This window comes from Thamnophis sirtalis, unplaced genomic scaffold (genome assembly GCF_051295495.1).
Source record: "Thamnophis sirtalis isolate CommonGarterSnake01/CBP01778 unplaced genomic scaffold, rThaSir2_p1.2 scaffold_14, whole genome shotgun sequence".
Classification (NCBI taxonomy): Eukaryota; Metazoa; Chordata; class Lepidosauria; order Squamata; family Natricidae; genus Thamnophis; species Thamnophis sirtalis.
Window position 1 is genome coordinate 22,939,283 of NW_028261394.1, and position 121,896 is coordinate 23,061,178.

General features: G+C 41.0%; 1 protein-coding gene across 1 annotated transcript; it reads left to right on the top strand.

The window, feature by feature from the left end:
• The first annotated feature begins 10,747 nt into the window (after positions 1 to 10,747).
• Positions 10,748 to 121,463, top strand: LOC106551790 (uncharacterized). The gene is made up of 26 exons (XM_087728907.1): positions 10,748 to 10,941; positions 12,176 to 12,267; positions 15,512 to 15,618; positions 16,558 to 16,922; positions 18,082 to 18,185; positions 19,097 to 19,215; positions 22,594 to 22,779; positions 26,273 to 26,481; positions 33,127 to 33,218; positions 84,543 to 84,661; positions 84,971 to 85,138; positions 85,855 to 86,066; positions 86,390 to 86,493; positions 86,897 to 87,015; positions 91,610 to 91,777; positions 92,695 to 92,903; positions 95,323 to 95,426; positions 97,844 to 97,962; positions 98,075 to 98,233; positions 99,298 to 99,506; positions 100,845 to 100,948; positions 104,519 to 104,637; positions 108,225 to 108,398; positions 109,124 to 109,326; positions 112,502 to 112,605; positions 119,545 to 121,463. The coding sequence occupies exons 1-26, from the start codon at positions 10,748 to 10,750 to the stop codon at positions 119,688 to 119,690; spliced, it is 4,008 nt and encodes a 1,335-aa protein (XP_087585033.1). The 3' UTR covers positions 119,691 to 121,463.
• The last annotated feature ends 433 nt before the right edge of the window (positions 121,464 to 121,896 follow it).

Genomic DNA, 121,896 nt, shown 5'->3' on the forward strand with positions numbered 1-121,896 from the left:
TATCCTTCTGCGACGACTGCGGGAGGTGGGAGTGGGCGGCACTGTTTTGCAGTGGTTCTCCTCCTACCTCTCGGACAGGTCGCAGTCGGTGTTGGTGGGTGGGCAGAGATCGTCCCCGAGGCCCCTAACATGTGGGGTGCCACAGGGGTCAGTCTTGTCCCCCCTCCTATTCAACATATACATGAAACCGCTGGGCGAGATCATTCGGAGGCACGGGATAAAGTATCACCAATATGCGGACGATACTCAATTGTATCTGTCCGCCCCGTGCCAACTCAATGAAGCGGTGGACGTGATGGAACAGGGTCTGGAAGCTGTTAAAGACTGGATGAGAGCAAACAAATTGGTGCTCAACCCAGACAAGACCGAGTGGCTGTTGTGTTTTCCTCCCAATAATTTGACCACCGTACCATCAATCAGGCTGGGGGGACAAAATTTATACCCCTCAGATAGGGTCCGCAACTTGGGAGTCCTCCTGGATCCACAGCTGAGTTTTGATCACCATCTATCGGCTGTGACCAGGGGGGCATTTGCCCAGGTTCGCCTGGTGCGCCAGTTGCGGCCCTACCTGAATCGGGAGGCTCTCACGACAGTCACTCGAGCCCTTGTGATCTCTAAGCTGGAATACTGCAACGTGCTCTACATGGGGCTGCCCTTGAAGAGCACCCGGAGACTTCAGCTAGTACAGAACGCGGCCGCGCGAGTGATTGTGGGCGCACCTCGGTTCGCCCACATAACACCTATCCTCCGCCAGCTGCGCTGGCTGCCTGTGGATCTCCGGGTGCAATTCAAGGTCTTACTTACCACCTATAAAGCGCTCCATGGTAGTGGATCTGACTATTTGAGAGACCGCCTTCTGCCAATAACCTCCCTGCGTCCCATCAGATCGCATAGAGCGGGCCTCCTCCGTATTCCATCCGCCAGTCAGTGCCGACTGGCGACTACCCGGAGGAGAGCCTTCTCAGTTGCTGCTCCGACGCTATGGAACAATCTCCCCGTGGAGATTCGTACCCTGACCACAGTCCAGGCCTTCCGTACAGCCCTCAAGATCTGGCTAGCCCGTCAGGCCTGGGGATAAACTCTTCCGCCCCTCCCGAATGCTGAGAGAATGTTGTGTTTTTAGTATTTTTTAGTCATTGCACATTTCTTTTTATGTTTTGTCTTCACTCCCCTTCCTTTATTATTGTAAGCCGCCCTGAGTCCCCTCAGGGAAAAGGGCGGCCTATAAATGCTATTAAAATCGAGTGGGCTCCTCTGTGGAAAGCAGAAAGCTCATTAAATGCATGTGAAATGGATCACTAGGTGCGAAAGGCCCTGGGAGTCCTAGAGCAGGCTCAGGCTTGCCTGCCCTGGGTCTCCCAGGGTCTTCCATGTCCCCTACCCCCCACCCCCAAGGCGTACTTGAGAGACCGCCTGCTGCCAATTACCTCCAATAGACCGATTAGATCCCACAGATTAGGCCTCCTCCCAATCCCATCTGCCGGCCAATGCCGACTGGCGACCACCCGGAGGAGAGCCTTCTCTGTGGCTGCTCCGACCCTCTGGAACGAGCTCCCCATGGAGATTCGAACCCTCACCACCCTCCAGGCCTTCCGCAAAGCCCTTAAAACCTGGCTATTCCGACAGGCCTGGGGCTAAAGACCTTTTGCCCCCCCCCTCAAATGGTATGGTTGTTGTGTGCTTTTTAAATTGTGTATTGTTTTGTTCGTCTTTTTTATTCTTCATTTGTACCCCTTCCCTTGACTTGGATTGTGAGCCGCCCTGAGTCCCCTTCGGGGAAAAGGGCGGCATATAAATGAAATAAATTCAATTCAATTCAATTCAATCCAGTGCACCACTCATTGCCTCTTGAGATTCCCCTAGGCCACAGCCTGCTCCCAACCTAGTTATTCCGCCATGCAGAGAAGTCTAAAGCTCTTCAGCAGAATGAACTGGCATATAGAGGGTAATTACAGTCTGTTGGCCAAGGCCTGCTTTCCATCCAGCCATTGAAGCAAGCCTAAGATGGGCTGCAGAAGCTATGGATGCATGGAGGGTAGTTACAGTTTGTAGGTATTAGCCTGCTTCCCATCCACCCACCCACGGACTTGCAGGGCTTGAATGCTCCTCAGCCAGCTGTAGCATTCAACGGCCTACTTCCAACCCAGGAACAGCAGGAGCTGAGGTCATTAAATGAGGCCATTTTGATTAGCAGCCATCACCACCTGCAATCTTAATGGGCAGTCTCCAGTACAGTCATAAATCAAGGACTCTATGTACATGTATCTTGCCCTGAAAGAAAGAACCCCATCCTCAACTCCCAGAATTGTCCAGGATTGGGTTGATGGTACCAAAAGCTGTTAAGAAGTTGCATAAAAATGGATGTACCACATCTACCCTAGGTCTGCCTATATTACTAAGACTATTTCTGTACTAAATACTGGCCTGAAAACCAATTGAAATGGATCTAGTAAATGTTTTTCCTGCAGGGTTTTCTGTAAGCAGCCATTTGCCCACTTTCTTAACAATATTTTCCCCCAAAGGAAAGTTAGATCCAACTACAGGTCACTTCCTGACCATTCTCATGATTTAGAAGGGGCCAAGATAACAGCAAAAAGAAGTCAGGAGTCACTGATTCAAAATCATCACAGATCGGAGGAGAGGAGGGGCTGACGTTGCTATAACACGACATGAATGATTTTATACAGCTGCTCTTTTGGAGTATTGTCAGTAGCTGGACTGGAGTAAAGAGAAAGCCTGGACTTGAAAGATTGTAGTAATTTGTTTGAAACCTAGCAATAAGCCTTGGATGGTTCAGTGGCAGTGCTTACGACTTGGAAAAATGGCGCAACATGAAGAAGAAAAGGAATTAACATTGCAAAATATTATGCTAGAAATTCAAAAAGTACTAATAAGTACAGAGAACATTGAAAAGAGTCTTGAGATTATAGAACAAAGAAGAGAAAGAATGGAGGAAAGAGCTGAGAATATTTACAAAACGATGATGAAAATTGAGGATAGAGTTCCAAAAATTCCAGAAAAATATGAACAAAGTGATAAGAAAATTGTTGTCATTGACAGCAAACCGAGAGTGGAGGGAGATGATACATGTGGAATATTGAAAGGAGAGGTTGACGAACTGGATCTCTATCTCAGACCTCAAAACATGGAAGAAGAAAACGTGATGTCCTGATGCTTGGAGGCTGGGCAGATCTCAATGGGGAGGAACAGGCTCAAGCTCAATCCCTCCAAGACTGAGTGGCTGTGGTTTCTGTCATCCCGATTTGTGCATCTTGTTCCATCTTTGATGATAGGGGTAGATTTTTTACCCCCCTCAGAGAGGGCTCGCAATCTGGGAGTCCTCCTGGATATGCGGCTTAGTTTAGAAGAACACCTGATGGCCGTCACCAGGGGAGCCTTTTACCAGATTCACCTGGTATGTCAGTTGCGCTCCTTCCTGGATCGGGATGCTCTGTGCACAGTCACTCATGCCCTCGTCCTTTCTCGCCTGGACTACTGTAATGCTCTCTACATGGGGCTGCCCTTGAAGAGCACTCAGAGGCTTCAGCTGGTCCAGAATGCAGCCCCACGGGTTATCATGGGGTACCTAAGTGCTCCCATGTTATACCCCTTTTAGGTGGCCTGCACTGGTTGCTGGTTGTTTTCCGGGTGCAATTCAACATACTAATTATGACCTTTAAAGCACTCCGTGGCTTAGGTCCAGGGTACCTGCAAGACCACCTACTGCCACCAGTAGCCTCCCACCATCCAGTGCGATCCCACAGAGTTGGCTTCCTCAGGGGGAGAGCCTTCTCTGTGGGAGCGCCTTCCCTCTGGAATGAGCTGCCCCCGGAGCTTTGCATAATCCCTGACCTCCAGTCCTTCCGACGCACCCTAAAAAGTTGGCTTTTCCAGCAAGCCGGCCTCACCTGAACAGAATAAAATAATTGAATTGAATTGAATTGAATTTATTTGATTTCTATGCCACCCAATCCCAAAGGACTCCGGGCGCCTTACAGAAATAAAAAGAAATTAAAGGAACTTAAAAACAATAGGATACACGAAGTTAAAAAGGAACGCAACAAACACCCAATCAGAAGACCTGCTGGAAAAGCCAGGTTTTAATGGCTTTGCGAAAGGCCATGAGAGTGGGGAGGGCCGGATCTCTGGGGGCAGCTCATTCCATATGGCCGGAGCGGCAACAGAGAAGGCCCTACTCCTAGGCGCCACCAGCCGGCATTGTCCTGCTGAAGGCACCCGGAGAAGGCCCATCCTGTGCGATCTTATTGGTCTAAGGGAGGTATGTGGCAGAAGATGGTCTCATAGGTTCCCAGGTCCTAGGCCATGTAGGGCTTTAAAGGTGATAACCTTGAATCATGTTCGGAGACCAATGGGCAGCCAGTGCAGCTCGCGGAGGATAGGTGTGATGTGGGTATACCTTGGCGCACCCAGTATTGCTCGCGTGGCTGCATTCTGGACTAGTTGCAGTCTCCGAACACTTTTCAGGGGCAGCCCCAGGTAGAGCGCATTACAGTAATCCAGTCTTGAGATGATGAGGGCATGAGTGACTGTCTGAAGTGCCTCCCGGTCCAAATAGGGCCGCAATTGGCGAACCTGGGCAAAGTCCCCCCTGGTCACAGCCGACAGATGGTGTTCCAAGGTCAGCTGCGGGTCCAGGAGGACCCCAAATTGCGAACCCTCTCTGAGGGGGGCAAGTTTCCTCCCCCCAGGATTAAGGACGGACTAGATGGACTATGCTTAGGGGGCAACATCCACAGCCATTCAGTCTTGTCAGGATTGAGTGTGAGTTTGTTCACTCCCATCCAGACCCTAACAGCTTCCAGGCACTGGCACATCACTTCCACCGCTTCACTGAGTTGGCACGGGGCAGACAGATACAGCTGAGTATCGTCCACATACTGGTGGTATTTAATCCCGTGCCGGTGGATGATCTCGCCCAGTGGCTTCATGTAGATGTTAAATAGGAGGGGGGACAGGACCGACCCCTGCGGCACCCCATAATTGAGGGGCCTAGGAGTCGACCTCTGTCCTCCGACCAATACCGACTGCGACCTGTCGGAGAGGTAAGAGGAGAACCACCGTAAAATGGTGCCTCCCACTCCCACCTCTTCCAGCTGTCGCAGAAGGATACCATGGTCGATGGTATCAAAGGGCGCTGAGAGGTCAAGGAGCACAAGGACAGAGGAATGGCCTCTGTCCCTGGCCCGCCAGAGATCATCGGTCAGTGCAACCAAAGCGGTTTCGGTGGAGTAACCAGGCCTGAAACCAGACTGAAAAGGGTCTAGGTAACCTGCTTCATACAAGGTCTGTCGGAGTTGGAGGGCCACCACCTTCTCAACAACCTTCCCTAAAAAAGGGAAAATTAAATGATTAATTTAATTGTTAATTTTAATCTAATTTTTAAAATTTTATTGTTAATATTAATTGGGTTTGTTTTTGGATACTTTATTTAATTTCCTTTTTAACTTTTGTAATATGTGTTGTTGTTTTTTAACGTTGTACGCCACCCTGAGTCCTTTGGGAGAAGGGCGGCATATAAATCCAATAAACAAAACGAACAACAAACAAAAGGGAGAAAATCTGGCAGAAACAATGAGAGTAATTTTGGCAGAAGCACCAGTGATAGCCAAAGGCAAACTGATAGAAGGAACAAATGGAGGGTTTCAAATTCTTAAAAGATATGCAGTGAACAACAAGTTGCTAAGAGAAGTCCACATGAGATTTATCAAGAAAATAAATAGAATACAGAAGTTACAAATGGCAAGAGATATTGGGCGGCACTACTATTGGAAGGATACAGGATGATGAAATGAAATGTTACAATAAAAATTAAGTTAAAGTTAGTTAAATTTTGAGTATTATGTATAAGTCAAAGTAATGATAGTTATAGTCCAATAAATGATTAACAATGATAATAATGCACTTATATACACTAGATTGATAATATGAAATTTTATATAAACTGTAAGTGAGAATATAAAGATGTAATACCATTGGATGATTTAAGGATGATGTATTGATACAATGAAATGCCATACTATAAATCTATTCTAAATTTAGCATGCTTCACATAAAAAGGATGTAATAATAGTTCAATATTCAATATTTGTTTTTAATAATTATAATAATTGTATACATATATATTAGATTGATGATATGAATAATGGGATGTGCTGAAATGAGTAAGTTGACATATGAAATTAGAGAACAAGAAATATAATAATAATGCATAGAAATATAGCTGATTGATAATATGTGACTTTATATAAAGTTTAAGTGATGATTATGGAAAGGATGCACAAAAATTTTGTAACCAATCGACACACTGTACATAATGGAAGATGTTTTTATGTTATATGTCTTGTCTGTCTATGTTTCTTTAAAAATAAAAACTTTTAAAAAATCATCACAGATCATGCCACAAAAGTATCTCAGTTGGACTTGCCCAGTCAGAGTCCAGGCTGGAGCAGATCTGATTGACTTTATCTACCAGATGACCACAATTACCTTCAAGAGGCCATGCAGCTGGTCCTGTGGCTTGTCTCTATCCAATAGGAACCAGGTCACCCACAACAGGCCATTGGGAAGTACATAGGGTAGTCACAATATGGGTAGAAGAATATTGACATTTCACTGTACGATACTGTAAATCCTAATATGGAGTTTTACCCAGTCCAGTCAGACTTATTCTGAGTCTTCTTCCAAAAGTGCTCCGGGTACCTCTTGTATTTTATCATTTTCTTTTCCTTTTTTTCAGGAGCGATCTCAACTCTACTGTTGAAGACGTGTGCCAATTTTCTATGCGACAATATGCTTGTGGCTTTGTAGAAAAGGTATCCTTCTTGGCTTTTAAATATCTTCAAGAAAATGGTTTCTTAAATAACCATTTTGAAAGCTCAGTTGGACAGCATTATCAAACACTTAATTCCAAGGTGTATCTTAATTGACCTGTCCTGAGAATAGATATCTCAGGAATTGATTTGCTACAAATTTGAAAGATCTATTTTTGGAAAACTCCCATTGATTCAACATATCATAATTATTTAGAAAATTGTAAGAAAGGATATGGCCAGAATAGAAATAAAAAGCACAAAGAAAAGAAGAGAGTTTGGGCTTCACAATGCAAAAAACAATTGGAAGGATATAGAATAGAATAGAATAGAATAGAATAGAATAGAATAGAATAGAATTCTTTATTGGCCAAGTGTGATTGGACACACAAGGAATTTGTCTGGTGCCTTTGCTCTCAGTGTACATAAAAGAAAGAATACATTCGTCATGAATCATAAGGTACAGCACTTAGTGATAAGCATAGGATACAAATAAGCAATCAAATCATACTAGGAAACAATCAATATAAATTGTAAGGATACAAGCAACAAAGTTACAGTCATACAGTCATTAGTGGGTGGAGATGGGTGATAGGAACAATGAGAAGATTAATAGTAATAGATATCCTGTTCAGAATCATATCTGGAGAGAAAGAAATTACCCTACATACAAATACATGCTTTAAACAAAAAAGACTTCATAATTTTCAGTTTGCATTAGAGAAATAAAATTCTTGCTACAGGAGCTTTTCCAATGAAATCCCAGCCTCTGTAGGAAAAAAAGTGAATGAAAGTGAAGTATAATTATAATCTTTAATGTCATTGTACTTAAATACAATGAAATTGGTTTTAACCTCACTGGTGCAAAATTATAACAAATGAAAAAAGGAAGAAAAAGAAAAAAACTAGCATGTGCATGGAGTGATTGTGGTAACGGTTGTATTTAAAAGTCTCACAGACCAAGGCTGGCTACACTTTGATGAAGACTGAGGAATGAGGAATATCTCTGCGTATAGCCAAAGCAAATGGATGAAAAGGGGTGACTCAGAGTCACCATTTATCTCCAATTCCACTGGCTATTGGCCACAGCCTCAGAGTTGTGAAACTGGACATTTGAGCTCCTCTTGATATTTGTACATTTCTTCTTTTAGTGAAAATAATACAACCAATTAACAGGGATTTTGTGCTTCAGGTTTCCAATCTGACCTCAAGAAAATTGGTCTCTATACTCATGTGCTCTCTGAGGGACCCTGCCACCCAGCCTGATCAAGAGGCTTTCTTGTTGCTTTTTGAAGAAGTCAAGCTCCGCACTTTGCAGGATGCTCTGAATCAGATGAGCATGGAGGTGAGGCGACTGCCACCAGGGCCATCAATGCTGATGGGGGAGCATTTCTGCAAGTTCCTGGAGACTATACTGAGCTTTAAGTTTGGTTCCCTGTTTCTCAGTTTATCATTTGTGAGGAAATGAATACCTCCCTCAAATGATGCTTGTGGCATCATTTTCTACTATAATATGAACAGTGCAGTGTATAGGCAAGAAAATAACAAGGGTTCACCTATCTATTCTAGAAGAGTTCAAATCACCAGGACCAGATGGATTACATTCCAGAGTTCTGAAGAACCTGGCAAATGTGAGCTCTGAACTACTGAATCATGTATTTCCAAGATTCTGGAGCACCAGGGAGCTACTAGACGACTGGAAAAGAGTTGAAATGGTTCCCATCTTCAAAAAGGGGGAGGTGGGAAATGGATCCAGGAAACTACAGATCAATCAATACTAGGGAAGATCTTGAAAAAAAAGAGGAATAAATAAGGAATAATCTGCAAATATCTAGAGCTGTGATGGTGAACCTATGGCACGCCATATCAGCGGGCATATCAGCTATATCAGTGGGCATGCAAGCTGTTGCCCTAGCTTGGCTCCAGCGTGCATGCCCTTGCTGGTCAGCTAATTTTTGGGTGGCCCGCCCATACTGCACTTCCCTCCCCAGGAGTCCCCATGTGATGCCAGGTAAGTTCATGGCTAGTGTGGGGGCTCTGGGAGGGGGGGTTTCAGCCTCTGGAGGACCTCTGGGGGGGGCAAGGGAGACAGTTTTTGCCCTCCCCAGACTCCAAGAAAGCTTCAGGAGCCTGGGGAGGGTGAAAAACAGGCAGACTGGAAGTCGGGAAATGAGACCTCTGGGGAGAAGGTGGGTGTTTTCACCCTCCCCAGACTCCCAAAAAGCTGTGGGGGGCAGCGGGGATGCATGTGTCACATTCCCATGTGCAGGAGACACGGTGCATGGGGCATTAAATTATGGGTGTGGGCACGCATGTGTGCATGATAGCAAGGGGATAGAAGGGAAATCATTAAATTTGTAGACACCAAGCTTTGGGAAATAGTCAATACTTTAGAACAGAGGCTCAAGACCCAGAAGGATCTTGACAAACTTGAGCACTTGGCCCCATCTAAGAAAATGAAATTCAAGTTTTGAAAAATAAAGTTTTTCAATAAAAGCCAAATGCATAGGTATAGAATAGGTGGTACCTGACTCAATAGCAGTAACTGTGAGAGTGATCTAGGAGTCCTAGTGGACAACCATTTAAATATGAACCAGCAATGCATTGCAGCCACAAAAAAGCCAATGCAGTCCTAGGCTGCATTAAGAGAGAGATAGAATCTAGATCAGTGTTTCTCAACCTCAACACCTTGAAGATCAGTGGACTTCAACTTCCAGAATTCTCCCACCAGCTAGCCTGGCAGGGGGATTCTGGGAGTTGAAGTTCACCCATCTTCAAGCTGCCAAGGTTGAGAAACACCGATCTAGATCATGTGAACTCTTAGTACCATTTTATAATGCTTTGGTAAGACCACAATTGGAATATTGCATCCAGTTTTGGTTGCCATGATACAAAAAGATGTTGAGACTCTAGAAAGAGCTCAGAGAAAAGCAACAGAGATGATTAGGGGACTGGAGGCTAAATCATGATGAATGGTTGCAGGAACTGGATATGTCTAGTCTAAGGAAGAAAAGGACTTGGGGTGACATGATAGCATTCTTCAAATAGCTAAGGGCTGTCATAAAGAAGAGGGGATCAACCTATTCAGACATGCGAGGGCAGGACAAGGAACAACAGATGTAAACTTATCAAAGAGAAATCCAACCTAGAACTAAGGAGAAATTTCTTGATAGTGAGAACAATTAATCAGTGGAATGGCTTGCCTTCAGAAGTAGTGAGTGCTCCATCATTGTAGGGTTTTAAGAAGTGATTGAATAGCCACTTGTCTGAAAAGTTATAGGGTTTCTTGCCTAAGTAGGGGTTGGATTAGAAGACCTCCAAGGGGTTCCACCACAAAACCGCGGTAGACTAAAGCGCGCTCGACGAAAGCGCGTACGTGACGTCATCACAGCGCGACGAAAACAGCACGCTGTGATCGGTAAACTTAAAATTAACGCGAAAACCTTACCCTAACCCCCCCAAACCTAACCCTAAACCTAACCCTAACCCTAAGCCTCCCTTAACCTAACCCTAAACCTAACCCTATACCTAACCCTTAACCTAACGCTAAACCTAACGCTAACCCTAAACCTAACCCTAACCCTTAACCTAACCCTAACCCTAACCCTAAACCTAACCCTTACCTTTATGTGAATCGGCTTGATTTAAAAGCGCTTTTTAAAGCGCCCTTTTTTCTCCGCGGTCGTATTTGTCGCGCTGATGATGACGTCACGTACGCGCTTTAATCGGGCGCGCTTTAGTGGACCGCGGTTTTGACGGGTCACGCCTCCAAGGTCCCTTCCAATTCTGTTTCATGGGAAATTAATAAGAGGGGGCTTTGTTTTACTTCTGCTTTCCTCTGACATACATAAAAGCAATCAGTTTGCCCAAAGATACTCAAATTAATGGGCCTGCTGTTTTAGATCTCCAGAGACCAGATGTTACCAGCTTTCAAAAGATTCTTGCTGAATGCAGCATGGGAAAAAATAAAGACAGATCCTCTGGTATTGAATGCTGGCTTCCTCTCCTCTTGGTTCCAAGAGACGATGCACTCTTACTTGACGGATGTGAACACCAACATCTTAGACTGCATGACTCAAATTCCAATAACCTGTGATGGCTTCAGAACAATGTATGTAGCAACTATTTGAATGGGTTTTAAAAATTATTTCTTATTCAAAGTTTTTACCCAGCTAAAAGACAAATACAGAAGTGTAAAAGGAAAAAAGGAAAAGGAAGAAGTGATGAAAAGAATACTTTAAAAAAGGGAAGGATAGTTAAGAATCTACTTTCACCCTCCTTTACCAACAAAACCTTTCTCCCTCCTTCCTCCTAAATGTTACAACAATCTCCTCAATCCCTATAACCATCTGAAAGTTAGCCACTTTATATAAGTGGCTAACTTATATAAAGGGAGAGGGAGAGATGACAGGTGCAGCTGTTCAAATATGATTTTTTTGTTGACTCATTTATTGAATATTTATGGGATCTATATTTCAATTTTTTATCCACAGATGGCTTTTTAGATAGGTATCTAAAAGTTTGCCCAGTACGTTATAATGTATTTTCAGGCACATCACTCTGAATGTAACAATTTCTGTGAAGAATTTGCCTTTTGCCATGTTGCGCTTGTCCCCTAAGCCAGGGGTCCCTAACCCCCAGTCTGTGGACCAAAACAGTCTGCACTGTGGCCAGCAAGCAGTCCACGTAGACAAGATAAGCCCCATCGGCAGGATACAGGCAGCATGCAAGACCGTGCCCCCTTTCATATGCGGAAAAATCTCTCTCCACTGGTCCCTGGTGCCCAAAAGGTTGGGGCAAGTCCCAAACTGCAGTGCAAAGTTCAGAAAAGTAAAAATTTCTTTTTTTAATAAAGTTTTTTCTTTTTTTCTTTTTATAAACCTCATTGCGTGAACGGTTTGATTCCTGGGTGTTATACAGTTCAATACAAATAAACATAACAGTATTATTCCTAATAATTACATTTCCTTTTCCTTTTTAGTTTTACCAACATATAACGTCTATTATCATCCCTCAATTTTAAACCTTCTCATAGTTCTGCCATATGTTGTATCATCTTAATATCTATTTTTACTATTTTCCCCTCTTATTTCTACCTCTATTTTAGTCATTTGCTAATTATGCATAATCCTCCCAGAAATTCTAAATGGCTGTCTAGATATTTCAAACAAAATATAGAATCTATAGTAGAGACTTAATGGAGGCTAGAATTCAGATAGCCTACCAGATTTAAAGCAGGTGAGATGGGAACTAAAATTTGAATCCTAAGGATCCCTATCCACAAAAGGAATGTTTGTAGCATATCTATTCACAGGATTTTTGATGATTTGTCTTCCTTTCATTAGTGTCCAGGCCTTAGACAGTGTGTACCCGGATATGGATAACAGCACAAGGCAGTTGGTGACCAGCTGGATTGGAAGATTCCTTACTGTATTCCGTAAGTGAGGAAGTGGGAGATACAGAGCAACCCCCCCACTCCTGATTCACATTTGAAATAAATTATAATTCCAGTTAAAAAACACAAGTTGGTCATTAGCGCAATTTAGCTTGCCTTAGAAATAACTTCCTATGTTCCATTGTATAAGAGTTCTTCCCCTACTGATTCAGAAATGGGACATATTGGCTTCTTGTGGAGAATTTGCTTAGACCTCTTGCTAAAGAGAACTTCTCTTTAAAAAACCATTTACTTAACTTTAAGTGCCCACCAAAGAGATTTAACTTAATAATTAAAATGTGCTCCATTGAACGCTCCATTTAATTTGGAGATTGCAGCCCTGCCAAAAGATCTACCAGAGGTGCTTGGAATGGGGGGGGGGGGAGTTAGAAAAGTGAGGATGGGGGCTACATCTGTGTAATCCAAGATTCTCCATTCAAATGCATTGTGATGCACATTAAAAAAAGCAGGTCTCATGGTCTGTGTGGTTAAAGTTATTTTGTTAATTTACCAGCTTTCCAATGATGGTATTCCATTTTTTTTACCCACTGGTTCTGTGGGTGTGGCTTGGTTAAGGTGACCAGACGTCCTGATTTCAGCAGGACAGTCACGATTTCTAACAATTTGTCCCGTGTCCCGGGGCGTTTTAAAAAAGTCCTGGCTTTTCTGGCTTCATGTTGAAAGCCCAGTGGATTTGCTTAAGAAATCCTAACCGGGGCAAGACAAAAGACACTCTGTCTAACCCTCTCTCTCTGTCTCAGTACTTTCATTGAAGATATTAAAACTTTAAAGAAAGAAAACGCCCTCTCGCCCTTTTACCCGTGGCACAACAAAACCGCGGTCCACTAAAGCGCGCCTGATTAAAGCGCGTTGCTGACATCATCAGCAGCGCGACAACAGCGACTGCGGAGAAAAAAGGGCGCTTTAAAAAGCGCTTTGAAAGCAAGCCGATTCACATTAAGGTAAGGGTTAGGTTTAGGGTTAGGTTTAGGGTTAGGTTAAGGGTTAGGGTTAGGTTTAGGGTTAGGTTAAGCGTTAGGGTTAGGTTTAGAGTTAGGTTAAGGGTTAGCATTAGGTTTAGCGTTAGGTTAAGGGTTAGGTTTAGGGTTAGGTTAAGGGTTAGGTTTAGGGTTAGGTTTAGGATTAGGTTTCGGGGGGTTAGGTTTAGGTTTAGGGGTTAATTTTAGCTTTAGCGCTCACAGCGTGCTTTTTTCGTCGTGCTGTCATGACGTCAGGTACGCGGTTTCATCGAGAGCGCTTTAGTCGAACGCGGTTTTGTGGTGGAACCCTTTTACCTCATTTTATAAGAAAATTGACCAAGTACCATAGAGCTCCAGGAAATACTTGGCTAGAGAAGCCGTGAGTCTTCCTTCCTGGATTTTCCTGAGGGGAGGGGCACGGAGGCTGGAGGTCGGTTCGTGTGGGAAAAATGGTGGCAAAGTTTCTTTGAAAAATATTTCCCTGACTAATTTTGCCATTTTAATTTGCTCAGTTCTTTGTATTAACATCTATATCATTCTGGATTGACTTGGAGTGCTCACTTGTGCCTGCTGGTAAGTGAGCTGGGTTTTTTTCTTTTATTTTTTTAATCTATTTTAAAATAATATTTTATTTATTGTGCATAGGACTTTTAAAAATATTTTTATTCTGTATTTTAAAAAATCCTATGCACAATAAATAAAATATTATTTTAAAATACATTAAAAAAATAAAAGAAAAAAACCCAGCTCACTTACCAGCAGGCAGGAACTCCACGTCAATCCAGAATGATGTAGATGTTAATACAAAGAACTAAGCAAATTAAAATGGTGAAATTAGTCAGGGAAATATTTTTCAAAGAAACTTTGCCACCATTTTTTCCACACGAGCTGACCTCCAACTTCCGTGCCCCTCCCCTCCAGAAAATCCAGGAAGGAACACTCACGACTTCTCTAGCCAACTATTTCCTGGAGCTCTATGGTACTGGGTCATCTTTTCTTATAAAATAAAGTAAAAGGGGCGTGGGGGGTGTCCGTTTTCTTGCTTTAATGTTTTAATATCTTCAATGAAAGTACTGAGACAAAGAGAGGGTTTAGACAGAGTGTCTTTTGCCTTGCCCCGGTTAGGATTTCTTAAGCAAATCCACTGGGCTTTCAACATGAAGCCAGAAAATCGGGACTTTTTTTAAACGCCCCGGGACATGGGACAAATTGTTATAAATTATGACTGTCCCGCCAAAATAGGGACGCCTGGTCACCTTAGTCAACATGGCCACACCCATGCAGTCACATGACCACCTAGTCACAGTCACTAAGCCACACCCACAGAACCGGTAGTAAAACAAATTGAATCCCAACACTGCCCCAATCCCTGAAGCTGCTCATTCGAGCTAGCCATTCTGCATGCAGCAAGCTAACTGGGCCCAAACTAAGGCTGCAGGCCCTCCTGGCAGAGAAGCTGAAGACTTTTATTCGGATGGGGAAAGCTGTTTTTCTTACGTCCCACGTTCTTACAGCTTCCCTGGCTTCTGAATAAAAGACTTTGGCTTCTCTGCCATGTGACTCAGCCTCTTCTGCAGCTCTTCAAAAGCCATGGGAAATGGGGTGGGAGGGCTGATTGGGCCCAGGAACCCTCCCTTTCAGCCTGTAAGAGGCCAGGGAGTCCTAGGGAGTCCTGGACCACGTGGGAGGCTGGGCCAATGCTGGTAAGCTGGCTGGGCTGCAGAGACCGTGTGGTCGAGGCAAGCAACCAGACACAGCAGCAGCACCTACGCCAGGCAAGTGGACGAGATGAGGAGTGACGGGGGGGGGGGGCAGCCAGAATTTTTACAACTGGTTTGCTCAAACCGCCCCAAAGCGACAGAATCCCACCACTGCGGAGCTTTCCCTTTTTTTTTTTTTTTTTTGACTTTGGGTCCGATGATTCCAGCATGCTAGTTAAGGATACTCCATTTCTTAATGGATATACTTAAAATCTAGTATGAGCTTTGATGGCATCATATGCATCTTAACTTCATTTTACAAATGTCACATGTTATATGTGCTACATTATCTGAATAGATGCAATGTCAGTTTCTCATCCTCCCCACCAGGACTTTGGCTCTGCTCTTGAGTCTCTCTCACATTGGTGTCCCCTGGATCTAAACTGTGAGAATTCCCAATGATCAGGTGAACGGTTGGGAATTTGGGGAATTATGGCCCAGTCACACAAAAAGTTGTTCTACCAAATTCAAAAATTACTCTTCCAATTTCTTTTTATATTCCTTTAGGGTGCCAGAAAAGATCACCTAAAGAATGGATACAAAGCAACTGGAAGAGATTTCAAAATCATGCCTCCTATAATGACTTTACAAAGATCTGGAGTGGTTTTGATGGGGTAAAGTTTTTTTTCCTTCACTTCATTGGCCTTTGATAAAGAGTTTCAACTAGCAAAACCGTTTGAACATTCAACAGATACTATAGCACCATGATGGTGAACCTATGGCACACCTGCCCAAAGTGGCACGTGAAGCCATATCACCTGGCAAGCACAGCCTAGCCTGTTTGTCTTCTGGGTTTCTGGTGAGCATGCATGTGCGACGATCAGTTGTCCTTTGTGTGCATGGCAGGGCTGAAAACCAGTGTGTGCATATGCGCAGCCCAGATGATTGTTGGGTGCGCATGTGTGCCAGAACCCAGAAGTTTGGTTTTTCCGGAGCACAATCTCTTCACACGCACAGCAATGTCAAAAACCAGCCTGCACATGTGCACCTGCTAACTGATTATTGGGTGCACATGCCTTCTAGAACCTAGAAGTTAAGTTTTTCTGGAGTATGATCCCTTCGGGTATGCGGCAGTGCCAGCTGATCATTGGATGCTCATGCACATCCTTGACAAGCATGCATGCGCACAATGTTTGCCATCACTGCTATAGCAGCACTAAATGAATACTGTAAGCTTTTTGTTCTAAGGTCAAGTACTGTTGTCGGTTTTTAAACAGGTGAAAGATAACCTTAGGCACACATGCTCTTTAAAAAAAACAGTGAGAATTCTGTACATGCTTGGAAAATTTTGGAAATAAATAAAAATTATCACAAAAAGAATGGTTATTTGTATTTTGCTTATCAGCCCACTGGGCAAATCCATGTCCCTTAAAAGTTATTTCAAGGCATATATTGGAGGTATTTTATCATTAAAATAATTATTTCCATTTTTTACCCCATAGGTCACACAAGGCAGCAACTAGCTGTGTTGCTCTTTAGCTATTTCAGCTTAATCGGTGAAAGTTTCCCTGGGGGTGCACCATTCTCACTCTCTTCTCTTCGCATCTTTCTAGTTTGCCGCTCTCAATGTCTTTACCGCTTCCCAGCTGGCCCAGCTGATTGTCACTCATAAGGTCCTCTCCAATCTCACCCTAATGGAACCTGTTGCCAAAGCCCTCAGCAGCCAGGATGTTGTCTATATAGAGGGCTTCCTGGATGAGTTGTCTCGATCACCTCTTGACCTCCTGCTTGACCACAAAGCTGCATATCTTGCCCTGGAGACCATTCTGACCAAGATCAACCACAGCTTACCTGATCTTTGCTCGCCCTCCCTGAAAGACCTGTTCCAAATCAAACTTGTGCGCTTGCTGCCCTTTGTTGATACCAAGATAATGATGCTGTTTCCAACTCAGATAGGCTGTGTGGACTTCCATGATATGTAAGTTTCTTCAGGTTTGGAATAAGGTGTGTGTGGGGGGTGGGGGGAGTCAAGATAGTGATTATGATGAAGCTTCATCTTTTTTTAGCGGTCATTGCATATGTAACATATAAATGAGGTGACACATTTTGTATGGTTGTCATATCTGCCCCAATCTGATCCCCTAGGGAAGTAAAACTCTCAATTCCATTTGATTAAAGCGAAAGGTATTTTTACTAAGAGATGCTGATTGCAGTAGAGTCATATGGAATTTAAAGTTCTCGCACATCAATACAAAACTAACACCTTGGTTTCTCCAGCCCTCTCCCCATATTCCATCCATCTGTAGCTAATCCAGCACCACTGAGATGTTTTGGGAAGCACTGAGGTGTTTCCACTCTCAGGGTAAATGGCCTTGAATTTGCCGGTGCAAGCCAGATTCCAAAACACTCTGTTCTTCCTCAGCTGTCAATCATGTATCATTTGTAAAGTGCAGAATATATAAATTGAATTACAATAGTAAAATAAAATATTGTTTAATATGATAGAATAGCTATATTAGCTTTGAGGTACTCTTTACCTCAGAGAGATATATAGAAATGTAGCACTTCAGTTTTCTTCAGCAAAGAAGCTTGCAGTCACTGTTCATGATTCTATAACGCTCCCGCATCTATTCCCTAGATCATACAACTGCCTTCTGCAGCTATCATAAGCCTCATGGAAAAGACACAGCTGTTTTCAAGAGTTGCTGACGGGATTAACATTTGTGCCCCACACATTCCAAAGCATCTTTTCAGAGTTGAATAAAAAACACTACACACTTTCTAGTTAGCACATTCATGATTTTTAATGGCAATATAACTCTCATATAATTTTTATTTTCTATGTTCCATTTCAAGCAATGTCAAATGTGTTTTATTTAATGGAAATATACTTTGCCAACTAGTTTCTGGAAGTAAAGTGATGTAATAATAATGGTGTATAGGGTGGTATAACTAGAAGGTCTGATGGGAGATCGGAGAAAAGTAGTTCTGTTGTGTTTGTGCTGATCTGGAATGATGATTAGAGAAAAGAGAAAGCACAGCAATGTAAAATCTAGCTTTGTTCAAAAGTGGGACTGCAGTCCTGTGTTGCTTGACATGCAGCATGCAAGCATTCATTTTCTTTTCTTCTTTTGCAGCTACAAAGGCCTAAATTCTGTTTATTTCAAATTAAATCCAATGACTCAGCTTGCTGTCTTTCAAAATCGTTTGAATTTCCTTGAAGGACAGCTTGCGAAAGAAGGTGACTGTTTCTGATATGCTGTGTTTTTCTTGCTATTTGTTTCCTTCTGAATAATTCCAAAAATAAATTGAAATCATTTTGGGCTAGTGCCCATGAACACAAAGTTGCTCAGCTCTAACCAACCTCAAATCTTAATGCTGTCATGAAATGTTTATTTATTTATCATATGTAAACTTCACCTTTTGTGACAGAAGCTCAAAATAATATACATAGTGCTTCCTGCTGTTTTCTCCCAATAGGTTGTGAAGCAGGTTGGACAGAGGGAAAGTCATTGGACTAAAGTCACCAGTGAGCTTCCTTGGCTGTGTGGGAATATAACTCAAGTCTCCTAACTCTTAGTCCAATACCTGTCCCCCCACCCTACCCCATCTTGTCTGCCTCAAGATGTAGGCCAGGACCCAATCCACTAGAGAGATTTTTCATGTGGGCTCCCTTAAAATAACATAAAGCTGTATGCATATAACTATGCGATTGATTCTATTTTGGCATCACTCAGTTCCAAAATATGTATAAAATCTTCCTAGTGATTTTGCAGGGCAGTTTTACAAAGAATGTCCTCTTTTTCTGGACAAAAATGCCTCATCATTTCAAATATGTGAATTGACTTTGTAAGAGCTAACATCTCCCATATTGAACAAAGTAATGTTTTGCAGAAATTTGGAATAAATAAAGCAGCTTCAACCAAATGTTCCACACATATGAAAGTAAAACTTTTGTGTGCTTGCTTTGGATGTACAGATATTGTTCAGGGGATGGAAAATGAATGTAAAGATGGATAATGTCCTGGATAAGGTGACAGAGGAAACGTGAGACAAAGAAGCAGAAATGGGGCAGGACTGGCACATAAGGAAAGATTGGTCAAACTATGATTTCTGTTTAATTAAACTTTCTTGTTTGTGCATGTATTGTAGGAGTTGCATGTACATTCACAATTTCAAACAGTAGAGATTGGCTGCAGGAAAACTTTGGACATTCCAGTTACTTGGCTAATTACAGCAACTTTGTACACTTGAATCCATCTTTCAATGGAGTAAGTACTATTTCTTTCTCCATATACCTAAATCACTTAAGGTAGCTCATCCAAGCTGTCTCCACTTATCACTGAGACCCAGAGGATGAACAAAGGTGGGAAATGTAATATGTGAGTCATGCAAATTGCACAGTTCATATACAGTTACTAACAGCAGTTACTAACAGCAGTGAGGTGACACGAGGCTGGATCCAGGTGGTTGTTGCCGCCTCCCTTCGGGAGGGGCACTTCCCCACCACACTTAAAGCGGCGGTGGTGAGACCCCTCCTGAAGAAACCATCCTTGGATCCAGCTGTACTCAACAACTATCGTCCAGTCTCCAACCTCCCCTTCGTAGGGAAGGTTGTTGAGAAGGTGGTGGCCTTCCAGCTTCAACGGTCCTTGGAGGAAGCCAGTTACCTTGACCCCTTCCAGTCGGGCTTCAGACCTGGTTACAGCACAGAAACCGCTTTGGTCGCATTGACCGATCATCTCTGGAGAGCCAGGGATGGAGGCTATGCCTCCATCCTGGTTCTCCTTGATCTCTCGGCGGCTTTCGATACCATCGACCATGGTATCCTTCTGCGACGACTGCGGGAGGTGGGGGTGGGAGCTGCGCTGGCTACCTGTTGATCTCCGGGTGCGCTTCAAGGTGCTACTCACCATCCATAAAGCCCTTCATGGTAGTGGGTCTGATTACTTGAGAGACTGCCTTCTGCCGATTACCTCCCTTCGACCCATCAGATCGCACAGATTGGGCCTCCTCCGAGTTCCATCCGCCAGTCAGTGCCGACTGGCGACTACGCGGAGGAGAGCCTTCTCAGTAGCAGCTCCGACCCTTTAGAACGATCTCCCCGTAGAGATTCGTACCCTCACCACCGTCCAGACCTTCCGCGCAGCCCTTAAGATCTGGCTATCCTGTCAGGCCTGGGGATAAGATTTTCATCCGCCCCACCCGAATGCTGAATGAATGTTGTGTTTTATTCTTTTATTTTATTCACATATTATTTCATGTTTTGTCTTGCACTCCTTCCCCACGAATTGTAAGCCGCCCTGAGTCCCCTCAGGGAAAAGGGCAGCCTATAAATGACAATAAAATCTACAAAATCTACAAATCTACAAATCTTACAGTGGTTCTCCTCCTACCTCTCGGACAGGTCGCAGTCGGTGTTAGTTGGGGGGCAGAGATCGACCCCTAGGCCCCTAACATATGGGGTGCCACAGGGTTCGGTCTTATCCCCCCTACTATTCAACATCTACATGAAACCGCTGGGCGAGATCATTCGGAGGCACGGGATAAGATACCACCAATACGCGGACGATACGCAGCTGTATCTGTCCGCCCCGTGCCAACTCAATGAAGCGGTGGACGTGATGAACCGGGGTCTTGAAGCCGTTAGGGACTGGATGAGGGCTAACAAACTTGTACTCAACCCGGAGAAGACCGAGTGGTTGTTGTGTTTCCCTCCCAATAATTTGGTTAGTGTTCCATCACTCAGGCTGGGGGGTCAAATTTTATACCCCTCAGACAGGGTTCGCAACTTGGGAGTCCTCCTGGACCCACAGCTGACCTTCGACCACCATCTGACGGGTGTGACCAGGGGGGCATTTGCCCAGGTTCGCCTGGTGCGCCAGTTGCGACCCTACCTGAACCGGGAGGCTCTCACAACAGTCACTCGGGCCCTTGTGACCTCTAGGCTGGAATACTGCAATGTGCTCTACATGGGGCTGCCCTTGAAGAGCATCCGGCGACTTCAGCTAGTCCAGAATGCGGCCGCGTGAGTGATTGTGGGCGCACCTCGGTTCGCCCACATAACACCCATCCTCCGCGAGCTGCGCTGGCTACCTGTTGATCTCCGGGTGCGCTTCAAGGTCCTACTTACCACCCATAAAGCCCTTCATGGCAGTGGATCTGCGTACTTGAGAGACCGCCTCCTGCCAATTACCTCCTTGCAACCTATTAGATCGCACAGATTAGGCCTCCTCCGAGTTCCATCTGCCAGTCAGTGTTGACTGGCAACTACGCGGAGGAGAGCCTTTTCAGTAGTAGCTCCGACCCTTTGGAACGATCTCCCCGTGGAGATTCGTACCCTCACCACCCTCCAGACCTTCCGCACAGCCCTCAAGACCTGGCTATCCCGTCAGGCCTGGGGATAAAGATCGTAATCTGTCCCCACCCGAATGATGAATGTTGTGTTTTATTTTTACTTGCACTGTTTTCATGTTTATTGTTTTATTGTCTTGTATCCCCCTCCCTATAAATTGTAAGCCGCCCTGAGTCCCCTCAGGGAAAAGGGCGGCCTATAAATAATAAACAAACTCAAACTCAAACTCAAATTTTGTGATGGAGGTGACATCATCATGACCTGAATTGGATGGCTATGCCTCTTATCCTCACAATTATCTTGGGATACTTGCATGGTGGATCAAAAGAGTTAAGATTGTAGCTTTGCCCTGTTTTTTACATGCTTTGTGAGAGTTTGCGGCAGCTCCCTTTGTGGCTTTTAAAAAAATCTTTGTCTGTAAATGTCTCTAGATCTGCTCTTTCTAAATTTGTAAATCAGTGTGGTTACTGATAAATGGTTGGGATATGCCAATCAGTCAAGATTTTAATTGTTAGTTTGGACTTACAGATTTAAATCAAAAAATAAATTGTCTTTAGATCAAAGCTGTGCACATACTGCTAAACTATAATGGTATGACTATAATCCATGTTGGCTGAAATTGCTGGAAATTACAATTTGGAAACATGGGTGTTGTGACTCAGCAGATGTCTGCTGAGAGCTTTTTCAGGATACAAAATTCAGTGTTGTGATTCAGCAGTTTCTGCTGAGAGTTTTTTCGGGATACAAAATTCAGTATGCAGCTGGGAGTGGTTAGAAGCAAGTTTGGAGATAAAGGGAGGGATGCTGCCACACCCCAGTGGCTGGAGTCAACGTTCCTTCGTGTGTTCCGTGTTTGGTAAAAGATTGTTTGATTACTAATCGTGATTTATGCCTGTTACACTTGGACAAGTGCTTTGGTGTTTCATGTAAACTGATCCATGAAGACTCCGGAAGAAGTGCATATTGCTTGTAAGAGTTTTGTTTTGAATTCTTATTGGAGATTTATGTTTATGTTATTTTCTGGGCTCAAAGCCAGTTTGAACTGAAAACTGATAAAGTAAAGCCTTCCTTTTAAGTTTGTCTGCGTTTGTTAACGAGCCGTCAAGGGGGGGTCAGAACACATGGGGATGGGCCATGAATTTCCTGGTTATTAAAATTTATGAAGAATTTTAATATTATAAAATTATATTATAGATCTCATCAGTTGACACAAGGAAAATAATTCTCATTTTTATTTTATTATTCTGTTCATCCAACAAATGCTACAGTGAGTTGTCATTATTACTATTTTTAGTTTGAAGTGCTGGATTTGCTAACATCAACCCAGATTGGAACTCTGGTAGTCTTGTCTGGCATTCTGACTGACAGCTCGAGGATGAATGCAGAGATGGAGGCAGCCAATGTGATGAACATTTTCCAAAGTCGAAAAGTATCTGAGCTCCAGACATTTCTGCTCAAAATCAGTGCACTTGCAGAACAGGTGAGACAAGGTTATCTGGTAGACTATTTTAGCAAACCAAAAATCATTATTGTGGCTATGGTTTTTATTTTTTATTTTTTAATTATTTGACAAAGTTGACCACAATCTATTTCTTGGTAAAAAATTTAAAAAGTGTGATAGACAGCATCACCATCGGATGAGTTGGTCTCTGGCTGACCAACTACACTCAGTGGAACAACATATGCGTGGAGGGAAGCATGCAGTGGGGTACAACAAGGCTCTGCCTTAGGCCCAATTCTCTTCAACATCTTCAGAAATGATCTAGATAAAGAGATAGAAGGAGGACTCATTAAATTTGCATATGACACCAAGCTAGTGGGAAATGTAACACTTTGGAAGATAAACTCAAAATTGAGAAGGACCTTGACAGATTTGAACACTGGGCCCTATCCAACAAAATGCAATTCAGTGGTGAGAAAAGTAAGATTTTACACTTAGAACTGCATAGGTACTGTAACTGTGAGAGGGATCTAGATATCTTAGTGGACAATCACTTAAATATGAGCCAACAGTGTGCTGTAGTTGCCAAAAAAGCCAATACAATACTAGGCTGCATCAACAGAGGAATAGTATCTTGACCACATTAAGTATTAGAAACATTTTATGCTGCTTTGGTAGGACTCCACTTGGATTACCGCATCTATGTTTGGTCACCATCATGCAAAAAAGAAACTGAGATTCCAGAAAGAGTGCAGAAAAGAGAAAAAAAGATGATTAGGGATCTGGGAGCTAAAACATACGATGAACTTTTGCAGGAATTAGGTATGTCTAGTCCTGTGAAGGTGAACCGAATGGCACGTGTGCCACGGGTGGCACACAGAACCATATTTGGTAGCACGCCAGCCATCAGCTGATTTTTTTCACCCTTCTGGATGGCCAGGGGAGGCTGTTTTTGCCCTCTCCAGGCTTCAGGAAAGCCTCCAGAGGCTGAGGAGGGTGAAAAATGGCCCCAACGGCCCAACCCAAAGTTTGGGAATGATCCATTTCTGGCTTCTGGAGGACCTCTGGAAGAGGCTGTTTTCGCCCTCCCCAGACTTCAGGAAAGCCTCCGGAGCCTGGGGAGGGTCATGTGCACATGCTTGGGGTGGTGGTGGTCATGCACATGTGCGCAGGTGAGCGTGGAGATTGAGTGGGTGCCTATGCGTGATGTGCAGTTTTGGCACACAGTAAAAAAAAGGTTCATCATCACTGGTCTAGTCTAACAAAGAGAAGGACTATGGATGACATAGTAACAATCGTCCGATATTTGGGGGGGGGGCAGTAACAGAGAAGAGAGTGGTCAACTTCTTAAGGCACCTGAGAGTAGGACAAGAAGTAACAAATGGAAACTTATCAAGGAAAGAGCCAGTCTACAACTAAGGAGAAATTTCCTGACAATGAGAACAATTAATCAGTAGAATGGCTTGTTTCCAGAAGTTGTGGATCTCCATCACTGGAGGTTAAGAAAAGATTGGACAGCTATTTCTCCAGAATGGTATAAGGCAGCGATGGCGAACCTTTTTTGGCTTGCGTGCCATAATCAGGGGGAGCCCAGGGGGGGGCGGTCGCGCATGGGCGTGCTGCACCCATAATGCAATGCTCAACACCCCCCAGCGTGCATGTGTACATGACAGCCGTAACCCCCCATTTTTGCATGCTTTTTTCGCCCTCCCCAGGCTCCAGAGGCTTTATAGGAGCCTGGGGAGCGTGAAAACAGCCTCCCCACCCCCCTGGAGGCCCTCCGGAGGCTTCAGGAGCATCCCTGAAGTCTCCAGAGTGCAAAAGAATGGCTCTACGGGCAAATTAGAAGTTTGGGAACTGACTTCTGGTTTGCTCATAAGGCCGGTTTAAGCCCTGAAGGCTCCAGAGGGCCTAATCCGGCCCTACGAGCAAACCAGAAGTCCTATAGAGCCTCTGGAGCCTGGGGAGAGCGAAAAATGGCCTGAAAAAAAGAGGCTAAAATCAGCTGGCATGCGCTGGCCAGCTCACGTGCCCTGACAAATGGCTCAGTGTGCCACCTGTGCCACGTGTGCCATAGGTTCGCCATCCCGGGTATAGGGTCTTCTATAGCAGGGGATTGACTAGAAGACCTCCAAGGTCCCTTCCAACTCTGCTATTCTGTATTGGTTTAATGACATACTATACATCTGCCTTTTTAAGAATTAACAGATTTTGAAATGATAAAAGCCAATGGTTGTTCATTAGTTACACTGATATTCCTTTTCATAAGAAATGGCAAAAAAATAAACCAACGAATCAACAGAATTGAGGAGTATAGTTTGACCTAGAGTTACTAAACCTGGAGATTGAATTGGATTTTTGCTGAGGCTTTTAAAGTGAAGAACTAGCATTCAGTCTATTATCCTACAATCTTGAAGGATTTAAGTCAGAACCAAGCATCTTTTTGCTCTGCATGTTCCTCATCCAAAGCTTCTGCCACTAGTGAATTACTTCAGTAAAAGAAATCAGAAGCTTTTCAGAAGATGGAATGAAAGCAGTTATATCAAAAAACCTAACGTGGCTGGACACATTCAAGCCACTGATAATGCTAAGCAACATTAAAATGGACCGAAATTTCCAGGTTGTACAAATGCAATTTTAGGCTTAGTTGATCTGGCTGAAATCCTCAACTTAAACAGTTCATTTAGTGACTGTTCATAGTTACAACGGCACTGAAAAAAGTGACCTAAGACCATTTTTCACAGTTAAAACCAATTCAGCATCCCCATGATCAGGTTATCAAAATTCAGATGTTTGGAAACTGGTTCATACTTATGACTGTTGCAGCATCCCAGGGTCATATGATCCCCTTTTGCAATCTTTTGACAAGCAAAGTCAATGGGGAAACCAGATTTACTTAACAGCCAGGTTACTAACTTAATAATTGCAATGATTCACTTAACAAGAAAAAGCATAAAATGGGGCAAAACTCACTTAACAAATTCTCACTTAACGACAGAAATTTTGAGCTTAATTGTCATCATAAGTCAAGGACTACCTATATGTTATGATAATTTAATCACATTGCGCCTTCTAAAAACAACTACAAGTAGTCCTCAACTTACGACTACAATTGAGCCCAAAATTTATGTAGCTTAGAGAGTCATTGGTTAAGTGAGTTTTGCCCTATTTTACAACTTTTTTTGCCCCAGTTGTTAAGTGAATCTGAAGTTAGATCCACTGCAGTTAGTAACACTGTTGTTAACTGAATCTGGCTTCTTCCACTACCTTTGCTTCTCAGAAAGTTGCAAAAGTTGATCACATGACTCCAGGACATTGCAATGATCATAAGCATCTGAAATTTGATCACATGGCCATCAGGAAGCTGCAATGATTGTAAATGTGAAAAATGGTCATAAGACACTTTTTTCTGAAACTTTGTAACTGAATAATCACTAGCCACACTGTTGTATGTTGAGGACTACCTGTATAAAAGCATTTTTTCATGGACAACTTGAATCTCTGTATTTGTTTTTTCACCATTTGTCTGCAGAATAACTTAGTAGAAATAACCAACGTGAGAGTCCGTGGCATCATGCTAAAGGGAATCTTTCAAATCCTAAAGCCACATTTTTACTTCATGAGGATAACTGATTTGGAGCTTTGGTTTGGTAGGATTCTGACATTGTACCTGCCCGCCATCACTGTTCAAGAGCTGAAGATTCTTCCTTCTCCATCCAACTGCACCTACTTGCATGTTATGTAAGTAAAATTTGCAATCTAAATTTCCACAGGTTATTACAGTATTTTATGTGTGCATGGTGAAGGAATGCTAGTGGCAGAGAGAAAGGAAGGAGATATTTGGAAGGGGAATCTTTAAAAAGGAAGTGAGTATTAATTACTCACTTAATTACAAACATCTTCACTATCATATTTTACAGCTGAAATTATTTTGGGCTGGTGCAGGGGGAGTGGAAAAGAAATCATGAAACATATTTCCTTGCTACTAGAAATTAGTCTTTAATACACCTAATTGATTTGAGGAATTTGATCATACTTTTCATTAAATATATTCATTGAATCAAATTGATGATTGGTTCAGTTCTCAAATCATACAGAACAAAATCAGTTCAGACAATAACACAATATGATACAGAGGATTTTTTTTTCAGATTAACATAATTTAAAATGGTCATTTTCCAGAATTAATTGCAATTGCAATCAATGAATTGATCTGATCTTCATAACTGACATTAGATCAGACTCACATTCTCCAGAGTAGCTTGTGGGAGGGTTCAGGAATGGGTTAGTATCATGTCAATCTGCCCAGAGATTGAGTTAGAATTGAAGCAATGCATCTCTGCTTCCTCTGCCTGGCTCCAGTTTAAACTCAGTCTCGGCCCGATAGAGACTATTTTGTCTTGGCTCCTGATTTTTTTCCTAAATCAACCTTATTCTTCACGCATTCCTGCACCTTCCTACCTCCTCCCTTCTGAGTCTTCTTGCTGTTCCTTTCTGGGTGGAACTTGAATCTTACCACCAGAAGGAGAGAGCGAATGCGGAGCCGCTGGGGCAGCTATTCCAGGCTCCCTGAGACCATGCACAGGTGGGCTGCTTCACTAGATGCTGCCTACAACCCCATTCCATCCGGGGGTTATGCAATGCTTGCCAGGCCTGGGGACTGCTCTGCCGCTGTACTGGGGACAGGGCCTGGCCATCAAGTTCTGGCCATGGAGTCAGCGACCACCATTTTGAAGCCATGCGGCCGGTGATCAGAAGAGACACATGTGGGTGGGTTGCAAGGATTGGCGGAGCTGCCACTCATCGCAGGGGATTGTGCTAGTGAGGGTGTTTAGAGGCAAGATCTCCCGCTGTACCAGGGATGGCCTCTCTCCAGACTACCTTGGTGTTTTGGGGGGGGCTGCAAAGCCGGAGGCCCCCATTTTGGGGAAACACGTGGAGGCGAGGACCACGTCGATGGAGTTGCGGGAGCCGACTTTATCTTTTGGCTCACCGCGTGTTCCTGCACATTCAGGCTGAGGAGTTGGAGGTGGCAGACTTGAGCGGAGATTCTTGTCGATCGTGAGTAGCACGTGGCTGGAAAGAGTGGCTAAAATGGTGGACGCCTTTCCAGAGGAATCAGCAAGCTCCTCAGTGTCCCATGGGGACCTCAGTCCATGCGAGGAACCTTCCCAACCAGCTTCCTCAGTAAGGAGAGCTAAAACTCCAGCTAGGAAGAGCTCTTCCAAGGTCTCAAAGAAAGGTGGCTTTCGTAAACAAAATATTTCTGAGGCAAGAGTTATCAGGGCTGGGAAGGAGAGGATGGCCAGGAACAGGATCACCTCCTCCCCATCAAGATCCAGGTCACCGTGCAGGCTTTCCCCAGTGTCTGGGCCCTCCCACCGATCGCCTGGATCTCACAGGGGCTCCCTTAAGGACATCATCTCCCTGTCCCACCCCCTGTCGCCTTAGGTTCCAGAGGCCTATCAAGGGGATCCGTTTAACTGCCTATCATCAGGATCAGTACCAGCCCAGCATAGGCCATGATTAGCCCCTTGGTCTGCTCATGCTAGGTCTGATTCAGAGCCTCCCACCCTCTCTCCATCCATTCCTGACCTTCCAGAGAGTTTCAGGCAATTGATTGCACAGGGAATATCTTAAGGTATTGCCTCAGGACTGCATCAGAAAAATCAACCCGCCCAGCAACATTCTTCCTGTGCGACCCCACAAAGTCATCCACACCAAATTGAAACTTTGGTTGCTCAGGAACAAAGGCCTGCTTCTCCATCTATTGCTAATGCGGGTTCCCTCTTAGAGGAAGAGGGACAGAGGGAGATTGACCTCTCGGATGATGAGGCTACTCTAACACCTGATCCTCCTGCATTTACAGGCCTCTTTCCTCCATCTTTATTAAGTCTCTTCTCCGCAAAGCCAGGGCCACCGCCAACCTCGGAGGTATCCCTACTCCTACAACAGGTGCCTGTGCTCAGCAGGTAGTGGGCAGGGGTCTTTTCACCAAGCCTCAAGTAGAGAAGGAGGAGATCCCAGCCCTTCAATTATTCCTCGATGTGGTCAAGAACCAGTTGGCATTCTTGGGTTAGGGAGCTTTCCCTAACCCCGGGGGTAATGATTGCAGATTTTACAATCTTGAATCAGATTTTTCACAGGCCTTACCAATGCCTACAGTTGATGCTCCAGTAGCGGCTCTGGCTTTGTCTACCTCCCTTGTCACGAGGGACACTTCAGATAATCTCAAGACGGGGGACAAGAAGGCTGAATTAACTCTGCACAAGACCTTCCAAGCAGCGGCCTGGGCCATTACGGTGGCCACCTCGGCTTCCTTTTTCAATCGCACTACCTTGCTCTGGGTTATGCCAAATACAGGAGCGCATTCCTGCAACTGATGTCAGACTGCACCAAGACGTCAATAAATTGATGGCTGCAACCCAATTCTCAGCAGATGGTGCTCTTAATGCTGTTATGTATGCTTCCAGGGTGCTTTCCTCTTCAATCACCTCCAGACATATTCTGTGTCTGCGGAGTTGGCAAGCAGATGCCAGGTCCAAATGGCAGCTGGCATCCTTATTCTCAGGTGGATCCTTGTTTGGCGCTTCTCTAGGTCCTATCTTGGTGGAAGACAAGAACGATCTGTTAGACAGGCAGATAGACAATATCCCAGGGATAGATGCAGGCATCAGACACAGAGTAAGTGGCCCTTTTGAGGGTGGAGTGGGGGTGGCCGTTCCTGCCATAGGGGTAAGTGATTCGGGATAAAATCACCCTATAGACAGCTTCCTCACTTTGTGTGCGGATAGTTGGGATTCCATTCCCTTGGACGCATATGTGCTCCATACAGTTAGTTTTGGCTTACAATTGGAGTTTTTCTCCCACCTCCTGAACCATTTCAGGACTTTTTCTCCCTCCTGAAACAAGGTCATGTGTCAACTTATGAGGCTAGCTATCCAGCATTTGCTGGATATCTGGGCAATTGAGCTTGTTCCGGAGGAGCGGAAATGATTAGGATTCTACTCTAATCTAATTGTGGTACCTAAGAATTCAAAAATGGGGGTGGGTGGAGGGCTATTCTCGATTTAAAACTTTTAAATTCTCGTCTGGTGTACAGAAAGTTCAAAATGGCGTCCTTGAAGTCCTTTCTAGAGAAGATCAGGGAAGGAGACCAATTGGCATCGATTGATCTTATGGGGGCTTACCTTTACATTATGATATTCCAGGAACATTGAAAGTTCTTTAGGTTCTCCAACGGTTTGGGGTCCATTACCAGTGTAGGGCTTCTCCCTTTGGCCTTGCTTCGGTGCTTAGGATGTTTACTAAGATGCTGACAGTCTTGGCCGCCCACCTTCGCTTGGCCCCAGTCCGTTTGCAGTGCTACCAGGATGATATCCTCGTTCAGGCAGCCACGCCCACGCAGACCTGGAGAGACCTACCATTAGGACACTTCAGGCTCTAGGATTCTCAATTAATTTCAAGAAGCGCCATCTTGATCCTACCACCAGGCTGCAACACCTGGATGCTATCATTGATACAGTGGGGAGCAAGATCTTCCATTCCCCCGACCGTAGGGATAGAATAATGCAGTTGATCAAGCAGATCTTCAGGGCACGTTCTGTCCCCATAGCACTTCTATCCTGGCTTCTGGGGAAATTAATTTCCTGCATTGCGATTGTGTCATGGGCTTGACTTCACACCAGACCACTGCAGTGACTGCTACTTCCTCATCAACGAAATGGGAACAACCATACCACCTTCAAGATTTGTGTGCTGCCCCAGGTCCTTCTGTCCTTCCGCTGGTGGACATTGCATAAAGGCTCATTGTTCAGAGAGCCAGTCTGGATGACCCTGACTACAGACGCAAGACTCTTCGGGTGGGGAGCGCTTCTGGACTCACAACTAACCCAAGGTCAGTGGACTCCATCGGACCTGCGACGCAACATAAGTTGGCTCAAACTCAGAGCAGTCCATCTGGCTCTTCGCCATTTCAAAGTGCAAGTCAGAGGTCACCACCACATCCTCGCATTAACAGACAATGTGGCCACCAAAGCGCACATAAACAAACAGGGTGGCACCCACTCACTAGTTCTATGGAACGAGGCATTGAGACTGGGAACCTGGGCGGAGCGGCACCTTCTGTCACTAAAAGCAGAACACATTTCAGGCGTGGAGAATAACCAGGTCGATTGGCTCAGCAGAGCCACAGTGGACCATGGCGAGTTGCAACTGCATCCCAGACTCTTCGACCAGATCTGTCAGAGGTCCGGACAGCCGACCATGGATCTGTTCGTGACACCTGCGAACGCATAAGTTCCCAGGTTCATCTCCTGGTTTTCATCCCAGGAAGCAGCTGACCGGACAAGCTCCTCTATGCCTTCCCTTCCCTGTCCCTCATTCCAGGGGTCTTACAGAAGATTGTAGCAGAGAGGGAAGAGGTCATCATGATAGCCCCATATTGGCCTCGGAGGCCTTGGTTCGCAGATCTAGTGGGGCTGTCCGTATTACGTCCGCCAGATGCATCTCTGAGATCAGTGTGTTGTCATCCAGAGCTGACCTGTGCATTTTTCATGACAATAGGGTTGTTCTCAGGCTTTACCCCTCTTTCCTACCGAAAGTTAACTCCCCCTTTCATAGGGCTCAAGAGGTGGTACTCCCTGATTTTTGTCTGGCTCCCTCTAGGGAGAGAGAGTGTTTATGGCATCACCTGGACATTAGGAGGACTCTACGCATCTACTTGAAGCACACTTCACCTATCAGGAGGTTGGAAGCGATCTTCATTTTTTTCAAGCCGCCTTCATTGGGGGGCAAGGGTTTCTCCCACTACCATCGATAGGTGGATCAGAACAGCCAAAGCCAGGGCTTAGAATCTTCCAGTGCCTGCCAGCATTACAGCGCATTCCACAAGGAGTGCTGCCACCTCGGGGGCCTGGTTAACCCAAGCTCCGATTGAGGACATCTGTAGGGCGGCTACATGGGCATCCCCATTACCCTTCATAAAGCATTATAGGCTGGCTGCATACGCTTCAGCTATGGCATCCTTGGGCAGAAGGGTGTTACAACAAGTGTTAGACATCCCAGGGGCTCAGGATCAGTAGATCCCCACCCTTGGACACCAGCTTTGGTATGTGCCATTCCTGAATCCTCCCATAAGCTACTCCAGAGAAGAACAGTTGATCTTGCCTCAACTGTATTTCTTGGAGTCTCGTGGGAGGGTCCAGGCCCCACTCTAAAAATGTACATAGTTGACGTTAGTCCTTGTGGACTTGAGCCAAACTGTGTGGGTCATTGTTAGCCTAGGTCAGTTAGTGGCCTTGAAAGGGGAGGAGGTTTTCTTCTATCCTTACCTTCCAGGTTCTCAATGAAGCTATGACCTCGTTTAAACTAGAGCCAGGCAGATAAAGCAGAGAGGCATGGCTTCAGTTCTAACTCAGTCTCTGGGCAGATTGGACGTGATAATAACCCATTCCTGAACCCTCCCACAAGACTCCGAGAAATACAGTTCAGGTAAGACCAACTGTTCTTCTAGAACAGGGATCCTCAAACTTTTTAAATGGGGCCAATTCATGGTCCCTCAGATTGTTGGGGGGCTGGACTGGGTGGGTGGGCGTGGCTAGGTGGTCCTGTGACTTGGTGAGCATGGCTAGGTCATGTGACTGGGTGGGCATGGCCAATTTAACAGTCCATTGACGCCTATTTTTTTGACTCCTGGGGTATCTGTGCACCCCGTTTTTCACACACCCTGACCTCCAGAAACATTATGCAGGCCAAAACCAGGCAAAAATAGCTCATATTTTTGGCCCAAAACAGGCAGTTTTCACCTGTTTTTTCGCCTTCTGGGGCATCTGTGTGCCTCATTTTTTACTTCCCCTGCCTCCAGAATGTCTCTGCAGGCCAAAATTGTTGGCCTTTAACTTTCAGTTCCAGCCTGCGGGGCTCATGAATGTAAGTCCTGTGCTCAGCCGAAGGGTGGGTGGGGAATGTGGGCAGGGCAGCCTCGTGGTCTTGTGTGGGTTGGATTGATGGATTTGGTGGGCCGCATGCAGCCCGCGGGCCATAGTTTGAGAACCCATGTTCTAGAATTTATAATCTTAATACAGAAATTAATTTTCATGCATTTTCCCCAAGACCATACCTTCCAGATTTTATTTTAGTTATATAGTTGGGAATTATACTTCCAAATGTCTAGCAAAAACCAGGTTACAGAAGGGTGGTGGCAAAGAAAAACCATTGAGAAGATACATTATTGTCTCCAAGAAAGAATTTGGTTCTTGCTTAGTGACAATATTCACCCCCCACCCTTCAAGCCTCTGAAGTAAAAGAAATCAGTGCTGCATATGATAACATAAGGACGAAAAGAAGGAAAATGTCTACTATTACTACTACTTTGATTTCTTGTAGTGTGAAAGGATTGGATCATGTATTTGACCTAATGTTGGTAGAGACCAAAACTGAAGTGGCCCAGTGGATTAAGACAACTCTTCAGAAGATTGGTGAGCTGTTTCCTTCTGTTTCCTTTTTTTAACTCATGATCGATATGGAGACTTTTTCAACTATAAGAGGAACTTCAGCAGTTTTGGGAGATAATACTTTCTCCTGCATTTTTTGCCCTTAACTCACACATAAAATCAATATACAATGTGCTTTGTTTTAAAAGCTGCATGTAACATACACAGAAAATAATCCAAGAGTTTGCATTATGGAAAGACCTAAATCTAAAAATATTTGATATCTATTATATTACATTAAATGTATTTAATTATGCTGATTTTTAAAAGAGTAATATAGAACAATGTAGAAATGAACCAGCCAGTAAATTAACATGGGAGAAATTGGCATAGACCAACAGAAGTAGAGAATCTGTTCCATCTATACCACATATAGTACACACTGTCTGTCTGTCTGTCTGTCTGTCTGTCTGTCTGTCTGTCTGTCTGTCTGTCTGTCTTTATGTGCATGGATGACAATACAATTCTTTTCAACATTTTGAAGTCTGTTGCTACCTTCATTTAATTTCAGACTGTCATATAACAGAAGACTGGTTATCCCTCACTTTCCAGAGATTCAGATCCATCGTTAACCTCACAGACCTGATGGCGATTGATTCCAACTTCAATGGGGTATGACATTTGCTAACCAGACTAAAATTTATTTGGCCATTTTTTCCTAATGAGCACATAAATTTTACTCACAAGGACAGTGTTTGCACAGCAAGCTAGAATGGAGTTAGAGCCTTTGTGGTCAGCATGCTATGTTTATTTGTTTGGGAGAGCACATAAGGAGAATGCAAGATCAGAATTTCTGTGATTTAATCCTTGACAAGATAAAAATACACATGTCCAATATATCAAATTTAAAAAAGAATTGTACTAAATTGTATGAATGCATCCAAAAGCATGTTCTTCTTTTGCCTGTAAAGGTAAATGTGGCAGTTGCACTATATGATAATGTATTTAGTGTGTTGTGTAAATAGATGTTCTATTAATAACATATGTGTGAGGAACTGCATACCTAAAGCTCAGACTTTTCCTAAGTCAAAGTTCAGTCATTTCTAGATTAGAACCTACATATAGTTTTTACATGCAAATCTATAAAAACATTCTGCCTCGGGATCTCTGGTAATGCTATCCCATTTTATTCCTCACAAACTGGAAGAGGCTGCTAGGTAGGAGATCCTCTGCCTAGGAAGGTACTACCATTTGGCAAAGTGAGGCTGCTGTCTCTGGAGCACTTTGTGTCCAGGTCTTGGCATCAGGCTCCTCAGTCAGTACCTCAAGGAAAACTCTTTTGCTCTCCTGTGTATCTATCTTGCCTAATTCCATCTTCTTACTCATTCCATGGAGCATCCTTGGAAAACACCTCTGGTAAATGAGATGGGGAGAGAGGCAACCTCTTTTGTTACACACTAGCAGCCATCATCTAGCCCAGGGATGCATATTGATCCACTAATGCTATATTGCAGAACAGACAAACCAGCAGGAACTGGGTGGTGTGAGATTTAATGGACAGGGCTGGGTATGCCATAGGGCTGCCCCATACCTCTTAAGAGCCAGTTGGCCCTGTACCTCCTAAGCCAGATAGGTTATTCTTACTACATTGGAGGAGCCCTACTCGATAAGATCAAACTCAAAGTGTATCTAGTCCAGTGTCTCGACCTTCTACTATTCCTTTCTCATGAAATATAGGACTGTGTGCCACATACATTGTCCTGAATCTCTTAAAATCTAATGTGTGCAAAGTTATTTCCAGTTGCTAGTATCATGTGCCAACTATCTCTGAGTGGAGACTACACATAGTGCCATCTTACTTTTTGACTCCACCTTCAAAATATCTTAGTCTATCAAATGTAGGTTAATCAGTGAACTCTGGGCCATTTGAATTCAATTGTTTTTGAATATGACATGATGCTGATCCACTAGATATGGTAGAAAGCAAAAGGGAAAACTTTCTATCACATTGTACTTTACTTCTCTCCTTTAGATAGCTCACCTAACAGAACTTTCAGTTGCTCAACTCGCTCAGCTCACCATGACAGAAGAAGTGCTGAGCTCCATTGACAAGGTGATGAAAGTCTTTCAAAGACTGGGCCATTTCCCAAGCCTTGATGCCTTAGCAGCATATTGGGATGAATTCAACATTGCCTTTGAAAAGGTACAGCTATCTTTAAGAAAAACTTTAATTTGCAGGAATAATTGATGCAGATTTTAAAAACTGTTCTAAATCAATGACTTCTATGCTTTCTGGTTCCCATTTGGGATGGGTAGGCAATCTAATCCTTTTTTAATTTATGCATGATTTAGTGATGTGAAGTTGGCCATTTGATTGTATCTGTTGCAAATAATAGCAGTATGCTTCTGTCCTGATGGATTCTTGTATTCAAAGAAATATTGCAGTCATTTAGGGGACTGGACCTCGGGTATTGCCACAATCATACCCATGCTTCAATATGTACCCATTGAGACTCAGGATATTACAGAACTGATTTCATGGAAATGTAATAATCATGAATCATATCTAAATAATGTTGGGTCTAGTAATTCTCAAAAACGTGAGAACTTTCTGTACTAAAATTTGCAAGGCAGCCACACATACCATGTGTTCACAGTCATTTCCCCAGATTGAAGAAAAAAGAACATCCATATTAGTCAATATTGGTCAGGCTATTTTCCTTACACAGGAGCTGTAAGAAATCTTTTGGTCAAACTCTTTTGATGCCTAGCTTCCAAAACTACAAGTCATTTGGGTATGAAGATCTGCAGTAGCTAGCAGTAATTTGGACAAATTGCCTTTATGGTCATAATTCATCCATTTCTCTCTCTTCCTAAACATCCCAAACAGATGTGACTATGAATTGCCCCATTCCTTAGGGCAGGCAGTTTTTTCACTCTTGACAACAGATCTCCCCAAATTCTAGTACTCAAAAATAGATTTCCTTGTGAATGAAAGATGCAAATCACAAATATTCAAAGCGAAACAATTCAGACCTACAAAGCTTTTTTCCACTCCTTATGTGGAAAGCTGTGGGTGGGCATGCAAAGAGGGAAACGTTTGTTTCCAAGATTTTAACCTCTTCTGATGTTCTGTACCCCAACTAGACAGTATCCTTGTCCATTTTCAACTTTCCAATCCTTTTTCAATAAGTACAATAATAACTTTTATCAGGCTAATCGAAGACACACAAAGTCTCGGAAGTCGAGACACAGAGGGCCCAGGTCTTTGGTCCAGGTAAGATCTTCCACATTTTGGAAAAAAGCCCATCTTAAACTATTATTTTAATTAACAGCTTCTTCAGTAGTTTAATTATATTAGGTATCTACATTAACAGCTTGTTGGTCTGAGAAGCAGTGTGGTTTTGGATTTTTCAAGGAGGATTTTTCAAGGTGGTAACAGCAAATATGTGCCACTGTATAACTTGAACACTGGTAGTGGTAAATAATAAAAACTTTGGTTGTCTTGTTTTCAATATGCTTTTCCAAAATGCCAAATAGTACATGTATAGCATAATCTTCAATATATTACACTTTATGTGTATTACACTTTCAGGAAACTACTCATTTTACTTGTCTGAACTATCCCACAATAAGCTCTAAAAATGGTAGTATTCTATGATGGAGAATTTACTGAGAACCTTAGTCCTCAGACAGAAACCTCATGGTATGGAATGAATAAGCAATGGCCATCCACTAGAACAGGAGTGTTAAACTCGTGCTGTCCCAGCGGCATCATATGATGTATCGAGACTTTCCCCCCCTTTGCTAAAACACATGGGGGCAGGGCCAGCACATGATGCATCTGGCCTACGGTCCATGAGTTTGACACCCCTGCACTAGAACATAATGCTGGAAGCCTTCAAAACCTTCAAAACAACCTCAGTATTAAAACATAAAGAATTACCGCATTTTTCGGAGTATAAGACGCACCTCCCCCCTCCAAAAAAAGAGGGAGAAAATCTGGGTGTGTCTTATATACTGAATACAGCATTCCTGGTCTTCCGAAACACCACTCCTTTCACAAAAATGGATGTGCAAAGGGTTTGGGAGACCTCCAAAGTGCTCCTAGGGGCTGGGGAGGCAAAAACAAGTAAAAAACAGCCTGTTTTTTGCTCATTTTTGCCCCCCCCCAATCCCAGAAGTACTCTACAAGCATGCCCTGGTTTTGGGAAAAAATCGGCTGATTTTTGCCCCAACCCCCCAACCCCAGGCACTTTGCAGACCTCTCAAACTCTCTGCATGCCCCGGTTTTCACAAAAGAAATGAGGCGTGTAGGGGGTTTGGGAGGCCTGCAAAGTGCAAAAACTTTTCTCCTAGAATTGTGGAATGTGTGAGTGGAAAGACTGATAGTCTTGAGGGTGTAGATTGAAAGCTTGAAGGAAATGTGACCGGCCAAAGGTACCCAACCAATTTTGTGTCAGGACTACAACTCATAACTTTTCAGTTTCTAGCCTAATTCCTTAACGACTACATCAAACTGGCTCTATCTCTCAAACCACTGAAGGGCTCAAACCTCTCCAAGAAGTCCTCTAGACCAGTAATGACTAACCTTTTCCCCATCACGTGCCAAAAGTGGGGGGCGCACAGGGGGGTCATGTGTAGGCATGCCCACACCCATAATTCTATGCGCATGACAACCCCCTCCCCGTGCACATGCCCGCGTGACTTCTGCCTCCCCTCCCCTTTTTGGCACGTGATGGACCCATTTTTCTCCCTCCAGAGACTTCTGGGAGCCTGGAGAGGGCGAAAACGGTCTCCCCTGCCCCCCCCAGGCCCTCCGGAGGGTGAAAAACAGCCTACGGGCAACCCGGAAGTCCATTCCCAATGAAGCTTCTGGAAGGAGAAAAACAGTCCAACGCACAAACCATTTGCGCACATTGGGTTGTTTTTCGTGAAAAACAGCCAAAAATGAAGGCCAAAGTCAACCCATCAGCACGCTCATGCACACTGGAGCTGACAGGGCAATGCCTTGCATGCCCTAACAAACGGCTCTACGTCCCACCTGTGGCATGCGTGCCATAGGTCTAGAGCTGCAAATTTACTGCTGGTCCTGTAAATCTTCGCTCATCACTTGGGGAATCAACCCTTCTTCCTCCTTCCCTTTTCACAAGAGAAATGCCATCACTTTTATTTGAAAAAAGAAAATGAAAAAATCCCTTTGCAGCTTTAGGTACAGAATATTCAGTGTCAAAGAATATCAAAATATACAGCTATATTAATCAGAAATCACGACTTAAAAGGATCTCCCATAGAAAAATATAAAGATAAAACAGGGCATGAGGGAGATCTGGGCAAACCATAAGATGTTGCTTATCTTCCCTGGTTTGGAGGCAGCTCTGCAACTAGGCTGTATAAAATCCCAGAGCAAAATATTAGATTTTCTTTAAGCTTACACAATAAAAGTTACAGATCCAGTACAAGAGGGACAATCAATTAAATGTGAGTCATCAATGTGCTTCAGCTGCCAAAAAAAAGCCAGTGTTTTGCCAATCCCATGATCCTTAGTGGGAACACATCTGATTGACTGGTAGTTGCTCCCCCCCTTTAGACCAGGCCCTAGAAAATGCACTTTAATAAAGACAATAGGTAAATGAAACACAGCTGTTTCATCACAAATATATAAGAACAATTAGTAGGCTTTCACAAATTCAGTTAATAGCTCATTTTCAAATTGGCCCCATTAAAAATTAAATTGCCCGCCTATGGGGCATGGGCCCCACATTGGGAATCACTGATCTAAGGGGTTGTCTCAATGAAGAGACAAGAAGTTGTCTCAATCTAGTTTCCAAAGCACCAGAAGGCAAGAGAAGAAACAGTGGATGGAAGCTAATCAAGGAGAGACCCAACCTAGGAGGAGAAATTTCCTGACAGTTAGAACTATTAATCAGTGGAACGATTTGCCTTCAGAGGTTGTGGGTTCTCCATTACTGAGGTTTTTAAGAAGAGATTAAACAACCAATCTGAAATGGTGTAGAATTTCCTGCTTGAGCAGAGGGCTGAACTAGGTCATCTCCAACTCTATTATATCTTGTATCTTGTTATACAAGTTTCTGGCTAAACATTTTCTAATTGAAATGACCATGTTTCAGAAGCAACAATTCTCTGGTTGCTTTCTTGGATATTTTTTTAATAATTTCATGCTGGCTTATACTACTCCATTTTCTATCTTTAGCTTTCCAGGATTTTTTTTTAAGTTACTCTGGTTCTGATGTTCATCAGAACATACTACAAGAAGACAAAAATGCAACTAAGCATTAACAAAGCATGCTGAAGAGTATGGAAAGCATGAAATGTGTGGAGGTGATTGTGATGTGTTCCATGAATAATAGATTCCTTATTCTGTAATTTGATTCATCCAGTGGAGAAGAAGATACTCCTTGAGTGAAATTTCTGAGATATTTTAAGAGTTGATGAGTTGATAAGGAAAAGCTTTGTTCCTTATTCAAACACACCCATTTCAAAAGCAGAAATAGAACCATCATTGTTATTTCTTTCTTACCAGCCATCTCACTCAAAATCATGATGGATTTTCATCCCTCTTTTAGCTTACTTTTGTCAGCATTCTCAACATTTCAGTGGAAGTGAAAACATTCTTGCTTACCAAAACAATTGAAAGGTTGCATAAGGAATTTCCAACTTTCACGGATCTTGACTATCAACTTTGGTTTGAAAAGAGGCTCGTGATGGTGTTGCCAAGTGTAACTGCTGCTATTCTTCAACAAATCCCCATCAATATTTCCTGCAAGGCCTATGAATCTGTGTAAGTCTTCAGTGTTTTGCTCGGTGTTTATGTGTATGGGGTGGTGGTGGTGGTAGACTTATCTTTATGTCATAATAGGATAAGAAGAAAATAAGAATAACCATAGTGTACTTTAGCTTAACTTCTGGATTCAATGGCCTGTAGCAGTGTTTCTTAACTATGGCAACATGAAGATGTGTAAACAACTCCTTGAGGGAAATTCTGGGAGTTGGGCTCCCACTGCACTAGAAGAGGATTCGACCCCTGTATGTGTTGACTAAATATAACTACAGTATTTTTTGTCTTCCAGGATTGCTGGGATTGACAGCGGCTTTTTTGAAATTTCACAGAAAAGGAAAACAGATATTTTAAACTACATAGTGTCCTTCCTCACCCAAAAGTCTCAAACAACCGGTAACTAATTTAAATATAGTGAGACCTAAAGAATTAGAATAATGATTTTAAAAAAGATTACTTTCTGTGCTGTTGTATGGTTGGGTAGCTCATCAAAATCTCATTATTCACAAACCTGTGAGATTTAGACGTATTTTATTGCTTTTTATGTGAAAGCAAAGCATATCTGGGGGCCCAGTAGAAATCCTGAAATCTTCAGGCATTGATTGTATTTCCAAATCTTGGCTTAGGGGAAATGTTGCCATTAATCTTATATTGACACTTCATTTAGAATTTGAAGGATGATTTTCAAAGAATGACTACTAAGAGAAATGCCAGGATGGTGTTGAAAAGGGTTTATTAAAAGATCACCCTTGAGGATAGTTACAACATCCGAAAGATACAACCCCAAACAGCTGGGTGAGCTCAAATGGCAGAGGAGATCCCAGAAATCAGTTCAGGAGGAAGCTGGGAAAAGGGGGCCAGTCTTATAGCCCCTTTTCCTCACTTACCACCCCTTGAAATCCTCAAGTGATTCTATTATACTACCAAGGGGAAATTAATGCTTATATTTACACTCTTTGGTCAGAATGAGATTACAAGAGAGCAAACACTGTAGGTGCACAACAGGGAATATACTGGCTGTTTCCTTAGCATGATTTCCAGATGCTTAGGAGGCAGAAGAAAGCCTAAGTAGGGTCTAACTAATTAGGGTCTTGCCAATTTCAGATGTGGAAGGTGTTAATTGACTAATTAAGCTTTCAGAGCTGAGCTAACTGAGATTAGCTCCTTTTTGGGAAGTGCTGCTGCTGCTGCTGCTGCCACTTCAGCTGGGAAGAAAAGCACTGTAAGAAAAGATAGCTTGTTTAAGCAAACTTTCCTCTCTGCAAGGGGTGGAGGGGAGAAAGGGTTAGGATCAGGCTGTCAGACACAGGAGAAAGAAGTCATAAAATGGAACAGGAAGCAAGGCATTATTGTTGAAAAAAAACTTAACATATAGGTAATTATATCTGAAGAGACAGTAATAATTAATTTGCACTACAGTAGAATTTCATTAGGGAGCAGAACCACAGTCCTCAGTAAAGAAGTTGGCTCACAACTTTTATTTTTGCATGCTTTTGTAGGTCCCATCTGTTCTGAACAAACAACAACCAGAAAGTGGCTCATCAAATTCTTTAGGAGATTCTCTGTGACTATGCCATACATTCAGTTGGTTTCCTACTACCGCCAGACCTTTGATGTAGTAAGTCTTTTATGGTTTGGACTTCAGCCTGCCATGTCTTGTGGTTTCTGGGCATATAAGAGAAGAACTCTTTTGCCTAGTGGTGTTGACCTAATGCCCCATTTCTCCAGATGTACCGTAAAAAGAAAACTATGTTCACTATTGACTAGGGCAAGATTGACTGTCTCCTGGTGAAGAATTGAAGGAAAGAAAATGTGTGAGATGTGAGATTGGTTCTTTCAAGGGGGTCCTTGGATATTAAAGATTAGAAATGGAAAAATCAACACTCTTTTACATAAAAAATATACTGTACAGTATATCAGTTGGAAAAAAGTAGGCTGGGGCCTTTTTTTCCTCAGTCAGTCAATCAAAAAATCTATCATCTTCAGCAAACTATTACCTTTCCATGCTAAGCAAGAAGGAAGAGTGACAATCAAAATGAGCACAGTTTTCCTCTAATCTGATGGTTTCTGCATTGGGCCAGCTGGCTGGGAATTTTGGAATTATCTGTAAAACTGCTTGGAGAAGATGACTTGTTATTGGCAATATCCACTATCATAGCCAGCCTACTAGTCTGAGTAGTAGTGTGACTTATTCATTTGCTTCAATATTGATTAATATTTGAAAGAGTGGGTGATTGTATTGATATTTGCTTACAGGTCTCTCTTTCTGTCTTTCTGTCTGGCTATCTAGCTATTATCTTAGATATATAGATATTTATTTATTTTCCCAAACAGTACACAGTTTTGGATCTATTAACTCCAAAACAAATTGGGGATATGATAATCCATTCTGACACTTTGACCAGCATCTCTTCGGCCAAACACCTTGTGGCCTTCTTCCAAGATAGCAGCTTCAGCGATGTCCAGATGATTCTCAAAGAATTCACCCAAGCTGCTATTAAGGTATGTGTCCCTACCTCTCCACCCCTGTTCCCAGTCCATTTGTATGAGGAAAACATAAAGGGGGTTGTTTCAGAATTTAATTTAACAAATTAGTTAAAATGCACGCATTGGCCAGCTGGTCTTTGGGTTTCCAGCACTCCGGCGTGAAGAGCAGCTGGCAACAGCATGTGTGCCCACGGAGAGGGCTCTGCATGCCACCTCTGGCACACTTGACATAGGTTCACCATCATGGGTATAGGTTCTGCTTGAGCAGGGGGCTGGACTAGAAGACCTTGAAGATCCCTTCTAGCTCATTCTATTCTATTCTAAATCTCTCAAGAAGAAGCCCTGGGATTTTCCCATTATAGGGGAAATACCTGGATAAATGGTCATGAACCACTTTAAAATGTAGGAAAGAAAGAATTCATATTTGAATGTTTCTCATATTAAAATAATCACTCCATATAATCATAATTAGCAGGGTCAAGAGTAATGCAAGGCTAAAACTTATTTCCCATGGCCAAGGTTTTTTAGATACAAATATGGATCTCTACACCATTCAGATGAGCATATGATTCTATGATTATGTTTTTCAATTGGGTGACTTCTCGGACTTTCTTGTAATCCCTGTGCAGCAAAAGTTTGTTGTTCTTCCAAACCTGGAAGTGACCCAGTTGCTCTTGACACATTTCCTGGACCTGGCGTCTTCTTATTTGGAGATGTACACTGCAATTGATTGGAACATCACATTCCAGCAAAATCTGTGCTTCCTTGCTTATGCATTCAATACCACAACACTTACTTACATCATTCCCCAAGACTTTGCATCCTTCGTGGTTATGTACGTATTCCATACATTTGCCCTTATAGCAGGAGCCTCTAGCCTTTCTGTTCCAGTGGCCACCATTCATATTTTTAAAGTATGCTGTGCAAGTTTAAAGAGCCATGGCAGTCCCTTAAAGAAGTCCATTTACAAAATGGCCAAAATCGTGGGTCTGGGCAATCACAGAACAAATTAGTGAGGTTGCTCTCTACCATTTTTCTTAGTCCTCAGACACCCATTATCACTCACTGACTTATGTTGCCTTTTTTTCTTACCAAGGTTGCTCACCTGCAAACAAATCACTGGGCTCCTTGCATATTTTCTACCAACCTGGCTACTGCAATAGAGACTATTAGACCAGAAATAGGTACTCTAATATACGCCAGGTGTCTTAGCTATCAAAGCCTCAGTAAGACTGGTGATAAAGCAACTTGGAACTTGTAATCTAGGACATTAGGAGGGCATCAGTTTGCCTATAAGTTGCACTAGGCTTATTTGTGTATATGTAATTATACTGACTCTGAGTGATGTATAACAGTGCAAAAAATAGCACACATCATCATATATAGTAAAATAGTAACATAATAACAAAGATAGTTGGCCACTTGGCCAAAATCAAAGGCACCCTTAAATGGTATGGCTTTTCAAACCTTATGACTTTTAAGGGGTTTGGGGCGAGTTTTAGCTTTTGTATATGTATGCCTTCAAATGAATTTTTGACTCCTTGATATGTCCCTGAAGTTTTTGTGAACCATTGAGTCATTTTCTGTTGTTACTTGTATCATTTCAGTGTGTCAAAGTTTAGCGATGCACATGACCAAATGTCAGAAACCTCAAAGAGAGCTGTGGTGCTCTGGATTATTCACTATCTCAAGGAATTTAAAGGTAATCTGACATCCCGCTTATGCTGTCTTTGGCAAATTTAAGAAATGTCTCCATTGGACTTATCTCCAATCATAGCCATTCCATTACTCATTCCCTTATGACAGCCACTTGTGAGATGGTCACTGAGATGTGTCATGTGTGCTTCATGTCCCATGGATACATGAATTAGCACAAAAAGCTGGTTAGATAAATTTCTTGTGCTGTCCAAGAAAAAGGAAATTACTTCTGATTTGCCATGCATAACCATTTTGCAGCCCCAGAGAGCTGTTTCTATGAGCTTAAGTCAAGCCATTTTTAGTGAGGGATTACAGTGGTGATGAGTGTATTGTTCTGAAGCGTAAAGGGACAATTTGGGGATAGATCATTCTGAAGAAGATCTATGTGGCTGCTAAGAGTCAACATTAACTTGATTCCACATGTTTTCTCAAAGAGACTTCTCAGCTCTCCTCCTCTTAAACAATTTCCGTTAGTGGAGATGAGAATGATTGGCAGTTGTAAATAGATAGGAATGGACATGCTTTGCATTGGTTAAAGGGGAGGGTCAAGGTCTCAGTATTTCAGTATCGTGGATGGCAAGGTAAAGTATACCAGTAGTGTTTGCATTGGATAAGCTCTGTATTCCATGAGTTCTTTTGTTCCTTATTCAGCATATCAAATGGAGCTCAATGATGAATGGATCCATCAGGCATGGGGCTTGTTCTTCCATGATGCCACCTTGGAAGAAGTGAAATCCACTCATGAGAAATTTGAACCTGTGAGTATGATTTGTTGTTTAGCAGCTAATTAAGACCATAGTGATTGTGGGGGCAGAAGGTATGTGTGTATTTTCAACATGATTTGAAATATGTACTTGGAATCTTATACAACCACTATATCCCTTGACTATAGGAGGGAGACGGGGAACCCCCTGCAGGGTAAGGCTGAGGAATATAGTCAGTTCTTGGCAGACAAAATTGCTCGGTTTCGATCGGAACTGGACTCCACCCCCGCAGATCCAGCCGGGACACAGGGGAATAACTTGGTAGACCATCTCTGGGTTGAGTTTCAGGATGTTGCCTCTGGGGATGTGGACAAGGCTATGCGAGCTGTGAGTTCCTCCACCTGTATACTGGACCCGTGTCCCTCTTGGCTGACTGCCAACAGCAGAGAGGTGACATGAGGCTGGATCCAGGCGGTTGTCACCGCCTCTCTTCGGGAGGGACACCTCCCCACCGCGCTTAAGGCGGCGGTGGTGAGGCCCCTCCTGAAGAAACCGTCCTTGGATCCAGCAGTTCTTAACAACTATCGTCCAGTCTCCAACCTCCCCTTTCTGGGGAAGGTTGTTGAGAAGGTGGTGGCCTTACAGCTTCAGCGTACCTTGGAGGAAGCTAACTATCTTGACCCCTTCCAGTCTGGCTTCAGGCCCGGTTACAGCACTGAAACCGCTTTGGTCGCATTGACCGATGATCTCTGGAGAGCCAGAGATGGAGGCTACGCGTCCATCCTGGTTCTCCTCGACCTCTCAGCGGCTTTCGATACCATCGACCATGGTATCCTTCTGCGACGACTGCGGGAGGTGGGGGTGGGCGGCACTGTTTTACAGTGGTTCTCCTCCTACCTCTCAGACAGGTCGCAGTCGGTGTTGGTGGGGAGGGAGAGATCGTCCCCGAGGCCCCTAACCTGTGGGGTGCTGCAGGGCTCGGTTCTGTCCCCCCTGCTATTTAACATATACATGAAACCGCTGGGCGAGATCATTCGGAGGCACGGGATTAAGTACCATCAATATGCGGACGATACGCAGTTGTATCTGTCCGCCCCGTGCCAACTCAATGAAGCGGTGGACGTGATGAACCGGGGCCTTGGGGCTGTTAAAGACTGGATGAGAGCTAACAAACTGGTACTCAACCCGGAAAAGACCGAGTGGCTGTTGTGTTTTCCTCCCAAAAATTTGGCTAACGTTCCATCAATCAGGCTGGGGGGGCAAAATTTATTCCCCTCAGACAGGGTCCGCAACTTGGGAGTCCTCCTGGACCCACAGCTGAGTTTTGACCATCATTTGTCGGCTGTGACCAGGGGGGCATTTGCCCAGGTTCGCCTGGTGCGCCAGTTGCGGCCCTACCTGAACCGGGAGGCTCTCACAACAGTCACTCGAGCCCTTGTGATCTCTAGGCTGGAATACTGCAATGTGCTCTACATGGGGCTGCCCTTGAAGAGCATCCGGCGACTTCAGCTAGTCCAGAACGCGGCCGCGCGAGTGATCATGGGCGCACCACGGTTCGCCCATATAACACCAATCCTCCGTGAGCTGCGCTGGCTACCTGTTGATCGTCGGGTGCACTTCAAGGTCTTACTTACTACCTATAAAGCGCTCCATGGTAGTGGATCTGACTATTTGAGAGACCGCCTCCTGCCAATTACCTCCCTGCGTCCCATCAGATCGCACAGAGTAGGCCTCCTCCGAATTCCATCCGCCAGTCAGTGCCGACTGGCGACTACGCGGAGGAGAGCCTTCTCAGTTGCAGCTCCGACATTATGGAACAACCTCCCCATGGAGATCCGTACCCTCACCACAGTCCAGGCCTTCCGCACAGACCTCAAGATCTGGCTATCCCGTCAGGCCTGGGGATAGGATTACTCTCACCCCGCCCGAATGTTGAGTGAATGTTGTGTTTTTATGGTTAATTTTCTTTTAATCACGATTCTTTTTTTAAGTCTTGTCTTGCACTCCCTTCCCTTCATTGTTGTAAGCCGCCCTGAGTCCCCTCAGGGAAAAGGGCGGCATATAAATCCCCAATAAAATCCTAAAAAAAATAAATCCTATTTCTTGGAGAAGGCCAAATTTTTGCAGATATTTTTCCAATTACCTTAAGAAATTTTCTTGTCTTGTCTTGTTGCATTGTTTCTAGACAAACTTAGTCCAGCTTAGTAAACACATTTCCTTTGGATAAGTACCCCAGGATGTCTTTCATGAGAGGGAGGCGGTACATGTTTTCTATGTAGATCCTGTGGAATATTTAAAGAGAAAAAAGATGGGTCATCACTGACAGATCTTTTTTCTCTTTAAATAGCATAGGGACTGCCACTTGGGACTTCGCCTCATCTCTTTGGGGGTCAGTACGTACATCTTAGGCTTAGGGAGCTTCGCCTCTGGCAAGATCTCAATTGCACAATCCATAGGACAATGGGAGATCAGACCATTGGATTCCTTCAGCAAGGTCTCTGTACTCCTAGCAGGCTCCCGGGGCACCATTTTGATAGCCATTTTCATGTACTCAGGCCCTTCCATTCCCCCTGATTGTAGCTGGGGCTCACTATGCTTCTTCCTTGTAGGTTTTGGGTCATCACTAAGCACTCAGTATACTGTTGGGCTCAACTTCTTCAACCATGTCAGCCTCAATATCATGACTTCTACCATTTTTGGGGCTACCATGAATTAGATAGTCTCTTTGTGACTCCCCAGTCTCATACTCACTAGCTCAGTCAGATAGGAAGTGGACAGTCCTCCTATAATTGAACCATTGACCTGCTTGAACTTCATGGGCTGGCGTAGCTTCCTCACTTTTAATCCTAAACTCCTCACTGATTGCAGGCTGGCCAAGCTTTGGATGCATTCCAAGTCCATTAGGGCCATTATGACTCCTCTGTCCTCTCACCCTCGAGTGCGGCACTACAATCTCCACCCAGGTAGTAAAAGGAGCGACAGCTCCACTTACCATTGGGTCATCCTCCCCTTCGCTGTCACTTTTGTAAAAGATCAGCCCAGTCTCGCCGGCAGTCAGAATTCCTTACCCCTCACTGGTTGGGGAAGAGACCTCTAAGATTTCGTATGCCACCAGCATCTTTTCCCTTGCCTTCTTTGGCATCTTTTTGGTCTTTGATTGGCTTGGAGCCTTTGGGGCCATCATGGGCTTGGGCACTGGACAGGTTGTAGCCCTATGGCCCTCCTTACCACATCTGAAATATAGCCCGTGTTCATGTCTTGGGGCCTCGTTGGGTGGAGGATGTGGCGGCTGGGGTCTTCTGACCCAAGAGAATGGCTTCTTCTCAGTTGGCTTTTGGCTCCTCCATGCCTCTTGTACTCTATCAGTGCCAACTCCACTTTTTATTGCACCTGGTACCACACATGGATATCATCTGGGAGGCCACAGGACATGCAGACATGGTACAGCTCTCGGTTCATGCCATCACGAAAGTAGTACAACAGCACTCCCTCAACTTCCAAGCTAGGCTTCGAAATTCACATATATACTCAGTCACCAGCCTGCTGCCCTGCTTGAAGGCTCTATGGACCTACATGTTGTCGGATCTCAGTGTTCTGGCCCAGCCTTGGCAGAAGCAAGAAACAGACTCCTTGTCATGAAAACCCTCTCTTTATATACCTTGTGAATTAATTGCATTCACTCACTGAAAAGTCCAGGCAATAGTCCTTTAAGGAGTTAACTGCACCACCTCGGCTCCATCTGGTGGTGATGTTGTCTAACCCACATTCTTCTACTTTATCTAGTAGTAGGTTATGGTCTACCTTATCAAATGCCTTACTGAAGTCCAAGTAAACTATATCGACGACATTCCTCTGGTCCACTAATTTTGTCACATTATCAAAGAATGCAGTAAGATTAGTCTGGCATGATCTATTTTTGACGAACCCATGTTGCTTTTGGCTATTACTTTGTTTGCTCCTAGGTGTTCGCTAATTCGTTGCTTGATTACTTTTTCCAGAATCTTTCCTGGTATTGAGGTCAGGCTGATAGGTCTGTAGTTCCCTGGATCTATTTTTTTCCCCTTTTTTGAAGATGGAAACCACATCAGCTCTTTTCCAGTCCTCTGGCAGTTCCAGGATCTCTGAAAGATATAATTCAGTGGTTCCGAGATCTCGTCTGCCAGTTCCTTCAGAACCCTGGGGTGTAATCCATCCGGTCCTGGTGATTTGAACTTGCCTAGGCTAGACAAGTGCTCACTTACCGTTTTCTTCCCTATTTCAATTTGTGTTCCTAATCTGATTTTTGTGGTGCTGTTTTTGATAGGTTGGACTGTTTTATCCCTTTGTGTAAAGACAGATGCAAAACATGAGTCTGTTGCTTGTCACCTTCTTGCCACTTTCTCCCAGCAATGGACCAATTGTTTCCTTAACCTTTTTCTTGTTTTTAACATGTTGGAAGAAGCTTTTTTTTGTTTGTTAATTTTTACTTTTGTGGCAACCCTTTCTTCATTGTGAGCCTTAGCTTTCCTCACTTCATCTTTACAGGCTTGGGCTATTTGCTGATATTCTGCCTTAGTTATGTCCCCCTCTTTCCACTTTTTATATTTATCTTTTTTGTCTTTCAATCTGTCATTCCTTCTAGTTCTTCCCTTTGTTTAGTATTCATATTTATAGCTAATATCTTTGTTTTACCTAAGTTTATTTTGAATCCTGACACTTGACCATATTGATTAATCATGTTCATTAAGACCTTACTAGATTCCTGTGGTTGAGTTAATGTTATAACCAAGTCATCCGCATAGGCCCGTACTCTATATTCTTGCTGCCTAATCCTGATTCCCTGTAGGTCCCCTGAACCCCGTATTTTATTCAACAATATTTCCAAAGTTATAATAAACAATAGTGGGGATAAGGGACACCCCTGCCTTGTGCCCCTTTCGATTTTAAATGAATCTGTTAAGCTTCCATTAACTATGATTTGGGCTGTTTGTTCCTGATATATTGCTTTAATTGATTGTAAAAAGTGCTCCCCTATTTGCATTTTTTGCAATATTTTCAGCAGGAATTGCCAATTCACTCGATCAAAGGCTTCTGCAGGTATTCTAATGTATTAAGGATTAATCTTACGTTAGTTCTCATTTGTCTCCCTTGAATAAAACCTGTTTGCTCATTAGGAATCAATTGCTGAATAACCAATATTAACCTGTTCGCTAGTATTTTAGTGAAGATTTTATAATCTATATTAAGTAATGATATGGGTCTATAATTTTTTGGTTGAGTAGGATCTTGATCTTCTTTGGGTATCAAAGATATAAAGGCTGTCTTCCAAGATGGGGGTACCTTCCCTTCCACTTGGATCTTATTAAATAATTCCTTAAGCGGTTCTTCCATTTCTAACTGCAAATTTTTGTAGTAAGCCGCTGTCAAGCCATCTGTACCCGGTGCTTTCCCTGCTTTTAGCTGTTTAATTGCCTGGAGGATTTCTCCCGAGGTTATTGGTTGATTCAGTCTTTCCCTCTGCTTGTCTTTGACTATGAGTATTTTTTCTTTGTCCAGTCTATCTATATCTAAGCTTTGAATTTCATCGTTCGTATACAATCCTATAAAAAATTCACGAAAAACCTTTTGAATCTCCTCCTGTTGATACACTTCCTTTCCTTTAAAATATAATTTCGATATGTTACGAGACTTCTGTTTTTTTCCTAATCAAATATGCTAACCATCTACCAGATTTGTTTGCATTACAGAAAGTGTTGTGTTTTGCATATAGCAAATTGGTAGCCACCTGATCTGACATCAACATGTTAAATTGCTCTTTTAATAATGTGATTGTTTCTTTAATCTTTTTGTCTCCTGGATTTAAGATTAGCTCCTGCTCTCTCTTCCTAATTTCATTCTCAAGTTGAATTCTCTTTTCCCCCTGTTTGCATCTATGTAGTCTATTCATATTTATCAGAACTCCTCTCATATACGCTTTACTTGCATCCCATACCATTTCCATAGATGTACCCTTATTCATATTAAAAACAAAATATTCTTTTAATAACTTTTTACATTCATTAATGTTTTTCTCATATCTAAATAAATTTTCATTCAGTCTCCAAGACCTTGCTCGAGTCCCCACCCCCAACTCCATCCAGACTGGATTATGATCTAATAAGGCTCTGGAGCATATCTTCGTCTTCTTTACCCTAGAAAACAAATCATTGGTTGTTAATATGAAGTCAATCCTAGAAAAGGATTGATGTCTATCAGAGAAAAAGGTAGAGTCATATTCTTCTGCATTCCTTTCTCACCGGATATCTCTCAATTCAAAATCCTCTATCATATCAAAAAAGGACTTAGATAATGTTGCTCGCTTTTGGGTATTTTGGCGGAGTGCCTTTTTGTCTTTCTTGGTATCCATAATGCCATTCCAGTCACCCAGTAATATACAGGATCTATAGTCCCAATGTACTAACTTAGTGTGAAGCATTTTGTAAAATTTATCTTGTTGTTGATTGGGAGCATATATTCCCAATAGTAGTGTCTTTTTCCCTTCTAAATCTATTGCAATGTATCTTCCTTGGGAGTCTGCTTCAATTAATTCAGCTCTCATATCCTTCCTTAAATAGATAACTATACCATTTTTCTTCTCAGTGGCAGAAGCTATAAAGTATTGTCCAAGTGTTGTATTAATCAGGTATTTTTGATCAGTTGATCTAATATGAGTTTCTTGCAAGCAAATTACATCATTCTTAAATTGTTTAAGATAGTGGTTTATTTTCTTCCTTTTCTGTGGGGAATTTAAACCATTGACATTCCAAGTTAGAAACTTAGTTGCCATCTTTAGCCCCCTGAAGCTTTTTAAAAGCCATCTGAACATCTTGGAATTTAATCTTTGGCCTGGCTCCTCCCACTGCTTCTGAAGTAACACCTGTAGGCTCCTGAACGGTGGCTTGTGCTTGTTGCTTTTTTAATTCCTGTTCCATTTGTCTAGTAACCACGCGGGCTTGTCTTTGTTCCTTAGCTTCTTGTACCTCTGAGAGAACAAGTTGGTCCCCCCCCCCTTGTTAATGCTTGAGTGGTTTGCTGTCCATCATGTCCTTCTTGTTCTCTTTCTCTGGATCTAGAGGGAGGGGGGTGTCCAGCCCTCATTATGTTAGTGTAGAAATCTTGGGCCTTCCATACTGAATTGAGGCGATATCTTTTTCCAAGGTAGCTAAATGCAATGCTGGCTGGCGCATCCCATCTAAACTGTATCTGGCAATTTTTAAGCGACTAAAAAGGCATAGTCTTTCCTAGATCTCAACATTTTAGGTGGTATCTCCTTCAAGACAGTCACCTCCTAGCCCCCAATTTGAAGCTTAGTTTTGTAGGACTCCTGTAATATCGTGTTCCTCATATCTCTAGTGGCAAAATACACCACTATATCTCTTGGTAATTGCTTTTGTTTTGCCAGCCAGGAGTTAACGCGGTAAACCTTTTCGATTTGCCAGTCGAAATTCCCTCCTGACCTTCCCACCATCCGGTCAAAGGCTTCAGAGAGAATCTGTTTCAGGTTCTCTTGTGTTTTTTCCAGGAGGCCCCTTATCCTTAAGGCAAATTCCATTTGTCTATACTGTAACATTATGATTTCATTTTCTGCATCGCTGACCTGTGCTGGACCACATCCATCTTCATTACCAGGTTCGTATTAGAGTCACTAAGATCTTCTAACTTTTCTTCAAGTCCGAGTATATAACCTGATAGAGAATTCAAAGCCATCAGGAAATCCTCTCTAATTGCTTGATTACATGTCATAAGTTCTTTGGACATATGTTTGTTAGAAGCAGCTATCTCTTCCTTAATTTTTGCTTCCATCGTATCAGCACGATTTTTTAACGCATCAATTCTTTCTGCAAAATTTCTCTTGTCAAGGGGTCCCCTGCAGAAGTAGGAGGAAGTAATGACTGTAATTTAGTAGAGGGCGCTGGAGAACTCCCGGCACTTTTCGACGTGGGGGGAGGAGGGGGAAATTTTTGCTTAGAAGCCATCTCAAGTTTAATCTTCTTTAGTCAATTAAAAAAGTCCAGGCAGTCCAATTATACAGCAATTGCTATTTGGTTTGATAATAAATCACTTCTTGATAATAAATCACTTCTAGGCTTCACAAGAATGCTATCGGAGTCTCGCCCCTCCTACACAGCTCCTACACAGCTCGGCGCCATTTTTGTAGAGCTTTTAGCAAGTAATTATCAGAAGGAATTCTTTACAAATGGAGCTAAGGATTTATACATACAATTAGAAGTTCACAAATATTAGTTCAGCTCGACTTGAAATCCGCAGTAAATCATTCATTGTGCTGAGGATGAATGAAGACCTTCGTTCTGCAACAAAAGGCAGAATGATTCCTGGCGTGGAGCTGCTATGCTGCTGGTGCCCTCCCCCTTCCTCCCAGATTTTAGGCTGAGAGGATTAGTTAGAGGGCTTCCCATGCATAGCTTCTCACCCTCCCTCTTCTAGGCCCGAAGAGGGGGTAAACAAACTGCTAAACAGCTTGATGGATTGCTGTTTAAACAGTTTAACAACGCCAAGATTCGAGAGCTGTTAAGAATAACAACTCCCTGTCAGGCCCCGCCCACCGGAAGCCAAGGAAGAATGTTCTATAAGGAGGTGCCATGGCAGGGAAGGCACATCTGGGAATTATTAAATGTAGGTCCCTAATCAAAAGAACCCACGACATGACTTCTCTGCCAGATCTAATGAGGTGGGCTGGTGTCATGGAGAGAGGTGGTCCCTCAAATTCCTTGAATGAATAGCAAAGAAATGTTATAATTCTGTGAGGTCCAAAGCAATAGATGCTCTTGTTCTTCAAGCAGCCTTGCTTGTTAGTGTGCTTGCATGTACACTTCAAGGTGCTGATAGCCACATATAAAGCTCTTCATGGCATTGGCCCTGGTTATCTGAGTGACTGCCAATCTTCAATAGTTTCTGTCCATTTAGATTGGGCATAGTAGAAAGAAAGCCATAGAGAGTCATTTTGGTCTAGTGTTGAAGAACCAGACTAGAAACCGGGAGATAGCAATAGCAATAGCAGTAGACTTATATACTGCTTCATAGGGCTTTCAGCCCTCTCTAAGCGGTTTACAGAGAGTCAGCATATTGCCCCCAACAATCTGGGTCCTCATTTTACCCACCTCGGAAGGATGGAAGGCTGAGTCAACCCTAAGCCAGTGAGATTTGAACTGCTGAACTGCTGATCTAGCAGTAGCCTGCAGTGCTGCATTTAACCACTGCGCCACCTTGGCTCTTGGAGACTTTGGCCAATCTCCAGGAAATGATGAATTCCAATCTCGCTTTAGGCAAGAAAGTCAGCTGGGTGCCTTTGGGCCAGTCATACTCTCTCAGCCGAACTCATCTTATAGGGTTGTGATGGTGAAAAAATAGGGGAAGGAAGGGATATTGGGTATGTTTGCTATCTTGAGTTATTTATTAAAACAAATTAAAATATTAAAATAAAATAATAAATAGGCATGATCCAGGTCCATTTAATTAAAATCTTTCAGAATCTAGGAAATGTGCTGACATGGCACCTGCCCTCTGGAGGTGAATCCTCCAGAAGACTGTATAGCTCCCACCAGGTGATGTTCAAAAAATTGCTAAAATCTTTCTGTTCTTTCAGTCCTTGGGTTAGGTAGTTGTTCAGACTTATTAAATGTTATTAAATGTTATTGGGTTTTCTCATTGGGTTCATTCTGATTGTACTCTGGTCTATAGTCTTATGGAACTGGGTGGCCTCTAAATTGCACAAATAAATTTCAAAATAAATTATGGAAGCACACACAGTCCTCAAGATCCCTACAATAAATTTTGTTCAGAGGCATAAATCTGGTCATTTATCATGAACAGAAGATACTGAGCTTGCATTCAAGCTCAACTCAACAATCTGAGAAAAAATCAATAAAGGAGTTTCCCTTCTACTGGCAGTATCTTCCTTTTTAGTTTCAAATGGAAGGAAGAGCTGACTAGTGACCAGGAACAATCTTTATTTTCTAGTTTCCTCTCTTACATTTCCTGGATGTTCGCCAGCTGATTGACTTCATTGCAACATCAGATGCATTGGTCAATGTGACCACAATGAGGCATGTTCTTTCAACCCTAAAGAATAAACACTCTGAAATCTCTCTTGCTAAAATGGATGAATTCCTGACCAGGCTCAACTTGGCCATCGAACAGGTAATTTCTCAGAAAAATATGGAGAATATTTTGCAGGTAGCATCACATGCTTTCATGGATCCATCTGTAGGTCTTCAAGAGCAGTGGCAACTGAGTTCGTCCTTTATGCCTTCTCTCGTCTTCCTTTTTTCCCAGCAAGCTCTTATATGTAAGGAGCAAATTATTTTTGCTGGTTTTCTGGACTGATGTTTTGAGGGACGCTTGGGAACATGGAAGTCTTCAGTTGCCGATCCCCATAATAAAATGTTAAATTTATCTTAAATGTGTTAGTTGGATGTGGTTTCCTTTTTAGATCAATAAACAATATTGAATGGAATGGCTGGTGGGGAAGACAGGGTAGGGCAGTGTATTTCAGTGCTGGGTAATGGGAAGGTTGCGGGGGGGGGGTGCTCATGGGGATTGTGACCTTGATATTTTGTACTAGTCTCATGTTCCGCCTCCTCACACTCATCTCATTTATGTGGTCAGCAGATTTGAGGGGCCCAGGTTTTAGGCTGCTACTTTTAAATGCCAGATCAGCCTATAGTAAATTTGATCTCTCAGCAGCCTCCAGTAACATTAGTGACTATTCAAAATTACAACGGCACTGAAAAAAGTGACTTTTTCACATTTACGACTTGCAGAATCCCCAGGGTCATTTGATCAAAATTTGGATGCATGGCAAATGATTCATATTTATGACACTTGTAGTGTCCTGAGATCATGTGATCAGCTTTTGCAATCTTCTGACAAACAAAATCATTGGGGAAGCCAGATTCACTTAACAACCATGTTACTAACTTAACAACTGCAATGATTCACTTAACAACTGTGGCAAGGAAGGTCATAAAATGGGGCAAAATTCACTTAACAAATGTCTCACTTAGCAATATAAATGTTGGGATCAGTTGTGGTCACAAGCCAAGGACTAGAGTGGCTTTGGGAGTATGGAACTCTGGTAGTCCTGGTTCACTTCCTTCCTCTGATTGTTCTCAATGGCTGTTGATAGGAAGTAAGAAGTCTGTCCTTTGTCCCCTGTTTTGTGGGATACTGTGGGGCTCAGTACTTTCTCCACTTCTTTTAACATTTCCATGAAGCTGCTGCGTGAGATCATCTGCCACTGTGGATTAAGATATCAAATATTTTGATGACACCTAGTGGTGTGTCTCAGCTCACAGTGAGTTAAATGATGCTGTGACCTCCCTCTCGCAGTGCTTGGAGAGGGAGGACTCCAGAGAGAGTTGGAGCCATCAGATTGCACATTTGATTGTTGTTACTAGGGGTGGTGTATTTTTTATTGACTTTTTATTGATTTTTTTATCTTTGTAAGCCACCCAAAATCACTGAGAGTGAGTTGGGCAGCCATACAAATTTCTATAAACCAACAAAAATATGCATCATATATATAGCAACTTGCATCATTTGCATTGTGGCATTATTATACAAACTATTTAGCTGATTATTGGAAATGTACATTGAACAAATAAAATTAAATTGGTACAAATGATACAATTTGCATACTTGCATAATGGCATCATCACATAAATATAATACAAATTGCTATGTTGACAGAATTTCATATTTAACAGCCATTTTTGAAGAATGGAAATCTCCCTGACTAGTTCATTAAATGAAAGTCTCCCTGTGCAGTTCGTCATTCAGTAAATCATTTTCATAGCAAACTTTGCTTTCCTAAAGATTTCTTGCATGCGCATTTTGCAAGCAAATTGTGTTGATGCCTGATCTTTGTTGCAAAATATAAATGAGTACTATCTAATTTAAAATATGGACTAAATGAATTTCCAGTACCCTGGAGATTCAGCCTAATGTGCACTCTCTGGTTTAGTGCATTCATCTAAGTGAAGAGCATTAGAATTTCTCTCTTTCCTTTCCTTCTTTTTGAATTTTTTTTACAGAAGAACAGTCTGAGCCTCAGAAATGCTAAGGTGAAGCTGGAGCTACTGAGTACCATTTTGACAAACCTGGCACGCTATTTCTACAAATTCACAGCTTTAGACTATGAATCCTGGTTCTTGAATAAACTAAAATTCCTTCTGCCTAGCATTAATGTGAATTTGTTGCAGTTGATACCACTGGATGTCAGTTATTCTGCCTACAGAGCCATGTAAGTATTACCTTTCCTCCTCCAGCCCCATGCCCCCTCCCTAAGATCAATCTGCTCAAGCTTTATTTAATACATATCCCTCTGTATATTTAAACTCCAAGTTTCCTAGTGAGTTTGATAGATTGGCAAAAGATTTTGGCCCTTTATGTGGTCATAAAAGAATGAATTTGACCCTTCATGCGGCCAAATGTATCATTGTGGAATTTGCTGCAATAATATATTTGATGTAATATTTTTACTTTAATGTTACATGGTTTTGACCATGGTTCAGATTGCTCGTTCAAATCCTATGTCCCTGTAGAACTAACTTCTCCTCCGTGTCTTCTCCATATTGAACCTCAATCCACGTGAGCTATCCATGAATTAAGAGTACCTTTTGAAGCATGGGCTTTGCTATTTGCTTCCTTATCTAATTTAGACGTAGTTTCCCATTAGAGACTTCAATTCTTCAATTATTTTGCTTCCAAGAGCTGGTCAATATACCAATACCGTTTTGTGCTGTCAAGAGGCAATTCTTGGCAACCAAATCCAAGTCTCCTTTAAAATGGCTCTTAGTATTTTCCTTGTTTTGTCCTCTGTCTCCTAATGGAGCCTCATTTTCTAGAGAAAGACAATCATCCACCTCCCACTCCGGTAAGGAGCAGGGCTTATTTACTGAGGCTATGAGGGAGGAAGAACAAAAAAAGAAGATTTACTTGCAGTATCCGTTATCTGAAACAAGTCTTTTATCTATGGTTGTTGTAGAAATGACGAGACACAAGCCAGCACTTCAAAGAAGGAAAGGTTTATTTGCACAGGTTCAAAGCAAAGAATAAATGGCCTGAAGCCCGAGGGGATTTCAGGGACTTCCTTATATAGTGGTGATGATGTGCACACCACATCTAGCCATATTTGGTTACATTCAGTTACATTCAGAGATTTATGTTTTGGGGAACTAACAATATATGTCTGGTAAACAAGTCAGGGTCTGACAGGCGGATGCTATTTATTTAAGCTAGCCACCTTATGGTTGTTTGAGTGTCGTTGCCACCATATAGTGTTTAGGGTTTCCTTCTCATTTTTTCATTTCATTTATTGAGCATTTATAGGCCGCCCTTTTCCCTGAGGGGACTCAGGGCGGCTTACAATCACAAAGGAAAGGGAGTGTAGGACAGTGCAAAAAGAAATGTGAACAAAAATAAATTAAACAATAAAACTCAACATTCACTCAACATTCGGGAGGGGCGAAAATAGGCTTAGCCCCAGACCTGACGGGCTAGCCAGTTCTTGAGGGCTGTGCGGAAGGCCTGGACGGTGGTGAGGGTACGAATCTCCACGGGGAGATTGTTCCATAGTGTCGGAGCCACAACAGAGAAGGCTCTCCTCCGGGTAGTCGCCAGTCGGCACTGACTGGCGGATGGAATACGGAGGAGGCCAACTCTGTGCGATCTGATGGGACGCAGGGAGGTAATTGGCAGAAGGCGGTCTCTCAAATAGCCAGATCCACTACCATGGAGCGCTTTATAGGTGGTGAGTAGGACCCTGAAGTGCACCCGGAGATCGACAGGTAGCCAGTGCAGCTCATGGAGGATCGGTGTTATGTAGGCGAACCGTGGTGCGCCCACGATCACTCGCGCGGCCGCATTCTGGACTAGCTGAAGTCTCCTTCTGACTGTATTTCCAATTTATGCCTGCTTTTAAATTTTCTTTTCAAAACCCTTTTTGCTTTTGCTGTTAGCTTTTGTTTCTGCATCCTTGAGTGGTTTAAAAGATTTTAAAACGTACTCCCACTACATTGGTGAATGCTTGAAGCTGAGAAATTCCAGAACTCAAAGTCTAAAACCTAATCCTATCTAATTCTGTCTAAAAACCTAAAATTACTACTCCTAATAAAAGAAAACTAACTTTACTAGTTTATAAATAATATTAGATAAAAATTAAACTACTTTACAACCATATAAAAGCAGTTATAATAAGGAGCTCACTAAAAGGCCTGTCATACGGCAGCCATCTTGCTTCCTCCAATAACTACCCAGAAATGTGCTCTTGCTGAACACAGGCAAAAGGAGAAACAGTTTGATCCAACATCTATTAATGTATGATTTATCTACAAGTAGTCCTCAACTTATGACCACAACTGAGCCCAAAATTTCTCTTGCTAAGCACATTTGCTTATCACATTTGACAATCTTTCTTGACACAATTATTAAGTGAATCATTGCGGTTGTTATGTGAATCTGGCTTCAGCATTGACTTTGCTTGTCAGAAGATCGCAAAAGTAACCACACGGCTATGGGATGTGAAGACCATCATAAAGATGAGTCAGTTGCCAAGGAACTGAAAAATGGTCATGTCACTTTTTTCAATGCCATTATAATTTTGAACGGTCACTAAATAAACTATTGTAAGTTGAGGATTACCTGTGTCTTAGATACATTGATGAGGTTCTATATACAGGTTTCTATATGTAGAACGTTTTATACCAATTTTCCTTTAGGTTATAACGGTGTAAATTTAGTCCATAATCCTTTCCATTGTTGTGTTGTAATTGTTTCTTTAAAATTTTGCATCCATTTTATCATACAGTTTTGGTTTGGTTTATGTTTATTTATAGCATGTGTCTCACTAGGTGATGCTAGTTTTGCATTTGAGTTTCAAATACTGTTTTTTTTCTTAATATCCCTTATTCCTTCCCAAGATCTGATTTTGCCCTTCTGTTTATTTGCAAATACATTAATCATAGTATTTTGCAACCTTCACTAAGTATTTCTATGTTTTTATTCTATTTGTAGAATCTGAAGGTAATCTACAATTACATTTATTTTACTGCAGTTAATTCCATGAAAAGTATTTGAAGGAGAAGCTGGAGGTGAAATTGTTAGGCTTATTATTCCCTTTGTGGAATTCTATACTTTTATCAACATTTTTCTAATAATATGTCCTTTTAAATTTTTATCCTCCTTTGTATCTCTGTACCATAAGCATCTCTGAAGGTTAATGACCTTCTATTATTCATATATTTTATCTACAGGCATCTTGTTGCATATAAACTTTAATATTTGGAAGGACAAGACCACCTCTCTCTTTAGAATCCTATTCTCTAAGCTCTCTTTCACTACACATCAATTTGCCCACAGTTACTTGTCATTATTAAATATTTTTTTCTAAAGAGAAGTGCAATTTGTGAAATTTTGATGGACCGAAATGTGATGGTCTGCTCTTCTTACAATCTTTGTGTGGCTGTATGAGTGGGATGTCTTAATGTGAATTGTACAATTGACTGACTTTCTCACCTACATTTTTTCATCTGATTGCAGTTTTGGAGGCTTGGACCAGGTCTATCCTGAGTTATCTCAAGACATATCTCTCCAGATCTACAATTTGATGAAGGCTATGATGAAACTCCAGCTCAATGTCTCAGGTAATCATATGGAATTCAACGGAATAACCCTTTAGCAGTCAAGTTTCAGAGTCTTGCTGAAACAATCTGTTTCTAAGAGCCATTTTCTTATTTTCTCCTGTTTCTAGGAACAGTATTTCCTGGCAGTTACAACAGCAGCCAAGGTTTTCTGCAGCTAATGTTTTACAGATTTGCACATTTTGCTAGATACACTGACTTCCTCTTATTATATAAGGATTTTAATGGGGTAGGTAAAAGTAAGCAATCTTCAGAAACTATTTTTGGTAGCTCAGAAATACTGTATGTTGCTAGTCCGAAACAAATTGCCCTAGATGTTGATTAGCAACAGTACTTATTTTATTGCTTATTAAATGACATTGTTAATGTTCATTGTTAGAAAATGAAATGCCAGTTATTTCTCTAGACATTTATGGGATCAAACATTAACTAGGAATTATTAGATTAAAAATACAAATAGAAGAAAATGCCTCTCTAATTTCTTAAGACTGGACTTCTAGTGAATTTCTTTGATATCTTTGAAATTCTACCGTATAATTCTGTATATTTATTCTTTAAGTTCGAAGTCCTTTCCCTGCTATCCCCAAAGCAAATGGGAGAAATGATGATAGTTACTGATGCCTTCAAAGATGAATTCCTGGCTATACAGATATTGGTTGAATTGGAGAGACGGTTTTCTGCCTCTCTCATGGATTTTATGATTGAATTTAATGCTGCAGCCAAACAGGTAATATTTTTCTATTTTGACCCTTTTGCTACCATGTTCTTGAGTTAGTTTATTTTTACTAACACTAGGCATTTTCTTTTCTGTTGGGTACAATGGATACTGAAAGATACCAGTAGCTATTTCAATAAAATTTTATTTTCTCTGTAGTTTTTGAACCTGAAAAAAAGTTGTCAGTCAGTGGTAGGAACCATACAGAACAATTTAGGACCACAATTTATTTCTTAGTAATATGGAAAAATGTGGGATAGACAGCATCACCACCAGATCCATAACTAACTGATCAGTCTCACTCAGCGTGTAGTCCTCCTAATGGAGAGAAGCAGGGGTGAAATCAACTTACCTTCGGCTACCAGTTCACAAATGTGAGCGCACATGCCACCTCTGCACATGCACAGGACCTTCCATGCATGCACAGTGTCAAAAACGGGATGTGAAGATGTCCTGGCAGGTGGGCGGAGTCTCCCACCGCCACCTCTACTGGCTCACCCGAATTGGATAGAACTGATTGAATTGTACCACTGGAGAGAAGCATGTAGTGGAGTATCCAAGGTTCTCTCTTAGAGCTCAATACTCTTCAACATCAATTTAGATGAGGAGAGCTCAGGGTTGAAGTGAAGGGTCCCTGGTGCTCTGCTTGTTTTCTTGCAGATGTTTCATTACCCAAAGTAGGTAACATCAGCAGGGTTGGTGGGTAAGATTTACACTTAGGCAAGAAAAACCAAATGCACAGGTACAGAATAGATGGTACCTGGCTTAACAGCAGTAACTGTGATAGGGATGTAGGTGCACCAGCAGTGTGCTACAGCTGCCGGAAAAAAGCCAACACAATGCTAGGTTGCATTAACAGAGGAATAGTATCAAGATCACATGTAATTTAGTACCACTTTTTATTGCTGTGGCAATAACACACTTAGAATGCCATATTCAGTTTTGGTCACCATATTACAAAGAAATAAATTGATACTGAAGAAAGAGTGTAGAGAAGAGCAAACTTCTCAACTTATCAAGGCAAGATCCAACCTTGCCTTGGATACATTTCCTAACAGTGAGAACAATTAACTGGTGAAATGGCATGCTTCCAGAAATTATTTTTTAAAAACAGATTGGACATTTGTCTAGAGATGAGCAAGGGATTGGGACTAGAAGACCTCCAAGATCACTTCCAACTCTGTTATCCTGCATTGTAGCATTTTCAGATAGTTTCAGATTTTAGAAAGCTTTCTGCCTTAAACCAGGAGAGCTGCATCAAGAGATATCTGCAGGAAAGATTTAATAAAAGTTGCGACACAGAAATAACCACTTGAGTTATTTGCTACATTATTATTATAATTTAACCACATTATGTTATTATATAATTATAATATAGTATTATTAGGTAATTATGTTATATAATTATTATAGAATAATAGAAGCATGTGTGCTGCATATTAAAAAGAATCAGGACTTCAGTAGTGCACCCAACTCCCCTGTCAGTCCTAGTTCTAATTTTGATATTTCCAGGAAAAACTTTGAACATGCAAGTCAAGCAGGACCTTCTCTCTTTCTCTGGTAGAAGCAGCTGATTGTCCTCCCAGATCTCCGGATCCGTGACTTAATTTTCAGAATGGTCTTCAAGACACTCAAGTTTGGCACCTTTACTGCTGAGCAATACTCTTTTTGGTTTGGAACTCAACTCCAGCTGTTCCTGGCAGCTTTATCACCCAAGGACCTGCAGCTGATCCCACTCGATGTAGACTGCCAATCTCACCAGCACTTGTTAGTCCAAAATAATTTCTCTATTGATATCCATGAAACTTCAGCATCTCCTTATACTTCCATTTCACTGCATTTGGGATCATGTGTCTCAATGTTTACTTTTGGTTTATTGTGATTTCTTTTTTTATTGAAGAGTTTTAATAGATTTTACAAATATTTCCCCTTCCCCTTCCCTCCCTCCACCCCAACCCTTTTATGCTCTTTCTCTTCAGTTATTAATGTCCCCCTGTATCTGTCCTTGAAATAATGTTTTAGTCCATAGATTCATAACCTTATAAAATGTACGTAGAAGCTATATAGTACTTTAGGGATTAGTCCAACTCTTTTGCAGTGCAGGAATCCCCTTTGCTGTCCCCAGGCTCTGTTTGCAAAGACAGCACCCCTTTTCTGGGCAGATTATTCTATTGCTTTTTCCTTTTCCTCTGGTTTTTATTCTGAAATGTTGTTCTTATGATTAAGGTATCAAAGAGCTTTGCAATTTGTTTATTAGTTTTTCATAGTGAGAAACTGTACAGAGATTTCTTAAATCGATATGCATATTCTGTTTGCTTTCTCTATCTTAGGGTGAAGGCCTTGGAGAAACCATACAATGTTTTAACAGCAGAACAGAAGGAAGCTATTCATGGGAGGATATTGAGCTACCTGAAAATATATCAGGCAAGAGAAGGTAGGGATGTAAGAATATCATACAACCTTCCCATCATTATTACAGCATGGAAATTTTGGATTGGACACCCCTCGCTTTCCTATACTGGTTGAGGATTATGAAAACCTGTTCAACACAAGCAGAGAATGTGAAATTGGGCAAGGCTGATTCAGGAGTCCTGGTGGTGCAGTAGTTAGAATGCAGTATTTCAGGCGATCTCTGTCCACAGTTTGGAGTTTCATCCTTCTGAGATCAATAAAATGAGGAACCAGATTGTAAACATTGTAAATCACCCAGGTAGTGCTGTAAAGCAGTATGGGACAATTTATAGGTCTAACTGCTATTGCTGGTACTATAATAGAATGCACTGCAGAAAAGAATCTCTCTACCAACACAAGGTCTAAAATCTGGATTCCCAGGGACTTCATGGACAGGTCTTTAAAGCAGTTGTTTAGCAACAATTTGAAGTTTCCTATCATCTTTATGCAAGATATATTTTTCAACCTAATCTGTAGCCTTATGATTTTTTGGTCTCCCATCCTAATGCTGAGCAGGTTTCACTGTACTGTGCTTTGCTTTTTTTTCAGCCGTTCTGCTATTATTAGAGCAAAAATTTTATAATCTGCATTTAACAGTGAGATTGGTCTGTAATTTTGTATAAACATCTGGTCTGTGTCCATCTAAGGTAATAATACAATATTAGCCTCCATCCATGATAATGGTGTCTTTGCCTCTTTCAGCACAGCATTATAAACTTCCAACAGCATTGGAACAAGCACATCCTGGAATTCTTTATATATTTCTGCTGGCAGCCCATCTGGCCCTACAGCTTTATTATTCTTTTGTCTTTGTATGGCTTCAATTATCTCTGATGTTTTAATGTCTTCATTGAGCATATCCTTTATTTCCTCTGGTATCTTTGGCAGATCTGATTTTTCCAGATATTGTAGTATTCCTTCCTTTGTATAGTCTCGGTTTTCTCTATATAGTTGTTCAAAGAACTCTTGGGCAATCCTTTTCTTTTCCTCTAGTTGATAGCAGATCTCGCTTTTTCCATCTTGTAATTTATTGATCCAATTCTCTTGCTTTTGCTTCCTCAGCCTATAGGATAGCCACCGCCCCGGTTTATTTGCATTCTCAAAAAAAAATTGTTTTGCTTTTTTTATAGACTGTGCCAATTTTGCTTTTTCAAATATAGCCAATTCATGTTTGATCAATTCCATACTTCCTTTTATACTTCTATTTTGTGGTTTCTTTTGAAGTTCACTCTCTAAATTTCTGTACCTTTCTTTCAACTCTCTCATTTTTTGATTTTCAATTTTTTTCTTTAGGATTGTTCTATTGAATAACCAATGATAACTGCCCTTTTGTTTTTTCCATATAATCCTCATGGGATTGTGGTCGGCCCATAAATTGGGTTTTATGTTTATCTCCTTCACTTCTGAAATTAACTCCATAGACATCCAGACCATATCTATCCTTGACCAGGATTCATGTCTATTCGAGTAGAAGGTATATTGCTTTCCCTCTGGACATCTTTCTCACCATACATCATAGATATTAAGGTCTTCAGCCATTTGGAAGAATAATCTTGGCAAAATTCTCCTAGCTCCTTTTCTCTTCTTTCCACTTTTGTAGTCCCATTTCTGGTCAACTATAGCATTGAAATCACTCATTAAACAAACATTTTCATTTCCCATCTCTCGAATAATGCTATGTAGTCTATAATAAAAAATTTCTTGACCTTCATTAGGTGCATATATTACAACCAGTGACACCTTTTTTTGGTTTAACATTATTTCTACAATATTCTCCCTTCCTCATCATGATAAATTAGTTTAGTCTGGATCGTGTCTTTAACATATAGTGCTATTCCTCTTTTCTTTTGATCAGCTAATGCCGTGTAAAGTTTACCCAATCTGGGATATTCTAAGATCTGGATCTGTCATTTAGTTATATGGACCTCTTGCATTTCAATTATGTCGTAATTCAAATGTTTTAGTTTATTAAAGGTTGTTTTCCTTTTCTGGGGTGAGTTTAGACCATTGATATTCAATGATAGAATCTTGATTTCTCCCGACATGATTCTATGTGTATTTAGGTTGTGTGCTTCTTGTTGCCCTTATCTCTCTCACTTCTTTTGGTTCTTCCCCTTTTTTGTATAAAATAACTTTTTCCTTTCTTGTCTCAACTAGTTCCTTTTCTCTTCTTATCTGTGCCCTGAGTCCTTGCATCCTTGCTCCCGACTGTTCTCCTTCATCTTCCTCATCCTCCTGCCCAACACGATTATTGTAGAAATCTTTTGCTTGTTCCACCATGTCTATTCTGAATCTTCTATCACTCCAAGTTACCAGTATGCCCTCCAGCATCAGCCATCTGAAGTTAATTTCATGTTTATTCAGGACAGATGTTAAAAATTGATAGGGCCTTCTTAGTTCTCTGATTCTCCTCAGTACCTGTTTTAGGACTGTTAGTTGTCATTGATTGTGTATTAACGCATCGATTCTTGTTCTATTCAACACCTCGTCATGTATTGATTTTTTAACAAACTTTACATGGACTTCTCTCGGTAGATTGTTCTTTTTGCATAGTTTGTCTGGATTCTATATGTCTCAACAATCTCACTTGCCATCTCATCCTTTCCTATTCCCAAAGCCTTTGCCATAAGGTCTGCCATCGTGTCTGGTAAATCCCCACCTTTTTCTTCCTTTACATTCTGAAACCGTAGAAATTGGGCTGCTTTCTCCGATTCTAACGTGAGGACCTAACGTTAACTCAAGTTCTTTGTTTGTCTGGATCAGCCTAGAACTCAGCTGCTCCAACCTTCCTTCTATTACATTTATTCTTTGTTCGTGTTTATTGATCTGTTCCTGGAACTTCTCAAATTTATCATCCATCTTCTGCATCTTCTCCTTTAGTTCTCCAGTATCGTTTCTTATTTCTCTAATATCCTTTTTTAATTCTTCATGATTTTTAGCTTTACCTCCTGCATAGTCTGTAATATCATCTGAAGTTCCTTAGTTGAATTGGATCTTTCTCTCTGTAACATATCCTCCGAAGATCTTTGGTTCGAAGGGCTAGCAGCCACTAGAGACGGCTGGGATGCTGGCTTCCTTCCCGTGCCAATTTTCGTTAGATTTGTAGTGCTTGTCATTTTTTGAAAGAATTGGATTCCTAATTTAGTTATTTTCCAAAACTCCCACTTTCTTCTCTCCCTCGTAACTTTCTCCAGTCCGTCCTTCCTTCCTTCCTTCCTTCCTTCCTTCCTTCCTTTCTTTCTTCCTTCCTTCCTTCCTTCCTTCCTTCCTTCCTTCTTTCTCCTTCCTTCCTTCCTTCCTGCCTGCCTTCCTTCCTTCCTTCCTTCCTGCCTTCCTGCTTTCCTGCCTTCTTACCTCTCCCTCTCCTCCCTTTCCCTCTCCTCTTCCCTCTTCCTCTACTCAATTATCAATTTTAAATAGTATTAAGGGGTGGTATACTCTATATACCAATAGATTCGTATATTATATGAAAACAACTATCATAGGATAGAAAGAGAATGAGAGAGGCTTATCAATTTATCACTATACACACACACACACACACACACACACACATGTATCACACATAATATTCCTATATTTCTATTAATCTATTCTATTAACCTAAGAGTAAATTCTAAGAATGAATTGCTTATAGTTATTGATTAAATTGTAATCAAACCATCTCCTTGATTAATCAATACTAATGCCAATAATATCAAAAGTTGGTGGAATTAATAGTCTTATAGCAATAACAATACCAATGGCAATAACAATTTATTCCCTTGATAGTAGTATTATAACATTAATCCCAATTCTTTAAGTTCAACCTTATATGTGACCCTCCTGAGTTAAGTAATTATATGAAAATGTTCTGGGTCCCCTTGGTCCAGTAAATCTTCTTTCTTTCTCTCTGGTTGTTTCTTTTTGTAATGTCCAAAGATTAACATCAGAATTCTCCAATAGTCAGCTCTCTTGTTATCCAAGGGGTATCACGTCACCAAAAAATTCTGTTTTCTCTTAAGGTATACCATAGGGGGGGAGGGATTCCAGATTTCGCCAATAGATGTCACTGTTCCACAAGCTAACCAGATACAAACTAACAAGAAACAGATGTGGCAAGATACACTGCCATGAATCGGCTTTTATATCTTCTTCTTCAGACCTTCAGTAGTTAACTCATTTTCCCCTGAAGGAATCCATGTAGTCAGAGTTATTTACAGTCGGTCTTTGTTGTGTTAACTAATTAAGTTTAGATTCAGCTCCTCAGACAGTTCAGAGAAAAAACCGAAATAGCCTCCAGCCTTCACTCAGCATATTGCTCTCGCCGCTATAAAGCGGGGTGGAAAAAAAACAACCACCCCACTCCTTCTTTGAGCCCTTAAACTCTTGAGCTGTTTTGGAATAAAAATACCTTCCACCAAGATCAGGAACTGTTAAGCCACTCACGACTGTCAGCACTCTGGGACGGCCTTTACAGATCGCCCTCTTCCACGCCTGGGGTTATGAAGGGAATTTCAAGCACAGACCATGAACTGCCATCCTATGGTTGCCAGATCCAGCTGCTCTTCACGGAGTTCTCCGTTCAAGCAGCCATTCGTGCTGGCAGCTAGTCCTGCCCTCCTATATTAAAAATATATTTCCTTTCATCTAATTAAATGATAACTGGTAGGGGGGAAAGCAATTCTCCCCCTGCACATCCCCTTTTTACAAAGTGTGAGGCAAGAGAGGCAAGAGAATGAAAGAAAAATATTTTTCCATAAATGGCAAAGAAGGAGAAATCTCAGAGGGAACCCCCATCTGACTTACCCTTCCACCAAGGAAACCTTCAATGATCTCTGGGATTTCTAAAAATTTCTGTTCTCCAGCTATATTCCAAGGTATGATGCTAGATGGACCTTCAAACACCAATGATTTCATGAAGAGGTCAGCACTATAACTTCTGCCGTGGGGAAACTGGGGTACAAACTCCTCATCTTTGCTGCCTTCTAGGTACTACGTGCTCTCCAGATGCCAACAGCACCCATTGGCTTCTCAGCAACTATGGCCGATTCAGTGCCCTCGCAAGCCTTGAAGAGTTCTTGTCAGTGAATGTTAATTTTAATGCGGTGAGTGAGCATATGTAATTCTGAAGCTAGCAAGCAAACAAGAACCCCTTTCTCATCATATACACAAAAATTGGAGCCTTGAATTGCCCTAAGGTCTCAAGGCTACTTTCTTAGGTTTATTTTTCTTACATTTGTCTTCTGCTGAATTTATTTTGAGCATCTTGAATTTTTAAAGAAAAAAGTGACAGCTGCTTCAGAAATCAGTGCATTGGCTCAGTCTGGTGTTGTTAGGACTAGGTGAAATGTATGCATTTGGTTTTCCTGCCTAAGTACCTTACTCTTCTCTCCATGCAACCACATCTTGTTACATAGATTATATTCTATTGCCTATTGCTATATATACGAATGATGATCTCAACTTATACATTTAATTGCAAGCAGCTCAAAATAATTAAAATAAGGTTTCAAAACAATTATAGACCATAAATTATGATGGCCAGTTTACTTACTTAAAAATTATCAGTCTTTGGCCATGCAGACCTTGGCAGGAAGCATTAGAGAATGCTGTTCCAGAAATTTTGTTAAGCATGGATGAAGCATGTTGTAAAGAGGCTGCATATAACTAGCACAATGTACATTTTCAGGTTTCAGTCATGGCAAAACTGTCTTCAAGCCAGTTGGCTGAATTACTCATAACTCTGGAAGCCTGGAATGATGGGAGCCTTCTAATGGAGATCATGAGCCACTTGGACACCATGGCAGATCTGGCCAGATTCCTTGACCAGCTGAATAAGTTTGCTGTGGTACATGAATTTTGTTTAAGGGGTTTGGAAAAGATGAGGAACAAAAGGCTTGGGCAAAGATGGACAAACAAATTTCTGCCAGATGCTGCTATTCAAATATTTTACACAAACAAAGATAAAATCTAAAGGAGATGTGCCCAATTTTAAACATTTCTTATTTATTTGTTAAATTTATTTGCTGCCTATATCACTGTGGGGCTAATCTAGACGACTTACAACAATAAAAATGGAGAAATTAAGTGTAAATATAACAGTAGAAAAACAATGGAACAATAGAATAAACCAGAAAAATAAAACATGAGAATACGGCAATATGAGAATAAAGATGAGTGGATGGAGAAGCAAAGAGCGAGGGGGAAAATGGGCTTTGCCACTAATCTACTAGCCATCTTCAGTGTGATATTCCCCTACTGAGTTCTCAGGCAATCATCAAAGCCACCTCTATTCTAAATATTCTATTTATAGAATATTTCTTATTATTTATTTGTAGAATACTATATTCTATGAATATTCTAACTTCTAGAATATACATTTTTTCTATTCAAAATACTTACATGTATCAAGATTATTATTTAGGAAATGTACGATTTATATAGGGAATCGATTTGAATACAATCCTAAATTGAAGAGGTCTTCAAGGACTCAGTGTTGTCAACATTTGGCAGGCAATGGTATTTCCCGTACTTTATCACAGATAAAAAGAAAAAAAGCATTCCTCCCCTAAATAATATTTTGCAACCATGACAGGATTCCTCAACTAAAAGTACTGTAAAGGTCACTGTGCAGCTTTTGAAGAAGAGGGTGTCAGAAATGGGGGCAGTGAGGGAGTTGACCTAGTTACCAATTGGGCTTGTTCTTGACAGATGGAATTGCAGAGCAGTGACAATTGTGCTTTGATTCTTGGCATCGCATTGCGAAAATTAGCTGTCAACTTTGCAAAGTTCAAACCCAAGGATTTCACCTACTGGTTCCAATCTGCGCTCCAAAATGTGCTGCATGCTGTGAACAGAACCCAGGTGGTCTCCCTCCCACTCAGGATATCTTGTGACTCCTACCAACAAATGTGAGTATGTCTTCCATGCATTGCAGCTGTTTCCCTCCTATAAAAAAAACCTTGGCTCCATTACCCCATGACAAGCAAGGTTGTTACTAGCCACTAAAAGATGTAGTCCCATGGTCACGGAGCTGTAGGAAAGCAGGGAGTAGGAATGGAATCATCTTGATCTGAGCAACAAATTGCTCAGGGAAACAGACCAAACCACGTTAAGTAGCTTTACAGTGTCAAATGAGGCTCCACTGATTCCTTATATTATCTGATTCTTGTTAAACCAAAAACTGCAATTCTGGGATACTAACATAAGACACTGACCAAGATGTCCAAAACTGAAGTCTCTGACCCAACCTGCCCTCTAAAGTAGATGTGCTGAGAATTATTGTCATTGAATAGAGATACACTTATTACTGCAAAACTTATTTAGCTAAGAGTGAGGTTCAGCAGTGAATCTCTGCTTTCCATATGCCATTCTTTTTAGCACTTGGTGACTTGGGAGACTCACAGGGTCTATCTGCATGTTCTACTAACCAAACCACAAAAATGCTTCACTGGCTGTTTTTGTGGATCTAACATTGTCTTCATCTCATCCCCAGACCACTGCATAGACATTATATATTAGCTTAACCCAAGTCTTGCTGCATGCCAAAAGAGGAAACCGTTAACAAGGTTTGGGGTGGGGAGTGTTTGAAACTGAATACATTTTGATCCAAAGGCAGTGGGATAAACAGAGGATCCTCCCCACCTTTACCTATAGAACACACCCACGCCATAGAGTAAAGCCCATTCTAGGGAGGTCAATGATTATAATTTTTACTACAGGCAAGTATGAAGCTTTAATACAGCAACTGTATTAAATAATTCAGCCATTATATATGTACGTACATACGTACGTACGTACATACGTACGTAGATACATACATACATACATACATACATACATACATACATACATACATACATGTTTATATTGTGTATGTGTGTGCGTGCACGTGTGCGCATGCACACACAAAATATGTGTATGTATGTATCAGTGGTGGGTTTCAATTTTTTTTAGAACCTATTCTGTAGGTGTGGCCTATTTTGTGGGCATGGTGGTCATGTGACCGGTTGGGAGTGGCCACCTTGTAAAATGTGGTGAAACTCAATTGTGATCATAAGTTCTCTTTCTTTTTTCTTTCTTCCTTCCTTCCTTCTTTCTTGTATGTCTCTCTCTTCCTGATTCTTTCTTTCCTTCCTTTTTCCTTCCTTTTTCCTTCCTTCCTTCCTTCTTTCTTGTGTCTTTCTCTCCAACTTTTTTCTCTTTCCTTCTTTCTCTTTCTCTTTCTATCTTTGTCTCTTTCTCTCATCTCTCCCTTCCTTCCTTCCTTCCATTCTTTCTCTCTTACTTTTCTCTTTCTTTCTCTCTCTCACCCCCCTCTCCCTCACACACACACACACACACACACACACACACACACACCTTCCAGTTGGCAAAAATTTCTGCTTTGCCAGCTGGGAGGTTGGCAAAGAAGCCTCGTTTTCCCTGCCGCCAGCAGCACTTGGAGGAAGGAGGCAGGGAAGCGAGCCCTGGGCCTCATCTCTGCCTCCTTCCTCGAGGGCTGACTTTGAGGATAGCCAGCCTCTCCCGCCACTGCGCCCTTCACTCGCCTTCCACCTGGAGGCTCTGCCAGCGGTTGCCTCCTGAGAGAAGCTTGGGAGAGACATGCAAACGTCTGCGATCCTCCCGAGGACACCGCGGGGGAGGGGTAGTGGTGGCCTCTGCTGCTGCTGCTGCTGCTGCTGCTCCCGGTAATGCAGGCTTCTCAAAGAGCATTAAGTTGCAGGTGCACCAATTCCAGCAACTGTGTTTTGCGGTGAAACTTGCTGTCTCGGCAAACAGAAGGGGACATTCTCCCAGTAGCATCTCAGGCAACTTTCTCTCTTGCCGCGCAAGGAAGCGAAGCCAACTCTATTTATTTATTTGGTTGGTTGATTCCTGGACCATGGGAGGCGATCCAATGGTGCTTTTTATGCCTGCGGTGACCCATTTTGTCACTTGCATCTCGCCCCGTGGCTCTCACTCGAGATTCCGGCTGATTTTCTCCCAAGCAGCAGCCGCAGTTGCGAATGCCAGGGAACCTCCCACTCCAGCCTCCCCCGCCCTACTACATTAAGATCCCCGTGCTTCCCATTCCTGATATGAAGCCCGCAGGCCATGCGAGCGAGCAGGTGCGCGAGGTTCCCTGATGATCTGAGAGGAGCCGGGAAGCTCCAAACTGCACTCAGCCATCCTTACTCCCTCCTGGCTAAGGGTGGAAGCGCCTGAGACGGCACTGGGAGAATGTCCCCTTTGGGTTGCCGGGACAGCAAGTTTCAAGGCAAAACGCAGCTACTGGAATCGATGCGCCTGCAACTTAATGCTCTCTGAGAAGACTGCATTACCAAGAGCAGCAGCAGCAGCGTGCGCCACCACCACCCTCGATGTCCAGCATCAAAGTGGTGGGAGAAGCTGGCCATTCCCCAAAGCCAGCACTTCGCCCTTCACTCTCCTTCCACCTGGAGGTTCTGCCGGCGGGGCACCTCCCATTTCACCTCCCAAGAGAAGCTTGGAAGAGATGCGCAAATGGCCGCGGGGCACCCTTTCTATAAATATCAGGACTTTTTAAAAATGCTGCGGGACGCGGGACAAATTATTAAAAATCGTGACTGTCCCTCCAAAAGTGGGACGTCTGGTCACCTTATCATATGTAATCCATTCTGTCCATGACCACTGTTACCCTGGCCTTATTTGCTGGCAGCACAACGATAGAATTATCCTTTCTCAATTCCTGGAGGGCCAACATTTCAGATTTTGGTAGAGTAACACTCTGCCTATGACTGGTAAGGCACCCTATCAGTCATTGTCTGGTGGAATTTTTCACCTCTTCCATAGCCTCGAGTAGAAAAATAATTGACTTGAGGGCTGCAGCAAAATCAACCAGTTTGGCATGAATCAAATTAATGGGCCTATCATGTACGCAGTGGCCAAATTGATCAATGATGTATAAAGGCAAATATCTCTTCAATGGTAGTTTTTACACTGATCATGTTAGTAGAGGCTAATGAAAGCTAAGTGGATAATATATTTTAATTGCAATGTCTATCTCTTCTCTTATACCTATAGCTGGAACTCGTATTTTCCCTCCCATTTTTCTTTCTTTCTTTTTTAAAAATATATTTTTATTGTTTTTGCATTTAAAATAATGCAGCACAGCAAAGCTGTTATGGCCATACAATCACAATATATACACGTAATCTCATCCATTAGCTTTCAGCCTACTTAGTACATTATCTATCCTTCTATCCAATCACATTATTTACAATTTGTTCCAGTCTTGTCACCTTGTCTTATACCAATAATAAAATCTGTTCCAAACTTCATAATATTCCGACTCCTCTTTATTTTTTAATTCGAGGGTAAGCCTATCTGCTTCCGCACAGGCCAATTTTTTTCTAATTATGTCTAACTCTGATGGGATACTTTCTTTTTTCCTATACTGTTCATAGGTTATTCACACCGCAGACAATACATGGATAACTAAATAAAGCACATCTTTCTTATACCCCTCTAATATTATGCCTAGGAGGAAGATTTCTGGTTTGAACAGAATTTGATCTCCCACCATTTGTTCCAGCCATAATTGTATCATTCTCCAATATCTTTTTGTCTCATTGCATGTCCACCACATATGGAAAAAGGGGCCTGGTGGTTTTTTTTGCACTTCCAACAATTTGGGGCCAAATTTTTAAACATTTTATTTACAGATACAATCAAGGTTTGCACAGGACCGGAAGAAGGAAGGTATCGCTAAAGATTACACAGTGGTAGATAAATTTTTGATAGAGACAGAAAACAAGTTGATCAATGTGCTGTATAGATTTTTATTGGAATATAAACTTGAGGGAGAACATGTCAAAGAAACTATGGTCGCCTGGCGAAAAAAATTGGTTATAATGTGGAATTGGCTAAGTGGGAAAAACTTTGGATACTTAATCGGAAACTAACATTGGCTACAGCGTATAAAGAAAATCTTTATAAGACGTTCTACAGATGGCATCTCCCCCCAGCATGGCTCTCCAAAATGTTAAAAAATCTGGCCCCAAATTGTTGGAAGTGTAAAGAAAAACACCAGGCACTTTTTATCATATGTGGTGGACATGCAGTGAGGCCAAAAGATATTGGAAAATGATTCAATATGGTTGGAACAAATGGTGAGAGATCAAATTTTGTTTAAACCTGAAATTTTTCTTCTAGGCATAATACCAAAGGGGTTTAAGAAAAATGTACTCTATCTAATTATACATGTACTAACTGTGGGGCTCATAACTTTTGTGCAGTATTGGAAAAAAGAAAATACACCATCAGAGCTAGATATCATCAGAAAAGTGTTGGCCTGTGTGGAAGCAGATAGGCTCACTCTTGAACTTAAAAATAAAGGGGAATCAAAATATTTTGAAGTTGGAACAGATTTTATGATTGGTATAAGACAAGGTGACAAGACTGGAACAAACTGTTTATATTGTGATTGGACAGAAGGATAGATAATGCACTAAGTAGGCTAATAGTTAATGGTTGAGACTAATTGTGTATAATGTGAATGTATGGTCATTTCAACTTTGAGGTACTGCATTGTTTTAAATGTAAAAATAATAAAAATATATTTCAAAAAAAAAAGTATACATTTCACTGACTGGATTCACAAAGCATGATAACCTAGTTATGAAATTAAACCATTTTCCAGGATTACTTTAGGAATCAAGTAACTAAATAAGCTGAATTCACAGACCCATGCTAAGACCCAATTTTTCCCCCTGAAACTAGTCAAGAGCAAAACCGCATTTAGTGTGTTATGCAAATGCAGCTTTGAGCCCTTTAGCTGACCTGGTAGAATATATTGGAAAATATGATGGAATAATCAATCATTGATTCTTTGCCATGGAGAAAGTATTGCAAAGGGACACATTTTGAAAATTGTGTAGCCATAGCTGTCCTTAACTGACTTAGAAATTTAAACAAGTTCAGGATGGGAGACAATCAGGAAGATCAAAACTGCAAGTTAGACTGAGAAGGAAAATAACTATCCCAGAGGAAGCCATGGTGCAGCTGACAAAATGGAGCTGAGAGTGGGGGTGTTTTATACCTTCTTTGGGCTTGTACTTGAGTTCCTGTGCAAGAACATGTCCTTTAATATTCTATTGGCTATTGTCAGAGTCCTATGGGGTCATATAGGAGTTGTGTAGGGGTCATAGCTGGCTTTATAGGCAAAAGAGGAAAGCAAATTCTAGTTGCTTACCTGAGCTAATCTGGTCAATCTCTGGTTTATTGTTTGTCTGAACGCCCAGGTTTCTGGCTTCAAACTGCTGGGGTGCAATGAAGAGGCTTGTGTTCTGAAAGATGTTGGGCTTAATGTGTGGCTATTGTGGTTTAATAGATTTAATCCTGTTTTAGATCTTGAGTTAGGGGGCTGCTTCTAATCCTACCATTCTGCCTTTGTTCAGACTTCGCTGCAGAGAATTTCAAAATATCCTGTCTTGAATAGATTGCCAAATCTGCATTTCTAAAAGGTGCCTCCTCAGTTTCTGTTAGCAGGCAGGGAGATTGGAGCTGCTTTCTGCCTCTTAAATACATGTTTCTCCATTTCTCATTTAGGGAAATATAATATTCTGCCTTTTTTAAATATTCCTCAAAATATTTCATTCTTGGGGGGGGAGGGGCTTCCCTCAACTGAGGGAAAGCAACAGCAAAACTCTTTCAATATTGCTGCCACAAAACTGCTTGGTTGTGTCTTTAAAGTCAGTAGAGATCAAGCCTGAATTGGCAGAGCTTTTACCTTCCTTTACTTGTCAAATGATTATGTCTCCTAGACTAAAGGGATTTAACAACATCTATTCCAACATCCCAGCGGAAAATGCTGCAAACATTTTTGGATTCATCAAAGCATTTTTGATGTCAAAAGTCAAATCAGGTAACTATACCTAGGAGACTCTAGCCTAAGGTGACCAGATTTTCAGATTTGTAAAGAGGGACACCTTTGACCGGGGGGGGGGGGGGGCTTGATTAAAAATTTTATACAGAGCAACAAAAATTTTCATACAACGCAAAAATAGTATTGTAATATTTTTTTTATTTCAACATAACTACAATTTACAAATATAAATTGTAACTGTTGCCAAACATCAAAATTTTGATCACGTGACCATGAGGATGCTGCAACGGTCACTAAGTGTGAAAATGGTCACTAAGTGTGAAAAATGGTCATCAGTCACTTTTTTCAATGCCATTGTAACTTTGGTCACTATACCACCTTTCTTGCCACAGTTCTTAAGTGAATAACTGCAGCTGGTATTTTGTATTTTGGATAGAATCTTTTTTTAAATAGTCTAAGACAATTTAAAAAAAGATTCTATCCAAAATACAAAATACCAGCTGCAATTATTCACTTAAGAACTGTAGCAAGAAAGGTGATATAATGGGCTTAAGCCTCAAGTACTTCAAGCCTAATGTACTTCCCTCCCTCCCACCCTCCCCCCCGACCCCCCCCCAACCTTCCCTCCCCTGACTTCCCAGAACCAATACATGGTATAAGTCTTTAACAAAACCAGTCTAAAATATATTTGAAAAGAGGAGAAAATTAATAATGTCTTTAAATTGAACTTAGCTCCTTCTTGCTAGGCTAACTCTAAACAATTTATATCATTCCTGATCTTAATCATAAGCTATCTGGAATTTCTTAGTCCCATATTTATTTTGAGTATAATCAATCCATTTTTTCCAGTCTCGTTTATATCTCTCGTTTGAATAGTCCTTAAGATATGCAGATATTTTAGCCATCTCGGCTAGGTTTGTGACTTTCAATGTCCATTCTTGAACAGTAGGCAAATCTTCCTTCTTCCAGTATTGTGCCACCAACAATCTAGCTGCAATTATTAAGTGCAAAATCAAATTAATCTCTACAGCTGTACAATCAGTAATTATACCTAACAAAAATAACTGGGGGGTAAACTTTATCCTTTTTTTAAGAACATTTTGCATAATCCACCATATTTTTATCCAAAATGCCTTAACCTTTTTGCAAGTCCACCATATATGAAAATATGCAGCGTCCACAGAGTCACATCTCCAGCATTTAGGTTGTAAATTCGGATACATAGAAGCCAACTTTTTAGGATCTAAATGCCATCTATAAAACATCTTATAAAAGTTTTCTCTCAGGTTTTGGGCCTGTGTAAATTTTACATTTCTTACCCAAATCCTTTCCCATGTATCCAACATTATTGGTTCTTCAATATTTTGGGCCCTCTTTATCATACAGTCTTGAACTAATTCTGTTTCCGAGTCCATCTCTATTAATACATTGTATAATCTCTTTATATGCATTGGACTTTGATCTCTTATTTGTTTAAGTAAATTATCCTCGACTTGCATAAAACCAATTTTTTTGATCTATTTTCCATCTGGCCTGTAGCTGCCCATACTGAAACCATGTTTGGATTACCTTTTCCTCTTTTAATTCATCCAAGGGTTTTAGTTGTAGTACACCTCTTTCTAGGGTAAGAAGCTGTCTGTAACTAATTACATCCTGTTTTTGTACTATGTTCATATTTTCTATTGCATGGCTGGGAATTTCCCACATGGGTATCTTATCATTTAATTTGAATTGATATTTTTTCCAGACCCGCAGTAGAGCATTCCTTAAAATATGACTTTTAAAATTCTTGTCCACCTTTTTGTTATATAACAGGTAAGCATGCCACCCATATACCAAATCATGCCCCTCAATATTAAGTATTCTATCATTTGTTAAATTAATCCAATCACTAATTACAGATAAAACTACTGTGTCGTAATATAATTTTTTTTAATTTTTTAAGTTTTTATTTTACACACATAAACACATCAACAAGAACAAACACATGTCTTAAGACAACATAGGAACAATAAGTTCCATCATGTATCATACAGCAGTTCCGTATCGGTTTCTTTGCAGTTAGTGTTTTCCCTTTCTATAATTAGCTATTTATGACCAAATATTGTTTATCTCTAATGTGCTATATATACATACAATTCCAGGTAAACATTCACATGGTTATTCTTTTTCTTTGCCAATCTTATACTATTGTTATTCCATTTAAGAGATTATAGAGTACAGTTTGGGTTGTATTGTTTACCATCCCAAGCATCTATTGTGGCATCACCTTATTTTCTCTTTATTCTCTTTTCTTTTCTCTCTCCCTTCCTTCTCTACTTCCTTCCTACCTCCTCTCCTTCCCCTTCTTTCTTCCCTTACCTCTCTCCTACTCTTATCCTCTCTCTTCCCCCTCCTACTCTCTCTCCTTCTCTTTTTTCTCCCTTCCTCCCTCCTCTCCTTCTCTTACTCTCCCTTCTACCCACCTTTCCTTATCTCTTTTAAATTGGGTAATTTCAAACCTCCCCTCTCGCGCACATCTTGCATTATTTTTAGTTTTACTCTCGGTTTCTTCCCTGCCCATACAAATTTATTAATACCCTTCTGCCATTCTAACAGGTTCACATCTTTTTAAAGTATTGGTAACTTTTGGAAAAGAAATAAAAATTTAGGTAAAATATTCATTTTCACTGCTGCTATTCTTCCCAGCAAAGATAACTGTAGTTTCTCCCATTTTTTCATCTCTGTCTGTATACTATGCCAAAGTGGTTCATAATTATACTTGTATAGCTTCCCATTTGAGGTTGAAATATGAACTCCTAAATATTTGACCTTTTTAACTATTTCAAATCCTGTCATTCCTTCTAGTTCTTCCTTTTGTTTAGTATTCATATTTGTAGCTAATATCTTTGTTTTCCCTAAATTTATTTTGAATCCTGCCACTTGACCATATTGATTAATCATATTCATTAAGACCTTACTAGATTCCTGCGGTTGGGTTAATATTATAACTAAATCATCCGCAAAAGCATGTACTCTATATTCTTGCTGCCTAACCTTAATTCCCTGTAAGTCCTCCGAACCCCGTATTTTATTCAACAATAATTCCAAAGTTATGATAAACAATAATGGGGACAAGGGACAACCATGCCTTGTACCTTTTTCAATTTGAAAAGAATCTGTTAAACTTCCATTAACTATAATTTGAGCTATTTGTTGTTGATATATTGCTTTGATTGATTGTAAGAAACGTTCTCCTATGTGCATTTTTTGCAATGTTTTCAGCAGGAATTGCCAATTAACTCGATCAAAGGCTTTCTCAGCATCTAGAAATACGAGCGCAGCAAGGATTTGGTTATTCTTTCCCAAATATTCTAGTGTATTAACAATTAGTCTTACATTATTTCTCATTTGTCTCCCATGAATAAAACCTGTTTGATCATTATGAATCAATTGCTGGATAACCAACATTAACCTATTCGCTAGTATTTTGGTAAAGATTTTATAATCTACATTAAGTAATGATATAGGTCTATAATTTTTTGGTTGAGTAATATCTTGATCATCTTTAGGTATCAGGGATATAAAAGCTGTCTTCCAAGACCTTGCCTTCCACTTGAATCTTATTAAATAATTCCTTAAGCGGTTCTACTATTTCTAATTGTAGATTTTTATAATAAGCCGCCGTCAAGCCATCTGTACCCGGTGCTTTCCCTGCCTTTAACTGTTTGATTACCTGTAGAATTTCCCCAGAAGTTATTGGTTGGTTCAATTTTTCCCTCTGCTCATCTTTAACTATGGGTATTTTTTCTTTGTCCAGGTATCTATCTATATCTAGGCCTTGAATTTTATCACCCTTGTACAATCCTATAAAGAATTCACGAAAGACCTTTTGAATCACATCCTGTTGATACACTTCCTTCCCTCTATAGTGTAATTTCGCTATGTTACGAGATTTTTGTTTTTTCCTAATCAAATATGCTAACCATCTATCAGATTTATTTGCATTACAGAAAGTGTTATGTTTTGCATATAACAGATTGGTAGCTACCTGGTCTGAGATTAGCATATTAAATTGGTCTTTTAATAAGGTAATTGCTTCTTTAATCTTTTTATCTCCTGGTTTTAAAATTAACTCTTGCTATTTCTTCCTAATTTCATCTTCCAGTTCTATTTGCTTTTCCCCCTGTTTACGTCTATGTAATCTATTTAGATTTATCAAAGTTCCTCTCATATACGCTTTGCTTGCATCCCATACTATTTCCATAGATGTACCCTTATTCATATTAAAAACAAAGTATTCTGTTAACAATTTTTTACATTCATTAATATATTTCTCATATCTAAATAAATGTTCATTCAATCTCCAAGACCTTCTTGCTTGCGTCCCAACTCCATCCAAACCGGATTATGATCTGATAAAACTCTGGAACATATCTTTGTCTTCTTTACCCTAGAAAGCAAATCATTGGTGGTTAGTATAAAGTCAATCCTAGAAAAGGATTGGTGTCTATCAGAAAAGAAGGTAAAATCGTATTCTTCTGCATTTCTTTCTCGCCAGATATCTCTCAGTTCAAAATCATCTATCATGTCGAAAAAGGACTTAGGTAGTTTTGCTTGCGTTTGAATATTTTGCCGAGAAGCCTTCTTGTCTTTCTTGGTATCCATAACACCGTTCCAGTCACCCAATAGTATGCAGGACCTATAATCCCAATGTACTAATTTAGCATGGAGCTTTTTATAAAATCTATCTTGTTGTTGGTTGGGAGCATATATTCCCAGTAGCAATATCCTTTTCCCTTCTAATACCAAATCTATTGCAATGTATCTTCCTTGGGAGTCTGCTTCAATTAATTCAGCTCTCATATCCTTCTTTAAATAGATAACTATACCATTTTTCTTCTCTGGAGCAGAAGCTATAAAGTGTTGACCAAGTCTTGTATTAATCAGGTATTTTTGATCAGTTGATTTAATGTGAGTTTCTTGCAAGCAAATTATATCATTCTTGAATTGTTTAAGATAGTGATTTATTTTCTTCCTTTTCTGTGGGCAATTTAATCCATTAACGTTCCACGTTAGGAACTTAGTTGTCATCTTTGGCTCCCTGAAGCTTTTTTAGAGCCATCTGGACATCCTGGAATTTAATCTTTGGCCTGGCTCCTCCCACTGCTTCTAGACTGATACCTGTAGCTTCTTGACCGGTGGCAGGTGTTTGTTGTAATTGTTGCTTTTTTAATTCTTGGTCCATTCGTCTGGTAATCACACGGGTTTGTCTTTGTTCCTTGGCTCCTTGTACTTCTGAGAGAGAAAGTTGATCCAACCTTGTTGATACTTGTGTAGTTTGCTGTCTATCCTGTCTTTCTTGGGTGTAGGTGGGGCGGGTTGTCCAGCCTTCGATATGTTATTGTAGAAGTCTCGGGCCTTCCATACTGAATTAAGACGGTATCTTTGCCCCTGATAAATGAGTGCTAGACCGGCTGGCGCATCCCATCTGAGCTGTAACTGACGATTTTTAAGCTCTTCAACTAAAAAAGCGTAGTCTTTCCTTGATCAGCATTTTAGGTGGTATCTCCTTCAAAACGGTCACCTCCTGACCCCCAATTTGAAGCTTAGTTTTATAAGTCTCTTGCAATATCGTATTCCTCATGTCTCTTGTAGCAAAGTACACCACAATGTCTCTTGGTAGTTGCTTCTGTCTGGCAAGCCAGGAGTTTACACGATAAACCTTTTCAATTTGCCATTCAAAATTCCCACCTGGCCTTCCCATCAAATTATCGAAGGCTTCTGAGAGAATCTGTTTCAAATTTTCCTGGTTATTTTCACGTAATCTTCTTATTCTTAATGCAAATTCCATTTGTCTATACTATAACATAATAATTTCATTTTCAGCATCTCCAACTTTTTGTTGAACCACATCCATTTTTGATGTCAAGTTGATATTGGAATCGCTAAGATCTTCTAATCTATCTTCAATTCCAGACACGTATCCTGATAGAAAATTAAAAGCCCCCAAAATATCGTCCCTGATCTTCTGATCCCGGGTCACAAGTTCATCAGTCAGTTCTTTATAAGCAGCAGATATCTCCTCCTTAATTTTTGTTTCCATCGCAGCTGTATGATTTTTAAAAGCTTCAGCCAATTCTTTCTGAAAAATTTCTTTAGTCAGAGGCTCCCCTGCAACAGTAGGGGGGGGAGTAGTGACTGTAATTTAGCAATGGGAGCGGGCGAGCTGCCCGCATTTTTGGAGATATTAGAAGGGGGGAGGAGGGGGGAACCTTTTGCCTAGAAGCCATTCCAAGTTTAATCTTCTTCAGCCAATTAGTAAGTCTATGCTAGCCGATTGTACAGCAATTACTGTTTAGTTTTATGATAAATCATTTCCTTTTCTTTAAATGTTCTAAGCTCTGTAGAAATATTTTCAAAGTCCGACCCGTGCTACGAAGCTGCTCGGCACCATTTTGTATATCTCTTTAGCAAGTAATTTATCAGAAGGAATTCTTGTAAAAATGAAGCTAAGGATTAATACATACAATTAGAAGTTCTTGGGTAGAGGCTCTGCCCGTTCTGAAATCAATAAATCAGATTTTATGCTTGTGCTGAGGATGAGTGTATTGCCTTTGTTCTGCAAATAAAAGCAGAAGAAGTTCTTAGTGCGGAGAATATTATGCTGACGGGTGCCCTTCCTCCCTTTCCCAGATTTATGGTCTGGGAAGGTTAGTTGGCGCGCTGCCCAAGCATAATTAGCTCACCTTCTTCTTCTAAGCCCGAAGAAGAGGTAATCAAGCTGTCAAACGGCTGATGAATTGCTGTTCAGACAGTTTAACGCAACCAAGAATCCGGAGCTATTAAGAACAAGTTCCCACAGGCAGCCCCCTCCCCCCACTGGAAGTCCAAACTCTTGGTCAAAGGCAGCATATTTTAAAGATATTAATGCTGCTTTCTCCCATTTTGGTGGCCTCCAGATGCACTGAGTTAAAATCCTTATGATTCTCAGCCTTTTCAGAATAGTCAGTGATGGAAAATTATTCTCTAGGTTATCCAATGAATCTAGCAAATTTCTGACTGATGATGTTGCTTGTTTTGGGGTTTGCTAGAAATATATGTGGTGTTTACAATTTGCATTGGCTATAAAATGAAAGTTCTAATCTAAAATAAGTATTGGAGATGATGAGTTTAAGTTATTTGGTAAACTATTAAGGAATAAATCATTCTGGGCATGCTTCTTAAAAACAACATAATAAAATAGCTTCCATCTCTATGTCACACTAGATTTACAAAGAAAATAGCTAGTGTAAGTGAGTTAAGGTATTGGGGAGACTTGAGTTCACTAGTCCAGTCACTGTCTCTCAGCACAAACTACCAAACAAAATAGTTGTAGTGGGGGGAAAATAAAAAACTGGAAAAGAGTGCTATGTTTGTCACCTTGAGTGCCATAGGAAAAATAGGATAATAACTGGGCACATGCTAATGATTGTAAATTCAGTACAGTTGTTTTAAATTTTAAATGGGTTGCTCCTTGAAACATTTCCAGAATAGTAGGACAGGATATGAACTCGAAATGCTTCAAATTTTGCTTACCAAAACCAATAATACATGTGTTACTTTTATCCTCTGGTGACACCTTTCTTTCACATGGGAAGCTTGGTGTGGTGAGAAAAAATGCTGGGTAAATTCATCCAGCAAACTAGTTCATGATTTACTTCCTTATGATTTAGCGAGTGAGTTGCAACTCATTAAACTGGAAGCCATGGCTTAGAAGCTGCAGTGACTGGATTCATAAAATTTGCCAGGCCATGAACAAGAATTCAGCTACAGAGATCTTCCTTCTGATCCAAAACTGAAGACTGTCTGGGAAAACGTAGTCCTATTATTGTCTCCTCCAACTATACCCAGATTCTATCACCTGAGACAAAGGAAGAGTATGGCAGAAGATTTCTCCTGAGCCCAGTACAACTTGTAGGGCTATCATTGTTGGAAGCAGGTTTTTAGAAAGCTTAGCAGGACACAATTGGTCTTCTTTGTCTCTCAAGGCTTGGCCTGTGGACACCCGACTCAGAGCTTTCGGGACTGGCTACAAATCAACCTTGGGAACTTCAGCCGGAATGCTGAATACCATAACTTGCTGAGCTGGAACCTGTATTTTGATGGCGTGAGTAGACATTTTAAAATGATCACAACTATCTTTATTGCAAAACTTACTCTATACAAAGAAAAAAAGAAGGACCAAGTAAGTCTTGCAGACTGCTGAGTTATTAGGAATTCTCCTTCTTCCCCTCATTATCATCTCCATGCTACTCAAAACCAATGGGAAAAAAGCTTTACCCAGACAGAAATCCAAACTTAAAATAAGGAAGAATTGCTTGATGATAAGCAGTGGTGCAACGTTCATGCCTCCTAGAAGTACTGATGTTTTCAAGTTTGTGATCGTTTGCTCTGTATCCTTTTCCTCCACTTCTAGATGGCTGTTTTAGAATATTTGTCTCCATCACAACTTGCATCATTCACTCTGGAATCTGGAGTCATCAACAACAAAGAGCACATGTTCCAGATCCTTGCAAAATTGCAGAACAAACCACTAGCAGAAATTTATGAATATTTGGATCAATTCAACACAGTGGCCCAGAAGGTATGATACTTGTTTAATGCAAGTAATCCTCAGGTTATGATGGCAGTTGGAACAGGAATTTCCATCACAAAGCTATGTCATAAAGCATGACATGGTGGGACTACTTAGTCACTACCTGGCAATCTTGTAGGACCATGTGGGTTGTTATGCAGGAAGAGGTATAAGTCCCAGACAAGTAGGTTTGTGGTGTATGGGTACCACAGGGGATAAGGGGTACCACAAGCAAGTGCTGTAGAGCATGAGTGGTTAAAAAAAATGGGAGCAGGAAGCTGACAGGGAACATGAGAAATTGTAATCAAATGACCGTGGGATGCTGCAATATCATAATTACAAGCAGGGCACCAAGCACCTAGATCATCCAGAGATAATGCAATAGCCAGAACTTCAAAGACCAGTTATAAATCCCCTTCATTCAATGCTGTTGTAACTTTGAATGGTCAATAAACAAGCGGTCATAAACCAAAGCCTATTTGTGTGTATATGTATGTCTATATTTACATACTCATACAAGATCTTCTTTTCTCCAGCCAAACCAACTTTCTATTTTCCTGCTGTTCTTAGTTCTTCCTCAAGCTCTTTGAGTAAATTCAACTATCCAAGTGCCTGAACCGAGGACGAGAAGCAGAATTTGATCAGCAATCAGTTATTTACACCAAGTTTTATAAAAAATCCCAAGAGTTAAATGGTGGTTCTATTTTCTCTTTTTAAACACACAGCTTGGAATAACATCCCTGAAAGATGAAGGCATACAAAAACAAATGCTTTTGCAGTTTCTTGAGGGGGCTGAGGGTACATTCTCAGCATTTGCTCCAGAAAACTGGACCCACTTGCTGTCAACAAGACTGGGCCTCCTTTTGCCAAGCATCAGCGAAAAGGAATCTCAAAGGATCTTGTCTTACGTTTCAAATTGTGACAGCTTCAGAGCTGTGTGAGTATAAAGCAAAAGGCAAAAGAAGGTGAAAATCCACTTCTGGGATATTTGGAAGGGAGATCAGAAAAGTTAAGGACCACCCCATCAAAGTGTGTGTCTGTCAAAGTACTGAGGCAGACCAATTGGCCAAGTCCCCAGGGAGCTTCTCTGAATGGGGCAGAAATTTCCAGTAATTTGAGGTTTTGTGCTAGTTGTGTTATAATTTGTATCATTTGTGCAGTGACATCACATGTTATTATGTCTTATACCTAGCCATAGACTGCTATCATAGTTCTTTTAAAGTAGATATTTGTGACACCATATTTCTTGCTGTTGTCCAGGGTATCCTCTGTCAGCCAGGTTTATCCTTCTACACCATTGGCCAATCGAAAAGGCATCTATGATACTTTATTTGCTTTCCTTGATACCCAGCAGAAGATCACAGGTAATTGCCATCACATGGATTTTGCAGGTCTGCAATGAAAATTACAAGGAAGAGATATGAGATAGAGCCAACCAATCAGCAGGACCTGTGCTTATTCTACTTATGCAAGCAGGCACCAATGCTCTTTGTGCAACCTCCCATTACTCCTGTAAGAAGGGAGTGGCAAACTATTTCAATAGCGTTGCCAAGAAAACTACTTGGAAATGTCCACGAAGCCATGAAGCTTTGGTTCAGCTTGATGGAAGCTTTACTTTTCATAGAACCCCTCCGCCCCCAGGTTTTGTTTGCACATGATATCCAGAGTGTCACGATTGATTATTATTCCTCCTAATAGCCAACTAAACATTGATGTTCCAGGTGGATATCTACTTAGAATGTATTTTTCTGTCCTTTGACATGACAGGATCTGCTTGTTCTTCTCATACCAAGAGTACAGAGTCCTGGCTGCAAAACCACCTTGGGCCATTTGTCAAACAAGCTCCTTATGAAGATTTGATCAAGCTGCTGGCCAGCTTCAATGCGGTACTGTAGCTGGATTGTATGATCTGAAATATTTCGCTCCCATGCCCAGCCTTCATTCTACCACCTCACATGCTTTTTTGTTATGTGCTTCAAACCATGTTTTGCTGCTCATCTGCACACTGCTCTTTAATGTAGGGTAACAGAATAATAGTTGAAAGGGATCTTGAGGTCTTCTAGTCCAACCCCCTGCTTAAGCAGGAAACCCTATTCCATTTCAAACAAACGGTTGTCAATCTTTTCTTTAAAAACCTCCAGTGTTGGTAGCACCCACAACTTCTGGAGTGTAAGTTGTTCCACTGACTTTCTCCTTAGTCCTAGGTGGTTCTGATAGATATCAAAGAACAAGTACACCAAGGAATAGTAATGATAGTAACATTGATTCCTTCCAATAGGCTGCAGCATCGTGGGGCTATTATTGATGCTTCGGAGGGTAAGATTTATTTTTCCCCTAAGCGTAGGGAAAGCATTATCCAGTTAGTTAGGCAGGTCTGTAGGGAGCAGTCTGTCCCTGTTCTCCTTCTGTCCAAGCTGCTGGGGAAAATTACTTCCTGCATCACCATAGTGCCGTGGGCTCGCCTCCATGCACGGATGCTGCAGTGGCTGCTTCTTCCACATCAACGCAACGGCACCAGCAATGCGTGGTTCAAGGACAAGGTACCACCCCAGGTCCTCTTGTCCCTGCAGTGGTGGCTGTCACCAGACCTTCAGAAAGGATCGGTCTTCAGAGATCCGATATGCCTCATTCTGACACCAGAATGGTCAGTGGTCCCCGGCAGTCTTAAGACACAATAAAAAAATGGCTAGAACTGAGAGGGTCCATCTGGTGCTCAGAAATTTGCACCACGAATCGCCGCCCAACATTTGGTGGCCCTGTGGCACGAGGCTTTCAAACTGGGGACCTGGGTGGAACATCATTTCTGTCTTTGATGGCGGAGCACATCTCCTGTGTGGACAACAAGCAGGCTGATTGGCTCAGCAGGGCCACCATTGATCACAGGGAGTGGCAACTTCAGGCCGAGCATTTTTCGGTGGATCTTTCGGAGATTCAGATAACTGCTCGTGGATCTCTTCATGTCACTGACCAACGCCTAGCTTCCCAGGTTCATCTCCCGGCTCGGGGAGCAGAGGACATGAATGCACTGCGCTGCTGGTGGCCGGAGGGTCTCCTGTACGTCTTTCCTCCCCTTCCCCTCATTCCTGAGGATTCCACAGTGGCTCCAGTTGACCACCTGGTGCTTGAGCGGGAACATCTGAAGGTGGCCAACTTCTCTGATAGGGTGATTGGAATGATTGTGGCTTCATGTAGGCAGTCTACCACGCGTATCTTTAACGCCACATGGGTCACCTTCGTGTCTTGGTGCAGGGGGACACACGTGACTCCTGCTGTGCCCCTCGGTCCCTCAGATTTTAGAGTTCCTAAAAGATGGGTTGGAGAAAAACCTTTCTCACAACATCATCCTTAGGCAGATGGCGACACTGTCTACGGTGCTAGTGGGCAAGGGGAACAGGTCCCTTGCTCAGCATCCGGTGAGCAAACAGTTTCTTAAGGGGGCTGCTAATCTCAGGCCACCGGTTGTCCACAGGTTTCCCACATGGGATTTACCCTTAGTGATTCAGGCTCTTACGAAGGAACTTTTTGAGCTGCTGAGGATGGTTAGTACGCAGTACCTCACACTCAAGTTGGTCGTCTTAGTGGCAGTCACTTCCATCAGACGTATCTCGGATGAATGCCTTGTTTTCAAGGGCGGATCTCTGTGTGTTTCACACGGATTGAGTGGTATTGCATTTAGACCCATCCTTTTTGCCTAAAATCAACTCGCCCTTTCACAGGGCACAGGAAGTGGTGCCCTGTGATCACATGGAAAGTGATCGTGGCATAGGTTGGCCGTCAGGCATTGACATTTCTCTTAGGCGTATTGCTTCATTCTGCCAAACAGAAGCTCTGTTCGTCTCCTTCCATCCTTCATCCTTAGGGGCTAGGGTCACCCCATCCACCATTGGGCATTGTATCAGGTCAGCTATTTCCAACGCAGGCACGGGGTGTTCAGATTCAGGCCAGCATAGCTGCCCACTCGACAAGGAACACGGCAGGTTTGGCAGCCTGGTTTGCCCAGGCTCCGTTTGAAGACATCAGTCGGGCAACTTTTTGGGCTTCACCCATGCCATTCATTAAACACTATCGCCTTGATGCCTATCCTTCAGCTGAAACTTCATTCGGTTGGAGGGTTTTGCAGAGTGTTTTGGAAGCCCAGCCATCTCATGCTTCTTAGTTCCCTTCCTTGGTAGGTAGCTTTGGCATCTCCCAAACCCAATCTCCTATAGAGAATAACAGTTGGTCTTACCTGACCTGTATTTCTTATAGGATTGGGGAAGCGTCCAGGTCCTCGCATGTAGGTTTATAGGACTTCTGGGTAGCAAGTGAGGCTGGGAAGGCGGGTCCCTTTTCCTTCTGACTTGTGTTCAGGTTTTCCATGGAACCGCGACCTTTGTTGAAAGTAGAGCCAAGCACAGGAAGCAGAGAGGCGTGGCTTCAAATTTAACTCAGTCTCTGGGCAGATTGGATGTGAGAATAACCCATTCCTAGATGCTTCCCCAATCCTATGAGAAATACAATTCAGGTAAGACCAACTATTATTCACTCCCTCAACAGCTGGTTGAGGTCAAACAATAAGTAGAGTCTCCAGAATTTGACTCACAAAGATGCCAGGTAAAAGGGCAAATCTTACTGCTCCTTTTCCCCACTTCCCCCCCCCCTTTGGAATGTTCATCCTGGTGCTCAGATAATTAACAAGAAGTCCATTCATGTTCCTGTTGACACTCATTGGAAAGGAAGAGATTGCAAGAAAGAGGAATTTGCGAGCACTGGCAATTTGCCTGGTGCTCTTGCAGTGGGAGCGCAAACAGCTCAGATGGCAAAAAAAGCCTTAAGTGTCAAGCTGCCTTTCATCAATTTCAGGGCTGATCATGTGAACTTGCACTAGCACTTATTAGAAAAGTGCTCTGCTATTGAAAGCAACTCAAGAAGAAAAGGCTTATTTATGAGGGATGAAAAAAATAATTGGGTCAGGCATAGGACACCATGGGTATCTGAGGGCAGATCAAAATCTGCAAGATGGTGGGCATGTTATGACTGAAGATCTAGTCCTTTTCTATGAAAAAAGTATGTAGAAAGGGAGAGGGTCTTAAATCACAACCTAGCACCTTCCTCATTTTTACCCTCCTTTTATATATTCCTGTTTTCAAAAGTTTTGGATTCCTCCTGACAAATCCATTCTTTTTTAAAAAAAATAAATTTATCATTTCAGATAATTTAACACAATATAATATATGTGCACACAGACAGTAGCATATTTAAAGAAAAGGGAGCAAATGACTATATTGCCAATGCCAAAATCATTCCACCTGCAAGGCAGGCTTAGGGACAGAATGAGTTTCCAATTTCACCTAAACTCTACTTAGCTCTTCTGATGACCTCATAACCCTTGTGATGTCACTTGCCTTCCTTGTTCAAGGTACAGATAGCCATAGTGTGGGTTTGGTAATCTGTTTGAGAAGCAGATGATCTAAGCTTTGATTAGAAAGCTTCCTTTTACTTCTGTTCTCCCCAGTTTAGTCCAAGAAAGGACACAGAGCCCTTTTGCAGTAAAAGGCTTTGTACTGGGGGAAAAAGAAGTGTAACCTACAGGAATCTTCAATCTTTCAAGTCACCATAAGTTCTATAATAGGAGCCTGAAGATGTCTTTCTCTAGCCTTAGCTTCTCTATGGTTAAGGTGAGACAAAACAGATCATGTTCTAGGACTCTGGAATGTCTACAGCAGAGTTTCTCAATCTTGGTAACTCTAAGATGTGTGGACTTCAACTCCCAGAATTCCCCAGCCCATTGATCCAGAGCAGGGGTCTCCAATCTTGGCCATTTTTAAGACTTCAACACTTAGCTCACTTTGGCGAAGCAAAAAAGAAACTTTAATGCTTGTTTGGTGCTCAAAAGTCGTAAGCAAAGAAAGAAAGGCTGGAACACATCTTGGTTGGCTTTAGTCCACGCAAACTAAGAGATATTCAAGTCTGATGATAGCATTTTAGGGAAAGTGGGGAAAAAACCTCAATAGGTACTCTTGAAGTCTTGAAGATTCTTCTTCATTAGATTAGCAGGAGACCATGAGAATTAACAAGACTGATTTGATGCAGCAGGTGGCAAACTATCCCTATGCAGGTCCACTGGTCACATCTCAGGACACATATTTAAACAAACTTGAGAAATGTTAAAATGTTATTTCTGTTAGAATGTTCTCTCTAACCAAAGCTAATATTTCTTTAAAAAGAAATTAACAGATTGAAACTCTGTTTAGAAAGCTAATTTTAGCTCCAAAAGTGAGCTTTTCACTGTCTTTTTCCAGAGCCATGATGGAGGGAAATTTTTTTAAATCTAGGATTTATCTTTAAATGCAAATTGGGTATATGTGCACAATATAATCTTCAGAAAGGATTAACCTCAACATCACATTCAATAAAAATGAAGGCATTATTAGTAATAAAAGAAAATTCCACACAAGAAAACTAGATTGGTTTACCAATATCTTTCTCGTATATTTCCAGTTTGAGGTGAAGGATAATCTCACCTCCACCCAACTTGCTCACGTCTTTTTTGGCTCTAACATCCTGAATAATCCTGATACAGTCCGGGCACTTCTGATGCCTTTAGAGATTAGGCCTCTGGAAGAGACCATTGCTTTTGTGTCAGAGTTTGTCCTCATTGCTTCACAGGTAAGTTGTCTTTTATAAGCTTTGTCCTCAAACCATTTTGCCTGCAGGGATTCAGAACTGCAGCCTTTAGACCTCTTGTCACCATTATTGCTTTTCTTTGCAACGATTCCCCTATGCTACTATCTAAGCAGCCTTTTTAGTTACTGGGTTAAGCAATTTAAACCTCAGGCCAGAGCAGTCTGATTTCAGAAGTCATTTGCAAGGGATCAATCCAGATGCAGAAGAATTGATATACTCCATCCCCAACAATCTGTTGCAGATATAAAAGAGAAGAGAGGATGTTGGAAGAGAGAGAAAATAACAATGTACAAAAAAGGAGGATTCAGAAAAGTGAATAGAAGGCTTCACTCCTTTTTGGCTTTGATGGATCTGCTACTTGCTTCAGTTCCACCCATTTGCAAGCAAGATAATCCATGCAAGACTAATTCCAAGTACAGTTAGGGCTCAAAAAGATCCCCCAGCTCTGATTTAGGGAGACATATGAAGCATCTGGAATATCTTCTGGCTTATTATAATTAATGAAATATATTCAAGAATATTCTTGGTCCAATGCATAGGATAAAAAACAGTCCCCAAAGTCTAATAGGATTTTTGAAGCAATGAACTTGGCTGGGCCTTGCTTTTCAGCAACCTCACCCCAAAAGGGGAGATTTGGACCGCAAGAGTAGAGCTCAGAATGCCCTTGCTTAGCAAGAAAAAGCAAAATGGCCATTGGGTTCTTCCCAAAGCTGCACTTACTTTATTTTCATTGCATGGTCTGCATTTCTCTGCCATTTTGGTTGAATTGTTAATTAGAGGATCGAAGGGGGGAGGTGTCAAAGAAATCAAGATTGTGGTCACAGTGCTCTCCTTCCCCTGTCTTTTGAGGGGGAAATCTTGATTAATGTGAATTGTCTGGTTGTGTTTCTTCTTGTCAGAAGGGAATTATGTTCCTGGAAAACTCAGATGTGAGGTTTTTGATGCTTGAAGCCTTTTTCTACAAGATGCACAATTTGCTCCTCAGCGCCTCTGTCTCCCAGTACAAAGATTGGTTCCAGAGTAAGCTGACTCTGTGGCTGCCCAGTATGAATACCACCATCCTTGCAATGATCCCCAAAACTGTCCCTTGTGGCTCTTTCAAAACTATGTGAGTAATTTACTCATCGATAGATTTATCAGGGCTTCAAATGAGACTAAGGGAAATAAATTGTAATCATTAAACTATTTTTAAATTATTTTATATTATGAAATACATTGCACAGACAACCGGATGTTCAAACTAGATTTGGCATTTATATCTGCCTATTGAGTCCTTCCCAAGGACCTGTGTTAGGCAGATGTGGATGTTTGCTGGTATTAGAAGTACCATTGTAGGATGGAAGCTGTTTCGAGTAAAGCCACATTTTGCAATTGAGTGATGATGAATCTGTCAATGCCAATAGTGTTCAAGTGGTGCTCCAATTGTTTGGGGCACCAAGGCCTTTATTACTATTTGTCAGCGTTCCAAGTATCATGTAGAATTAAATCAGAGTCCAAGACAAAACGATCCTTAAATTTCCAATTTAATAAATCAGACATCTTAGCACATCTGTGTAATCCCAATTCTAAAGAGCTTCCTGGGATTCCACCCAGTTAAAAGTTTATGATCTTGTCCCCACACCCACAAATCCATCACATGGTCCAATCTTCTTCCACGCTGTCATCTCCACCCAGCTGCTTCCGGTCAGGTGTAAAAGTGCGGAGACAAAAGATGACCTTGGTCTTCTAGAAAAGAATGACAACACATTCCACAAACCTACTCCTGTCTATTCCCCCCTCCCATCAAGTTATAAGGAGATGGGGTCTTACTTCTCCTTTTGTCTTGAATCATAGGTACTGAGTACGTGTCTCTAAGCGAACTTTAGCTGACCCTTGTGGTCTTGTGAGACTATTGAATTCTGCGGTTAGGCACTTGTTTCCTGTTCTTTTGCAAGCTGCAATTCTGTCTGTGGCTTTTTAATATAAAAGTAAAGGGGCCCCAAGAGGCTGTCCAGCCTGACCCAGTAGGTTTCACACTTAATGTCCAAATCTCACTTTACATCCTACTTTAGAATAGTCACTCATTTTCAATTAAAAGTTCCATATCTGATTGGTCATCTTCAGTTTTTGGAACATACTCGGATCCACTTGGTTCTTATAAATCTGAACTTGCTTCCATATTATGGAAAAGAGACATTATTTCAGTATTCACGTGTCCAGAAACAGAGGCAACACTAGGTGCTGCAGGCTCCATCCTTGCTCCGTCACATGGGAGCAGCCAAGCACTACAATTAGATGCTGCAAATAAAACTCTGTAGTTCTGAGTTTTTGTGCGATAGTGTAAATGGAACGTTGTACTTTTGCTATTTTTGGCAACTCTATTTAGAAATTTTATGAAATAAGTTGTTAAAAAATTAAGTCATGGTATATAGAACCTTGTCATACTCTTAACTCATTTTCAATGAAAATGTCAGATAGAATCCTGTAATTCTGAGGTAGTGAATTGTTAAGTCTGGTGTATTATGTCAGTTTGAATTCTAAAGACTCAAAATACTTTAGCTTCTTAATTTTCTATTACCTTCTCTATTTTATGGTCCCATTAGTCCTTGCTTGCAAGCAAGTGGTATTTCTTGCAGATCTTCCAATGCAATTGAAAATTGTTGCTACTTTGTCATGCCCTTGCTTGTAGTCAGTCTGTACGATCTTCTTATAACAGAATAACAACTGTTTTTCTTCAGTTTGTTTGCACTTGCTATCTCTAGCTGTCTTCTCAATTCTTACTTTGTATGTATTTGTCCTTAAGGCTTGGTCTTGTGCAGCTAGAATTAACCCCTCCACGTCTTTCTTCAAATTTCTTACTTTTAGCCATTGCAAAAACTTGTTATTATTGCCTTAGCCTAATTCATTGTCATTATTTTTCTGGTCTTCCTATACACAGAACTGCTTGAGTCCAATCCTCTGTTCCATCAGTGTATCTAATGACTAGAATTACCAGGTATTAATTTGCCTCGATGGTATTTCCTCCACTGAGTTTCAACTTTAAAATATTCTTCATTCTCTTGACAAATGGAATGGAATATAATCAGGAATAGAATAGAATAGAATAATAAGGAAATAGAATAGAATGAAGAATAGAATAGAACAAGGAAATAGAATAAGGGGATAGGATAGGATAGGATAGGATAGGATAGGATAGGATAGGATAGGATAGGATAGGATAGGATAGGATAGGATAGGATAGGATAGGATAGGATAGGATAGGATAGGATAATAGAATAGTTCTCTGCTGAGATCTGTCCAGTATGGTTGCTGGCTAGCTCTCTGGCTAGCTCTCACCTACTCAGAGGACCCATGCCCCACAACCATATCAAATTAGTATCCCATTGGTGGTAATATTATTTTAATTATTAATAAATTCTAACTCTTTTTTCTGAATTCTATATCCAAATCTAGGAGTCTAAATTCTCCCTATCACCGTAAATTTGACTCCAGACCCAAATTTACTACCATAAAGATTTGCTCTGTTTCCTCTTTTTCTCCCTGCTCAGAATGGCTGGCTTGGATAGGAGTTTCTCACAGATGTCACCAGAAAATTGTCAAGATGTTTACAAGTTTGCCATAGACTATTTGACTTCCAAGATTTCTCAAGGAGGTAAGAACTACAATTTTCTTTTTCTTTTTCTTTTTTTTGAGAGGGCTACTGTAATAAAAAGCAAATCAGGTAGAACTCAGGCTGGACTTAACAGCATAGAGAACAAGCTTGGACTGCACTACTTCAAACATGTATGCTTAAATAATCCCAAAGGTGTTTTTTCAAGAGGCAACTGGACTTTCTTGTTTTTCTTTGAAGATGTTTCGCTTCTCATCCAAGAAGCTTCTTCAGCTCTGACTCTTGAAAAAGCACGTTTAGGACAACCATGACAACCAGGGATGATTGAGAATCTCCACAGACATTTAGCAAACATGTAGCTATGCACTTTGGGATGAAACCCCCTTCAAATGGTGTGATGATGATGATGATGAACGGCTTTCCAGAAAAATTGCAGACTACAGGAACTGTTTGCACTGCAGTTTGAAATGCAAGACAACACAGACTCCTCCCCAACATTCTGCATCTGTGTTCAACAATGAAGGGACACGGGAGAAAACATCCTCAGAAAGCACAGCTCCAACCTCTCAATGAAAAAATAAGACAAATTAATTTTACAATTGAGATTTTGAACTGAAATCGTTTCTACCAACAGAAGTATTGAAACATGTCACAGAATTTATAAAGAAGGGGCAACTAGCACAACACAGCAAGAGCAAAGAATGACAAAAAGGCAAATTTGTTATCTTATAGCTTAGATGAGAAAAAAAACACACAAAACAGAAGAACCAACCCAGATGGACAGGGACATGTCTCAGAAAACTGATCGATAGGTGAGAAATCTGTCTGACAGAGAGCTAACCCAAACAGAAAATAATTCGGCCAAAGGACTGAACTTTGCAGTAACTACCAGCACAGCTACCAACTGTAGGTCTCACAGCCACAGAGTCAGCCATCGGAACTAAAGAAGCTTCTTGGATGAGAAAAGAAATGAAAGGATGAAAGAAAACCAGAGTCTAGTAGCCTCTTAATAACCCCTTTAGAATAACCAGGACCTGGATGGCAGAGACTCTCCATAGATGTATGCTTAAATACTTCCCCTTATATAGGTAGTCGTCATTGAACAGCCACATTTGGGACCAGGAATTTCATCGCCAACTGTTTACAACCTCACTTCTGCTGCAGTTCATTAGGTGACATATTGCAGGATGTGACTTGCAATTTTATTACCGACTTCTCCATTGAGTCTTCATGTTGGAAGCCGGTTGTGAAGCATACAAATAGCAATCATGTGACCACAGGACATAGTGACAGTTGTAATGAGAGGACTGGTCATAAAGTTACTTTTTCAGCACCATTATACATTAGAGCAATCACTAAACAAGGCAATTGTTAAACAAGGACTATGTGTAAAGAAAACCCTTTATACTTTATAAAGAAATTGGCCCTCACAAAGCAGCTCAAACTCTCTTACTAGTTATCAAGAATGTGCTGTCAGTTGCTTTTTTAAAACAGAAGAATAGAGTCCACACGATGTGTCGTCGCAACGTTGGCTCCTCCCTCAGGGTTGTACCACTTTTTGACTCCTTCCAGATGCTCTTGGATTCCATATGATACATGTGTTATCTACATACATTTGAAGAGTTGATCATGGATTTTGTCTCCCTTAGTTGTAGACAATGTAATTTATTTGGAGGTGGGAGTGAAAAAGCCTCCTGGTCTTCATAAATGCAGCTTCCTTGTGATGTTCTTCTTTTACTTTTTCATACATTTTTATATCATTTAACTGGGACATTTTTTTTACTTTATTGTTTTTAATAAATTAGTAATATGTCAAACTATTAACACAATAGAATTTAAAACTGTTTTAAACCTGCATTTTGCTGTGGAATAAGAGATATATCAATTTCGATTCCTTACAATTCCTCTTTTTTCAGTTTGATAAATTTGATACTTCATACTTGAGAATCCTTTTTTTTAAATATTTGTCCTGAAATCACTTTCCTAATACATGCAGGTTTGCTTTCCAATTTTGCCTCATTTTTTTTGCTAAATATTTTTCCAAATGAAACACATTGTTGTCATGAACACTGCATGTGCCTTTTGATAAAGACTTTCCTCTGTTACAGTTTTGGCAAACTGAATTGCAGAACTCAGGGTATTTCAAATAACTAAATTTAAATTTATGTATACAAAGAACACAAATTTCTCATCTAAAACTAGCTTGTGTTTTAATTTCTATTAATTTAATTTCTATAGAGATTCCCTATGGAAAAGAGAAGTGGGGGGGGGAGACAAGAAACTTTGAGAAATTTAGAAAAATGATTTTAAATTTAAAATGTTGAAAAAGTAATATGTGTGGTTCTTAATTGTGTGCTCTGTGAGAAGTAATCCCACATCTGCTCCCCTTTTAGCCCTTTAATTCACAGGCCCACAGAAGCATTACACCATTTTTCTGATGCTGCCTTTTGTCTTTGCAGGTGATCCTTGCATTGAAAATACCCGGGGCAGCTTGGACTGGTTAAATGCCAATTTTAAACGCTTCAGCAAATTAGCCACTTATCAAGACCTGACTGGCCTGAATCCAGATTTTAATGCAGTAAATAAAGCATTGGCTAAAGGAGGAGACGAAAAAGGAGGGAGGCTGGAAAGGACATTGGGTTCAGCCTTAAATTTCTTCGATTTAAAATCACATGAATTTGTTTCCACAGCTGGATGCAGTGGCAGGTCTCTCTCCATGGCAACTGGCTGACTACACATTAGTAGGTGGTGTTCTGCGTGACACAGACAAAGCCCGGAAGGTCTTTGGGGCTCTTGAATCACAGGATATTGCAGAGTTTATGGATGCTCTCAATGCTGTTGCCAACCAGGTCAGACATACACACACTTACACACACACACAGGGGGGGGGGGCAGTTTCCTTCTTTTCACAGTCCCTCAGTAACTTGATGATAAGGGGACAGGGACAGGACTGGATTTCATTGGCACCTGTGTCATGTTGCTGGAGGGATAAACTACAATGGAAGGAACTTAGTCCTCCAATTTGGTTTGGCTATTTAGTCTGGATGAGTCACGAATCCTCCAGAGTAATTTGAAAAATCTTTATAAATTTGTAGTTCACTTATTTCATAAATGGCAACACAGTCCCTGTTGTAAAAAAGATTCTAATTGTTCAAAGACTCTCTTTTAACAAATTCACTTGCACAAGAGGGCTGGAAATTCCTATCACAGTTTCCAAGGTTGTGTACTTTATACCTTAATTTGTGCATTAAAATGCCATTAAAGTCCATAATTCTTACTTTGTTGATTGTGCCTTTAGGCTCTTGATTTGGCTATTCAGTCTGAAGGCGTGCCAACTTAAGCTTTAAATTGGGTTAACTTTCTGAATCAGATTCAATTGACTTGGTTGCTTTTAGCTATTTAGACGGCTTTATTCCTAAAATCTGCTGTTTCAAATCTACTGGGAAAATCAAATGTTACAATATGATGTAATTCTGGGGACCAAAGAGCAGAATCCTATGAGTCTTGAATATTTCAATTTGATCTGAACATTTTGGCCTGGATACCATCTTGGAGAAGAGGTAATGCATCCCATACATGTCACCTTAAGGGAGGTATGGCCTCCTTCATGGAGAGAGGTCTAGAACAAAACTGCTAATAACAAGGGCCACCTTCACTCAGTTGTAGGATGACCATGGATTAGTGGAGGGTGTTGCAAAAGTTAAGATGGCAGCCACATCTGGATGATTGGTGCCTACCCTTTTAAGTGGTACATGAAAAGGCAGGGTCTCATGTTCACAATCAGTTTTCTAACCCTCAGTGGATGCTCAGTGTCTTCTCAAAGTAATACACTTCTGTTTCAAGGAATTCTGCTCAGCAATTGTTGGCTGGGAAGAAACATCCTAAGATTGTGTTTTCTTCTTTGTTCTCCAAGCGTCATCTGTCTCTACTGCCCCACTTGGAGATGAGGCGGTTCATCCTGAATGAGGTTTTCTGTCACTTGAGTGGCTTCATCCATCTCTTCACCCCAGCAGATTATGACACATGGTTTGGAAAACGGCTCCACTTTTTCCTGAGTAGCCTGAATGCCCAGAATCTTGGTTTCCTACCTAGTGACCTGAGCTGTGATTCCCTTGCAGCCATGTACGTACAATTCTGTGCCTTTCATCCAAAGTATATTTTCTCAAATAATACTATTCCAATATTTGAGGGGCTCCTACATAGACAAGATGGTCAAACTATTTTCCAAACACCAGAAAGCAGGACAAGAAATAATGATTGGAAACTAATCAGAACTATGGAACCTAGAAAATTTCCTATCACTGAGAACAATTAAGCAGTGCAATAGCTTGCCTCCAGAAGTTGTGGAAGCTCCATCACTGGAGGCTTTTAAGAAGAGACTGGACAGCCACTTATGTGGAATAGTATATGGTCTCCTGCTTGAGCAGAGATTGGACTAGGCTAGAGCCTCCAAACTCCCTTTCAACTCTTTTATTCTGTTATAATAAGCTCCAACAACTTGGAACCAACCACATGGGAATGCTATTAATAATAATTGGGTAGCATTTTTAAATCTGCAAATAGGTAAAATTGTTTTTGTTATAGTTCCTCCTTTTTGTGAACTGGTCAATTTCAGTTTATCAAGCATGGGCATGCCTTTCCAAATTTGTGCTAAGATTTGTATATCATTTAGTGCACAACTCTTCCAAAGGTATTTTTTTTTTCACCAATGTTATCTAATATACTCAATCCTTGCAAATAATATACCTAATATAATACACTTTTACATGGATGTTGCAAATAAATTATAGATGGCATATAATGTTCTGTATATGAAACTACCTTTGGAAATGACCCAAAGGGTACAGATGGTGCAGAAAGTAATAACTACATTTATGAGTATCCCACTCTAGCAAAGAAAAACAACAAATTACTGCATTTGTTGTCAGTGTCCTTCTGGGCCAGATTTAAGGTATTGACTATTAACTTTAAAGCCCTGTGTGGCATAGACAACTAGGACAGAGTCATGCAATCAAGATCTCTAGAGGGCATCTGTTGAGGCTCCCAGACTGACTAGGGGACAAGCCTTCTAAATGGAGGCTGCACTATTTGTAATACCCTCTTTCAGAGAAAGAGATGTTTCCAACCATTATTAATTTTGTCTTTTTCTTTGAACCTGCTTTTGACTCTGGGTTATTTTTAGGCACCTTTCATTTTATTTGTTTTCTTTTTGTGCTCAGTGTTTTATCTTATTGTCTTATTGTCAGGATTGGTGCATGATACAACTACTGCAGATTTATGTATGTAGGTATCTATGCCTTTTAATTAGATTTTAATTAGTAAATGCATCGAAAACTTCAGTAATATATGGCACTTCAAACAATAGTTATATTTCAATTTGTGTGTAAGTTCAAGATGGCAAAATTTAATTCATTTATATTCAAATCTAAAGAAAATAATTTTTCCTTCATGATTTTGCAGAGTGAGCACTTTAAAGGACCACCATGGCAACAACACATTTGAAAACCCTGAAGATATATATTCTTTTATAAAGCGGGTTCTCCATTTCCATGTACAAAATTCAGGTGAACAAATATTTGATCCACTCAATCTTCCAAATATAAGAGTTTTTATTCTTCAAATATCTGAGGTCATTTATCAAAGATGCTCTGCTTGAAGGAGACTAAATGTTTATTATTAAATCAAATTGAATGCAAGGTTTCAGATTTTCGATGGGTGATGTATGTGCCAGCTGTTTTTAAATGTTGCTGGATCTTAAATTGTGGATTATGTAAATTTTAAAGAATCCCATAAATCTTCTGATTCAAACGTACAAGCTCAGTGCAAAAGTCCACTAAACCATCCGCCCACCTTTGAAACAAAAAGTTCCAAGGGTTAAAGGTTCTGTAGGAAGTTAGCATCCACCCCTCTTATAGAAAAATGAAAAAATGAAATAGCCTAAGAAATATTGAAAAGGCAGAATATTACATTTCCCTGGATCAGAAATGGACAGCCGCCATGTCTCCATTGTCTTTTCCCCCACTTGGAGCTGAATCCAGAAGGACATTTCTCCCAACAGTTCTAACAGCTTTCGCTACCAGAAATCTGAAGTTTGAAACTCCTTTCCTGAAATTTCAACCAAGCAGTCTAATATCCTGGGTGAACCAGGAGTGAATTTGTACAGTTAGGAAATAAGGTTAGGGTTGTCTTCCTCTGCAGAGGCTGCATACCAGCTTTCCCCCTTCACTCCTCTCCATTCCCCCACCTCATTTAACACTGTCACTGCCGAAATCTACCTGCACCATCAGCAACAAAGCCCCGAGCCTTTGATTTTTGCTCCTGTTCTCCCCCCACATAACCCTAACCCACCCCACCTCATCACATCAGGCATTTTGGTTCCTAAATGGAATGCAATATCCCCACTTCTTTCCTTATAAAGAGCTAAATTTAGAAACACCTAGGTTCCAGTTTAGGTACAAACCACAAAAGAGGACCATCCAAGGCAAGATGGCAGTCATGGTTGCATAATTGAAGTCCCAGTTGGTTTTTTGGAGTGGCAGGAATATCATGCATCTGTGTTCACTCTATGGACTTTTTTTTTTATAATTCCATGGATGTCTATGCACAATATCAACTATTGTTACACTTGTTTCTTGTATATATTATGCTTTATCAACAAGAACAAAATACAAAACAAAGGAAACAGAAAAACATATATAAGTAACTGTTGGAAGAAATGTCCTTCTGGGTTCGGCTCCAAGTGGGGGAAAAGACACTGGAGACATGGAGGCTGCTTGGAAAGATGGTTTTAATGGTGGATAGGACCACATGGCTTGAGTCCTGAACAGAAAAGGTGATCACATGCTTCAATGTTAGTGGAGAAGAGAAGGGCGGAAGAGAAGCTGAGTCCCTGGCTTTATGCCCTCTCTGGCCTTTGATCTTGAGCTTGTATTCTGTTTGGTTGTCAGACTCCCATGGGGCCATGCAGGGGCAACTCTCTAGGGTGCGTTTTGAATCCAGGTTTGGTTGAGTTCTCAGATGCCATGTGGTGAGTTGGGTAAAGGGCTAATTTTATCATGCCTTAATCCCATCCCCTGGAGCTGAAGGGGAGAACTCTTTATTATGTAAAGGGACTATTTTAGGCTTTAATGGCTCATTGACAAAGGGGAATGGGTAGGAAGCTGCAAGCAGCTATTCTGTCTTTTAAAACATGTTTCTTCCTTTTCACATTCAGAGAAATATTCTGCCTTTTCAATATTTCCTAGGATACTTCATTTTTCTGGGAGAGGGCTGGGTGATAACTTCCTACATAACAAAACAAAAAGTGTACAAAAAAGAAAAAAAGATAACCCAAACATCAAATAAATCTAACCAGATGTGCCAAAAGGTTTATGCCCCAAATGTTTTGCATATTTTAACTCTTACTTCCTGAATAAATTAATTATTTTTTCCTGTTTTTTAACCATCGATATCCTTCAGATAGGGGCTGTGGGCACTATGTACTCAATTTATATACAACATATTGTTTGATGAAAAATCTGGTCTGGTTTCCATGCTGGAAATAAAATGGAGGCAGGCTGCAGGAAAGAAGGTCTCAGTTTATTTGGTACTCAGAAACTTTAGTGACAGCAGCATGTTTCTGAGGTAGCTGACAAAATGGGGTTGAGGTAGGTGGGCTTTTTTGCATTCTTTGGGGCTTTGTGATTAATACGCCTGTTCCTGTGCAAGAATATGTCCTTCAATATTTTAATGGCTGTTGCCAGTTTCCTATATGGCTGGGGAAATGCAAATCCTAGGTCTGAGCTAATCTTGTCAGCTTCCGCTTGCCTATTGTGTTCTTTTTTGAATAGATTGGCCCACTACAAAATCTCCATTTCTAGAGATTAACCTGTTTCTCAAGTTTCTGCTTGAGGCTGTTTTCCTGTGGCAGGAAGATTAGGGCTGCTTTCTGCCTTTGTTAAGATTTTTCTCCATTTCTCCTTTAGGGGAAATATTCTATCCTGCCTCTTTTTAATATTAAGACTAAAGAATATTTTAATCTTGGGAGGGGATGGCCTTCCTATAATATAACATTAACATTAAAATAATAAAATTAATTTAAGATTAAGCATTTTAAACTAGAAAATATAATAATATAAAATTTCAGAAAGGTAAAAAGTTCCAAGATGGACATTTAGTGATGGTTCATACAGGTGTGGGTGGTTCTCACGGGGCCTGCGAGGCCCCCCCAATTCTATGGTCCTCTATCCCCCCCCCCTTCCCAAGGCTGCACAGCCATGTTTTGACCCATTTGAGGAAGACCAGCAGAGTGGAGGCTCACTTCATCTCTGGGGACAAGATGTTTCCTTAATGCAGAGGCAACAGCAAAGAAGGTTCTCTTCCTAGCCCCTTCTTAGTTGAAATTATTTGACTGATGGGGTCTGTAGTATATCTTCCCTGCCTGATTGAGTGAGATGGGTTGATGTAAGGAGGTAAAGCCCATTTGAAAGATCTTCTATTTTGAGAAATATCTAAATCTTTTCTTTAGCAAAGGGGTACAAGGCAAGGTCAGCATCTGGAAAGTGGAGCTGGTTGACTGCTTTCTCTGAATCCAATGCTGGGTTAAAGCTGGAATGGGCAATGGGGCAGTTAGAGGCAAGTTAATTTGAGCAACAGCATTCAGAGGTTGCTTGATCAGAACTGTGAGCAGTCATTCTATCTTACTCTATCTTACAATGGTTAGGGAAGAGTACTAGGATTTCTAGTTTATGTCTTTAGTGAGCTTCAATTCTCAGAAATGACCTTTCTGGCAACAGAATACTGAGAGTTGAAATTACCAAAATTAATCTAACACATCCTTGGTATAGGTTAATGCCTAGCAGACAAATTCCTTCTGTAGCTGTAGCACAGAAGCTGTGTTCCAATCTACTAAAGGCTCTGCCCTTAAGCACTTTCAGAAGTTTTTGTCCAGCTGTAGCTTTCCTAACTTTAGGATTTATTCTTAGGTAACAAATATTTTGCACTTCAATTTTCAACATGCTTTGCTAGCCAGCTAGACAAGTGTGGAAGCTGAAATCGAACACCATCTGACAAGTTGGATGTTAGTGATAATCTGGTATGATAAGTAGTTGTTTCCGCAAGCATCTGGATTCCTGACTGCTTTCTCTTTGCCATAGACTCTGCTTGTGCACAGGAGATCTCCACAGACAAACAATGGCTGACAAGATTCTTTGGACCCTTCACCATTTATGGCTCATACTCGGATTTCACTGCACTAAAAAGCAACTTCCATGGGGTGAGAATTTTGTGGTCTGTGGGAGTCTAAACTTTGTTCCTTGTTAGTAAAAAACATCAATAGGGGTTTTGTTTTTGTTTTTGTTTTTTATTATTAAATTTATATGCTCCCCATCTTACTGTTACAGTGACTTTTGAGCCAATTTCATTCAGTCTTCAGAATTATCATTTAACCATCCTTCCCAATTCTGCTGATGTGTTTTAAGATTACAGGCAAGGAGTCCTTAACTTTCAGTTGTCTTCACAGTTAATGAGGTCAAACAGGTGAAACAGCCACATAAGCTGTTTCCATCCTTCCCACCCAAGTTTTAGCTTGCAAAACTTTATACTAGTGTGCAGGAAAGAGTTGGAGATTTCTGTACCTCCTTCCAGAGGCTATTTACTAGCCTAGATGCCATTCTTAACCACCTGTGCCTTCAAGAGCAGTGAAAAATCTTGTGATTACCAATTTATTATCACTTAAAACAAGTGCTTCAGTAGAACACTTGCCTTGAGTGAGCCTATGTGAAGTGGACTTGACTAGTATTTATCCAGCAGATCGCAGCACCTAGCCAATCTCAGCTTATCTTGACACACCTATATACTTAGACCTGGAAGTAAGTTCATCAGTAAGTCACTGAAGGACAGGAAGAGTCTATCAAGACAGTGGCCAAATGTTTGTTTGTTTGTTTGTTTGACAAAAATGTAGAAGATAACAAGTATAAGTATGAACATAAACATGAACAAAAGAAGTAAATACAGATAAATGGGGACAGTAAGACAGGGGTGGTAGGCATGCTGGTGCACTTATGCATGCTCCCTTTACAAACCTCTTAGGAATGGGTTGAGATCCAAGGTTGACAGTTTGAGATTGAAGCTGTGAGGGTTAGAGGATGTAACAACAGAGTCAAGTAGAGCATTCCAGGCATTGACCACTCTGTTGCTTAAGTTATATGTTCTGCAATAGAGTTTGAAGTGGTTCCCTTTGAGTTTGTATCAATTGTTTGCCCCTTCAACGCTGGTTGAAGTTGAAGAAATCAATGATAGGTTCCAGGCGAATGAGCTGTATTCATGAATTGGTCTTGGCAAAGGTTTTGTATGCCCTATTTAGCAATACAGTGTCACCAGAGAAGCTTCGCAAAATTAAGTTAACAACTCTTAATGCCTTTTTGGCAATGCTGTTCCAGTGAGCTCTGGGGCTTAGATCATTTGAGATGAGGACTCCTAGGTGCTTGACAGAGTGAGGGTCGTTTACGAGCTTGTTTCCACCCAACTTGTATTTGGTGTTCTGATTGTTATTGCCAATGTGTAGGACAGAGCATTTATTACTTGAAATTTGGGATTGCCAATTGCATGACCATTCTGACACATTGTCAAGGTCACTTTGTAGGGCAGCAGTATTGTCAGTGGTGTTAAATAATTTTATGTCATCAGCAAAGAGGACACAACTGCTTTTAATATGATAGGTCATTGATGTAAAGCAGAAATAGTGTGGGTGTTAAAACGCTGCCTGGGGGACACCTCTGTTAACTGATAGGACCCTCCCTATTTGTTGACTGTTTGACAGGAATGCGTCAAATAGGGATCCAGAGATGCCACTTATCCACTTGTGCAGGGATCCAGAGATGCCATAAGAACTTAGTTTCAAGAGTAGTCTGTCGTGCACCACTGAATCAGAGGCTTTGCAGAAGTCTACGTAAATTGCTTCTATTGCTTTACCCTGATTAAGATGTGTGATCCAAATGTTTCTGCAGTGTAGAAGTTGCAGATTACAGGCTCTCCCTTTTTAAAGATAGAATAGAATAGAAAAAAGAAAAGAAATGAAAATATCTTTATTACGGTCATAGACCAACAACAGACATTACTTTTTACAATATATTAAAAAAAAATGTACCAACATTAATAGTGAATAATAACAACCCTGTTAAGAAAATAAATGTTCTCAAGCTGTTAGGGTCAATTCCTAGTTTACGTGGGTGAAAAGCCTATAGTATGTGAGTAAAGATAATGTTCCAAAAATTGCTAGAGATATCTCCAAAAAATTGGTATAAACTGACAGCTATAATTCTGTAACCAATTTTTTTCTTGTGGACATTGCAGCAACACAGAATGTTGCTATTGCATACGTGGTATATGGGTTTGAGTCCTGGAGGAGTAAAAATTGTCTGCCCTCCCTAGCAATCTCTCTAGTAAGGGGACAATATATGCTGACCTATAAACTCTGTATAACTCACAGTACAATAAAACATGTGAGATATCTTCACGTGTTCATGGACAGATCCCAGGTGGCACAGTGGTTAAATGCAGCACTGCAGGCTACTTCAGCTGACTGCAGTTCTGCAGTTCGGCTGTTCAAATCTCACCGGCTCAGGGTTGACTCAGCCTTCCATCCTTCCGAGATGGGTAAAATGAGGACCCGGATTGTTGTTGGGGGCAATATGCTGACTCTGTAAACCATTTAGAGAGGGCTGAAAGCCCTATGAAGCGGTATATAAGTCTAACTGCTATTGCTATATACACACCCATTATGCTATTGGTGTTCTCTTTTTCCTGCCCTGGAGGAGTGCTGAGGGGAGAATGTTAAATCTAGTTCTGAAGGGTTCCACCACAAAAGCGCGTAGGACAAAAGCGCGCTCGACAAAAGCGCGCTGTGACGTCATCACAGCGCGACGAAAAAGATCGAAAAAATGTAAAAATAAAGCTAAAACCTTCCCCTAACCCCCCCAAACCTAACCCTAAACCTAACCCTAACCCTAACTCTTAACCTAACCCTAAACCTAACCCTAAACCTAACCGTTAAAGTAACGAAAAACGTAACGCTAACCCTTATCCTAACCCTAACGCTAACGCTAACGCTCTAAAGCTAACCCTAACCCTTACCCTTACCCTAACCCTAACCCTAACCCTAACCCTTACCTTTATGTGAATCGGCTTGCTTTAATTTAATTTTTATTAATTTTTATTTGAATTTTTCGATCTTTTTCGTCGCGCTGTGATGACGTCAAAGGCGCGATTTTGTCGATCGCGCTTTTGTCGTCCGCGCTTTTGACGGGTCACGGTTCTGAAGAAAGCTATTCTTTGTTTTGGGAAGATCAGATCATTTATGTAGCTATCTTGGCAATTCTCATGCACCCTGTTTGATTCTGTCCCTACTGTGGAGAGGCAACCTATTTAGTTCTTCTTAGAACTCCATATCCTTCATTCTATTGATTACTACTTGCTTTGCTTGGTTGAAGCCTAAGGACATTAAGAATACCAGTGAGAGCCCATAAGAGCCCAGCTTGTGATCTAACGCTTGTTTCCAGGGGGAGGGGAAGTTGTCAGTCAACACTAGTTTGCTTTAGGGTTTATTATTGGTATAATAAGCAGACTTGAGCCCACACCAAGAAATGTCAGACAAGCCTCTCCCTAGACTACATGAAGAAAAATGGGAGGGGGCAAACACATTCAGAGTGCAAAATGCTGTTACTATATAGCTTTACAATTAAAGTAGTCCTGCACTATATGGCATTGGTTTCTTAGTCTGTCTAACTTGTAGGGCTAACAAGATTCCAAGCCTGAGCACCACCTCACTTTCAACTACACCTTGTTCTGATTTTCTAAATATAGTCAGATTCCTTGGAGTTGTTCTCTGCAAGAGCCTTGGCGGAGCTGTCAGTTCAAAGCCATACCGTCTACAGCACTTCAGCCATGAAGCACGTGTTCCAGACTATCAGGAAGAAAGCAGATGCAGACCAGTTCCTTGGCATTTATTTGGATGAGTTCAACTCCTTTGTAATGAAGGTCAGGAAAGGTTCTAGACACAGAGGGGTGCCTGGAGGTGGTGTGTTTGTGTTAAAATAGATAAAACACTAGTCATGGCATCAGTGCAGAAGCAAGGACAACGATGCTGTGACTGTCACATAGCTTAGAGGTGGGGCTTTGATTGCAGGCCTTTCTTGCCTGATTTGTCCCTCTCTTGCTAATCCCACCATCAAGCCCTCTAAAAATGTCTTCTGCCACCCAGCTTAGACTTTGGGCGGAGGGAGATAGGCATAGTCTCTAATCACATATTGGTCCCTTTGCTGTTTTGCTTTTCTAAGAATCCTTGTAGAGCCTACATGGAAGCCAAAAGCATTCTTAGGAATAAATCTGATGCTTTAAACAAGCTAGCATCCACTGATATTCTTTTATCACTAATGGTCAGGAATTCAGCTAGAGGGAAATGTTCTTGGAAGTTAAAAAAGCTCGAAAGTATGCTGGGGAAAAGTTATGTTAATTTTGGTATCAAATTGCCTATCCTTCCTTTTGGCCAATTTCCCTCTACTTTTTAGGCCTATTTGTTCTCTAGCTAATAATTTCTTCAAAATATTCAAAACTCACCAAATTTTTCATTGGTTTACAATGTGGGAAATTACAGTGGGAAATTGGATTAAATCTTTCACTGATCTCTCTCCCTACCCTAAATATATTGCCTATCTTGAACAAATATACCATCAGCTTCTGCTCTCTCCTGCTTTTTTCTCTAGAATCATGATTTGCTAAGCAACATCAATATCAGGGATGCCCTGATGATGCTGTCAGCAGAGATCAACTTTCCCCAAATGTCAGCTCTTTCTTTGAAAGACATGGCTGGGTGGCTAGAAAGACTCAACATCTTGCTGCCAGGTATCAATGGAACCATGCTGGAATTGCTGCCACTGGACATGTCCTGTCCATATTTCCAAGCAGTGTAAGTACGCAATGACTATGGCTTGAATCTCTTTAAACCCTGGAAACTTCAGAGTGTTTAATTTAGGAGATTGTACATCATCAATCCTTTTTGCTCATGTCAGTGTTTTCACCCTGCTCACTTCAAGAGGAAGCCTCCCTCACATGTAATATTTAATAAAAGTGGAATTAATATTTTTGAAACAATATCACAAAATTCTGAAAAGAGTGATTACAAAAATAATAATTTAATTTTCACATTCATCCAAATTGGTCTGGTGTGCTTTTCTTGACCAATTGAGCCCTTGTTTTGCAAGCAAAAACGTCAGAGTAGAGTCACTCCCAAACAAGATAGGAAATAAAGGCATCAGCTTTCTTCTTTTGTGAAAAAAAAATTGATTAGGCACATCCACCAAAGTTTATTACTCGAGCTGGCAATGGGGTGGTCAAAATGAGAGAATGGAATCTTTTGCGTTCATCACAGAACATTTAAAAAAAGGAATGGAGCTTCAATTTTACAGATGGGGGGTGGGGGACTTTCATTGCAAGCCACTTCTGGCGTCACTTCACTCTATTTCTCATAATTAAAAACAGAAATCACAGAAAATTGTTGCCATTTTTAAAAATGATAGTGGGAAAAGAGTATTAAATATCAAAAAAGAGAATATTTAATTATGAGCCACGGGGCCACAGTGGTTAGAGTGCAGTACTACAGGCAACTTCTACTGACTGCCTGCAATGTGGTAATTCAAATCTCACCAGGCTCAAGGTTCCCTCCCTTCAGCCTTCCATCTTTCCAAGGTGGGTAAATTATGAGCCAAATTGTTGGGGGCAATATGCTGACTCTGTAAACCACTTAGAGAGGGCTATAAAGCACTATGAAGTGGCATCTAAGTACTATTGCTAAGTACTAATTACAGTAATTATTTTTGAGAGCACCACATTTGACTTCTGAGTGGTATGCTGAAGGCCATGCTCTAAAACATAGTAAAGAATGCAGGGCAAAGGCTGTGTCAGGTGCTCCTTCATTTAATAATCAGGAAAGAAACCACTCAACTCCATTCTTAGAATTAAGTGTACTTTTACTAATAAAAAATGATGAGTAGCAAAGCAAAGCTGAGTCTGAGTAAATTGGCGTGAAAGCAATGGATATCATGTATAATTCAATCCCCTTTCAACTTTTCAAAAGCAGCCTGACATTCCATAGTCCAGTTCAATGGTTTGCTAGGTTTGGGCTTTGCTCCTCCTTTCGATTTAAGGAGGTTAGTGATAGGGAGAGCTATCTTAGCGAATGAGGGAATAAATTGACGATAGAAGTTAGCAAACCCCCAAAACCTCTGTAATTGTTTATGTGTGCGTGGGGCCTCCCATTCAGTGACAGCCTTAACCTTTGTTGGGTCCATTTCTATTCCCTTGTGGGAGATCCGATAGCCCAGGTAATCAACCCTCTCCTGATAAAATTCGCACTTGGACAATTTGGCATAAAGTTCTACAGCACGGAGTTTCTTCAGAACAGTGCGAACAAGCTTCACATGTTCTTCACGTGTTTCCATGTAAATAAGGATATCGTCTAAATAGACCATCACGCCTTTGTAAAGATTGTCATGCAAAACTTCATTAATTAGTTGCATGAAGACCGCTGGCGCCCCCTGGAGGCCAAATGGCATTACTCGAAACTGGAAACAACCAAGGGGGCAGTTGAAAGGAGTTTTCCATTTGTCCCCCTCCTTAATTCTGACCCGATAGTATGCTTCCCGTAGATCCAATTTAGTGAAAATTCTCCCCTTCCCTAGTTGGGCTAACATGTTCACACATAATCTTTTCTCTGAACAACACTGGGGCAGCTACCTTGGGCCTCGCTGGTTCAATGAAGCCCCTTTCCAAGTTTTTATCAATGAATTTCCTCATTTCATCCATCTCCCTAGGGGTCATTGAATATATTTGGGGTTTCGGGAGCTTCACCCCAGGTAGAATATCAATGGTGCAATCTGTGGCCCTATGAGGGGGCAACTTATCAGAAGATTTTTCCCTGAAAACATCTTTCAGGTCCCAATATTCCTTCGGAATTCTTTCCTCCCCCTCAATTTTTTCCTGCCCCCTTGGTTGTTTCCAGTTTCGAGTAATGCCATTTGGCCTCCAGGGGGCGCCAGCGGTCTTCATGCAACTAATTAATGAAGTTTTGCAGCTTATTGTCAGGTGCTCCTTCATTTAATAATCAGGAAAGAAACCACTCAACTCCATTCTGAGAATTAAGTGTACTTTTACTAATTACAAACGATGAATAGCAAAGCAAAGCTGAGTCTGAGTAAATTGGCGCGAAAGCAATGGATATCATGTATAATTCAATCCCCTCCCCTTGGCACCCCATTTCATAGTCCAATAATAATTCACCCAACTGTCAGGTGGGAGATATTTTCAAAAAGCGTCATCAGGCTGGAATGCTGGACAGTTGGCCTTGGCGGGAAACTCCCTTCTTCCACATGCGCAGAGAGATGGTCAAGACAGCTTCTAATAACAATCCTCCAGCACATAATGATTCCCCTCCCAAATACCATGCCCCCCCTCCCCATTTCAATGGCAGCCGAAAAACAGCAGCGAAGCAGAGGCTGACAGGCTGTTTTAATTTATTTTATTTCCACTAAAGTAAATTAAAATAGCCTTTGCCCTGCATCCCATATTATGTTTTAGAGCATGGCCTTCAGCATGCCATTCAGAAGTTAAGTGTTGCGTTTCTCCACAAAAAATCTTGCTCTTCTAATAGTATATTTAAAATATGATCCAATATTCATACTGTGTAATATTATGCATTGTTAGAAGCAGAAAAAAGAGACTCTCAATTGCACCCAAAGGATGCAGAAATAATGGAGAACATATCCACTAAGAATAGAAATTGTGAGGCAGGGCATAATGGATTCAAATCTTAGTGTGACCATAGATACCAACAGATTGATTCATACCTGCTTCTACAGGCCACAGTTAAAATTATTCTATATTCTGAAAAGTTTATGTGAAATGTATAATATATTTGTGAAATAGTTAGAATACCTACTATGAATAAAATATGCATTTATATTTTGCATTGGCAAAATCGACAGGTTTGTGAGCCTGAAGTTCTAAACATGCTTCATGCACAAATTTACTTAATGGACTGAAGTCAGGCTATTCTGAAGCCAAATCATGACTGTATTTTCCTCCAGTGTGAAAGCTCTAGACAGCGTTTACTCAACATTGTCAAGCAGGAAGAGGCAAGATGTATATGGATTTCAGAAGACTTACTTGACTGCCCAGTTTGCTGTCTCAGGTAAGTAGTGGAAGCAACACTTAGTTAGAAATAATAAATTGTAAATGTATCACTCCATAATACCATTGCAGATGTAAGGCAGAACCATCTGAGACATAGATTCCAAGAAAGAGATATTCTTTTCTGTGCTTTATGGAAAAACAGTATTGGACTAATATTAATTCTACTATTAATACATATATATATGGGTGATTAGGGATAGATAGATAGATAGATAGATAGATAGATAGATAGATAGATAGATAGATAGATAGATAGATAGGGTTAGGGTTAGAGCTGAGGTGGCGCAGTGGTTAGGGTGCAGTACTGCAGGCCACTTTAGCTGACTATGATCTGCAGTTCAGCGGTTCAAATCTCACCAGCTCAAGGTCGACTCAGCCTTCCATCCTTCCGAGGTGGGTGAAATGAGGACCCGGACTGTGGGGGCAAGTTGCTGACTCAATTTGCTAAAAAAAATTGTAAACCGCTTAGAGAGGGCTGAAAGCCCTATGAAGCGGTATATAAGTCTAATAAATAAATAAATAGATAGATAGATAGATAGATAGATAGATAGATAGATAGATAGATAGATAGATAGATAGATAGATAGATAGATATCCCTAATCACCCATTATTAAGTTCTAACCTTCCATTGTTGTTCATATTTTTATACATATTTAGTAGTACAGTCATTCGAAATCTATTTTTCCAATTCTTCATATCCACTTATATTAAAACATTATCCTGATATCTATCACTGTTAAAATAATCCAACCTGTACAGTTCTGATATCAATACACATTATTGAAATATATTTATAAACATATTATTTTAGTCTATTTTCCCTTATCCATTCTCTCTTACCCACATTCGAAACTTTAATCTTACTTTCTTTTTAGTTTTCCTCCCTTATTTGTCCCTTAGGTCTTCTATCCCCTCTATCTAACTTTTTCTCCCAACTCTACTCTTTTCCACTGTCTAATTCCAGAACTATCCATTCCACCTCCTATCTCTTTTCCCCAGTTCTCTTCCTGTTTCTCCCACTCCCTTTTTAGGTCTTTTACATTATTTCCTTCCTTTTTTAGTTTCTTAATCACTATTCATTTTGGCAACATCCCCTCCTTGTTATCTTCTTGCTGATTTCTCTCTGCTTTCCCCTCTGTTTCTTCTGGTGGCTCCATTCTTTCTTCCTTGTCCTGATCATTGTCCATTAGTCTTTGTATTACATTTCCCTATACAATCAAATATTTTCTCAATGTTTTGAAAAAGCTCCATTCTATTTAGGTTCTCCTCACTTCCATCTTGTGTTGTGTCTGTGTTTAGTCAATCTCTTTTTTAGTCCACTGTTCAGAGTTCATTAATTCAAAAAGCCGAACTTCCAAGTCACAATTGTAAATATCTCATCAATAGTCCAAACAATTTAAATTCACCAGGAGGTTATCCAAGCCTCTTCAAATTACTTTATATGTTCAATAATATTCAATGATGTTGAGAGGTTCTTAACTGAGGACTTTAGTTAATAATCCAATCTCTATTGGTCTTAGAGTAGGTCTCTGTCCAACAGATATTTCCAACCTTTTTGAAGAGTTATTTCAAAGCTTGCATATTTCCCTTTTCATCAGCAGATGGTGCTCTCGCTTCTGTCAGCTTCAGCCTCTCTACGATATCATTGACAGTTCCAATTTCAATTATTTTTAAATTATAAATCCAATAATTGAGCAATGTTTGTAAAGAGAAATTTGGGTCTTTAATTCCATCATTTTAAAATGCTCCCAATACCATGTCTTTTAGCTTTGAGTTTCTATTTGTTATTTTAAAAGCCAATTTTTTCCTTCTTCAATTCTCTGAAATTTTTCCTATTTGCCCATTCGCAGCTTCAACAAATAGCTTTAAATATGCTTCCCCCTTGGATTTCTGAGGTCAATTTCCAATAAAAAATATTTTCTCACACAGATCACACTCCATTCCGCTCCAGCACAATCTTGGGTTTTCAGGCTGTCCCTGGCTTCGTGGTGTCTATTTTGACTGCTGCTGTTCCTCGTCTTCAGATGAGGGGGCTTTCCAAGTTATGGAGGAGATATGCGGTTCTCCTTGACCTGCCAGGCAGTCCCCCTTACCTCACCACCCCTTTAGGGTCCAAATTTGGACCCTCTGACAGGGAGAGGTTGGAGGTGACTGCAGAGCTTACAGGTCAGGCTTCCGAAGGTGCTGGAAATACAACTGGAAGTCCCTTCATATCTGCTTCTCCATCTCCATATTCCTCCTCCTCTTTGTACCCCTCCATTTGGCCACTGAACAACCATTCTCAGTTATGAATTATTGACCTCCAATTACTGACCTTGTCTGGAAACTTTATTTAATTAAACAAAAGTGAGGAGGGGAATTAAATGTTTCCAGTTTCTGTGAATGGAACTCTATCATTTAGATTTTTTTATCAGATTTATTTGACTAGCCATCTATTCAGTGAAACTCTGGACAGCAAACAAAATAATAGCAATATCAATAGCACTTAGACTTATATACTGCTTCACAGTGCTTTACAGCCCTCTCCAAATGGTTTACAGAATCACATGTTGTCCCCAACAATCTGGGGCCTCATTTTACGATCTTGGAAGGATGGAAGGATGAGTCAATCTTGCGCCAATGAGAATCAAACTGCTGCCAGTTGGCAGAATCGGCCTGTAAAACTGCATTCTAACCACTGCACCACCACAGCTCAAAATAAAAACATCAACCAACTATAAAACACAACCATTGGGGAGAGAAGTCCTGCAACTATGTAGGACCTTGAAGGTGGCAACCAAACCTTGAATTGCACTTGGACACATACTGCAACCCAATGCAACTCTTGTAGCCATGATTTTATATGAGTGTACAGGACCTTAATGCTCCCAATATTGCACGTGTTGCTATACTCTGAACCAACTGAATCTTCCAAATATTCTTCAAAGGTACATTGCAATTGTCTAATTGGGAGGTGAAGTGTCAGTGACCATAAGTAAAGCCTCCCAATCTAGGAATTAGGTGCAATTGGCATACAACATATATTTCTGCAATGGCCATCAAACATCTAACTGCTATTGCTATTGCTATCTTTTACTAAAAGTTAGTGGTTGCAGTAAATGCAAAGCTAGAACAGAGTATTCCTATACAAAGGTATAAGTTTTCCCCCTTCCATGGGCCTCCCCCCTCAACCAGATTATCAGCATCCCAGTGTGATGTTTTGGGAACCACTTTGATTTCAGCCTTGTCTTAAAATGGCTTTGCATCCCAAGACTAGGTGTGTTTTCGCGACTGGATCCACCCAGTTTGGTCTGGATCCACCTCTGGTCTTTGTCAGTGCCCACCCACCCCCCTTTATATCCTCCTGCACAACTTTCCCAAAATGCTTTGCCACCCTCCCTCTGTTAATGGCAGGATGCCAGCCAGCTTAGCGAAGCGTAGTGAAGATGCTGTAAGGACCTGCCCCAACTGGTCCCTCAGGAAAGCAAAACTATTGACTCCATTGAGTTGAATCAAAATAACTTTTACTGAGAGAAAGTAGTTGCAGTGAAATCAGGCAAAAATCTGAAGGCCCTGTGCAAAGCACAAAGCAATTGTTCTGTTTCCCCAAACCAGTGGTGGGTTTCAAAAATTTTGGGAACCTCTTCTGTAGATGTGGCCTGCTTTCCGGGTCCACTGGTGGAACCTCTTCTAACCGGTTCGGTAGATTTGACGAACCGGTTCTACCGAATAGGTGCGAACTGGTAGGAACCCACCTCTGCCCCAAACCCAACTCCTCTGACCAATCCACAGGCAGCCAATGTGATGCCATTCCCAGTGTTTTGGGAACACTGAGGTGCTAGGCAGATAACAGGTCACTCTCAGGCATGACAGCCTTTGAACCAGGCTGGAACCAGCTGGGTGGGAGTTTGCTTCATCTCCAAAGACATCTTCCTAACTCCCAAGTGGTTACAGCAAAAACAAAAGCATGCAAAAATGCCAGTGAGCCTTCCTCCCTCCCCCTCCAACAGAATGGCAGGACACAATGGTGACATGCTGGGGCCCTGAACAGCGATGTTAGTCCTGCAGAACAAAACAAATAAACAGGGAGAGAAGAAGGTAAAAGCAACAGAATATCATCTATGTTTATTGGGATACTAGCTGTACCCGGCCACGCGTTGCTGTCCGGTTAAATGGAAAAGAAAGAAAAGAGAAAGCGCAAGTTTCTAATATGTTTAATATGTTTAATTTTGCAATGCTTGTGTGTATACAATATTTTTTGTTTTTTTTAGTAACACAACCCTGATGGCCACATCACTTTTTAAAAAAATAACTTTTATTAAATAAACATTAAAACATTGGACATAGAGTGACCTTTCTGGCCTTGTCATTTCCACACATATTTTAGCATAACATCAAATAAAGCTTCTACTTATTGTACATAGCTAGTTTGATCTTATAAACATATCCCTTGTCCTCCTTTGTATATTTGTCTAGGTATTATCCAGTTCCAATTTTGCAAATCCTCAGTATATTCTGTTCCAACTCCTTTTCCTCATTTCCAACCATTGATACATTTTGTTCCAAATTTCATAATATTCTCTCATCTTTATTTTTGATTTCTAGTGTTAGTCTGTGCATTTCTGCACAGACCAAAATTTTCTTCATTACCGCATAAACCAATCTTGTTGCGGTTATGACATGCAGCATTAGATATATCAATCATTTACTATATTTTTCTTTTGTAATTCTTAATAGGAATAGTTATGGTTTTAAGTCTATCTTTTGATCTAACATCTCTTCCAACCATGTCTTTATCTGACGCCAAAATTCCTTGACTTTTGTACATAATCACCACATATAATAAAAAGATCCTAATGGCCAAGTTACATTTTCAACACTGCAGAGATCAATTCTTATTCATTTTTGCTAACCTTGTAGGAGGGAGGTGCCACCTATAAAATATTTATAAAATAGTTTTCTTTATACGAGATGGCTAGTGTTAATTTCTTATTTCTCTCCCATAGATCTTGCCAGTTCAATGTTGTAACCAAAGTTCTTGGCCCACATTACCATAGTTTCCTTCACTTGTTCTTCCGCCATTCTATATTTCAATAAATATTGATAAATTTTCTTATCACCTTTTCATCAGTTCCTAATAAAATTTTATCCAGTGTCATTAATTCTTTCTTGATACCCCATTCCTTTCTATCTTTCATATAGCATGATTGAATTTGCAAGTATTCCCACCACTCCAATTCTACTTCTTCTTTTGTAGTTCTTTTCTATATTTTAATTTCCCTCTTTCACTTAATATATTCTTATATGTTATACTTTCCCCGATTTAATAAAGTTTGGGTGTACCAACACTTCAACTTAGAGACCCAAGCCCGGATTTCCATATAGCTTGCAGTTTTACTTTTATCCAGTTGGGATGAACTGGTGGCTCTGCAATAGCTTCCTGTTTCGGGGTGGGGCCCACTCCCAACACTGCTTGGACTTTCTTTTCTTTTTTCAATTCCTTTGTGTGAGATTGTGATAACCTAAATAGTCTATTTTGCTCTGGTGAAACTCTCACTTGGAGAATTTGGTGTTCTACTTAGAGACTTGTAGTTTTTTTAAGTACAGTCCTCACCAACATTACATGTCCACCTTTGCCTTGGTGTAAACTAAAATGTTATCTAAATACACCAATACCCTGTTGTACAGGTGCTCATTGATTAATTGCATTAAAACACCAGGGGCGCTCTGGAGGCCAAAAGCGAGGACCTTGAACTGGAAACACCCTAGCAGACAGTTGAAAGCTGTTTTCCCTTCGTCCCCCTCCCTAATCCTGACACAATAGTAAGCTTCTCACTGGTCCAGTTTAGTGAATATCCTGCCCTTAGCTAAATGGGCTAATGTGTCAGGGAGTAGATTTGGAGTTCCCTTGTCCCATTTTGATGACATTTTGAAATTGACTATCTCCCTAGCCTTTGGCACCTTGGTGGCCTTCCCTGCAGGACCCAGAGTGGTTTTCTTGGCATGACGGTTGGTCTTGCACTCCACTGTCTGGTGCCCTTCCTGGCTGCATTTGAAGTGGGCAGTGAAGCATGGCTGCAGGTTTTGTGCTTTTGATGCCTCTGTCTTTTCTGCGGGTGAATTTTTCCATGATGTGTCAGGTGATAGTTGCTCTTTACAGATTGATTTCTACCTATTCCACCAAGACATACCAGTCATAGAGAATTGAATGAGCTCTCCTAAGATGCAGGTGTTGTACAAATTGCCTGTCAGATTTCCTAAAAATGCCCTAATTGATTCATAAGTATCGAGTCAAGTTTTCAATACAAAACCAATCATTTATTAGGAGCACCATTAGGCAAGCTCTGTTCTCAGTCAAGCCTCTGCTTTGTTTGATTTATCTCTAACTTTACCCCTGTTCCTTCCCTCCTCTCAGTCTGTGTCATATTACTATAGCCAGTTGGGAGGGGTGCACCTTATAGTGCAATGTAATCACATTACCTTATAAGATGCACCCCTCCCAATCAGCTACAGTAATCTGAGATCTGACTCCAGCCAACAGTATGCATGGAATGCACCCCCCCCATTCTGTCCCCATGACAACACTGAGAGTTGACATCGTCGTACAATCCATCCTTGAAACAGCTGATGAGGATGTCCTCCAGCCAGTCATTGAGTCAACATGCCAGGTCATGGAACTTTTCTGTGTACTCAGCCAACACTTTGCAACCTTGGCGCACAGTTTTGATGTATTCCCTACATGATTTTGATGTAGTTTGGATGTAGCTAGCAGTTCTTCAAACCACCAACAACTTTGCTCAATCAGCAAGTTGCCAGCCTCTATTCTAGATGACATCAAAGTGATATAGAAAACATTCCTTTGCTGCCATCTGGTGGACGTCCAAATATTTGTGTCTTAGTGAATGAACTTTATTAGAGCTTTCCTTATATGAAATCTAATCACTGCCTCTTTTGCAGGGTCAGCATGTGATGGAGGGACGATTGATATCAAAGATCTACTGTTGAAGAATTTTGGAAAGTTTTGTTCGATGGCTAAACTAAGTGAACTTCAAGCTTTTTACCCAGAACTTAATGGAGTAAGTTTTTCAAATCAGTGTCCCTGAATAAGAACTCCTCCTCTGCTATCTGATAATGTTTGTTCAATCTTTAATTTTTGAAAATTCAGACAACTATCTTCCCTAACTGTTGTAATAATAACCCAATTATTGTATTATACATAAATGTTAGTATATTCTCCTTCTGGGATATATTATTTTCTTCTCCCAGTATATACTAGATTTCCAAAGTCTTTCGCCAGTTAATGCCAATCTATTAGTCAGGAACTCCTATCATATTCAGTTAATGTGGCTCTTGGCTGATTTATTTTCAGTAAAATCCTTTTCAGGTCTTAACCGTCATACTGCTATAGTCAAACCTGGTTTTGGATGCATTTTTTAAATGTACTCTTACAAACCTCTCTGTCTCTGCAAGAAAGCCAGTTTGGTCTAGTAGACAGGTTAGAAACTGGGAAACTAAATTCTAATCCCACTTTAGGCATTAAAGCTTACTGGGTGAGTTTGGGCCAGTCATTCTCTCTCAGCCCAAAAACAGGAGGAGGAAAGAATATGAAGTATGTTTGCCAGTTTGACTTATTTATAAAAATAGTAAAGGTGGAATAAAAAATTACACACACACACAACACAACACAACACAAACACACATATGTATGCGTGGAAGGCTATCATTGTTTTCCAATCAGATAACAGTTTCATCAGGCTTGCTACTGAAAAAAGACACTTGTCATACAAAAATTGTCCTTTTTCAACTTTGAATTTATTCTTTGTTTTTCTTTTCTTCTTTTTGCATCTCCAATTTATAGATTATTTTAAATTTTAAATAACAGCTTGTTTGGTAACAGAATTGCCTTTCCACCAATATCCTACCTTTAAGTGGTTAGGGTGCAGTACTGCAGGCCACTTCAGCTGACTGTTATCTGCAGTTCAGCGGTTCAAATCTCACCGGCTCAAGGTTGACTCAGCCTTCCATCCTTCCGAGGTGGGTGAAATGAGGACCCAGACTGTGGGGGCAATTTGCTGACTCAATTTGCTAAAAATCTGTAAACCGCTTAGAGAGGGCTGAAAGCCCTATGAAGCGGTCTATAAGTCTAATAAATAAATAAATAAATTTAATTACTACCAGTAGTAGTAATCTGGGCAACATTTTTTTCCTGATTTTTATTTAGTTTACTGTCTTTGGGTTAAAAAAATAGCAAAGGAGTGATGTATTTATTTCTAAAGCAAGCATATGACTTTAATCTGGATTGGATTTGTTTTTGTTTTCCAATCAACACAGCTTCAGATATATTTGGAAATATAATTCTCTTTATCCCTATCAAGTACAACCTTATCTGAGATGATGAAAGTCATATTTCATATTAACTGATAGATTAGGAAATTTAGTAAAATATTTTGCATTGGCATAAAGACTCAAGGGTCCAGCCGGTATTGTATGAAAAGAGATTTTTAGATCTTTTAAAGAACAATGTACTTATCTTTGTCAATGTCCTTCAAATTAAACCTGATTTATCTATCTTTATGGTAATCATAGCAGGCATGTGCAGTTTCATGTCTCCATATTTTATTCCATGCTTATCAATAAAAGGAATCTTCAAAACAATTGGAGTGGATTGCTGCTTCATGCTTTCTTGAAATGCTTACACATCTTTCCCTTTTTAAGTTAACTTTATTTTGCTTAAAAAACAAATCAAACTGCAGATATAGTGTGAGAAACATATGACTTGGCAATAGATAATAAAATATGCAATAAAACTAATAATAGAGTAAAAGAAAGTAGTTAAATGTTAAAAATATCACAAAAGAATTAACAAAATTATTAAAAAGATCTAAGAACAAATTAAGACTGCAACAACAATTTTTGTATATATAGGGATAAAGAAAAAGAATTTGGCCTATTACCTTTTGCAAAAAGAATATCTCTTTGCCAAATCAAATCAAAGGTAATTTTTCTAATATATCGCAATGTACCCCAACTTTTATACCTTAATTTTTTCCATAACAACAATCTTTGACCATTTTCACACCAGAGATCTAACAACGGAGATCTAACAATATTTGCCAGTATTGTGTGATAGCCAACATTGCAGTAACTGTATTAAAACAGTTGTGTTTTCAGTTCTATCAATTGTCTCACTAAATTAGGGTGACCAGACGTCCCGCATCTGGCGGGACAGGCACGCGTTTCAATAATTTTCCCCGCGTCCCGTCGCGTATTGAAAAAGTACCGATTTTTCCAAAAGAAAGAAAATCAATT

Bases quoted from the DNA above. Each gene is read 5' to 3' on its own strand.
- LOC106551790 (XM_087728907.1), top strand. From the start codon at position 10,748: ATGTTACCAGCTTTCAAAAGATTCTTGCTGAATGCAGCATGGGAAAAA. The intron at 10,942-12,175 runs GTATGTAGCAAC...TCCTTTCATTAG, and splicing joins TGTGATGGCTTCAGAACAAT to TGTCCAGGCCTTAGACAGTG. The intron at 99,507-100,844 runs GTACGTACAATT...ATGATTTTGCAG, and splicing joins TGTGATTCCCTTGCAGCCAT to AGTGAGCACTTTAAAGGACC.